Source organism: Bombyx mandarina, chromosome 02, assembly GCF_030267445.1.
Source record: "Bombyx mandarina strain Sakado chromosome 02, ASM3026744v2".
Taxonomy (NCBI): Eukaryota; Metazoa; Arthropoda; class Insecta; order Lepidoptera; family Bombycidae; genus Bombyx; species Bombyx mandarina.
This window is the reverse complement of record NC_143209.1, coordinates 3,229,090-3,336,695: the sequence shown is the minus strand read 5'-3', so window position 1 is coordinate 3,336,695 and position 107,606 is coordinate 3,229,090. Positions and strand designations below refer to the sequence as shown.

Here is a 107,606-nt window from a genome sequence, read left to right as displayed (position 1 = left end):
GCTCACCCGCGAAAACTGTGAACTTTCTTTTTCGTTATGTTCGTATAGATGATTAAATTTACATCGGATAATTTATTGATATAGGATGATTTAGTTAGTTAAAAAAAATTCAATAATCACATTAATAGCGTTCTAAACGAATTTGGAGTAGCATTCTTTCTTTTTTGTCCGAAATTCCGATCTACCTGATAGCAATTGGTCTACTGCGAAGTTCATCATCAAAGATAGCAGCACAGCAATTATTCACTCATCGAGCGCCAAACTATACGGGAACGAACATCCAAGAAGCACGCGAAGGAATTTTATTGCATCATAAAATTGTACATATTTTTGTTCTACATATTTGTAGAGACCATGTCAGCGTCACCAGGCTAGTAATAGGTGAGCTCACGGGGCTCAAGTCTGACGATGCTGCTAACACGAACCCTAGCAAGAGCCGTGCTTCGCAGAATCTACCGCCGGATCGGAAACGCGACCCACTGAGATGATCCGGCGAGAAACTCAGTGGGCTGTGTCTGAGGGTTAATTTACCCGCCAAGCCCTTCGTCACACGAGACGGGTTCGACGAGAACGATGACCGGGCATTTTCACATAAACGTTTCTCTGCACTCCACTGTGATGCTTCGATGAGCCTCATACATATATTATGTTTAAATTTTCATTCGACCTGAGAGATTTTTGTTCTGAATACGCTAAATAAATAAGGTGCTACTCAAATTTCCATACTAAAATCCATTCGCATCCGATTATTTTACCACTATTTTACGTACGTATGCGCGTTATATGCGCGTTCTACTGTAACGTGTGGTCAATTCCCGGTGAATATTTTATTACTGCAACCGTTAAGATCTCGTATACTTCCACCATTTTACTGGTACTGGTGGTAGGACCTCTTGTGAGTCCGCGCGGGTGGGTACCACCACCCTGCCTATTTCTGCGGTGAAGCAGTAATGCGTTTCGGTTTGAAGGGTGGGGCAGCCGTTTTAACTATACTTGAGACCTTAGAACTTGTATCTCAAGGTGGGTGGCGCATTTACGTTGTGGATGTCTATGGGCTCTAGTAACTACTTAACACCAGGTGGGCTGTGAGCTCGTCCACCCATCTAAGCAATAAAAAAAAACCACGTATAAAGAACACGACAAAAATTTGTTGTCGAATGCGGAATTCTTAAAAATATATCGAATATAATCTGTACAGATAACTTCAAACGGTCATTTAACGATCATGCTAAGTGATGAATGGGGTCCGTGGACATCACGACGTGCAAATCGTCGCTCACCTTAATACGTAAGGAGCAGTCAACTATGTTATCTATATATTAATACGTGAAACTTTGTTTCCTTTTTACGAATATTGCGCGGACGGAGGAGTATGAAAATTTCCACACTTATAGAGAATATAGAGAAGAAGTGCACAATGCTAATATTTTTAAAAAAATATTCATAAAAGATACATTAAATCAATAAAGAAAACATTACACACACTACCATGTATTTGACACACACACACTAATATACTCTTTGTTTATTGCACTGAAGTATTGTCAAACTTTTGTTATTGCTTAAAGTCTGTAGTCAAATTGAAAATAGGTTAGTATTGTTTATATTTAATATTACGAATATTTGCCTATAGTGTAGTCTTGGCGAAATCTATAACAATATGACCATAATAATGTTGAAACTTATAATTTCAATTAATTATAGTCGAATTTCGACTACTGCGGGACCACTTGTATATAACTATTATGCTTTTAATTTGATTGCGTTCTCATAATACAGTACCAATATTAACCAATATAATAAAAGTTAATTTAATTTACTAAACAGACAAAACAAAAAAAATACCTAAGTCCCTAATTATCGGGTACATTCACATTAAAGACTTAACGTCATGGCGAGGGATATGATCCTCATAGATATAAGAATCAATTCCTTCGAATTTACACAAAATATTTATTAATTGAAGCACAACTAAAAGCCACAATATAGCTTTATTTTTATTGATTAGATAGGGCGAATGAGCTCACGGCTCACCTGGAGCTAAGTGGCCCATGGGCATCAACAACGTCAAAGCCGCAATCCGCCTTGAGACATTAGTTCTAAGCCTCAGTTTTTTTACCAACGACTGCCCCACTCTTGAAACCAAAACGCATCACTGCTTCACGGCGGTAATAGGCAGGGTGGTAGTACCAACCTGCGTGGACTCATAAGACGTTCCACCACCAGTAAAACTTCGCAAAGTTTACGATGCAGTCAACTACATGCAAATTTTATAGCTATTATTACAACTACTAGTGGTCCCGCAGTAGTCGAAATTCGATTATAATTAATTGAAATTATAAGTTTCAACATTATTATGGTTCTATTGTTACAGATTTCGCTAAGACTACACTATAGACAAATACTCGTAATAATAAAGATAAACAATATTAACCTATTCTCAATTTGACTACAGACTTTAAGCAATAACAAAAGTTTGACAATAAACAAAGAGTATATAGTGTGTGTGTCAAATAGATGGTAGTGTGTGTAATGTTTTCTTTATTGATAATGTATTTTTAATCCATAGTTAAAAAAAAAAATTATCATTCTGCACTTTTTCTCTATATTCTCTATAAGTGTGCAAAATTTCATACTCCTCCGTCCGCGCAATTTTCGTAAAAAGGGGTACAAAGTTTTTGCTTCACGTATTAATATATAGATAGTTCCTGTCATTGGCGATGTCAATAGCTGGCGATGTTCAGTTGTGACAACTATTTAAACGAATTTCGAATCGTAATGCCAAACTTCGAAAATTATTTTATTGTTTAATACGTTAGAGAATTCACAGAATTAGAACTATTTCATTTCAATTCATCTTATTCATATTAAAAATACTAGATGATGATGTTTTTTTTTTATAACGCCATCTTGTTGTGTCTTTAAAGCGGTGAGTTGCCCTCAATTAAGAAAAATGGTATTATTATTCGCCAATAGATGTCGGGAAGAGTTGATAATTGAAAACACGAATAAAACAACATTTTATAAAAATAAATCGTAGCTAGATCGATTTATCGCCCCCGAAATCCCTTTTATAATAAATTTTATGAAAATCGTTGGAGCCGTTTCCGAGATTCAGATTATATAATACAAGAATTGCTCATTTAAAGGTATAAGATAATTTAAAGTTTTTTTTTTTTTTATAAATGTTCACTTAATCGAGATAAAATCATATTAATTTAGTTCTGTTTCTTGCTAATGTTCGCTAGACGAGTGGTGGTCCACGAACAACACAAGCTGAATACCTCCGGAGCGAGATCAGTTTAAATACATTAAAGTTTAAAAATTTAGGGAGCACAAACGTCAAATTGATCTGGTAAATTACTTATTTGTGATTAAAAAACAATGGCTTTTTCTTTCTAACAATGTTCTGTAGTAAACTAGATCATCGATAGATAATTTATAGGCTTTGATGTCATAAGAACGCCTTATCGATTATGCATCTCAACACTAACTTGTAAGGTAGAGCGGCGAAGTGCCGGACTTTCGCTTGGAGGTCATGTTTGTAGACTAGAGATGTCCTGCGTACGTTATCGATACTCAAATATGTAATACATTATTTTTTGTACGTTTTCAGTAAAAATGTTTTCGGAAATAAAAAATAATAGTTTAAAAAAACAAACAAAAAAATACGCTTTTATAGAAAATCCAACTAAAAAATAGAAAATAAATTTTAAGAAATTTGAATTAAAAATAGTGTAAGAAAAAATGATGTTTTTTAAAAAAAAAAATTAAATATTGAATTGTCATCGGTCCTTAATAAATATACCAAATTTCGAGTGAATCCGACATTTTGAAGGGTTCAAAATTATGTTCAAAGATTCCGTTACATACTAACATACATACGTCTGAAGCTAATAAAAACGTATTAAAATTAAACCTTTTTTGCGAACGTCTTTAATTGTTTTAACAGTTTCTTGTTCCTAAAGTTTGTTAATAAAATCGTATTTCTGTTTATTAATTCTTTAGATTATTTATACCTATTTCAAACCAATTTCTAGGGTCGGACATGTATTCAATATATCCTATCTATGAGATATTTTCATAATGAATGAATAATGCCGTATATTAAATTTAACACTGCAAAAAATAAATTGACATAATTACTGATATTAAACTTACTGATGATAATTGTAAGACAGCGCCGCATAGGTGGTTACTGGTGGTAGGACCTCTAGGACTAGGTAGGACTAGGTGTGAGTCCGCACGGGTAGGTACCACCACCCTCCCTATTTCTGCCGTGAAGCAGCGTTTTGGTTTGAAGGATGAAGCAGTCGTTGTAACTATACTGGGACCTTAGAACTCATATCTCAAGGTGGGTGGTGTCATTTACATTGTAGATGTCTATGGGCTCCGATAACCACTTAACACCAGGTGGGCCGTGAGCTCGGTCACACACATGAGTAATAAAAAAAATTTAAAGAAGGTACTGCCTATTTCCTGCCATGGCTGTTTAATGGGTAGGAATGGCGTTACACCATACAATTGATTGATTGGTACGTTGAACAATTTTAATACCAGACGAGCGGTGAGTTAATCCGCCTGTGTAGTCTAAAAAATAAATCACAATAATAATAAGTATCGATAACAAACCAACGACGCTACCACATCACTATCGATTATCGATAAAATATTCAACAGCGGTCAACACAATAGAAAGTTTATTTGTACTCGAGACGGAGAGGCAAACGGATTTTTTAGAAAACTAGTAAACGCACCCGGTTTGGTTTATATATTTTTTAATATACTTTTTTAAAGGTTTTTTTTAAATTAAATGCGTGGACGACCTCATAGCCCACCTGATAGCCGACCTCATAGCCATTCCGATCCGGTAGTAGATTCATTCGCGAAGCAGTTGCTCTTGAGTTGCCAGGTCTCCTTCGGAGGCGCTCGGGCAGCTGTTAGCAAATCCCACCCCTCCTGGCTGAGCCTTTGCTCGCCCACCTGTCCTGATGAAACTTGAAAGGTATCCGAGCCACCAGTAATCCTTCAATCATAAAAAAAAGGTTAGGCGAATAAGTAGAAAAAAAAAAAAAAAATTAAACCCACGTATAAACAAACAAAAGCTTTTGTCTTTTCTGCCTCTTTATTTTCCCTTATATCAATACGACACAGAACGAATTATGTACATAAAAAAAAGTAATAAAAGTTGTGTCTTCGATTTACGCGAATCTTAGACACGATCATAAGTTCTTTTGCGATTTAATCTAGCACTTATAATTGTCATTATCTCGTCATTTTTGTGCTATTTCGAATACTTCAAGTCTACCCTTCGCTTGCGACCACGAAGGTAAAGTAAAAATGGTTCTTATTAAAAAATGTTTAGATCTTATCTGTACTGGAGGGACGCCGCCCCGTAGGGAGGCCCAAGTACCGCTGGTGTGACGCTGTGGAAGGAAATTTACGGGAGCTCCAAGTGTCGGACTGGCAAGGTGTTGCGCAGCGCCGGGATGAATGGCAAAGTTTATTGTCGGAGGCCAAGACCCACTTCGGGGTCATAGCGCCAGCTCAGTAGTAGTAGTAGTAGTAGATCTTCTTAAAAATAAAACTTCAACAGACAAACTGACAGACAAGTCAGTTTAGAATTTAATTGAACACAGATTACGATTAAAATAGGAAAGCCAAAGAGAAAGATTTAATATTTGCACGATAAAAATATTGTTTGTCCGTAATGTTTGTAAGCTTTTATTGGCTTAGTGGAGGAGGATATTTGTTTTTGTATTATTTCGATACAAATACTTAACTTATTAATTAACTTATTTGATCCTTTGTGGTACACGGATATATTTCACCGGTCACCGTCCTCGCCGAAGCCGTCGCTTGCGACGAAGGGCTCGACGAGCGAATTAACCCATAGACACAGCCCACTGAGTTTCTCGCCGGATCTTCTCTGTGGGTCGCGTTTCCGATCCAGTGGTAGATTCTGCGAAGCACTGCTCTTGCTAGGGTCAATGTTAGCAACACTCCGGTTTGAGACCCGTGAGCTCACCTACACACGTTAGGGTGAAGCTGAAATAGCCTCTCAAGGCTATCAGCATAGGTAGAAAAAAAACGGATATAGAGAGAGAGAGAGAGCTACAATTTACATGGGATGCACAAGACGCGAGTACTGCCTAAGTACTGTACTTTTGATAGACCGAATCATGGCCCAACTGATGTTAAATGGCCAACATCCGGAGACACAGCACTAGAGCAAGCCGCGAAGATTAATTAATTCAATTAGTCAATTGACCCACCCTTTTTGAGAAGAGCATACCAAAAAGCAAGAGCATACTGTGGTTTTACAAAAACTGTTCTGCTGTTAAGGCTTCTCCAGATTCTTTTAATCATCTCTGATAGCTAATTAGTATAACATCACTCTATGGAGATCACGCTTTTTTATTTATTGTTTAGAAGTGTGGACGAGCTCACAGCCCACCTGGTGTTAAGTGGTTACTGGAGCCCGTAGACATCTACAACGTAAATGCGCCATACACCTTGAGATATAAGTTCTAAGGTCTCATTATAGTTACAACGGTTGCCCCACCCTTCAAACCGAAACGCATTACTGCTTCACGGCAGAAATAGGTAGGGTGGTGATACCTACCCGTCCGGACTCACAAGAGGTCCTACCACCAGTAATGATACATGGAGCATTAAGACTCATCACCGTTCTCTGTCGACCAACAAGATATTATCATCACATTATATCAAGTTATCAAGTGATCGCGTACCTTTTTAATGCCCTTGTAGGCAGACGAGCATACAGCCCACCTGATGGTGAGTGATTACCGTAGCCCATGGACTGCAGCAATGCCAGGGGCAGAGCCAAGCCGCTGCCTACCGTTAAATAAAGCACAGCATCCCCTATTTCTGCCGCGAAGTATTCCCTTTTGAATGAATTAAAACTACCTTATGCACCGTACTACGTCTCGGAACGAATTTCGATAATTGTATTGTCAATTTTCCGCTTACCGCGAAACGGCTGGTGCCAAAAAAAACTGGTCTTAAAGTCAAGTTAGATTCAAGTGAAATCTAAGTCATGACGACCTATAACTTAGCGATTCTCCGAGCGTGCTTCGAGCGGATGTTAGCAAGTTATCAAACGGGTTTCTCATTTGAAATCATCCAGGTTCGAATCTTGAGTTTAAAATTTGCATCTGTCCTCCTTTTGGGCATTCTGGTTTTAGAAACCATAGATCGCTTGACCTGGGATAGGCATAGTCAGAGTTAATGCAGTTTTGTAATCCGTTGATTCTATCACGGGATAAGCAAAGGGTAATGCAATTTCTTCAAATCTGATCAGAGAGAATTATAAGTCTTGGGCCGCATGGGTAACTATGGAAAGGAATCAGTGAGGCTTAAATTGAAAAGTGGGGAAAGTTTACTGGTGGTAGAACCACTTGTGCGTCCGCACGGGTAGTTACCACCGCCCCGCCTATTTCTGCCGTGAAGCAGTAATGCGTTTCGCTTTGAAGGGAGGGCAGCCGCTAGAACTATACTGAGACCTTAGAACTTATAATCTCACGTTGTAGATGTTTATGGGCTCCAGTAACCATTTAAGACCAGGTGGGCTGTGAGCTTGTCCACCAATCAAAGCAATAAAAAAAAGTAACATAATTCGTAAGTGTTTAATGTATAATATTTATTTATTTTGTTAATACATTCTGTATCTTCGTATTTCTTCTTTGCATAAGCACCAGATTATCAATTCTATTTCTTATTTTTAAATTTAATTAAATAAATGAGATAAAATTACAAACATAAATCTCTTGGTGAGGTATTTATTACAACTATGGTCCCTCAGTAGACGAAATTCGACTACAATTCATTAAAATCGTAAGTTTGTACACTATTATGATTCTATTTTCAAAGACAAATTTCTATAATCACAAATTTCGCCAAGACTACACTATAGAAAAATATTAATAAAGAGAAACAATATTTAATGTGTATTTAATCTATTCTCAATTTGACCACAGACGTCAAGAACAAAAAGTTGATGCGTTTTCATGAGTTTTCTAATTTCTAGGTTGAATTTTACCAGTGACTTGTCTTGCCGGTTAAGAACTTTTTTCTTAGCTTTGATTTATGTATTAATTTCTCTTATTCCTCCATAACTATATCGTTTCTTTAAAAATCTAAATTAAAAAAATAAATCTATATATTAATAGGTGAAGCAAAACTTTGTACCACTTTTTATGAAAATTGCGCGGACGGAGGAGTATGAAATATCTCACACTTATAGAGAATATAGAGAAGGAGTGCAGAATGCTAATATTTTATTTCTCTTATTATGCATTAACAATACATTAAATCACACACACTACCATGTATTTGACACAAACATTTATATATACTCCTTGTTTATTGTCAAACTTTTGTTATTGCTTGAACTCTGTGGTCAAATTGAAAATAGGTTAATATTATTTATCTTTAATATTATTCGTCTATAGTGTAGTCTTGGCGAAATCTGTGATTATAGAAGTATAATAGTTTTTGACAATTGAACCTTAGTAATGTTCAAACTTATGATTTCAATTAATTATAGTCGAATTTCGACTACTGGGGGTTCACTGGTCTGTATAAATATACAGTTTTATTTCAAGGTGGGAACCCGTCAAAAACATTTTTCACGGGCGGGCCCAATGTCAAATGATTGGCTCGACGACTCATGAGCGCACTTTCACTGAATTGCACGAAGCACGTTACGTCTATCGCTTTCATTGTGCAGTTCATTGAACTTGGGCGCTTTGAGAGGCGCTTTTAAGCTCACGAACTTAACCTGTTAAAACCGCATTCGGCTTCAACGCGAGGTGAGCTTGTGGAAGTGTTCCTAATATATGTTTACTGGTGGTAGGACCTCTCGTGAGTCTGCGCGGGTAGGTACCACCACCCTGCCTATTTCTGCCGTGAAGCAGTAATGCGTTTCGGTTTGAAGGGTGGGGCAGCTGTTGTAACTTTACCTTAGAACTTATATCTCAAGGCGGTTAGCGCATTTACGTTGTAGATGTCTATGGGCTTTAGTAACCACTTAACACCAGGTGGGCTGTGAGGTCGTTCATCAATCTAAGCAACAACAACAAAAATCTGACAATAAAAACGAAGTATTTTAATGATTGCCAAAAACTTAAAACAAATTAGCGGTCAAATCGAGAGGTACTAAAGTAAAAGTGATGGTGTAACTAATGCAATTGGCGTAAACCGTAATGGCTTTCGCTAGAAATCACGCAAGAATGTTTAAAAGTTTGTTTATTTTTATGGAAACAATCTTTAGTGTTGGAAGATTGAGAAAACTTACGTAAAGCAATAAAATTTCAAGTGTTTGTTTGATTTTTTTAACGAAGTGGCTTTATTTATTTGTTATCGTGGAGATTTAAACCCGTAAATAAAGATATTTTTTTGGTATAACGGATCAGTGGTGATTTAGTTTGCAACATTAGTCCTAGACGTCCTGGTAGTCGAGAGGTTAAGACGCCCGGTGCATTCGTATCGAGCGATGCGGCTGTACCGGGGTTCGAATCTAGCAAGCAGGTAAAAAAAATATCTACATAGACACGTACATACATACGTCTTCCACGACGAAGCAATCAAGCTGTGTTTTATAAAAATCGGACCAACTAAAATTATAGTTTCCTTAATAACTGGAGCACGCGCGGGTAGGTACCACCATCCTGCCTATTTCTACAACGGAACTGTCATGTCTTTCGATTCCAAAGTCGGGGTAGCGGTTATACAGAGACTTGGACCGACGTAAATGGCAGCTTTCACGTCAGATTTATCTATGGGCTTTGGCTTGTTTAGCACTTAAAATTAGAGATGTGAGCTCTTTTACACCCTTGAGAGCTGGCTTTACTTATGGTGCAGGTGCTCGCATCGGCGTCAAGAGTAGCCAGTCTCGGCATTCTCAATGAACCTGTTATATTTGTGCCTATTCCATTTTGGCCGCGCTTACTAGAGGACGCTAGGGTAATAATTGCTTACGAGCGCTACATAGGCTAGATACGTTTTTGACTTTGGTGAAATTATTTGAATGTCCCCAATAGATGGCGTTAGTGGTAAAATTAAATTGCGCTATCGATGTGTGTTCCGAAAATATATACATACATATATAGGTATATAATTGATGTTTCGCTCAACTCAACGTCCTCCCGATCTACTAACGGTGATTTTAGGTACCTCAAGCACCAGTCATCGTTCTCGTCGAACCCTTCGCTTGCGACGAAGGGCTCGACGAGTAAATTAACTTAAATAACCCTCCGACACAACCCACTGAGTTTCTCGCTCGATCTTCTGATCTTCTCAGTGGATCGCGTTTCTGATCCGGTGGTAGATTCTGCGAAGCACGGGTCTTACTAGGGTTCGTGTTAGCAACGTCGTCAGGCTTGAGCTACGTGAGCTCATCTACTAGTTAAGGTTACGCTGAAATAGCCTCTCAAGGCTATCAGCTTAGGTAGGAAAAAAAAACAACTCAACAGATGGGACTTTAGTCTTTAATGGGAAAGCAAGCGTCCATGGAACTTCGAGGACACATCATCAGACTGTGGTTCGCTCATGGTCCTTCGGAACTGGATCGTCCAGCCGTGAATTTCATCAACAGCTTATCAACTATAAAACAGATTTTTAAGAGCCACAAATATAGCCTGGAAAACCATTGCTCTGACTGCCCTCCTGATATTTAGCGGTTGTCGGTTTCTCATATGATAGTAGAAGTGTGAATAAAACAACTAACTATCTATACTAGAGCTCGCAGTAATCCAAATTCGACTATAATTAATTAAAATTAAAAGTTTAAGCATTCTTATGGTTCTATTGTCAAGCACTATTATATTTCTATAATAATACAGATTTCGCCAAAACTACACTGTAAATAAATAATGTTAAAGACAAACAGTATTAATCTTTTCTCAATATGACCACAGACTTTAAACAATAACAAAAGTTTCACAATTGACAGAGTATATTTTATGTATGTGTTATGTCAAATACATGGTAGTGTGTGTAATGTTTTCTTTATTGATTTAATGTATTTTCAATGCATAAATTTTAAAAAGTATTAGAGTCATACACTTCTTCTCTATATTCTCTATAAGTGTGGGAAATTTCATACTCCTCCGTCCGCGCAATTTTCGTAAAAAGGAGTATAAAGTTTTTGCTTCACGTATTAAAATATATAGATTTTAAACCAGTTTTTTTTTATTGTTTACATGTGTGGACGTGCACACAGCCCACCTGGTGTTAAGTGGTTACTGGAGCCCATAGACATCTACAACGTAAATGCGCCACCCACCTTGAGATATACGTTCTAAGATCTCAGTATAGTTATAACGGCTGCCCCACCCTTCAAACCGAAACGCATTACTGCTTCACGGCAGAAATAGGCGGGGCGGTGGTACCTACCCGTGCGGACTCACAAGAGGTCCTACCACCAGTAATTACGCAAATTATAATTTGGCGGATTTGATTTTTATTACACGATGTTATTCGTTCATCGTGGAAGTCAATCGTAAACTTTTTTTCTTTAAGTACGTATTTCATTAGAAATATTGGAATTCACGCTTCGTGGTAGAACATCAGTAAGATGATGCTAAATAAACGCTCGCCCTCTCCAATGCTTAAAAGCAAGTTATCAGCACAGCAAATCCGTTTTGGTTCGAAATAGAAATCATTTTCTTTTGCAAACGACCATCATAATAGTTAATGTACCATAATAATTCAGTAAGCGTTCCGACATTGCGAATTCGAGCCCAAGGGAGCGCTCAGACAAACTCTAAGCTGTTTTCACTTCACTTTCACGGAGTGCATACTTGAATGAACAATCTGATAGTCGAAGTTTCCTGGGAGTAGACATTTATTGCCTAAGGTTGAATTTACCGTGAAACACGTGTGTTACTTTGAAACTAAATCATATGATTTCTTAAAAGGAATATATATATATTTTATTGCTCTTGTAGACAGACGAGCATACGGCCCACCTGATGGTGAGTGGTTACCGTCGCCCATGGACTTCAGCAATGCCAGGGACAGAGCCAAGCCGCTGCCTACCGCTTAATACTCTCTACAAGCCTCGTTTGAAGAAGGACATGTCATAGCGCTCGGGAAACACCGTGGAGGGGAGCTCATTTCATAGCCGGATGGTACGTGGCAAAAAAGACCTAAAAATAACCTATAAATATGATTATATCGATGGCTTCACGTCAAACTCTTCGACGAAGATCTCTTGTGAGTCCGCACGGGTAGGTACCACCATCCCGCCTATTTCTGCCGTGAAGCAGTAATGCGTTTCGGCTTGAAGGGTGGGGCAGCCGTTGTAACTATACTGAGATCTTAGAACTTATATCTCTAGGTGGATGGCGCATTTACGTTATAGATGTCTATGGGCTCCACTAACCACTTAACACCAGGTGGGCTGTGAGCTCGTCCATCCATCTAAGCAATAAAAAAAATCGAATACAAACTACTATGGACGTGAAAAGGACCAAGAGGAAAATGAAGAAGTTGGCGCCCTAGAAAAAGATGGATAGAAGATATAAATTAAGATACCAAATATTAAAAACAGATTGCAAGCTATTTTTTTGCTAACCGTCTAAGAAATATATTTTACATAATTATTAAAAATGATACTACGTAAATAAAGCACGTCACGTTAGATAAGCAACGGATGGTCGGTCGTATGCAAAGAAACTATGTTTCATTTTCATACAACCATAATGCGAATGTAATTTTCAACCAAATCTCAAACGTTCGTGACACTATTGTTACGCCGGTAAGAGTGACGCCATCTATCGCTGAATAGTCGAACGAATATCGAAGGATCTAGTAGCATCTAGAACACTCGAGAAGTAAATCGCCATTTATTGTCAGATGGCGGAAACACGCACATCGAAAATACTCGACTTGTGAGGAATGTTCTCAATAATTCTAGATAGATATCGTATCGAATATAAAAGCGTTGTAGAAATGACACACTGTTAGTGAGTATTTAGAAATATTCGAAGCGAAACAGCGAACGGAACACCTGAAGCGAAGCGGAAAAAGCGAATTGAGAATTTTAAAGTGTTTGTGAAGTGTTTTATGTGATCTAAGTGCTAATGCAGTGTTAATTTGTACTTTGGTGGAACTTTTTATTTATCGCGAACCCCAGCAGGTAAGGTATAAAAATCAATCGCCAGTCAATACAAATCGAATTACATGACGCACGGTCATTTGTGATTTGCGTGCATTTTATTTTCTGTTGTCAGCGCCATCTGTGAGTAGTAAACTAGATATACATGTCTGTTACCGGATCACTAGATGGCGTTGAACACCATCTTTTCTTAATTCATCATTTAATTTTAAAAAAACGTCCTAAACGGATGAGGATAGATGAAGAACGGACTCAGAGACGTCAAAGATAAAATGAAACAAAAGATAGAATATAAAAAAAATATATATTGCTACTTAAGTTAAGTTACATTTAAAATGAATCTTAAAGATATTTCTTTGTGTCGTATCTGAAGCTCAGGCATCGACATGGAGTATTATGATGCACCAAACATTCAACAAAAGGTATTATAAAGTTTAATTTTATCACATTTGATGCTTTGTTGATTTTTAATTTAACATTAAAAAGGATCAAGATATTTTGTCAATGCTTTACATATTACAAAGCTATCATTTTTAGTAACTTAAAATAAACAAAAGATATATTTAGATACATTTGTAAATTCGAATCTTAAGCGCGAGTAATTTATTAAAACTAAATTAGGATTAATTCGAGAGTATGCGTCGTCATTTTGACCCAAATATCTTCAATTTTGTGTCAAACTGACAATTTTCACTAAGCAAAACTTATTGTTATATTGATACATAGGAATATGCGGCAGTAAGGGTCCATAGCACAGAAGCAGAGTCGAAATCAAACCGAGAAAATTTATTTTTATTTAAAATATAAATATATACGTTGCAGAATGGGCTAATATCTTTATTTTATTTTGACATATTGGGTGTTTGTCTTGCTTTTGTTAATTGCTAGTCCCATGTTTAGGATTATAGCCTCTAATCTATATATATATATATATCGACACTTGAAAGGCAAACGTGACTAAGCGTCAATAACTGCATTGTACATAAATGATAGGCAATAACCATATTCGATGCGTAAAAAATATATATTTCTAGGTCTATTAAAATCATTTCAATCCTACAGCTACTAGCTAGATTCTACTACAGCTAGATTCGTTAAAATAAATTTTGTTTTCAGTTATTTCAACTTTAAATTAGTCTACTGTAAAGTTCAGGCATTGTCGCTTAGTCACGTTTGCCTTTCAAGCGTCGATATATATAAATTTCATTTCATTTTGTATACTATAAAATTACAAATCTTGTAGGACTAATAAAGCATACCTTTTTTTTTGTAGGACATTGTTTTATTTGGACAAAAAATATATTAACCTATCACGTGTACCTTTGTCCTACAGTTACTAATAAAACAACAAGTCCGGTGGTATTGAGAACTTTTGAGCGTAGGACCAAGATGAGATACTACGCAATTTGTAGGACAATGTAGGTGGTAAAGTATGCAAATGACAAAAAATGGTAACCAATAAAAAAAAATCAGCTGGTTAGTAATTATGACCTTGTTTATAATACATGTTGAAGAGGGGGGACTCCCTAACAAAACCTTATATTTTGTAGGACAAATATATTTTCATGCTATTTAGATAATTATCTCGATAATTAACAAAGAAAAATTCGGTTAGTAACAAATTTTGAAAATTCGTGAAATTAACATAATTTATCCTTGCTATCCCTAGTAAGCTACCATTTACCAACGTTACTGTAAGGAAAAAAGTTGGGCGTCTAGTCAAAAGGAAGCTACGCATGAAAAATCAGCTTGTTAGTAATAAATGATGAAAAGTGTACCAGGGATCCTGAACAATTATGGATAAACGTGATAAATAAAATTGAAATTGAAATATTTTCATCTGACCTAATGGCTCTGTCCTGAATGTTTTTATATACATATATAATAAACGTATTCATTGTTATGATAAATTTTATTAATCATATGTCTTTAAGCTTAAATTTTCCTACTGCTATCAACAGAACTCTCTTTAGCTCTATCTCTCTCCAACAGTCTCCTTCTAACTTCCTCCGGGTTATATCTCTTCCTGTAAACTCTTCTGACTCTCCTCACAGGATTTACATTTCTAGTTTTTATAATTTTCTTCTTTCCGAAACTAGCAGAATTAATCACTGATGGGGCTCTGTCTTCCAGAGGCCTCAGAGATTTGGATCTTCGAGTGGCATTCGTTAGCACATCTCTCTGCTCTCTGATTGTGGCGTCATAAAATATTTTACCGTTGACAATTGCTTTGCGTATGTTTTCAGTTGTAGCTAGTACTCTTGGTGGTCTAACGAATGTTGTCTCGCTCACTTCTAGACTTCTGTCGGTATTCCTGTCCTTCTCTATTTCATCTTTAGTCACTTTCCGTACGACCCCTCTCCTTTCTACTGGGAATTTATTTCCGAAATTGAAGTCCAGCAAATCTTCGTCGACCGCAATGTTCTTTGAGGCCAATTCTTTCTGCGATCGCTTTTCCAAGACAACTTTCCCGTCGCGACTTGAAGCCAATAGTCGTCCTATCTCTTCTATCTGTCTCTCTTCCGCTCGTAGAGTTTTAAGATCTGCCTTCGCACTCTTTTTAGCGTCTTCTATATCAAAGACTTCAATAGACTTAGAGAAATCTAATAGTTTATCATCAATTCCATCGATAAGGTCCATTTTATCTTCGTCCTTGTCAGAAGTTGTGCTTTCTGTCTCGCTCTTATTTACTCTTTCAATAATCTCAGTGACTTCGCTAACAGTTTTAGCTGTTGTCGTTTTGTCGATGTCGATATGAAGTTCTTCGTCATGATCGCTAATATTACGTTTCTTCTCGCCTCTATGGTTGTCGATGATTTTTGGTTTGTCGATAAGTGTCTGTTGATCTGGCGAGTCCCTATCATCTGGTAGGTCTCTGGATTCCGCCGGTTTTGGCATTTCAGTAGTTGTCGTTTCGTTGTATCTAAAATAAGTCATGTTTGGTGGAGGACCTTTGTGTAGGTAGGCCACCGGCCAGTATCTGAAACGAAAGGACATTAGATTTGAATTGAAAAATATTATAAGTGCAATATTCAATATTTACATTTAAATCCTGTTTATTTTATTTTATCTGGATGATTTTGAGGTATGCTCGAGTGACTTTGTACACACATCTTATTTACTTTGAAAGTAGGCTTAGATTGATGATTGACCCATACCTCGGCACACCGAGTCCATCACGCGTACCTCCTCCCTGTGCTGGCGCCCAGGATCCGGGAGCAGGTCGAGAATATTCTGGTTTTATATGCGGCGGATCTGATGTCGGTACTCTTGTATACCCTGGAATGTTCGAGTTAAAAAGTCGGTACTAACTACATTAGGGAGGTAATTGAACGTGGTTTACCCATCAAGGTCATGGGTTACCTTCCACCCGACGACCCTTGAAATAAGAAGTGTTTTAATGCGCAGCGCTTTTGTTACAGCCTCAAGTGGGGGATAAGCTCGGGGCTAACTTGAATGTCAACGGTCACCGCAGTTGATAGTTCTCACGTGGGCTATTACGGCGTGGCACAATCCGCCTTGAGATATGAGGTCAAATTTTCAATGAAATGTATGCCTGCTTCGAGTCATGAATAGATATAATGGCTCACAACACCACCGCTAAGTAGTAAATAAAAAAATACCTGGTAAGGGATTCCCGTATCTATCGTAATACGCCTGAGGACCGTTTTTGTATAATTCATCCCAGTATCTTTTATCAGCTTCAGATAGATACGAACCAGGTCTATTTCTGTGTGGACGGCTCGGACCCGAAGGTTGAGAGGTTTCGTCTGGAAGACATGTTTTTTGTAGGCGCTATATTATTTGGTGAGTCATAGATAATAATCGCTAGCTTAGACCTAAGAAGAACAGGTCGATTTGTTCCTTTGAGCCGAATAGAAACTAGCTGCCTATGGACACTCTCAATGGACCGTATTATGCGGGGCTCATAATTATATGTACATAATTGTATATACTACGGAGAAAAGCTTATAGAAGTTTCTAAAGATCTAACACCAATCCTTGAATGTCAAATCAAGAAGTATATGTCTAGGCAATGATTGATTTTTTTTATTATCCTCAAACTAGGGTTCTTCCGTGTGATACATATTAGGTTGTCACAACCACAACCAAGACTTTGAGTCCGTATCTGGTTGAACTGATATAAGGGTCAAAAAACATAGGTGAGAACTCTTTAAGTAGAGTAAACTCTAGAAAACTGGCGTTAGATACAGCTTCGGTTAAAAAACTTATCTAAATTCTAAGAATGTTATTAAAATCACGGTACTGACCTCTGTTTATTTGCGAGGGATGCGGCACGTTGTGTTGATGGTAAGGGTAGTATTTTTCGCTACACGGGCGCCATTGGTCGCTCTCTGGGCCCACGTAGCACCTTACAGAATAATTTAAGTCTTTATTTGGTTCACTTATTGCGACACGAACGACATTGTTCTTGATGCTCGTGGCGCGATGCTACTGTTCAAATCCCATAGAAAAGTACCAATTATAATGAAATACGTATCTGATGCTACGATGAACAAACAACATAGTGCAGTGAAAAGAAAAATTGAGTACTAAATTCATTAATTTGTTTAATTACTGGTGCATCCAAAACCATCAACAACTAGGATTACGGTACCCACACCATCAAGTTAGCACTTGGCCGTGAGTGGCAGTCTGTAGTCCGTCATAATAGCTACTAACCACCTTGAGATATAAGATCGAAATTGCTTTGCTGTCGGTACGCGTGACTGCTTCATGACCGAACGGTCCTTTTTATTAGTCCGATAGCTACGACACTTACCATGGCTTATTGAAACCTTCGCTGTACCCACAGCGATGCGTTGGCGCACAACAGTAATCCCATGACCCTGGAAATGAAGAAATTCGACCAATTTTAACAATCTACAATCTGACCGCCCTGTAGATAGCAAGTGACAGGACTTTTTGGCGGGAACGCGAGGCGTGAAGATGTGGGATTTGTTTTATTTTGTCTATTTAGTGTTTCTTCAGATTTAAATGTTTAATAGCGGTGGTTTATTAACTGTTTAGCATCTGTGAAAGTGCACAAATGTGGGAAAATGAAACAAAGCCGCTGAACGTAACTTCTCGGGATCTCCAAAAAGTCCACTGAAAAAGTCTCAGTAAATGACCACCATTTTACTGAGATTATATTATATCCCATATATCATCTCATCTCATTTCGTTTCATGCCATGTTTCATATTAATCAGCTTTATTTCATTTCATAATGTCATTTTTCATATATAAAAAAATTCAATAAAATTAAAGTAAGACGTGACGTAAAGGTCTTAGGTACCAGGTCATAAATTCACTTAAAAAAAAAGCAAGTGACATAGTCTGCTCGTGTGCCGGGCTGCTACGGGGAAGTAGGAGGTTATTCCTCACCGATTTCTCCACCCTCCGGTTCGCAAGCCCAGTGGCCGGCGACGTGGTTCTGCGCGCAGGAAGTCCCCGCTCGGCAGGGGAACCCGGACACCGTGAAGTGGCGCCAAGATACGGCAACTGCGACCGAAACGTTACTTTAGAACAGCTGATGCAATAATGATGCGCGGGGTCAACGAACCGGCACCTCGAGCGACGAAGCAACTACCCTCAATTTACATTCGGTACTTACAATAATAAGTGTTTTTATTCAGCTTTCTGCGTTAATTCATTTACGGATTGGAAAATTTTATCCGTGGTATAAGCTTTTTATGAGCTCTCACGGGTAGGAAATGCTTTGTGGTGGAACAATCGTTAAATGAGAGTTAGACCTCCTGTTTGAAGGTAGGCGGCGGCATTAACTCAGTTAATATCTAAATAAGCTCTGGTAACCATTTAAGATCAGGTGGATCGTTATCTAGCCAATAAAATATAACAAAACGTTATTAAAGTCTAATCCTCCATACGAGGAGCCTCATCAGTGCAAAGAAAATAAACTATAAACATTATCTTGCCTTCATCGACCATGTGTGAACGGTTCAATGATAAAGTGCATACGACCAAGAATGAATTGTGCACCACAAATTTTTTTTTTTCGAATTGACCCCTTACATGCTCCATTGAGTCTGACTTTATTCCCGATGCGGAATATATTGAGAAACATCTGAGAATTAAAACTTGCTCATATCAAAATATATGTAAATCTAAATTCAGAAAGGTAATTAATTATCCATGTACTACTGCATAACATAATCATCACGACTGGGGTTAAGGTAATGTAATTTTGAAAAATGACTTACTTCCATCTTCCCGGTCTCCTTCAAAGCCCGGTTTTGAACCAGGATTGAACCCAGGTCGTCCAGGTCGGTACCCGGGTGGACTGGTAGGGACAAAGGGTCTATCGTGTTCTGGAGGTCGGTACGCCGGTTTGGGCACGTATCCCGGTTTCTGAACCGGATATTCGGGTCTATAGACACTAGGTTCGACCGGACGCGGTTTGAAATTTGGCTGCACCGGATAGAGAGGCTTAAGACCGGGCCTGCTGGATTCAAATGGAGGTTCATTTAAAGGGTATACCGGTTTAAGTACCGGCCCAACTGGTTCGAAATGTGGTTTGAAATCTGGACCACTTGGTTCGGCAAAACCCGGTTTGTATGGTCCACTTGGTTCAATAGAATACGTTGGTTTATAAAAATGTCCACTAGTTTCGTAATGTGGTTCGAAATCGGGACCGCTTGGTTCAGGATATACCGGTTTGTATATTGTTGGTTTAAACGGCTTTATGTGTCCTTCAGATATGTAAGGAGGATCTGAAATGCACAAAAGTAACAATCTTTATTCTAATTAATTTCATAAGTAAATTACTTGAAATGCGTTATGATAATTTTTGATTACCTGATTCAGAGTAACCAGGACCAGAGGGACCTGACACTGGGTAGGACTCTTCAGAACCAGATGTCAGGATCGGTCTTGGAAGTTCGTGTGTAGGCTCACTGGAATAAACTTGTTTTGTCAACTGTGAATCTAGGCCAGAGATTTTTATGACGATAGCAATGCTGTTCACTGTTACATTGTACTGGTCTAGTAAAGTTTAATATTGCGCCCGATAGATGGGCACTGTACAGTGTTTCAGAAAGACGCCATCGTTAACTTGCTTCGCAATCTTACATAGGCCACATTGTGTATACAATGTTGAGATGAGATAAATAAGGTCCTAATCGCTTAGGCTTATAGCTTAAGTTACCCGTACTGTGTTGTGACGTGTTCGGATATATACCACCGTCCTAATTATTTATGTCGTGTACCAGTGAGCTCATCACTAGTTTTTCAAACTAGGCTTTCGTGATATCTATACGCTCCTGATGGACCGGATGATTTTTTTAAAACAAGACGCGGGTTCTTTGACATGCCGATGCAACTAATAAATAATAATAATAGCACGAGGAGCGAAGAGCATTAATACAATTTTTTTTATTACCTTTATAGGTCGACCGAAGAAGACATGGATGGAGTGTGTGACTGACGATATGAGAGAGAGAGGAGTGAGTGTTGAAATGACGGCTGATAGAAAAGAATGGAATAGAAAAATTCGCTATGCCGACCCCTACTAGTGTGATAAGGTGGAGACAAAGAAGAAGAAACCTTTTTAGGCAGACGAGCCATACGGCCTTCCTAATGATGAATAGTTATCGTCACCTATGGACATCAGCAGCCAGAGGCAGAGCCAAGCCGCTGCCTACCTTGACCAAATACAAATGGAGCAAATATTGCAGGTCTCCTATCAGACATATAATAAAAACAAGTTACTCATAATCCGGTCCGTGGATCTTCCTCCAGCACTGCCCGTTGAATAGATCGAAAGCGAAGAGCCAGTCGTCAGTGGAATGTACGTAGTCCACTCCCCTTTGAAGATCGAACAGTCTTATCTCGGAGAGGAAGCAGTTGTCGCGGTCCGGTGGTGCGTTATTTCTGTTGGAAGAACAGAAAAGCTTACTCAACTATTCTAAATAATCGTGATAAATAATATAGCTAACGTATTATAAATCCCTTCAGAAATTACTAAGAGAGAATTTGGCGATGGAGTAATTATCAAATATCTAAAATCAAGACATCGGTTATGAAGTCTTCATCAATCATGTGCAAGTGAGATAGCGATTTATCGATTACGACCCGTTCATATACCCATCTAAACAATTAATTTGTACGTCATTACACTAGACCTGACAAGTAAATATAACTTTAAATAAGATTTCGATTTTTTTAGTTGTGAATAAAGTGCATGGATAGTGTAATCAAAAGGCGTATTAAGCAACGCCATCTATCTGTCGAGGGACGAACGCTACGACACCGGTTAGAACGTATCGGCGGTCAGTGTGCTTAGTGCGAGTTTTTTAACGTTCTCGATAGCGTAAAAGTTAACCCAAATTTGTATGGAGTTGGAAAGTTTTCCCACGTTTGCCGCTAGAGGCGCTGTTCCAACCGCATACAAATTTGAGTTAACTTTTACGCTATCGAGAGCGTTAAACAACTCGCGAGGTTAGCGTGGGCTCGTTATTTGCCGCACTGGGAGTACGTACTTTAACCATACCAATAAAACGTACGACGGCTTCTAATCTATATCTTAGTTATTGTTCATGCAATTCTGCAGACCGTACACAATACGATTCAGAATAAGATTGTTTGATACTGGTAAAATAGATTTAGCATTACGTTTTTTTATGCTTAAAGCTACAAAATTAGCTTATGTTTTCTGTGAGTTCTTACACGTGATACAATTAAACATTTAGTTCGATAAGACTTTCCAATGGATATCATAATTCTTCATCGTAAATAAGATACGTATGGATGCTGAGTTCCTGAGAGCCTGGTACATGTAGTTGTTGGACAGTTTCCGGTGCACTTACTTGAAGGAGTAGCTCAGGCACCGGAAGGGCGCGTCGGTGCACGCCACCCCGCACGCCCCCTCGTCCCGGACCCTCGCGCGCCCCCGCACGGCCGAGGGGGATAACTGAGCCGCGCTGTCGTACTGGAGATAGCATTCTGGCGGAGTTTTTTTTTTGCTTAGATAGGTGGACAAGCTCACAGCCCACCCGGTTTTAAGTGGTTACTGGAATAGACATCTACAACGTAAATACGCCACCCACCTTGAGATATAAGTTCTAAGGTCTGTTACAACGGCTGCCCAACCCTTCAAACCGAAACGCATTACTGCTTCACGGCAAAAATAGGCAGGGTGGTGGTACCTACCCGTGCGGACTCACAAGAGGTCCTACCACTATGCTCCGAAAATACCATGCTACTGATTTTATTTATTTATTTTGCAAACTAACACTACAATGCGAAAGACGAAAACTCACTTCAAGAACATAAAATGAGTATACCATCAATGTAGTCGAAATCGATTAAAATGCATTATTAAGCACAACCCGAAAACTGCCGGATGGATCAAGATAAAATTTAAATGAGATACGTGAGAAGCAATAGCTTTAAAATCAGAATTGGTTCACCTAGAAAAGAATGTTTGAGGTTAGACACAGAGAGAAAAGGGAGAGAGGTTAGCTATAAGACTCACGTGTCCCGGGCTCGGGGTGGGCGTCGTGCAGCGCGGGCTGGCAGCCCCGCCCCGCGCGCCCCCGCGCGTACAGCTCGTGGTGGGCCGCGCGGCTTGGGGGCAGCGAGGCGGGAGGGGACGAAGTCAGGATACAGTTCTCTAAGTCCTCTCCTGTAATCGGGGCCTCGAACCTAGAGCCAATTTGCGCTTTATTAGATCATCAGGAAGTAGCATTAGTGGCTCTACAATACGGTCCTACGACGAATCAGAATCCCCTCAGGCTAGGCCTAATGAGTGGACCAGTACGATAGAGGAAACCACTAAGGCTGTCGCTTAGGTCTTATATACTTCTTCTCAGTCGTATACCCTCTTGGCAGAGTGATCGTGGTCATCACTTCGGGTGGTGGTGCGCATCACCAGACGTCGCCATTCCTCGCGTATCGCGGCTCTTCTTGTGCACTCGTTAACGGGACCGCTTAGAGCTGCCTTTTTTTGGTCGGTCCATCGGTAACGATAATCTACCACGCGGTCTTGTACCCTCTATCATGCCCTCCACCCCAAGGCGCTCAACTAAGTCGTCATTCCACCGTGACAAATGCTCCAAGAAAGTGAGAATGCGACCCTGAACGATGGAGGATAGTCGCTTATATACTAGAGAATACTTATAGAGAATAATTATATAGGCTATACTGAAGAATTTACTTTAGCCACCATCAGGCTCATTTATGGAACCTTAAAACCCAATTCGTTGACAAATAACTCGTCTCCTAACGCAAACTGAGCATTTGGTCCCCTGTGAAAACGTAAACCCCTCACCTGAAACTAAATCCTCTGCAGAAAAACCCGGAGGCTCGGATGCACTCCGCCTCGCACGCTCCCAGACCGGCCACGGTGAGGGCGGCCCTCACTGCGGCCCCGGTGACCGCAGCTCCAGACCTCACATGCCAGAAGCACTCTGTAAAAGGCCGTTTTGAAAGGACTCGTCAATAGGCCGAGATGAAGAAGGAAAGTTTAGAGCCGACTTAGCTATAAATGGTTATTTGTATTGGAATACATGGCTACCACCAGCCTGTCTATTTGTTAATGATTCTCTAGCGGAATGGTAGCGTTGGGATATCCATAAGCCGTAGTATTCTTGAAACACTAGAATGTCCATAAGCCGTGGTGGTATCCTTTAAACACTAATTGAGCTCATTCATTCGTATAGAGAAATGAAGAATCTGTTTCACGTGATGCGTTACCACCCTTGATATCGATGATCTCAGCGCGGCCCGAGAATCTGGCATCTTCCCGGAAACTAATTTTTGTATTAGAACTTATAAAGCAGAGTCATGTTTTATTGGAGTCGCTATACTTAACCTCGGGTTTTTTGGTATCTGTTCAATAGAATCAATATCATAGGAAATGTTCAATTTAGAAGCACACCTCTGATCTTCTTTATCCAGCCTATACGTCATACCAGAGAATGTTCTGAAGCTGGTGTTCAGACCAGTCATTATACGTAGGTCCTGAAATAATCCCTTACCACTTTCAACCCAAGGGTCATAATTTACGTTGACACAGTCGTGGCTTTGTGGCATCGCGTACACATCGGAGCTGCTGTCCGCGGACATCTCCAGGCCTCTGTACGGTCTTTCGCTCAAAAAGCAGTTGTCGGAGCCACGCGAATTCGAGTATCTGTGGCAGTTAGCACATTGTCTTAATTAAAATGATATTAAGATTTTTGATTTCTAATGCCCAAAGCTATGTCTTCATACTTGAAAAAAAAACAACTTTACAGGATCCGGTTAAATACGACTTGCGTACCTTTGGGGCCAAAATAAATACAGAACAAAGGATATATCATACTCTCAGTGATTAGCCACTTATGACGTCATGCATGGTAGCAACATTGACGCTGTGATGTCGATGGGATCCGAAGACCACACGTGTGGCATTTAAGCTCTGGAATGGAGAGAGCAATAAACCCCTTATCCCGGGTAAATGTGTTCCATTCATCCCTAAAGAATATATTGAAGACAAGCGAAACCGCGGAACACGTCTAGTGTTACGGAAATCTTCGTGGCCTAACGGATAAGACATCCGTTGCATTCGTGTTGAGCGATGCACCGGTGTTCGAATCTCAGGCGGGTACCAATTTTTCTAATGAATTACGTACTCAACAAATGTTCACGATTGATTTCCACGGTGAAGAAATAACATCGTGTAATAGAAATGAAACCCGCAAAATTATAATTTGCATAATTACTGGCGGTAGGACCTCTTGTGAGTCCGCGCGGGTGGGCACCACCACCCTGCCTATTTCTGCCGTGAAGCAGTAATGCGTTTCGGTTTGAAAGGTGGGGCAGCCGTTGTAACTATACTGAGACCTTAGAACTTATATCTCAAGGTGGGTGGCGCATTTACGTTGTAGATGTCCATGGGCTCCAGTAACCACTTATTACCAGGTGGGCTGTAAGCTCGTCCACTCATCTAAGCAATAATTAAAAAAAAAAGTGGAGTATCAACCCTGATCACGATACCTGTAGCTGTAGGAGACGCATTTAAACTCCCTCTCCTCAAAGCACGAGGCCTCGCACTCCACCACATTCTTGGCGTACAACGACCTCCTTATCGAACCACTACTCAAAGACATACCGGCGCTTCTCCGAGATGAGCAATCTGCAATAACAGAAGTGGATACAAGAGTCCATGGACATCACGACATGAATATCAAACCCCAGCTTCAAATCGTCACCTATCAGGTCGAAATTGCACTGTATGACAAATGTTCTCTTCTTTAAGCTGTAACATGTGATAGCATTGCGGCAGTAATAGGCATGTGGCATATCTGCCTATTAGTTAGGCTCACAATGAGAATACCGTCGCCTATAAGGCAAAAATGCTCTGCTCTAATATACAATACAATATCTTAAAAAAAGTCGTTGTGGCCTAAAGGATAAGGCGTCCGGTGCATTCGTATGTAGCGATGCAACGGGGTTGGAATCCCGCAGGCAGGTACCAATTTTTGTAATGAAATACGTACTTAACAAATCTTCAGGATTGACTTCCACCGTGAAGGAATAACATCGTGCAATAAAAATCAAAGCCGCAAAATTATAATTTGCGTAATTACTGGTGGTAGGACCTCTTGTGAGTCCGCACGGGTAGGTACCATCACCCTGCCTATTTCCGCCATGAAGCAGTTATGTGTTTCGGTTTGAAGGGTGGGGCAGCCGTTGTAACTATACTGCGACCTTAAAACTCATATCTCAAGGGTCTAGTAACCACTTACACTTAACACCAGGTGGGCTGTGAGCTCGTCTACCCTTAAAAGAAATAAATAAAAACAATAAAATACAAGATGGTCATACCTATCCAAATACGTCCTACTATCAGCACTGAGAAATTTACTTATACAAATGCCACTTCTAAGTAGAACAATAAAACCAGACAACACTGACCTTTCGGATCATCTTCGTCGCTTCTGCCTTCCAGCTCAAAAGTGGGTCCGTAATGATGGTAGCCCCCGTAATCGAAGCTATTAAATGACGATCCTGAGCTGTTCCATTTCTCTCTTTTCCAAGACCCGTATCTTTCGTTCCACGGGGTATCCTTCGCTAGTTTGTTATAGTCGAAATCCGCCATCGATTTATGGGGCCTGATGATGGTAGTCAATGGCCTGACTCCCTCAGAGCTGTAGGCTCTGTCGATAGCGTTGTTCAAGTTCCAATGGCTCTGCGATTTGTAGTAGTCGTTTCTACAAGTGGAGGTGGATACGATGAGCTCTATTAAGATCGCCGGAGCTAAAGCGACCAGGCAAAAACGCCTTTGTACCGATCACAATAGAGATAGCTTTCCGCCCACAGTTTCCGGTTTCCACACTGATCGAGGCTCAGAAATGGAATGAAAAGTGCCCTTTATTATTTTCCTGTTAAAAACTACATTCATATCGAATTTCGGTAAAATCGATTCAATAGTCCAAAACATGGTACAGATTGGGTAACCTCTAAAATTTTATAGATATGTATATTTATTAATTGGTTTCTTAAATATCTAACTAATAATTTATCATGTCTGTACAATGAAGGTCTGGCTCTTCAAGATTCTTACCTGTCCTTGTAATAGTCGTAGCCTCCATAATAGCCTCCATATTGTCCCCAGTTCTCGTGTTTTCTGGGATCGTTCTTCCTTCTTATTCCTGTATGATTTGCGCACGTATTTAGGGAAACACTTTAATATTAATGTCCTTTTATAATAGAGTTATCGGAGGTTTAATAAGGAATCTACAAGAAGATTGTCCAAAATTTGTGAAACCATTGGTGAAACCCGATTCTGTTTCGTGGTCTCGACCTAGATTAGAACCCCCTTCGTTGCCAGTGGACTCTTAAGATATTCCCCGGAAAATGGGCATTCTCTGATTATAATGTCAGGTTACACATTAATATCAGGTTGATTGGTTAATGTCAGGTTAATATCACATGTAAGCCCGTATAGGTACTACCACCCTGCCTAATTCTGCTGCAAAGCAGTCGCGCATTAAACGGTAGGCAGCGGCTTGGCTTTACCCCTGGCATTGCTGAAGTCCATGGGCGACGGTAACCACTCACCATCAGGTGGGCCGTATGCTAGTCTGCCTACAAGGGCAATAAAAAAAAAAAAAAAAAACCGATTTGAAGGTTGACCGTAGTTCACTGCAGCTGGGACTGCGGATAGTCGTTACATTCTAAGATTTGTTAGAGGATCAATTTGACCTCAAATGACGTCATAATATACGATTTTGATAAAAACAACCTCCCAGCTTCATATCGAGCTGCGATATCTGCGTACTCAACGTTCAACACAAATATACTGTATTTATATATCTTCAAACATCTAAGCCATTAAAAAATAAACTCACCAATCTGATAAGGAATGAAGTTCGTATCATCATGTTTCCTCTGTCCATAAGAACCGACGTATCCTCCACCCCATCTGTCTTCGGCCCGATTCTGAGTGGTCAGATAACCAGAATGCAGCAATCCTTGTCCGCGTAGACTATCAGGGCAATAAGGTTCCAAGCTATTCCGGTCGCGTTCGTAAAAATCATAGTCTTTGTCTTCAGCGAAGTCTCTTCGGAGATCGAAAGCTTCTATCGGTTTTGTCATGAGCTCGCAGAGGCTTTTGCCTCGGAACGAGGGGTCCAATCTACCAAACGGAGATATTTAAATATGGTTAAGCAGTATTAAACAGAACTGCTCAATTCAACGGACAAGAGTGTTCTTTGTGGTACTGCGATCGTCAACCGTCATTTACGGGTGGTAGAGCGTGTTATAAGGTATTACTACACTCCATACATCGCGAGACGCGTCAAATCCACCCGGCACTATGACATCCCATCATGATGATCACTACCATGCCGTCAAGAGCGAAACGATTAAGAAGAACAATAGATATATTATTATAATGACTTAGTCGCGAAATTTATTGAAACTTCATGCATATGCATATTTTTTTAAATATTATATGTTTGTATTGTGCTGTTTGTTTCCCAAATAAATAAATAAATACCTATGGTATCAAAGAACCACTAAAATTGTTGAATTAAAGAAATTATTGGTGGTAGAGTGTCGTGAAAGTCTCCGTGGGTTGGTACCACCGCCCTGCCTATTACTACCGTGAAGCAGTAATGCGTTTCGGTTTGAAGGGTGGGGTAGACATTGTAATGTAAAAACTGAGAGACCTCAGAACTCATGTCTCGAGTTGGGGGGCAGCATTTACATTGTAGATGTCTATGGGCTCTGGTAGCCACTTAACACCAGGTGGGCCGTGAGCTCGTCCACCCATCTAGGCATTAAAAAGAAAACCGTTATCGAATATCGCTTAGGCATATATCCCTTACGACTTACTTGAGGGGTAGAAAATCAACTCTCTTCTCGACTTAAACCCGACCGCATACTTTTACTAACCTATTAAAATTGAACGAACAATATGCTAACCAGAAAAATAAATAATAGTTTAAAAAAACTAACAAAATACGCTTTTATAGAAAATCCAACAAAAAAATAGAAAATAAACAATAAAATCATTTTTTTACACTATTTTTAATTCAAATTTATTAAAAAAAAATCTATTTTTACTTGGATTTTCAATAAAAGCGTATTTTGTTAGTTTTTTTAAATTATTATTTATTTTTCAATTTTTATTTGAATTTCATTATTTTTTTTAATTTTTGTGTTGGACAATTTTGAAATATCATCGGTCCTTAATAAGTATACCAAATTTCGAGTTAATCCGACGCTTTGAAGGGGGTCAAAATCATGTTCAAAGATTCCGTTACAAACATACATACGTCTGAAGCTTATAAAAGCGTATTAAAAATGTGCAGAGATTTGTGTAGCGAACACACAATATGTACAATATACGACCAAGCGAAATGCTCCTAATACAAGCGTCCTTGAGTCTGGCCCAGATACCTATGCCACCAGCAATAAGTATTAACGCTATTATTCTGTCTATTATAAAGCCCTGTAGATACCCTACCTAACTACCTGTTTATGTATTATGCAAATTACTCGGAATCAGGGACGTATTTGGATATTTCATGACTTGTGCTATTGCCCTGTTGATCAGGCGTTCTGGAGGTGGTCGCGTGTCTGGTTTTTCTTTATTACCTTTGTAGGCAGAAGAGTATACCGGCCACCTGATGATGAATGGTTACCGTCGCCCATGGACTTCAGCAATGCCAGGGGCAAAGTCAAGCCACTGCTTACCAAGCCAAGCCGCTGCCTATTCTCCATAGGCGAAGTTCAAACGAGAATGAAGAAAAGCTATTTATCGGGACGCTTCGGCAGTCCCTGGTCCCCAACCAATTTCGTTACAGAAACCGTGGCCTTATTGAGTCAAAATATCACATAACTATTTCCGTCTCTCCAATAGGCCGAGTATCTATGGAAGGTTAACACGGTGAAGGAATAACATGTGTAATAAAAATCAAACCCGAAAATTTTAGTTTGCGTAATTACTGGTGGTAGGACCTCTTGTGAGTCCGCGCGGGTAGGTACCACCACCCTGCCTATTTCTGCCGTGAAGCAGTAATGCGTTTCGGTTTGAAGGGTGGGGCAGCCGTTGTAACTATACTTGAGATCTAAGAACTTATATCTCAATGCGGTTGTCGCATTTACGTCGCAGATGTCTATGAGCTCCAGTAACCGCTTAACACCAGGTGGGCTATGAGCTCGTCTGTTTTTCATAGCTTTTGAATTGATCTTTTTATTTCGATTCCGTACCTCCCACGGGCTGGTCCTAACGTCGCGCTTCCTAGTGCGGCCCTGTGTCAGTGAGCGCAAGGTGAGGCGGACAATGCTGATCGCGTACCGAGATAATGCTCTCAAGGTTTTAAGTTTTACCGAATTTTTTACATACAGATATTCATTAATTTTTTTTCTCTGTTATATAGCTTCTGTGCGTAATACGTTTAATAATGAAAATGTTTTTATTGCACTAGATGAGTGGCCTAGGTTAGGTCCAACTGGTTTTTTTTATTTTTTTATTGCTAGTTGGGTGGACGAGCTCACAGCCCACCTGGTGTTAAGTGGTTACTGGAGCCCATAAACATCCACAGCGTAAATGCGCCACCCACCTTGAGATATAAGTTCTAAGGTCTCCGTATAGTTACAACGGCTGCCCCACCCTTCAAACCGAAACGCATTACTGCTTCACGGCACAAATAAGCAGGGCGGTGGTACCCACCCGCGCGGACTCACAAGAGGTCCTACCACCAGATCTCAACTTGGATCAATACTTAACACTACCACGAAACTGAGACAGTTATTTCATACCTAATATCAAACAGGAGCAAAAGTAAAATAATATGTGTTTTAATTCTGTAATAGAGAAAGATAGAGAGGGAGAGAGAGACAGATATAGAGATAGCGATAACGAGAGGGGGGGGGAGAGAGAGAGAGAGAGAGCACCTATACTTTGTAGCACATCAAAACAAAGCAACTAGGAAAATCAGTGAATAGGCATTTATAATTTATACAATAGCTGGTCTTATCGTTAAAAACTTTCTTATCGATTCTGGTCTCTTCCAGACAACCGTTTTCACATATCTAAGGAAGTTCTTTTAGAAGTCGTCGTGGCCTAGCGGATAAGACGTCCGGTGCATTCGTGTTGAAGCGATGCACCGGTGTTCGAATCCCGCAGGCGGGTACCAATTTTTCTAATGAAATACGTACTCAACAAATGTTCACGATTGATTTCCACGGTGAAGGAATAACATCGTGTAATAAAAATGAAACCCGCAAAATTTTAATTTGCGTAATTACTGGTGGTAGGACCTCTTGTGAGTCCGCACGGGTAGGTACCACCACCCTGCCTATTGCTGCCGTGAAGCAGTAATGCGTTTCGGTTTGAAGGGTGGGGCAGCCGTTGTAACTATAATTGAGACCTTAGAACTTATATCTCAAGGTGGGTGGCGCATTTACGTTGTAGATGTCTATGGGCTTCAGTAACCACTTAACACCAGGTGGGCTGTGAGCTCGTCCACTCATCTAAGCAATAAAAAATAAAAAGTTCTGAAAATTATGCAGCAAGTATTGTCCTACTATTAACAATTCAGAGAGATACCAAACTTTTAAAAGCACGCAAACACGAAATGAGAATTATTTTTCAAAATTTTACAAGATACAGCGTATCTATGACGTCATTTGGGGCCAAAGAACTGCCGAGCTAGCCTGACATACAATGCTACACTGATATACTGTGCTAGCCACATGTGACATTATACTCTATACTTAGTGTGGAAAATATTAGACCCCATTTCCTACTGTAACTTTTGGTGATTTAAAATTATTATATCTGAATGCTATCTAGCAGTGGGTTCTCATAATACACACTCCAATGTTATGGTGCTTTGTTTTACGACGGAAGGATTGCTTCTGACCAGTGTGCTTAGTGCGAGATTTTTAACTTTCTCGATAGCGTAAAAGTTAACTCAAACTAGTATGCAGTTAGAACAACGTCCCTAATGGCAAACGTATGCAAACGTTCAAAGTCCATACAAATTTGAGTTAACTTTTACGCTATCGGCCTAACAGCACGAATGTATGTATCACGAGAATCACGATCTATCCAAAGGAACGCGTGAAATACTCAGCAGGGTGATACTGCGGGCTTAAGTCCAAGTTGAGCGCGAAGAAGACGTTCAGTGGTGGTGCCGTGAAGCAGTAATGCGTTTCGGTTTGAAGGGTGGGGCAGCCGTTGCGACTATACTGAGACCTTACAACTTATATCTCAACGTGGATGGCGCATTTACCTTGTAGATATCTATGGGCTCCAGTAACCACTTAACACCAGGTGGGCTGTGAGCTCGTCCACCGATTTAAACAATAAAAAAATAAAAAAAACCTGTACGTCGACTTCTCCTTTGATTATGGCCACCGGTAGCTTCGTAACCAGCTTCGTAAACAGAGTTGTTGTGCTTGGGTACTTTATACCCGCTTCCGCACAATGATCACGCCCTAATGTGACCAAATTCATACAACGAACCACACGAATTCAGCGTTTTGTAACATTTATCAGCTAAAGGCTATCAAATATATCCTCCAAAATCAGGAAACCGTCTGACAATCGTGTGAAATACCGTGCGAATTATTACAACACCGTGCATTGTGCTCTACGCACTCATGTTTACACCGTAGGATATATATTTTTTTATTATTATCTTATACCTTTAAACGAGCAATTCTTGTATATATATATTATCTGAATCTCGGAAACGGCTCCAACGATTTTCATAAAATTTAGTATACAGGGGATTTCGGGGACGATAAATCGATCTAGCTACGATTTATTTTCAGAAAATTTTGTTTTATTCGTGTTTTCAATAATCAACTCTTCCCGACATCTATTGGCGAATAATAATACTATTTTTCTTCATCTAGATCATCATCTAGTTTTATTTATCACACAAGACCAATGAAGTAATCTCGGAAAGCTTGCAGGTAATTAGCGTCTGGAGACGAATAAGCATGCTATAAAGCAGTTATAAAGGGAATTAATTAAATTTTTTTAATTTTTTTATTGCTTTCAATGGGTTAAATGGTTAACGGAGTCCATAGACATCTATAACGTAAATGTCGCCACTCATCTTGAGACATGAGTACTAAAGTATCCGTTTTTTACAGAACAACCGGCGCGCTGTCAAACCGAAAATCATTACATTGATATTTCAGGAAAGTTTATTGTCATTGTACCACATAGGCACGTTAGGTAGCGTACTGTTATATCCGGGTTTCAGTACCGTAAGTATGCAGACCCTACCGTATTCCTGCTGCATCAGCTCTCCCGTAACCTTATCCATACCATACCTCATTACTATTCCCACTCACTCAATCAGTTCGTCTCCATCCTACGCCGCGGTCTCGCCTATCACTTTTTCAATGAAATCCAGGGCGGATTATAATTTATTTATTTTTAAAAAGAAGTTCATAGAATCCCGTATAACAGTACGAAAGTTTTCAACCAACGTTTTTCTTACGTTTAGCGGGTAGTCACAACGGAACGGGTGATAAGAAAGAGACAGTGGCAACCCTACAAAAACTAAAAAAAAACCACACAAGAACTGCTGTAGCTCATTTTATTTAACACGAGACGACCGTATCGTAAATCGAATATAGAATAGAAGAAGGACCCAAAACACTTCCGTAGCCCATACCATTTTAACAACGTATTTCTCGATATTTAAGAAACAAAGTTGGACATCCACTTCATCAACAATTCAAATTGATAATGTCAAACGATAATTGGTACTGATATCAAAAAAATGCGTACTTTTTAACAACACGTTTAATATCGTTTTTTTTTGCAAGCGGTACGTACATATGATCTTGAAGCTTGGACCTAATACCAAAGTAATCTAATACAAAAAAAAATTATAATAGTGTCATAGATGAATAGTGCGTACCTGTAATTAAAACTCTCGCACGGGAACCTGTGTTCTACAGCGCACTCCGTTTTGCAATCCTCCAGCGACTGTCCAGACACGACCCTCCTGACGTGACTCCGAAGCGCCCTCCTTCCAACCAATACACGACGGAAACATGCTATAGAAAACAAACAATAATTCATTCTGTATCAATGTGTTAAGGGCGAGTTTTTTAACGTTCTCGAGAGCGTAAAAGTTACCTCATATTTGTATGGAATGGGATCGTTTGCGTGCGTTTGCCGCTAGGGGCGCTGTTCCAACTCCATACAAAATTGCATTAACTTTTACGCTATCGAGGACGTTAAGAAACTCACACTAAGCACACTGGACTTGAGTCCAGTGAGTTTCTCGTCGGATCTTCTCAGTGGGTTGCGATTCCGATGGTAGACTCTGCGAAGCACTACTTTTGCTAGGGCTAGTGTTAGCAAATTCTCCCAGATTGAGCCCGTGAGCTCACCTACCCGTCCGGGCCTAGCTGGAATAGCCTCTTAGGCTATCACCGATTAGGTAGGGGAAGGACTGGACCTGCTGGTTGGTCCAGTCTATTTCTGTCGCTAAACCAACACTCGTCCCAATTCGAACAGCGGGAGAATCATTTTCTCATATAGACACTTCAACCTCGTGGGTAATCACGTAACCTAGTAGTTATTGTCAATGATAATAACGAATTTTCGGCCTTTAAGACGAGAACGTATCTACCTCACGGCGTTTGTAGGCTTGGCGGTAGAACCGTGCGTACCTAGATCGAGTTCATTGATGACTTCCACAACAAAAGTAGAATGTCGTCACCTTCAGCTCTCGTCAAACAATCATTTTTTCGGGTTAAAAGGCGAGAGAGTAATTATACATAAATTGAAACTTAGAGTCCACGTCGCTAGAGGCGTGCTCACTTTGTGATGCTTATGGGCTTATTAGGCCCATGTGCTGATCCGATCAAATTAAGACATTAGACTCCAGCATCAATGTCGCTATCCATTGAAGCAGAGGAAAGGAAAAAATGGAGGAACATAGACCAAACAAAAGTGCTCCGTAAAGGTCACTACTCTCAGCACTGAGGAACTTGACCCAAGGAGGAGGACGAGAATGGGCTCATCCAGTTCACACCAGATGAATTCAAAGAAATTTAGATCAATTAATTATCATTGATAACTACACATCGATAAACGAAAAAAAAAACATTTTTAATTCCATCTCCAGTCAGCAAAGCACCGTCATACAAAAAGCCAAGAGATTATAAACCTTTTGCAACAAAAATATTGGCTCGTTAATCGATTTGTATACTCCAGGCAATGTCTGTTCTTCATTATTGGCCTTGTAAGCCCGGCTGCGTATAACCCATCTAATGGTGAGCGGTTACCATCGCTCATAGATGCCAGCAATACCAGGGACAAAGCCTAATCGCCGCTTTTTAGCCCTACCTATACGCTAGTAGCCTAAGGGGCTAATCCAACTACGTCCGGACGGGTAGGTGAGCTCACAGGCTCGACCTGAGAGAGTTTGCTAACACTAGCCCTAGCAAAAGCAGTGCTTCGCAGAATCTACCACCGGATTGTAATCGCGACCCACTGAGAAGATCCGGCAAGAAACTCAGTGGGCTGTGTCTGTGAGTTAGGCCGCTGCCTGCTTTTCCCTGTGAAGTTACGTACTCGGTGCGTTTTCCACGAGGATAACCCGGGTCCCGAAAGTGTTGTGAACAAACAGACACGCAAGCAACGTCACATAAACACGCATTTTCACTGTTCACCATTAACATTATTCACTGGTCTATTTTTTTATAACTTGAACATAAACACTGATCTCTTCAATTAAATACCAATTACAAACGAACGTATTTTATTTATTTTGAGAGATTTTTAAAGAGATATTTTTTCAACTGAATTAATTTCGTATGTGTGTCAATGGGGTCACGTCGCGTGTCATGGCACGACTGAACAGAGTTCGTATCAGTCGTAAGCTTATATGAGAACAGAGCAACGAAGAGACAATAATGTGGATAGGATTTAATAAATAAATAAAAAACACTTCAAATTTAGCGTCAAAACATAGATTATACGTATGCTAATATTGTGATTGCAAGTTTGGATGTTTGCTACGCGAAAATGACTGATCGGTTAAAATTTCGCACAAGTTCAACACGGACTTACATAATATATTGTAATAATGACATGAGGGAATATCGGGTATGTTTGCTGTGAAAATTTATACTCTTCGCGGATTCGTGATGATATAATACGGAGTAATGGATTTAACAGTCTACTGGTGACGCAAGCAAGTGACTTTGTCCTGCGAAAACGTAATGTTTAATTCTTTCCGAATTTCATAAGTAACACCGTTGATACCACAGGATGCGTCGATGTCAGGGCTTTCTGGAGGCCCAATAGGCAACACCATCCTACCTATTCCTGCCGTGAAGCAGTAACGCGTGGCATGTCACAACCATTATACTATTCAATTGAGACATAAGACTGATAGCTCAAGATGGGCGGCAGCATTCAAATCGTGATTTCTCTTGGCGCCGGTAGCCACTTAAGATCAGATGGAGCGTAAATTCGTTCACCCGCCCAAACATTAAAACTAATAAAAAAGTATAACACAGTCAAAATCAAAGTCGGATTGGACAGTTCAAAATAAATTTTAAGAAGCGACATATCCACACTATTCTTACGTTCAATTGATCTAAGCTGATAAACAAGCCGTCCTATTGTTGAACTTAAATGTATTTTTCGCTGTTAATACCCAATGCATCCTACTACTGTGAACTATGCTCAAGTACTATGCAAATGTATCTTAACGCTGACGTTGTTTTAGGGTAGATGGGAACACGACCTACAAGCGGTTTAAGCGACATTTCGCTTAATACGCGACAATTATCTTTGTAATTAAAGGCCCATTTATTTGGTACTAGCGACCCGCCCACGCTTCGCTTCGGAAACATTAAAACACACATGAAACCAAAAAATAAATTAAAAAAAAATTAAAAAAAGTAGCCTATGTTCATCAGGGACAATGTCGGCTTCTAATGGAAAAAGAATTTTTCAAATCGGTCCAGTAGTTTCGGAGCCTATTCGAAACAAACAAACAAACAAATCTTTCCTCTTTATAATATTAGTATAGATATAGATTAATATCAACAGTTCGATGTTTTTAATTGAACTTCAATTAAGTTTACCCCGTTCAAATCTTTGAAGAAGTTTTTTTATATAATATGATATATATTCCAAAAAGCTTTAAATGGGTCCCCAGTAAAGTTGTAAAAATATTGCATGAACCTAATAGCCTTTTACCCCTCAATATTAAGACAGTCTATTTAGTACAACAGGGGGTTGTCGGTATTGTCATGATATCAACGGGTCCCGACCGCTACCAAGTGTGCTTAGTGCGAGTTTTTTAACGTTCTCGATAGCGTAAAAGTTAACTCAAACTAGTATGCAGTTAGAACAACGTCCCTAATGGCAAACGTATGCAAACGTTCAAAGTCCATACAAATTTGAGTTAACTTTTACGCTATCGGCCTAACAGCACGAATGTATGTATCACGAGAATCACGATCTATCCAAAGGAACGCGTGAAATACTCAGCAGGCTGATACTGCGGACTTAAGTCCACGTTGAGCGCGAAGATGAAGTTCACTGGTGGTGCCGTGAGGCAGTAATGCGTTTCGGTTTGAAGGGTGGGGCAGCCGTAAATCAAAATTGTATGGAGTTGGAATAGCTTCCCTTCGTTTGCCGCTAGGGGCGCTGTTCTCACTCCATACAAATTTGAGTTAACTTTTACGCTATCGAGAACTTTAAAAAACTCGCACTAAGCACACTTTTCGGTCGTGTCCTCGCCTGACACACATTCGCAGATAAACTTAATGGGGCCAAAAATAAACGCGTCTCTTCCGTGTAATTCACAAAATCAGCATTTTCCGCTACACGTAATAAAACAAAGACTGTGATTTAAAGTGAACTGATCGGAGTTCCACATTCGTTACAATGAATCCAAATAGTATAGTATGTATATATCTATATATATATATATATATATATATATATATATATATATATATATATATATATATATATATATATATATATATATATATATATATATATATATAAATGAATTGCTGTTCGTTAGTCTCGATAAAACTCGAGAACGGCTACACCGATTTGGCTAATTTTGGTCTTGAACTATTTGTGGAAGTCCAGAGAAGGTTTAAAAGGTAGATAAATATCAAAATTCCTTTCGTTTGTTTTAATTTTGTTTTATACAAAAGTTTAGGTATTTTATTTATCGATTGAGGCACTACGAAGTCCGCCGGGTCAGCTAGTGTATAATATTATTTATAATTTGATAATGAGTACCTAGTTTTACGATTTAATCTTGCGTTTTTATTGAGAACTAGCTGACCCGGCAAACTTCGCAGTGCCTCAATCGAGAAATAAAAGACCTAAACTTTTGTATAAAATAAACTTAAAACAAACAAAAGGAATCTGTCCGACGGAGGACACATCAAAGGAAAAACAAAATTGTTTATTTTTGTCTAATTCCGAGCATTTTCATATTTATCTACCTTTTAAACCTTCTCTGGACTTCCACAAATAGTTCAAGACGAAAATTAGCCAAATCGGTCCAGCCGTTCTCGAGCTTTAGCGAGACTAACGAACAGCAATTCATTTTTTAAGTAATTATCGTCACATTTCTAGCAATTTAAGCACTTCATTTTTATCGATCGAGTTATTTTGTAATAAATTGTCAGTTAGCCGCCGACCCTCGCTAAAGTGTGAAGGGGGACGTCGATTACAAGGAAGAGTTCGACGAGCAACTAACCTATCAACACAGCCTACGGAGTTTCTCGGAGTCAACCGACTTTAGAACCATCTTTTTTTTTTTTTTTATTGCTTTCGATAGCAGACGAGCTTACGGCTCATCTGATGGGAAATGATAACCGTCGCCCATAGACATCCAAACTACATCAGTGACTCATATGCGCTGCCTATCCTGGCCTGGATGGGCAGCCTTATGTATGCTACACCGGCTATCCTGTCCTTCAGACCGGAACACAGTATTACTGTTTTGCGGCAGAAATAGACAGGACGGTGGTACCAACCCGGGCGGGCTTCTACACAGAACCCTACCACCAGTCAAAACCCTACCACCAGTCATCTTAACAACAACAAGCCCGTGCGTTCGACGACTATTGAAAATGACCAGTGAATATAAGAGGCAATTTTTTCAAGCTACTATTAAAATAAATAATAGTTTAAAGAAACTTAAAAAAATACGCTTTTATAGAAAATCCAACTAAAAAACGGGAAAATAAATTTTAATAAATTTGAATTAAAAATTGTGTAAGAAAAAATGATTTTATTGTAACTATTATTTATTTTTCATTTTTTAGTTGAATTTAAATTTTTTCAATTTTTTTTAATATATTGAATTGTAAATAAGTATGCTAAATTTCGAGTTAATCCGACGTTTTGAAGGGGGTCAAAATCATGTTCAAAGATTCTGTCTGTCTGAATCTAAAGTCTGAATCTAATAAAAGCGTATTAAAAATGGACAGAACCCACTTTTGGATTAATTCAGTACTCAGTCGAGCACAAAAAACGACAGTGGTTTTCTGTCTTAACGATTTCGACCTTGGGTCATCCGCTGTTATGGTAATAACTGGCTTCCAGCGGTGGTGGTGATGGCGACGAACCAGGCTACGTTGCCAAGGTAACCAAATTGGGGAGACGGATTAACAAGCTCACGGCCCTCCTGTTCTAAAGTCGAGACTGAGTTAAGATGTGAGATCGATTTTTTTTTCTTATATGTGTGAATGAGCTCACGGCGCACCTGGTGTTAAGTGGTTACCGGAAACCATAGACATCTACAACGTAAACGCGCCACCCACCTTGAGATACGAGTTCTAAGGTCTCAGTATAGTTACAACGGCTGCCCCGCCCTTCAAACCGAAACGCATTACTGCTTCATGGCAGAAATAGGCAGGGTGGTAGTACCTACCCGAGCGGACTCACAAGAGGTCCTACCACCAGTAAAAAACATTAAAAACGTAACATAACAATATAAAATTGTAACCATTTATGTACTTATATACACTAAATTTACCGGTCCTTTTCCAAATGTAATGACATCTAGAATGTAAATACCGCCACCCTCCTTGAGACATGAGTTCTAAAGTCTCAGTTTTACAGTACAACGGCTGCCCCGCCCTTCAAACCGAAACGCATTACTGCTTCACGGCAGAAATAGGCGGGGCGGTGGTACCTACCCGTGCGGACTCACAAGACGTTCTACCACCAGGAAACACAATTACATCGTATATCCGCTGTCTCAAACTTCAAACCGAACTTCGAAACTATGCTGGGCCAGTACGTGCGGACTTACAGAATACTTCACCAGTAGTCATTCTGGCGTAGTGCTTGATAAACGTCTACTAAGGCCATGCCAGGGTTTTTAAGGTAATTCCGTGGTCAGCAGTCACGCCAATTTGAATTTTCTTTGAAGATATAGCTTACTAGTCAAACAGGCCGAGTTGCTGTCCGATCTTTAATCTGACCTTGCCTCCAATTGTTACCGGAATCAAATACTAATTTAAATATCTCCGGAAATTTTCATCGACATTGGTAAATCTGTATCGGAGTCTACAGGGAACATATACGCATCGACATATATTTATTTTATATTGCCTTTGTATGTAGAAGAGCATACGGCCACCTGATAGTGAGTGGTTACCGTCGCTCATGGACGTCAGCAATGCCAGGGACAGGAGCCACGCCGCTGCCTACCGTTTAATATTCTCCACAAGCCTCGTTTGAAGAAGGACATGTCATGGCGCTCGGGATTTTGCGAATCACTGTCCTTGCTAGAGCTAGTGTTATCAACGTCCTTAAGCTAGAGCCCTGGGAGCTCACTTACTCACTCGGTAAAGCTGGCATAGCCTCTAAGGCTATCCAGCTTAGGTAAGATAAAAAAAATATTGAAAATGACGTTGAAAAATTCCGTTACAAACATATCGTTTTCTATAAGGTCGCCCATGGACGTTAGCAATGCCAGGGGCAGAGCCAAGCCGCTGCCTACATTTTTTTATTTTTTTCCCTACCTATGCCTTGAGCCTTGAGAGGCTATTTTAGCATCGCCCTAACATGTAGGTGAGCTCACGGGGCTCAAGCCTGATGACGTTGCTAACACGAACCCTAGCAAGAGCCGTGCTTCGCAGAATCTACCACCGGATCGGAACCGCGACCCACTGAGAAGAACCGACGAGAAACTCAGTGGGCTGTGTCTGAGGGTTAATTTACTCGTCGAGCCCTTCGTCGCAAGCGACGGGTTCGACGAGAACGATGACCGGTTTATACCGTGCCGTTTGACTTAACAAAAACATAGTAAACAAAATCCATTAAGAAAATTACTAATCCAAACATAAATCTTCATGTTTTACAATAGCGAAGGTCAAAACATATTATATAACTTCAACAATAAGTTTCGTGAAAGATCTGTCCGATAACAGATATCTATCTATTGGGTCTAAGCTATGAACGGGAAGCGTTTTCTGATTCGATTAGTGCAGCCTTTCCCGAAGTCGGCGATAACGCCCTCTTGTGGGGGCTGTAGGCCTAATGGGGGGCGGTAAGAGACCCAAAAGAAAATGGCGGCGTTGTGTAGAGGCTTGAGAGGCGATTTTTAATTTCATCTAGGAGAACTCTTAGACACCGGCTTTGCTCTCGCTATAGTGGTTTTTAAGTAGGTGAAAAAATAGGGACGCTAAAAAATAATTTATTCTCAAAGTGAGCAGCAGAAAAAATAAGTTTGGGAACCACTGGATTAGTGGGACAGGGCGAGCTTAGTTGATATTCCGTTATTGGTGGGACCACTCAATACGGGTAGGTACCACTCCCCTGCCTGCTTCGACCATGGCGCAGTAAAGCGTTTCAGTTTGAAGGGCGGGGCAGCTGTTGTACTGTTAAGAGTGAGACCTTAGAACTCATGTGTCAAGGTGAGCGACTGCATTCACGTTATTACTGCTTCGCGAAATATGCAGGGTGGTGGTAGCTACCAAAATCCTTATCAAATTCGATCTAGCCTGGACATCAAGTTCCACAATGCCTTCCACAAAATCAAGAATTGGAACAGATGGAGGATAATTGTACATGAGAGGATGATGCAGCGGGAGTGTCTGGACCCTCAGAAATGAGGAGAGCGACGCCAGGAGGAAGAGGAGGTGGGACCTACCCATGCGGACTCGTAAGTCGCCCTACCACTGGTAATTACGTAAATTATAATTTCTGCGTGTTCGATTTTTAATACACAATGTTTAATTCCTTCATCATGGAAGTCATTTGTGAATGTGTATGAAGTAATGAAGTACGCACGTTTTTTTTTTATTGCCTATATGTGTGGACGAGCTCACAGTGGTTACTGAAGCCCATAGACATCTACCACGTAAATGTGACACACACCTTGAGGTATAAATTCTAAGGTCTCAGTATAGTTACAACGGCTGCCCCACCCTTCAAACCGAAACGCATTACTGCTTCACGGCAGAAATAGGCGGGGCGGTGGTACCTACCCGTGCGGACTCACAAGAGGTCCTACCACCAGTAAAAAAACGTCATTAGAAATGCTACTTTGTAAGCTGTGCTATGTAAAATCGACCTGACCAATATAAGTGATAAAAACCTCGCCATTGTCAATCTACCGTACACTGCTTCACGTCTGATCTGTTTTGAATATTCTTTATCACCCGGTAAACTGCAAGTTGCTGAAGGCCAACCAACCACTTCAAACCCAATCACGATGTTTGACCAGCCCATATCGTGGGCCCCGAAGGTCAAATATTTAGGCGTCACCCTTGACAGTAGGATGACATTCCGCCCTCGCATCAAGACGGTACGCGACCGTGCCGCCTTCATTCTAGGACGTCTCTACCCGATGATATGCAGGCGAAGTAAAATGTCCCTTAGAAATAAGGTGACACTCTACAAAACTTGCATACGCCCCGTCATGACATATGCAAGTGTAGTGTTCGCTCACGCGGCCCGCACTCACCTAAAATCATTTCAAATTATCCAATCCCGTTTTTGCAGGATAGCCGTCGGAGCCCCGTGGTTCGTCAGGAACGTCGACCTCCATGACGACCTGGACTTAGAGTCCATCAGTAAGTATAAAACCACTTCAAAACGCCAATAAAAATCACATCTTACAACAGAGTATGAATCTAATCAATTGGACCACAATAGGCTTAGTACGCAAATCGTGGCAGGGACATGGTTCTCTAAAGCTTGGCCTTCCATTATACGCTCAGTTTTAAAAACCCATACATACAATTTAAAGATACACACACTCTTTAGTGAACGAAACTCTGAATTATCGTCCTTACGGATCCATCAGATCCAATAACCTTTGCATTAGACACCTTCAGCTCTAACACTAGGAGCAGGCTTAGGGAACCCAGTAACCGTACTCGTCGAACTCGACAAAGAGTTCGACATGCAACCTAACCCATAAATTAGCTCGCTGAGTTTCTCGCCGGATCTTCGCGTCGCGTTTCCGATCCGGTGGTAGATTCTGCGAAGCGCTGCTCTTGCTAGAGTTCGTGTTAGCAACGGTGTCGGGTTTAAGCTCCGTGAATTCACCTACTAGTTAAGGTTACGCTGGAATAGCCTCTCAAAGCTACCAGCATAGGTAGGAAAAAAAAATGCGTTTGCCGCTAGGGGCGCTGTTCCAACTGCATACAAAGCTGGGTTAACTTTTACGCTATCGAGAACGTGAAAAAACTCGCACTAAGCACATCGTTACGTACTAATGTTTCGATTGTGCTTTGAGGCGTGATGGCCACTCCGAAGGCTGCCCACGAATTATGTCATCAAAGCATATAGAATTGTTTCGTATTAAAACGTAGACAAATTAATTCTCGAGTCGCAATTTGTCTTACTAGCTCCTAAGTTAAGTAGTAGGGATATTCTGTAATAAGATACAACTACACTACCTAGTTAAAAAAATTAATATTTTTAACGCGCTTTCATTGGCTAGGCTTTCATCGGTAGGCAGCGGCTTGGCTCTGCCCCTGGCATTGCTGAAGTCCATGGGCGACGGTAGCCACTCACCATCAGGTGGGCCGTATGCTCGTCTGCCTACAAGGGCAATAAAAAAAAGGTACATATCGTCTTTTCGCATTAAAAATGTACAATTTACAAAATATCACCCGCTCGGTGGAAGATCTTCCCTCCGTCGTTAAGCCCCAAAATTGAAATGGCAGTGGGCAGGTCACGTATTGGGATACACAGACACCGGGTGCACAGTCAACACTACAATCTGGAAAGGGCCAATTGGCAAAAGAAGGGTAGGTATACCGAAAAAGACGATGGGATGACGACATAACCGAAATAATAGGAAAGGACTGGCAAACTATCGGCAAGGACAGAGATCAGTGGAAAGGACTGGAGGAGGCCTTCACCCGAGGAGTCTATATCCAATAACAAAAACTAAACATTAACAAATAAATGCCACATTGAAAATGAAAGTTAAGGATAAGGAAATACAGGCTTTTTTATATTATTTTATTTATTTATCTTACTTTAAAAGACAGATAATGTATCTGGTAAAAAATAAAGAATAAATGTTGCAAAGATGATTAATATTAAAAATATCAAAGGTTAAACCTTTAAAACACTCTCCTGTAAAATTAGTAAGTTTTGAGATAATACAGTTGCAATGCGAGAAAACGATATGTATGTAACGGAATTTTTGAATGTCATTTTCATATTTTTTTATCTTACCTAAGCTGGTAGCCTTAGAGGCTATGTCAGCGTCAACGAGTGAGTAAGTGGGCTCTCGGGGCTCTAGCTTAAGGACGTGATAACATTAGCCCTAGCAAGGACAATAATTCGCAAAATCTACCACCGGATCAGAAACGCGACCCACTAAGAAGATCCGGCGAGAAGCTCTTTGGAGATTACTCTCTTTAAAAAGCACGTCATTTCGGATCCTCCCGATCCACTAACGGTGCTTTTAGGCACTTCAAGCACCGGTCATCGTTCTCGTCGAACCCGTCACTTGCGACGAAGGGCTCGACTAGTAAATTAACCCTCAGACACAGCCCACTGAGTTTCTCGCCGCATCTTCTCAGTGGATCGCGTTTCCGATCCGATGGTAGATTCTGCGAAGCACGGCTCTTGCTAGGGTTCGTGTTAGCAACGTCGTCAGGTTTGAGCCCCGTGAGCCCACCTACTAGTTAAGGTTCCGCTGATATAGCCTCTCAAGGCTGTCAGCTATTTAGGAAAAAAATAAATTGAATTTAGATAATAAGTATCATGATTACGGATGGTTTGTATCGCCCATATTGGCTCACAGCAATCCTGTATGATCCTCTACCAATAGCAAAGCTTTTCTATCTCTGATCGCATTAAAGTTTGACCGAACAAAACCGAATTAAAACACGTAACCAAAGCGAGTGGCCATCAGACGTACCAATGTGAATGTCGAATACCAAACAAATCAGTACAATGATTTAAAACAATAGACCGAGTCCGGTTCAGCTGCTCTGTGTCCGGTTATTAAAGGTCATGTTGATTTCACGGGAAAATGTTCGGCAGTTTTCCGACAGCGTATCCGCAGACAGAGACATACCATCGGGCTTCCTGTACGTGTGCATTTCGTTATTCACAATAATTAAAAACACATTTTTTTTATTGCCCTTGTAGGCAGACGAGCATACGGCCCACCTGATGGTGAGTGGTTACCGTCGCCCATGGACTTGCAATGCCAGGGGCAGAGCCAAGCCGCTGCCTACCGCTTAATACTCTCCACAAGCCTCGTTTAAAGAAGGACATGTCATAGCGTTAGGGAAACACCGTGGAGGGGAGCACATTCCAAAGCCGGATGGTACGTGGCAAAAAATACCTCTGGAAACGCATTGTCGATGAACGCAGCGGTTCCAGATAATATGGATGAACTCTGCTCCGATGGCGAGAGGTGCTATGATAAAAAGGAAATGAGGCGATCATCTCAAACAATTCCTCAGAGCACTTTCGAAGCTTAATATAGCGTTTTATTTTTCTCGACTTAACGAATACTTTAAAGTTTACGTTACTACAGGCAATATGCAGAGCAAATTTCAGAGGACGCAGTCCCAAGAAACGGTCGGATCAAATTCGATTTTTACCCCGCACGGGTTCTGATCTCAGAGGGGATCGGACGCTTGGGCGAGACTCCAGGGGAGTCACTTAGTGGGTAGAGCCTCTTAGCATTACGTAAACGCAAGACCAAGCCGTGAACGTAAAGCTTTAAATATATTTGCGGCCCGCGAAAACCGAAGGAAGTACTATCATTCATAATAACAACAGTATCTATCACAAAATAGTAAGGTATGTGACCGAATCCTGAATCGCAAAGGATAAGACGTCCGGTGTGACCCATCTAATGAAATAAGTACTTTACATATGACTGACTGACCACGAATGACTTGCTAAATGAATTTCAATTTAATTTGCGTAATTACTATACGATTGAGACATACATCAAGTCTCAGTTGGGCGGCGACTTTCACGTGGTAAAGATATCTATGTGTAGGGGTTACAAATGTCCCCATAGCAACTATTAATATGTATGTGTGAGCCATAATTATATTGCAGTGATGCTACGTTAGTCTCGGGGTTGTCGGGCTGTCGATAGCACGTTAAGTTGTAATTCCAATATACGTTAGTCACTTAACTGAACCCGTGTCTTATTAATCCTTGCCCGATATAGAGACTCAACATATGTATTTCGGTAACCATTAAACACCCAGTGGTCCGTGAGCTCATTCACGCATCTCTACCTTTCTTGTTCGCTTCGGTTTCCTCAATGCTGAGGGCCGCAACAAGAGTATGTTGTGGATCACTCGACGCCATTTGCTCCTATCTGCTGTCGAGTGTGGAGCATCGCGGACTAGTACGGATCCGATGAGTCCAACCTGTCAGATTTCTACCTCAAGCTCTTTTTCCATTATTTTTATCAGTGGCCATTAACTTTTCCAAATTGAAGTAAAAATCAAACGCATCTATGCAATAGACACAAAATAACGCTAACGACATTTTCAAGATAAATAATTAATTTGCGTAGACAAGTTCCAAGAACAAAAACGTCCTTCGGCCTACTAAGCAATGAAACCCATTCCATGGAGGATCTAATCTTTGTTCTTCATGTGATCGGACCGGATACTAAAAACGCGTCGTCCAATAATCAGAGTTTCCTGACACCCCTTTTGCACACACCCTGTATAAACATTGCCGATTTTGAAATAGGAATACGGAAAACTGTATTCATATGCTACTGCTGATCCAAGTTTATTCTGAGGAAAATAGGCTTTCATCTCATCTCACTCGCTCCATCCTATATACATAACGCTCAAAATAAAAAGGGCCCGTACAGTACCTGGCAATAAATATGACATATCGACCTTTGGTATGAGAGAATCGGCTAACTTTTTTTTTTTTTTTTTTTTTTTTTATTGCCCTTGTAGGCAGACGAGCATACGGCCCACCTGATGGTGAGTGGTTACCGTCGCCCATGGACTTCAGCAATGCCAGGGGCAGAGCCAAGCCGCTGCCTACCGTAAAACTTCGGCTTCGCAGACATTGTTCAAGAGCGGTGGATGCGGTTTTAATAGATACATGCGTGCGACTCATATAACCAGTACGACTGTACTCTCTCTCCCTCAAAAACTCGAAAAGTCTCTTCTTCCAAAAGCTGATGTGCAATATTTATCGCCGAGTGTTATTTTTATTATTTATTATTCATGTTCTTTTTATTTTTTAATATATTTTACAATGATGTGTATTGGTCGGTCTGATGCTGGTGTGCGCGTCACTCCGCAGGTTCCGGCGGAAGATCAGCGCCGCAGTACCGATTGTCTCGATACTGTTAGGCATTGCTGAGCCGGTAACCGTTTCCAAGCCTCGTTATTTTTGTTATCTTTTTTATTTATTTTTTGTACTTAATTTGTGTTTGGAATAAATGTTTATTATTATTATTATTATTATAAAAAGATATGGGTTAAAAAACTCACCTTTGGTGGAATCTTCTTTACCCGGTTCTCTGTATCCGGCTCCGTAATCCCCGACAGCTACCGGTCGCGAAGTCACCACCTCACCCCCCGGCCCAGCTGTATAGCCAGGAGCATGGGGCCGATCCATTTCATTCTCGTAAACCGGTTTCACGTTATATCCAGGGTTCTCCGACTCTGTATTTGGTTTATAGTAAGCTGGTGTATCGTTGGGTTTTTTGTTATTAGGTCTTTGGGGCCGTCCTTTGTGGCTGGTCTCTGCATTTTGGTTTGAGCCATAGCTCGGTGTCGTGTAGCTGTCGTCATTCTGGCTGGTTCCATAAACATTCTGACTATTGCTATAGTCCTGATTTGTTCCATAAGACCCTTTGTTTCCATACGAACTTTGATTTGAATAGCTGCCCTTAGTACCCTGGTCAAATTGGGTACTATAGCTTTGGCCTCCATAACCACTTTGACTAGGGGGATATGCATCATATGAACCTTTGTTTCCATTTGATAAATGATAATCATGACTTATACCTTGGGAAGCTCCTTGGTAAGAGCTTTGCGAACCCCCATACGACCCTTTGCTACCTTTATACCTATCATCCTGATATGTATTTTGGGTGTTCCCATAAGAGTTTTTATGGGAATTATAAAAATCTTGCTGACCATGAGAGCTTTGAGTAGAACCATATGAGCCATGGTTGGTTTCGCCATAGTAATTGCCCTGATCATGATTTTGACCATTCGTTTGCCCGTAAGACCCATAGTCGTTATAAGAAGGTCTGTAGTTTGGTCTATTGCTATAGCTTTGATCTGGCCTACCATACACTTGGCTTTCGTAGACATGTTGGTTGCTGTGATAATTGCTTTGACTAGAACTGTATGAATGTTGGCTTTGATACGAATTCTGTCCATAATCAGCTAGGCCATAATCGTTGGGTCGGTCCGGTTTCAAAGGTTTGTTTGGACGATTTTGCCCGGTATCTCCGTAACCGTTGTGATAATTTTGAGTGTTATATGACGGCTGATCGCTCTGGCTTTGATGATAATCGTTCGGCCTATTCGGTTTTGATGGTTTGTACGGTTCATTTTGCCCGGGGTCTCCGTAACCAATATCATGATTATGGCTATTATATGACGACTGATCACTCTGACTTTGATGATAATCGTTCGGCCTATCCGGTTTCGATGGTTTGTATGGCTGATTTTGCCCGGGGTCCCCGTAACCAATATGATCATTATGGCTATTATATGACGACTGATCACTCTGGCTTTGATAATCGTTCGGCCTATCCGGTTTCGATGGTTTGTATGGCTCATTTTGCCCGGGGTCTCCGTAACCAATATGATGATTATGGCTATTATATGACGACTGATCACTCTGGCTTTGATAATACTCGTTTTGACTGCCGTATTGACTACCTTTAATGGATTGGTTTGAACCATAACCGGTTTGTCCTGTAAATGAGTTTTGATTTGTGTATCCTTTGACAGGTTTATCGTAATCCTGGTTCCAGGTTGGGTCGTTTGGTTTAGGGTTTTGAGGTCGATAACCATTATATCCGTATTGGCCGTAAGGTTTAGTAGTCGGATCAGGTCTATGATCATCAAGCGGCAGGTTTTGGCTGTAGCCACCGATTTCCGTAATAGTTCCATGATTTTGAGCGTAGCTATTTTGGGTTAAATAGCCGTATCCTTGATGACCATAATAGGAACCACGGATGGGTCTGTATGGTCGTGGTGGATCATATATTTCAACGTGAATTGAGTTGTCATTTTGACTACTATGATCAAAATTGCTTGCATATTGTCCGGCATTGTCCGGTCTAGGACGATTCGGTCTATCGAACTTATACGGTCTACTTGGAGGTCCGATTGGTCCTGAAGGATGTCCAATATCACTTGGCCTATCCGGCCTTCCGTAACCTTCGTCTTGAGAGTTCTGATAAGGCTTCCTATTCGGTCTAATTATGTAATTATAGCCCGGTTTTTCTGGTCTATTAGGTTGTCCATACCCTTGAAAGTTTAGTTCATCCGATGGTTTTTGGTTATATGACTGATTTTGAATTGGCCTTTCGGGTCTGTACTGCGTATCTTGAGGTCTAGTGAAACCGTGATCAGGCCTGATGGGTTCATATGGTATTTCTTGCGGTCTGTGTGACCCGTAACTCGGAGGGACATCGTTATCCGGTTTCGAATTTGAATAATCATCAGGCCTGTACGGTCTGCCAGATTCGAAAGGCCTCAAGTCAGCGGAGATTAGGTAATCATCGTTGAAAATTTCGTCGTCCGGTCTGAAGACTGGGCGTTGAAGGGGACCTTCGGGCCGGTCTGGGTTATCTGGGCGCTTCTGTTCGTCAGGACCTGGGTCGTCGTGCAGCGGCATCGGTGAAGGCGGCGACTGCTCGCATTGGAACCTCCGCACGTACACGTCGTAGTCGGGGTGGCGGCCTAGTATTGATTTTTCTTTGATCTCTTTCTCGTCTATATTACTCAGGTTGCATGTGGCGTTGCCTTTAGCTCCAACACTGCGAAAGATAAATTGAAAAATTTGACAACCAGCGAACGTCTTGTAAATTCTGAGTGGGTTTTCGTTTAATTATGTTAACTTATTGAAGAATTTTAAAGACTTGTAATAATTAAAACGTTGCGAAAGTAGTTATCAAATGAAATTGCTGAAAAACTATGATGTCTGATTTTAAAATCTAAACTGTAACAGCGTAATTGTAACATCTAAATTGTAATCTAAATCTAACAGCGTCATCTATAACAACTAAAATTTATGTTTTTAGTACGGAAACGAAACAAAAGATGGCGCTTTAATACAATCTTAGAATATCTGTTTTTAATAAATTATTTATTTAACGACATGTAAGTCCAAAATTAAATTAAAATCATTTCGCGATACACGACACAATATAATAATTTGAAACAACTTGAAGTCTACAGGTCTACCTTGTATACGCACAGTCGATGATATATTTTCTTTTCGCAATAGGAAACATGATTTTAAATGCACAGCGAAGCGGACGTGTACAGCTAGTCTGTTTATAAAATTTTATGGATAATTTTCCTATTGTATGTAACTCTCTTGTCTTCTTACTAATTCTTATTAATTCTCCGAGGATTATTAAATAATTTACCCATAATCGTAGGCTTGGCATTGTTTATCCTGTTTGCAAATTTGTTCGCATTCTCGCGTCATTAGTTCGGTCACGTTTCGATAGATGGCGGTACTTGGCAATTGTTCACCTATCGACAGCCTGATGAAGCAATCTGAAAGAAAAAAAAAACTAAAGCTAAAAACCGAGTGAATACATTACGTAGCGTATTATAAGCTTTTTTGTTCGTCTTTCGTACTGTTTAAAGTAATTAGTAGTGCAAGTAATAAAATGTTACGTCGTCTATATCTATAACATAAAGCCATGATTACTTATAGCATATTAGTGAGTAGATATAAGTACTGCTAGTAAGACTGCCCTTGCGATGAACTGACTACCGCTGCCCCACCCTTCGAACCGAAACGCATTACTGCTTCACAACAGAAGGCAGGGTAGTGGTACCTATCCGTGCGGACTCAGAAGACGTCCTACCACAAGTAAAAATGGCATCGTCGTTGGTCCTTGAAGCGTGTGTGAATTGTCATTAATGTGTTAATCAGACTTCATGAAGTCTATTAAAATTACGCCCAAAGATTCCATTCCTAACGGGCCAAGCAAACACAGGGTTTGCTAACGTGAAAATCGGCTAACAAGCATAAGACACTGAAATGCATTGACCTTGGCTATTTGAATACCTGCTTGAAGAAGACATCCCAATTTACTGGTGGTAGGACCTCTTGTGAGTCCGCACGGGAAGGTACCACCGCCCTGCCTATTTATGCCGTGAAGCGTTTGGGTTTGAAGGGTGGGGCAGCCGTTGTAACTATACTGAGTCCTTAGAACTTATATCTCAAGGTGGGTGGCGGCATTTACGTTGTAGACGTCTATGGGCTCCGGTAACCACTTAACACCAGGTGGGCTGTGAGCTCGTGCACTCATCTGTGCAATAAAAAAAGCGCACGAATCCTCTGAACCATAAATAATTAATGCTAATTAATCACCATATTACGTCATTGGTCATTTTCTATTCGCAAGATCCGCTATCTATTGTAATCATTATTAATATAATTTTCGAAAGTATCTACATATTTACACAATTTCCTATGTTGAAACTATATTTTTGAAGTGAAAACTTCTTTAGAATCGTTGTGATTTCAAACCGGATGCAACGGAAAAAACGACAGGTAAGAGACACAAATACAAAAATGTGTAGGATGAAGCCAGCAAAGAATGAGACAGAAATATAGATACTATTTAATACAGCGCCATCTGTGAGATTTTTTAATACTAACGTGTGTATGAAAGCTCTTGTAGTGAATTTTAATTTAGGATTATACGTGAAATTAAAATATCAATTCACAGAGGGCGCTACCTTACAATTATTTACTAATGACAAAATTTTACATATACTTAAGACGTTTAGGATAATTGTATTTTAATTTTGGAAGGTTTCACTTCTACCACGTGTGAATTGCACACATTTTGTTTTTTTGTGTGCGAGTGCGTACTGGTCGAAGCAGTCGTACTTACCAGTGGGCTCAGTCAGAATTTTTTAATGTTCTCGATAACGTAAAAGTTAAATCAAAATTGTATGGAGTTGGAAAGTTTGCCTACGTTTGTCGCTAGGGGCGCTGTTCCAACTCCATACAAATTTGAGTTAACTTTTACGCTATCGAGAACGTTAAAAAACTCGCACTAAGCAGGGATCAGGGATGAGGATTAGGACAATCAAAATTCGATAGAAGTTGTCGTAGCCTAAAGGATAAAACTTCCTAAAATGCAAGCGTATCGTGCGATGCTAATGTTTTTATTATTGCTTAGTTGCTTAGATGGGTGGACGAACTCACAGCCCACCTGGTGTTAAGTGGTTACTGGAGCCCATAGACATCTACAACGTAAATGCGCCACCCACCTTGATATATAACTTCTAAGGTCTCAGTATAGATACAACGGCTGCCGCAACCTTCAAACCAAAGCGCATTACTGTTTCATGGCAGAATTAGGCGGAGTGGTGGTACCTACCCGTGCGGACTCCCGAGAGGTCCTACCACCAGTAGTGTGTACTACGTACTTTGCTCATTTACACGGATAAATTCCAAAATGTAGGAATAACAGCAACAGGCTTGGACTTGACTGGAAAAAGACTTGGACGTGCCGCATGACAGAGGATGTGCGAGGGAAGGATGTGAGTGCAGAGATGATGCTGCTGTCCGGGGGGGGAGGGGGGGATGTCATTCTGCTCCGATCCCAAATAGTGAAACAGTTCGATTTTTTTTTATTGAACTTCAATTGAGTTTAGTTATTTTATTGAGATAGCTGAAGAAATTTTTTTGTTATGATACTTTTTCCAAATTTGTAATTTTTTTTGGCTTCCCTGTAAATTTGCAAAAATGTCGCTTTTTTTTCACCTTATCTCACCAGGTGGGGTCGGCACAGCTAATTTTTAAATTCTTCAATAGTTTTCCATTCTCTTCTATCAGCCGCAGCCCAACGCTCACTCCTCTCTCTCTCTCATATCGTCATTCACACACTCCATCCATGTCTCCTTCGGTCGACCTCTTCCCCCTCTACCTTCCACTACTATTTCCATACATCTCTTAGTCACATGCATCTTCTCTCTACGCATCACATGTCCATACCACGCTAACGATTTGCAAAAATGTCGCATAGACCAAATAACCTTTCACCAGTCGATTTAATTATTCCCTTATTATTAAATTTATGTATTTATTTGCCACGAAGATCTCCTCTGCTATACTGGGAGATCAATTCTGGGCAGATAGGGTTGCCCCCATATGGGGTCACGTTGACCCGACGGGAATTTGAAACCACTATCCTAATTACTCTGCTAGTTATTACAGTAGCAAAGAAAATTAAACTTTTTCGATGATTCACCAAAACCTACTCGATGACTTCATACATACATAAAAACGTATTTAATTACTACTAACAAATATATTTATAGGAACTTGTGTTATAGAAATCGCGTTTTTTATCAACACCGTACAATTAGTTACATCGCTAATTATGAAGCTAGTATTTTTTTTGTTGCTTAGATTGGTGGACGAGCTTACAGCCCACCTGGTGTTAAGTGGTTACTGGACATAGACATCTACGACGTAAATGCGCTACCCACCTTGAGATATAAGTTCTAAGGTCTCAATTTTAAAAGTACAATGGCTGTCGTCCAACCCTTCAAACCGAAACGCATTACTGCTTCACGGCAATCAAAGGCCCTATTTTGTTATTAGGCAACCCTAGTGGCAAGCACTTTAGATTTAAAATAAACATTACGTATTCTTTGATTCTTCGGTTAGATAAAAAGTTAGTATATGTTCCAACCCTACATGCAATGCTTAAAATAAAGTAACGCCATCTATCGGTGGCGGGATTATGTCGTCACTCACCTTCAATGGATGTTCCCAATTGTGAATCAATAGTCAGCGTTTGAACACCAGCCAACAGAACCGGACACAGAATTATTAAAATTGACATTTTAATGAAGAATGAATTTAAATTGTTAATTGTCATTATATTCCCGCCATTTATCACAATGGTACACCAGCGGTGCGTAATCAAAACGCGGAAACGAAAAGAATTCGAAATTCGAATAGTTTTCTATTGAAATTCAAATTTTAAATTCGCACAGATAAAGATACATCTATTTTTTTTTCTATTTCAAGACGTGCACACTGTTTTGTATTAGCAAATAAAATGTGGCTTGGATCTTTAGGTGTGGCTAACAACTTCACGGTCCGGCGAGTCCTGTGTAAACCTCCTTAGCGTCTCACGTGAACCTTAAAGCTTTTTTTGTCGCCGGATTCTTTTTTGTACTTACTCGAAGATTACAGAGTAAGCCTTTGCCTTGACGTTTGACGTTCGTAATGGCGGGTAATCAATTGCCTTGAAAATTGATATGTCGAAATCAGTTTTAAGTTCCACCATGCACACATTCTTTCTGATAATTCAATTATTATTGACTTAGGTCAGATGGCTTCTCGACTCCAGTATTAGTGTTAAAAAAAAGTCTTGAAATGGGTTCTGTCCATGTTTTTCACATGGAATAACATACCTGATATAAAATTTATAGACTAAAGATTGCGGCTAGGATGCAGAGTGATCTAAAATCGGGACAGTAGTGGTTCTTATAATATAAAATGTCACTGATGGTAGGACATCTTGTGAGTCCGCACGGGTAGGTACCACCACCCTGCCTATTTCTGCCGTGAGGTAATAATGCCTTTCTGTTTCAAGGGTGGGGCAGCCGTTGTAACTAACTATACTTGACACCTTAGAACTTATATCTCAAGGTGGGCTGCGCATTTACGTTGTAGATTTCTATGGGCTTCAGTAACCACTTAACTTAAAATATCTAATTAAAAAAAAATAAAAAAAATAACTAGAATAACTGCTTCATCATATCGGTTTACGTTATCATCAAAGATTGCGAAACCCGATTTGGGTTCATCATCTTTCCTCTCAATCCTAACGGTCACTTGCACAATAAGTCTTTGTGTGTGAATACAGCAGGGGGATCCGTTCCCACAATAAATCTGTAAAACCTAGTTTAAAAACTTTGAAATTCAGCGGGTCAACGTACTGTTTTATATTGCGCATAACGTTCGCTATGTATGGATGTGCCGTTTTTTTTTTGTTGTTGCCTAAATGCGAGCCACGGTCCGAATCGCCTTTAAGTGGTTACCCAAATCCATAGGAATCATGCCTGCGGGTACAACCACAAGAGAAAAAAACGGATGGTGGCTCTTCTTTTCGGCAACGAGCGTCCATAACGAGGTAGAAGTAGAGGACCGGGATCTGGACGGACACACCAGTAAAAGCAAGCTGCCTCAAATGTATGCCATCTACATGTTAATCATTTCTTCGTTTCATCTTACATCGATCATCCATCCAACACCGATTCATCGCTAATCCGTTAAGCAAAAACACCATCGCCGCCGAGAGGGCGGGCAACTTAAGTGCGGGGATATGGGTCTCCCCGAGGCCCTTGCCATGCCCCCGTCAGGAGACATGAGAACCCTAGAAGCATTGTGATCACAATATAAATGCTGCCGATCACCTTGATACATGAGACCGAAGTATGAATTACATATTCTAATGGACGTTGGCATGATGCAACACAAATTATTACACGGTGCTTGTTCTAGGCTCACAGTGGAACCTACCACTAGACTTAAAAAATCACAATTACATTACCAACTTCCTTAATAGGCATAAAAACAAAATTATGATCAATCTGATGTTATTTAGCAATAGTTATGGGTCGATAATGCTGACATTAAAATCAATCGTCAACTTTGTAACAAAAGATACGTTTGAAATTCCTAAGCTAAATTAAATGCCAATAAAACCCTAATTTTTGTCCAAAATCCCTCAATGCCTTAAGACAAAGGTATACAACCAATGTGTGCTACCAGTGATGACTTACGGTTCCGAGACGTGGTGCTTCACAAGGGATCTTTTTAGGAAGCTCAGTGTCGCGCAGTGAGCTATGGAGAGGGCTATGCTTGGTATTTCTCTACGGGACCGAATCAGAAATGAGGAGATCCGTAGAAGAACCAAAGTTACTGACATAGCCCGTAGGATTAGCACGCTGAAGTGGCAGTGGGCAGGCCACATAGCGCGAAGATCGGACAGCCGATGGGGCGGAAAGATCCTCGAGTGGAGACCACGTACTAGCAAGCGCAGTGTGGGACGGCCACCTACGAGATGGACCGACGACCTGGTAAGAATCGCTGGGTCACGTTGGATGCAGGTGGCAACGGACCGGCCGCACTGGAGATCACTTGGAGAGGCCTATGTTCAGCAGTGGACAATGGACAGGCTGAGATGAAACCCTAATATAAGGTGGAGCTGAACATAAACAATACTGAGTTATTATATTTTATAAATCATCGCATATTTATGTTACGTTTAACATTAGTACTTCCATCAGTCTCCGTATTCGAAAACTATACGGGACGTATGATTCTCGATATGATTACGGAAGGCCATATCGTAATAGCTTAGTTATATCTTGAATTTATTTTAATAAGCATAAATACAGGGACAAAAATACGGCAACAGCAGCAGCTAATGGTGGCTGGGAAGTTTGAAAGGAGAAAACCAATCACAGCATAAGCAATGATCCAGTTTCTCTCGACTTCCACCACCAAGATGCATGACACATCACGCCAAGGCAAGATACAGATGGAACTTAATCAAAAAGAAATTAATCTCTCTTGGGATTTTCGCGACTCTCAGCGATAAGGGAAACGATGTGTTTTCATCTCATTTTAAACCAATAGAAGTTTTATTATATAAGGTTAAATTGATTCAAAGTAGTTTGACCACCGACTTCAAAAACACAGTGCACAGACTCCAGCTATATTGGGCAGGCTTCACAATAAAATATTATCCATGTTAAGACAACGTAATCGGAGAACAAAGAGTATCGTAACGCATGTAATTACACTGTTATCTTTCTATCTGCCGACGTTCGCAAAAATCATTATAAATTTAATAATTGCTAGTTGTTGACTAGGGAAGAGATAACGTTTTGCGAATTAAATCGATATTTCAAATCGATTTGCGTTACAAAGCCAAATCTAGGGCGATGTTTGGGACACCCAAAAAAGTGTCAGTTGTGGATTGGGTTATTCGTGACTTATGCAAGTCGATCGAGTGACTCGACACATCATGTCAAATAGAAACACGGACTGCGATTAGTCTACGCAGATGCAACATATACTTTTTTTCTCTACCTAAGCTGATGGTCTAGACTAGGTATACCATATCAGCGTCACTGAGCTAGTAGGTGAGCTCTCGGGGCTCAAACCTGACGATGTTGCTAAGACGAATCTTAGCAAGAGCCGTGCTTCGCAGAATCTACCGCCGATCGGAAACGCGACCCACTGAGAAGATCCGGCGAGTAACTAAGTATGCTGTGTCTATGGGTTAATTTACTCGCCGAGCCACGGGTTCGACGAGAACGATGATCGGTGCTTGGGGTACCTAAAAGCACCGTTAGTGGATCAAGAGGATCCGTGATGACGTGTTTTGGGCGACACATGGAACCTCTGGGTCTGCGGAGGGACTTCGGTTCCCTCTGTATTTTGTACCGTATGTTCCATGGGGAGTGCTCTGAGGAATGAGGTTTGATGGGTGGGGCAGCCGTTGTAACTATACTGAGACCTTAGAACTTATATCTCAAGGTGTGTGGCGCATTTACGTTGTAGATGTCTATGGGTTCCAGTAACCACTTAACACCAGGTGGGCTGTGAGCTCGTCCACACATCCAGGCAATAAAAATAAAAAAAAATTGTTCTAAATGATACCGGCATCTCGTTTTTACCATCGCACCGCCCGCCACCGGAGTAGAGTTCATCCGTACTACCTGGAGCCACTGCGGTCATCCACAGTGCGTTTCCAGAGGTCTTTTTTGCCACGTACCATCCGGCTATGGAATGAGCTCCCCTCCACGGTGTTTCCCGAGCGCTATGACATGTCCTTCTTCAAACGAGGCTTGTGGAGAGTATTAAGCGGTAGGCAGCGGCTTGGCTCTGCCCCTGGCATTGCTGAAGTCCATGGGCAACGGTAACCACTCATCATCAGGTGGGCCGTATGCTCGTCTGCCTACAAGGGCAATAAAAAAAAATTAAAAAGCATACAGTATCCGCAATATTACTAGAATTATAAAAAACCGGTCCATTTTAGAAGTAGCTGTACCATCTCGATTTCAAATTCTTGACAGAGACATCTTGTGCCCGAACTAAAAGTTCTCTTTACCGTATTCGAGGACTATTTAACCCTTAGTTAGTGCTGAGCTTATTTTCACATATTTCGCGGAAATTGATAAGCGATTTTTGAAAAAAGTAGGTGGTACCTTATAAAAAACTTGAATTTGAAAAAAATCTCACTCAGTTTTCGTACAACGCGTATACAGGTTGTCTCAGAAAGAATGGATAATCCTGAAACACCTCATAGTAGAGCTATTGGGGACTCAAAATAAGATATAAAAAAAAATCTTAGGTAGTACCCAAATTAAATATAAAGAAAAAAATAACAAAATTTCATGATCAAAATTTAAATTCAGATTAGCTTTTATAAAAAATTACACTAGCTATTCATACGTTCATACAATTTCCTGCATATTCCTTAGTATAGTCCATGTAGAATATTATAACAACAAAAAGCCTATGGATTTATTTGTAGCTGTTGTATATTCCAGAAATGCACAGCGGTATGGAAAATATTTACCTTATTTTTTTAAATACGTAACCAAGTTACGTGAGACGTACTACCTGAGTATTTTTTTTTTGTGTCCTCATATCTCTTCTATGAGGTGTTTCAGGATTGCTCATTCTTTCTGGGACACTCTGTATACCATATATTTGGAACAAGAAAAATCATACGAACAATTGAATAATTGTGGCGCATTTACGTCGTAGATATCTCTGGGCTCCAGTAGCCACTTAACATTAGGTGGGCTGTGAGCTCATTCACCCATCTAAGCAATAAAAAATAAAAAAAGAATTCGAGGTCTCTCAAGAACACGTTTACCCCAACGGTTATGGGTTGTCCCGATAGTAAGGTCAGCCCATTGCCAGTTCAGCTTTACTAATTACAGGTAATTCTTAAATGTTGTGAGGAATCGTGTTACACAAAGCTCCAAGCTTAACTTTCGTACGTAAACAAGCCGTCGCCTCTGTAACACTAAGTTTGGATCGGTTCGAAATCGATATCTGATCGATTTTCCATCGAAACATCGATTTCACTGGCCCGTGGCTTTTATTTATGTATAACGAACTGGTGGTGTTAAAGATCCGAGATTGCAGCAGCATGTCTAAAATCTTGTTAGCGACGTCAAATGGGTGCTACTATGTGTCTACATTAAATTGATTTAAACGCGAATCGCATTCGATTTAGTGGGTAGGTTTATAAATAAAGAGTGTCAGAGTGGGACGGTTGGTCGAAAAGTGACCCTCAAAAATAGCTATTTAGGATTTAGGGACACTAAAGTCCGGAGCCGTATAATAAGGGTGTGAAAAAAATCTGGGTATCAGAAAATCTTTTGAGTAAGGACAATGGAAATGTTAATACGTAAGAATCACTTAATTACTAACTCTTAAGAGCTTAGCGTAACGGGAGTTAGTTTCGCCTGATCCCACTGACAAAACCCACTGAGTTTTTTGGCCGGATCTTTTCAGTAGGTCGAGATTCCGATCCGGTGTTATATATAGCGCTGCTCTTGCTAGCTAAGAAAAGATACGGTAGATTAAGCGAAGCACTGCCCTTGTTAGGGCTAATGTTAACAAATTCTCTCAGGTCAAACCCGCGAGCTCACCTACCCGTCTGCGCGTAACTGGAATAGCCTCTTAGACTACTATCCTCTATCGGTCGTCAAATAGTGCGACTTCATAAAACAATAATTAAATCACACGCTCCGCCTTGAGGAACTCCTTCTTTGAAATCGATTAAAATATATGAATGGTTCTTCATTCTTTATTAGAGCCATACACCTATTAGGTTAAGACGGCTATGAATGGTTAAGTAAAAAAAAAAACTTGAAGTAGTCCCCGTCGTGAAGGAAAAAGGTGAATGCACCTAATATCCGTTGGTTTTAATTGTATTATGGAAATCAGATGAGATTAGCGTGCGTTGTAAAAATCTTCATTGTCTTGTATCGCTTGCCCTGCAGATTATGAGTCATCGCTAACTGTTGTTCAAAGAGACTATTTATTGACTGAACAAGAAATACAAGTTTCGGAATGTTTTCAATAATGAAATCTCGCGTTAATTTTTAGAGACAGAGAGAGAGAGAGAGAGAGAGAACACGATTAACATTAAAAAAACACAGTCAACAAGCAAGAGTGAAAGAATTTTTCAAATCGGTTCAGTAGTTTCGGAGCCTATTCAATACAAACAAACAACCAAATCTTTCCTCTTTATAATATTAGTATAGATCAATATTGATATAGGTATATATATAATTTTAGCCAGATCCATTTTTAATAACAATATAAAATTGTAACCATTTATGTACTTATATACGCTAAATTTACCTGATCCTTTTCCAAATTCCGTTCCAATTTCCAATCCCAAAAAATAAATCCAATAACACACTTTCTAACCTTTTTGCGTGGCTGACGCACAAACCGTGCAGGCCAAGAAATGGAGAGAAAAAAAGGAGATACATCAAAAGGCGGTTATTTTAAAAATCAACTTTATTTCTTAGCGCTTTTCTCATTTTTCTCCCTCTTCCTCTTGTTAATCGGATTCCTGGGGTCGTATATGTCGAACCAGTCGTCCCCTTTGGTCGACGCGTCCTTAGCCAGAACAGCGCCTTTATCCTCAAACCTCAATTTGTGTGCTAGCCTAATGAAATATTAATTCATGTAGAGTTTTACACAAAGACACATGCATGATTAATTTCCTTGTTTGTTATGCTTGGTATTGGACTTCAAGCTTTTGGCGAGTGGAGTTAGAGACAATACGATATTTTGATTTGATTTGTTGTACTAGTAGTTGTCTTGGCCTAGTACATATCACGGCTATATCAAGGTTCAAATCCATGAGGCAGGTAACGTATTTTTTCTTCGCAAAATACGACTTTGTGTCTTAATATGGGTGGCGACATTCACATCACATATGTCTATGGGCTTCAGTGACCAGTTAAGATCAGGCGGCCCGTAAGCTCGTGCAGCGACTTTGACATAGCTACCGTTTTTTTCAAAGGCAATACATTCAGTCAAGAAAGTATCGGGAATGGATGATTTGCTAGATTGGCCCAACTGGAAATAGTGATCGAAAATCCTCATTCACCTCTGAGAGAGATAGCCGTAGAACTTTCTCTATTTCGCGAATTAATCGTGGATTTGTGAGGCCTGTGTTCCGCAGTGGAAGACAGTGGGTTGATGATATTGATTACGGGTATAAAAAACCCGCCACTTGGCTAGTACCTAAATACCTGAATTTTCTCTAGAGCAACACTAGGATGTTGAAGAAGGTGGAATGATCTTTAAAAAAAGGAAACGCTATCCTTACCAATCATCACTGTTTATATTCTCGTCGTCCTTCGATTCCACCTCGTCACCGGTCTGCGGTTTCTCCTTAATGGCGTGAAGTTTCGTTTTGAATTTAGCCAGGAGCTGCAGCGTGAAGTTCTCCCTGGAAATGGAGACTATGAGTTCAATAGCCCACCTCAGGAATAGGCAAAATTATAGTTTGGCTATTGAACGAAGCAACAGGAAAGATTATAGTCCATCCGCTGAATGAAGCAATGGGAAAGATTATAGTTCAGCCGCTGAATGAAGCAATGGGAAAGATTATAATCCAGCCACTGAGTGAAGCAATGGGAAAGATTATAATCCCACCACTGAATGAGATAATGGGAAAGATTATAGTCCCACCACTGAAGGAACAATTGCTCTATAGGAAACATTATAGTCCAGCCGTTGAATGAAGCAATGGGATAAATTATATTCCGAGCGCTGAATAAAGCAATGGGAAAGATTATAGTCCAGCCGCTGAAAGAAGCAATGGAAAAGATTATAGTCCAGCCACTGAAAGAAGCAATAGGAAAGATTAGAGTCCGGCCGCTGAATGAAGCAATGGGCAAGATTATATTCCGGCCGCTGAATGAAGCAATGGGAAAGATTATAGTCCGACCACTAAATGAACAATTGCTTTATAGGAAACATTATAGTCCGGCCATTGAATGAAGTTATAGGAAAGATACGACATCATGCCGCCGCTGAATGAATGCGTTCACCACCGAGCGAACGCTTTAGCTTTGAAATGGCGTTAAGTTTACAACAAAATATATTATTATGTACATGCACAACGAATACATTAAGATGTTAATGTCGTTTAAATTTAAAATAAACGTTTTGGATCGCATTATTTCGACAATCGGACTGTAATAGAATGTCATTTTTTGAAGCTCCTCAAATGACTCAGGGAGATAAGTACTGATTTATTTGGATAAATACGCAGACGATGACTCCTGGTACCAGGTGGCGGCTACGAAGAACACATGATTAATGAACTTAATTCCAAAAAAAAAATATACTGTTTTATTGCTTAGAGTGGTGGATGAGTTCACGGCCTACCTGATGTTAAGTAGTTACCAGAGCCTATAAAAATCTACGACGTAAAATGCCGCCACCTACCTCGAGATATAAGAAGATCTCAGTTTTTAGAGTAGAGCGGCTGCCCCAGCCTTCAAACCGAAACGCATTACCTACTGCTTCACGGCAGAAATAGTCAGCGTGGTGTTACCTACCCATGCGGACTCACAAGACGTTCTAGCACCAGTAATGACGCAAATTATAATTTTTCAGGTTTTATTTTATTACACGATGTTATTCCTTCACCGTGGAAGTCAATTGTGAACATTTGTTAAGTACGTATTTCATTAGGTAAATTGGTCCTTGCGGGATTCGAACACCGGTGCATCGCTCAACACGAATGCACCAGACGTCTTATCGTCTTATCACACAAAATAGTTACCACTCGGCTTATTGGTAGAGTTTTAACCAAAGGAGGGTTGACGTCAGGCAGACAACCGATCCTAAATCACGTGCCATGGAAAAGTTTCAACTAAAAAACTCACCCCATGGTCGCTCAAAAACTAAAGTCAACAACGATCGCCAGCGCGACAAACGCGGTAAGTTATACCTTGCGTTACTTAATAGAAAGGAAAGGATTTTAAACCGTATTGCCACTTGCGATAAGGATCATGTTTAATAATCGTTAACGGTCATATTGGTTAGAGCCTATTTCAGTACTTTCCCTATCTATTCGCTGATAGCCAAGAGCCTATTCTAGTTACGCCCGGACAGGAAGATGAGCTCACGGGCTAAGCCTGAAAGAATCTGCTAACACTAGCCCTAGCCAGAGTAGTGTTTCGCAGAATCTACCACCGGATCGGAATCGCGAGAAGTTCCAGCGAGAAACTCAACGGGCTGTCTATGGGTTAGTTCGCTAGTTACTCTTCGTCGTAATCGACAATGTCCCAAACCAAAACTTCCCCTTCATGGTAACTATTTGGTGGTCTAGTATCGGCGTAATTAATCACAGCCTCTTGCTAAATGGAACCAGCGTTATTGCGGATGTGTACTGTATGGAACTGAACACAATGCTGAAGAAGTACACGAACCTTTTTTTTATTGCTTAGATTGGTGGACGAGCTCACAGCCCACCTGGTGTTAAGTGGTTACTGGAGCCCATAGACATCTACAACGTAAATGCGCCACCCACCTTGAGATATAAGTTCTAAGATCTCAGTATAGTTACAACGGCTGCCCTACCCTTCAGACCGAAACGCATTACTGCTTCACGGCAGAAATAGGCAGGGCGGTGGTACCTACCCGCGCGGACTCATAAGAGGTCCTACCACCAGTACAGAACCTATGGCAAGCCTTGGTCAACGGCTCATCCCCCTACACTATAAAGCTCGACCTGATGCGGCACAACAGACGGACTCTAAGCTATATGATGGAAGTTTTTCGCCATTCATCATACACACCAGAACTGGTGCTGATGTATGCTCTTTTAAAAAATTTAACAAGGTCTTGACAGGGAAAAATTCAATGGCCGAAATAGGCAGTACAAAATGCCTTTGAAGAATCTTTTCGCTCACGTACCTCTGTTTTTTTTATTAAACCTACCTACACTTGTAGACTTGAGAGGCAATTTCAGCGTAACCTAACAAGTAGGTGAGCTCACGAGGCTCAAAGCTGACGACGTTGCTAACACGAACCCTTGCAAGAGCCGTGCTTCGCAGAATCTACCACCGGATCGGAAACGCGACCAACTGAGAAGATCCGGCGAGAAACTCAGTGGGCTGTGTCTGAGAGTTAATTTACTCGTCGAGCCCTTCGTCGCGGGCGACGTTTGAGGTACCTAAAAGCACCGATAGTGGATCGGGAGGATCCGTAATGACGTGTTCCCGTACCTCTGCCTTATTCAAGTATGTCATTAGAAAATCACCACTGCACTGACAGAGATATCCAGATACCATCGGTGCATATTTTGATTGATAGTGTGGTGGGTAGCCATCATTCGCTGCAAGATATTTGACAGATGCCTTAATCTCGCTTACGACAAGATAAGCTTGCATATATACAATCTACGAACAACAACATTTGGCCTAGTTAAGGCTACGCTGATATAGCTTCTCAAGGCTCTGAGCTTAGGTAGGGGAAAAAAAATCATTTGGAAAGTCGGTCTACCGAGCAGTATCACCCGCTCGGTGAAAGATCATACGAACTTTGTAAAAGGAAACAAACGGTTTTATTCATTTAGTTTATTTATTTGTTTAAATACTGTCATTTGGTTGTTGTATCACAGCACACGATAGCCGATCGCAGATACGAGTATTTCTTAAAAACATTTGGTATCCGGAATTCGAATAAACTTGTACAAGATTATCTTACACTAAACAATATTTCATACAAGACTAGGATCGTACAACTCTATAGTACATTGTGCACCAAGGGAGAAAAGTAGGACATTTCCCGCCGCGTGTAAAATTGGCAAACACGCGGGATGAGATGTCCTACTTTTTTCCCGCGGTCCACATACTATTTTTTCTCCTACTAGGCCGAAAGTTCGTGGAGTGCCGAGCCGGAGTCCAGGGGCGAAGCCCTGGCCGGGGGTAGGGGGGTCGGAGCCTCCCATACTCTTAAAAAACAATTTAACTGTTTTATTATTATTTTTAAATAACTAATTGAATGAGAATTGTCTGATGAACTCATCTTTGTTTAATACTTCACTATTAAATTTTATTGCATTTTGTTTATTTCACTTTTACACTAAACACAATATTGCAAATTACCCGAGCACAACAATGGCGGAGAATTTTAGGTGCGTGAGAGCAGACGTAGGCACTAACGCGCATGTACTTGTACCCAGGGAGGAAAAGTTACACTTTCTTCCCTGTACAGCGGGAGGAAAACCGAACTTTTGGCGTAGGTAGGAGAAAAAGATAATTTAAAGCTTCGCACATACGGTACAGGAATAAAATGCTGTAATAAAAACAAAACCCGCAAAATTATAATTTGCGTAATTACTGGGGTAGGACATCTTGTGATTCCGCACGGGTAGGTACCAGCACCTTGCCTAATTCTGCCGTGAAGCAGTAATGCGTTTCGGTTTGAAGGGTGACGCAGCCGTTGTAACTATACTTGAGACCTTAGAACTTATATCTCAAGGTAGGTTACTGCATTTACGTTGTAGATGTCCATGGGCTCCAGTAACTACTTAACACCAGGCAAGCTGTGACCTCATCCATCTAAGCAATAAGAAAAAAAAACGATTAACTCAAATCTTTCAAGCACTCGTCCAAGTCGTCCGAATTATTAATTATAGCTTCATCCCAAGGCCCGTATATGTTATCCTTGTAACGCTGCCACTTAACAAACATCATCGGGCAATAAACGCAGAGAACGACAATAAAAAAGCTAAAATAGCACAGCACAACACTCGAGACGCTATATAACGTTATAAGCGTTAAAAATAACGCAACGAAACACATAACGTTAAATAGTGTTGTACCGGAATAAGCTTTGAACAGGTGCGGACTCAGAACGAAGAACAGTACCGATACGGTCAGCAAAACGAAGGCATCGAATGGCGTCGACAGACGCGACACGAGACACACAGACGAGAATATCGCAGCGTTTATAGATAGCGATTCGGATACAACGGCGGCCGGCACGTCGTAATCGAAAAATATCAAATGTATCAACATCATTATAACGGACCAAGCGTATATCGTATCCGTGCTCACCGTATCCGTAAGCGTGTGCAGCACCGGCGACAAAATATAACCTATAACGATATATATTAGGACCGTTTTGGTGTGCCTCAAAATATCGCTGCCTGCTATTATAGCGTACAGAATATAGCAGGTTAACGTTATGAATATAAATAAATATATGACCGTGTACGTTTGGATCCAATCGTTGTGCATGAAGACGTATAATAGGGCGTACAGTGTGCATAAACACAATCTAAGCGCGACCCGCAACGAACCGTGCATGGCTTGTCGCAAATTAACTTTCTCTACGTTAATATTTTTGCGTAGCTCTTCCAGGAACTTCACGTCGGTGTAATTGTCCGGGTATTCACGGTTCTCGTATAAGTTCTTGACCCAGGGTTTCCTTTTCGTTTGTCCCGGTGCTGGTTTCGTGGGGCGCTGTCTGAAATCGTTGCTGCCGTTAATGCTTTTTTTTCGTCGCGTCGAATAGCATCGTTTTAAGCGCAGCTAAATAACAGCAGTTATAAATAGCTAACGACTGTTTTAGCTTACGTTGCTAAACGTAAAACTTTTAAGCAACACCATCACTAATTAACCCTTATAATTATTAACAATCAGTATAAAATACTAACAGAATTTTCAAGGAAAAGGAATAATAATAACAATAATAATGACTGACATTAAAAAATATTTATTACTTATTATTTACTTGGCTAAGGCCCGTAAATAATAAAGACGTACCAGCGTCTGCTGAGAAAAGAAAAGTAAAGAATAATAATAATAGGAATAAATTAAAAAGAATAAAAGGAATAAGTAATCTCAGTTTCAAACACGGTTCTGTTCACTTTTAACCGTCTTCAAAAAAGGAGGAGGTTCTCAATTCGACTGTATTTTTTTTATGTTTGTTACCTCACAGCTTTTGACTGGGTGAATCGATTTTGATGATTCTTTTTTATTAGAAAGCTGACGCTTCCCGTGTCGTCCCATTTCAATTCTGATAATGGTATCCATGAGAAAACCATATAAGTCTTAAATTTGCATTAAGTACGTGAGCGACAAATAGATGAATAACTCAATAACTCAATATCACGCCAACCGATTTCGATGATTATTGTTATACTAACTGTACCCGTCCGCTTCGCTGGGCATTTAAAATTAACATTATTATTTCTCACCCCATAAAGATTCTCATCATTAACGCCCCCGCAACTGGCGTAGGGAGTCCAACACTCATATAAATATTAGCCTATCCATTAAATACATGTATTTTCTAAACGGATACGAAGTTTCAAGTCAATCGGATGCATGGTTCAGTAATTATAACGGAACATCCGTAAAAACCACTGTAGATTTAAATATTAGTGTATATTAATTTGTTTTGGAATATCTTTTTTTTTTCTATTTGAAGTCGGTTTTTGTTAAAGAATGTCTATTTACAATTATTTGATTAAAGCAAAACAGAATGTTGGGAGTTTTTTCGCGCGTTATATTTAACAATAATAGTGTTCGATTTTATTTTTTCTTTTAACACTAAGTTAGTAGGTTATATTAACGATATCGTTTTTTTTACTGGTGGTAGGACCTCTTGTGAGTCCGCGCGGGTAGGTACCACCACCCTGCCTATTTCTGCCGCGAAGCAGTTATGCGTTTCGGTTTGAAGGGTGGGGCAGCCGTTGTAACTATACTGAGACTCTAGAACTTATATCTCAAGGTGGGTGGCGCATTTACGTTGTGGATATCTATGGGCTCCAGTAACCACTTAACACCAGGTGAGCTGTGAGCTCATCGAACCATCTAAGCAATAAAAATAAAAAGGTGTACTTAATGGATAGGCTAATACATATTTATATGAGTGTTGGACTCCCTAATAATAATGACAATTAAATACCCAGCGAAGCGGGCGAGTACGGCTAGTAATTAATAAGGTTAATGATATTTTCTTAACGGCTATTTTATCTTCTATACTCAAATGTCGATTTGTAAAATAAGTGATTTTTAAAACGACATCTCTCTTTATTTTCATTTATATACAGAGTAATGGCGTCAGAAAAAAACGAAAATAATTCGTCAAACGTTAACCGAAACCATCCGAAACGATCACGGCCTGTGTGCTTCTTGTCAGCCTTGTCAGCCCAAGGACGTTCACTGCTGGACATAGGCCTCCTCCAAGCCTCGCATTGCTCGCAGAACGGATGGCCGTTGGGGCCAGAAAGTCCTTGAGTGGCGACCGCGTACTGGAAGACGTAGCGTGGGTAGGCCTCCCACAAGATGGGCCGACTATCTAATGAGGTTCGCGGGGATCCGCTGGATGCAGGCAGCGCAGGACCGGTCTGTGCGCTTAGTGCGAGTTTTTTAACGTTCTCGATAGCGTAAAAGTTAACTCAAATTTGTATGGAATTGGAAAGTTTTCCCCTAGGGGCGCTAAGCACACTGAAGGTTAAGACGCTCGGTGCTTTTTTTTTCCTACCTATGCTGATAGCCTTGAGAGACTATATCAGCGTAACCTTAACTAGTAGGTGAGCTCACGGGGCTCAAACCTGATGACGTTGCTAGCACGAACCCTAGCAAGAGCCGTGCTTCGCAGTATCTACCACCGGATCGAAAACGCGACCCACTGAGAAGATCCGGCGAGAAACTCAGTGGGCTGTGTCTGAGGGTTAATTTACTCGTCGAGCCCTTCGTCGCAAGCGACGGGTTCGACGACAACGATGACCGGTGCTTAAGGTACCTAAAAGCACCGTTAGTGGATCGGGAGGATCCGAAATGACGTGGCTCGGTGCATTCGTATCGAGCGATGTGACTATGCCGATGTTCGAATCCCACAGACAGTAGTAACAATATTATTATATATAAATTACGTGTCACGTTGTTTGTCCGCGATGGACACCTAAACTACTGAACCGCTTATTATTATTATTATTTTTAAATATGTGTTTTGTTCCGACTTAGGCCATAGGATGGTTTTTATTTCGATTAATGATCGCAATATCTATTAATTAACCATAAAATTATTTAAGCTGATTATTGTTATGAATTGTAAGTTTCATAAGTCTAAAACAGATGGCGCCTTAAATCAGTTTTTACAGACAATTGTAATACTGTCTGACATTAATATCTCATAGATGGCGTTGTGTTAAAAATACCAACGTTTCACATAAGCTACAATTCAATGGCCTAAACAGCACGTGTTGCTGAAGCTAAAGTATAAGTGAAATTTATTTCGTAGTAAACGCAATACAGTGAAATCCAATTGTTCTTAGTTTGTTAACTTTTGTTATTAGCATAGCCGGCCACGTGTTATTTAGAAACAAAAACCTCAGCCACAGCAACGTGTGGCCGGGTGTGCTAGTTAATCTATATATTAATACGTGAAGCAAAAACTTTGTACCCATTTTTACGAAAATTGCGCGGACGGAGGAGTATGAAATTTTCCACACCTAAAGTTTATATAGAGAAGGAATACAGAATGCTATTTTTTTAGTGAACCCGCGCGGGTAGGTACCGCCTCCCTGCCTATTTCTGCCGTGAAGCAGTAAGGCGTTTCGGTGTGAAGGGTAGGGCAGCCGTTGTAACTATACTGAGATCTTAGAACTTATATCTCCAGGTGGGTAGCGCATTTACGTCGTAGATGTCTATGGGCTCCAGTGACCACTTAACACCAGATGGGCTGTGAGCTCGTCCACCCATCTAAGCAATAAAAAAATTAGTTGGACCCTCAGCTAGTTTTTTATTTATTTATTTAGTCCACTCACATAACGCAAACAAACTCAAAAACAAACTCACCTCTCTGCTCCTTTCTTAGGAATCTTCTCCTTTATCTTCTTATATTTCTCTTGTTCTTCGACGTACTGTTTGTACATCTCGTTGTCTCGCTCTAACTCGCCGTCGTTCACATCTTTCGTCTCGCTCTCGTTCTTTTCCGTCTCCCTGGTACCTCTCATTTCTTTTTTCAGCTGTTTAATTTCGCTCCTTATTCTATCCCTATGAAAGATCAAATTCGATTAATCTATATATTAATACGTGAAACAAAAACTTTTGTATCCCTTTTTACGAAAATTGCGCGGACGGAGGAGTATGAAATTACCTACACTTATAGAGAATATAGAGAAGGAGTGCAGAATGTTAGTATATTTTAAATTATGCAAAAAAATACATTAAATCAATTAAAAAAAAACATTACACAGACTTTGACGCACACACCCATCTCTTTTTGGTTGCGCCAGCGTCATAACAGATTTGTAGATAGATGTTTTATAATAATATGGCAGCTATGACACTTTTCCCTTCCCCTTCCTCTCCCATCCCCCGCGCCCTGGATTGGCTAGTACGAGCGACGCGGGCACACAAAGAAAAAAGAAGAAAAATATGGCGGTTACCTAGCGCGCGCTCCGCATTACAGAAATCAGTTATTTTGTGATTTAATTATTGAAATGGCCTAAGACTTTATTCTTATACAACATCAGTGTCAGTGTATCACAGTGTCGTGCAAGATAGAAGATACACCAACTGGCTTCAAGCACTTCTAGCAGCCGTGATTCGGACGACTCCATCGTCTCCAGGTACGGCGTTTTCCTTCACAATTTCCCTCGGGTTGTGTTCCTTTGTTTCTTCCCGCCACGGCCCGAGAAAGTGTCATAGTTAAACAACGCAAATACAGTCCACACTCATTTTTGTAATAGATGACCGTTACAATTTTGGTCTACCAACCGCATAGCGCAACCACTTTTATTTATTCTTTATATAGTTTAATAGTTCTATTTTTTATTTTTTTTTAATTTAATTGAAATGTTGAGTTTGAACAATATTATGGTTCCATAATAATGTTCAAACTCAACATTTCAATTAACTATAGTCGAATTTCGACTACCTGGGGACCACTAGTTCTTATAATAATTCTTTACTGATGGTTTTTTTTTTTTTTGTCCGGAGGAAATCGCCGGACTTCCGCCCTCCACTGGGGATGGAGGGCGGGGCATGTCAGAGTCGAACTGACTAAAACCTCCTGTCGCTCAACAACCAACGTCCAAACCTCGCATGAGACAGAACTCATGAAGAGGCAGAGGGGGGGAAAGTGAAGCGTTTAGTGCGGAGCACATCTCTCCCATCACCCTCCCCCTCGGGACGCCAGACCGGCGGTCGTCGGCGCCACGACCACCAGCCCTCTCGGTCGGCAGGCTATCCGAAGCCCGCCTAGATGGCGCCGGTTAGAGTGAGCTATCCTACAGAATACCCCGCTGGACCAGAACCGGCGTGAGTCGAGGATAGCCGGCCTTCCATCACCCGGATGCTCTTGCGTAAAACGCGTGCAGAGCAGCTTGCACGTCGTCTTCTTAGGCCCCCCTCGCTGGTCCCCAGACCGACATGTGAGGGGGACCCGAAACACTTAGAGGGCCAGGGCTTGGGCGAGATCCGCCTCCCTGGCCCCCGCTCGACGGCGGCGGGATTGTGCGTCTCTCACGCGCCCCGCCGCCTCCTTCTGCGAGATGGTGCACTCGCAGAAGTCGAGCATCGCCTTCCACGACTCGTCGTCGCCGAGCATCGATGCCACAACACTCGGCAACGACAAGTCGTTTCCTGTTTTTGCGACGAGGACACGGCGCCACCCCTCCCATGCGGGGCAGGCAACGAGCGTGTGCTCCGCCGTGTCCAAGTCGCAACCACAATGGTGGCACTCTGCCGTCGGCTCGGCTCCGATCCAGTGCAGGAACTCACCGAAGCAACCATGCCCAGTGAGCACCTGCGTGAGTCGGAAAGTGAGGCGTCCTCTGTCACGATTCACCCAATCCACAAGGACCGGGAGAATCGCCTCGACGGTCCTACGACCGGCCGAAAGATCAGCCAGCCGTCTGGACCATGACTCCAGCACGGACCGCCGAGATGGGCCCTCCGCGCTCTGACCACACTGGGGCTGGGACGCGCCACGCCCCGGGCACGAAGGTCAGCCCGCCACTGATAGTCAGCAGCGAGCGCCTCCGCTTCCAGAATCCAAGGCGGCGTCCCAGCCAGTACACACGCCGCCTCAAAGGAGATGGTGCGATAACCACGGATGACCCTGACCGCGATGGTGAGTTGCGGCCGTTGCAGCAGCTTCGCCACCCCCGCGGCCAGGGACTGGCCCCACACAGGTGCCCCGTATAGGGCCATTGATCGCACCACCCCCGTATAGAGACGGCGCGTCACCTGGTCAGGCCCCCCGACGTTGGGCAGAAGCCGGCTTAACGCGCCGGCCACCCCCAACAAACGAGGGACCAGGTTCTGAAAGTGAGCACGGAAGGTCCAACGACTGTCCAGGATGAGGCCGAGGTACTTCAACTGCACCCCGACCCCTTACTGATGGTAGGACGTCTTGTGAGTCCGCACGGGTAGCTACCAACCTGCCTATTTCTGCCGTGAAGCAGTAATGCGTTTCGGTTTGAAGGGTGGGGCAGCCGTCGTAATTATACTGAGACCTTAAAACATTGAGACCTAATGTCTGTTTATTGTATGTATATATTTTCTATAATAATGTATTGTCAATAGTACACCGCAACATACCTGCTATATTTTTCATATTTTTCCAGAATTTCTCTAAACTAAACGACTTTAGCGTCAAGACCGCCTATTGTACAATATTAACTGCTTTTTTCAATGTAAATTGTGTTTTGGTGTGCAATAAAGTGTATTCTCTCTCTCTCTTTCTCTCTCGTATAACTCATATCTCAAGGGGGGCGGCGGCATTAACGACTTAGGTCCTATGGGTTTCAGTAACCACTTAACACCAAGTGGAATCGTTCACGCATTTAAGCAACAAAAAAATGTGGGGCTTATTATAGCATTGTTGATCCTTCGAACCCAATGGGGCGTAGTCACTGACCCGAACCACTCATCTCACCTCTCTTTTTTCCTCTCGATGTCTCTGTCTTTCCCTATGTAATATTCTCCGTCCGACTCGCTCTCGCATTCCTGTTTCTGTCTCTTTGTCTCCCTGTCGACGCTGCTCTCCCTCTTCGAACTCAATTTGTCTCGTATGCTGCTGACCGTGGCCTCTGTCTCCAGTCTTTTCTCTTCAATTTCTTTAGCCATTTCCACGTTTGTCTTCTTATCGACTTGCGTCTCCAGCTCTGTGATCATGTAATTAATGGTAGGACTTCTTGTGAGTCAAACAAGTATCATATTAAATTTTGTTACTTTTCCAAAAAACTGTTATTTACTTTGAGCTAATCGCACATTATTATTATTATTATTATTATTATTACTATAGAATAAAGTTAAAACTTAACACTAAATGAGCAGCAAGATCATCAAATCGCTAGAAACAATAAATAAAAAATATTTCTAGTATTAAACCTACCTGCAGCAGTCTTTTTGCTAAGCTTAGGATCTTCTAGAAGATCGTGTGTTGACTTAGGTTTGCCTCTATACTCCAGGGCTTCGCCTTCGTCTTCCTCTGCCTCTTCGCCGAAAGAGAGAAGACCGAAATTTCTAGAAATAATACGAACAGCATAGCATCACTGCTTTTTAAACCTAACCACCTAATGTTAAGATCTAAAATAGAAAATCAAAAACAGTTGTGTTCAGAATTAATACGGGATTAAATTTTTTTATTGAGAGGAGGGCGTTGTCGAAAACGAATATGCGTTGCGGTTCGTGACGTCATCGGCAGTAATTTACGGGCGTGCGAGCGAGATAGCAAATCGTACCGGCACACATTTATTACATTATTCAGTACATTACTTATTAATGACGTATTTTAAGCTCTGACGGGCAGGTACCAGCGCTCTGTTGCGAACCAGACACGTGTTTCGGTTCAAACAATAGTGGATTTTTTTAAAAACCTTAGCATTTGTGAGTGTGCATGAGTGCGAAAAAATAAAACTAAATCGCTGGAAGAGGCTTTTTGAATTCTTCCAAAAAGAACAATAAAATCTCATTAAAGTCTCACTGTTCTACTAAAATATTATTTTATTTCAACCCACCTCAACCAATTTTATGTAACGTCATCTCATTTAATTTAAAAGTCAAATTCAAACAAAACTTCATTACGTTTTAATTTAAGCATTTTGTAATTGAACTAGGCTGTATGGTCTTGTAACAGTTGACCGTGAATAAAAAAAATATAAAATAAAAAATCAGATTGCCATACCCAAAAAAAATTAAGGAGACTTCGACCTCGAAACACAATTAAGGCAAAGGTATCCAAATCTAGGAGCTCCAGTAGACCGACCCGTTCCACCACCACTACATACAACTCACTTGACACCCTGACGCTCCCTTTTCTTTTTCTTCGGCAACTCCTCGACCCTGGTCTCCGTCAGCCTCGGGACTATATCCGTGAAGGGGTTGATAATAACTTCGGTGCTCTGAATCTTGTGGGGGTGTTCCGGTCTATCATCCGGACCGATCAGACCATCAGCTAGCTTCAGTACATTGTATATTGTCTCACCTAGAACAATAATAAAAAGATTCAGAAATTGCTTGGCCTGAAAGACGCTCGCTAAACAGGGTTAAACAAATGTATATTTAGATGATATAATTATTTCTTGCATTTGAAGCCAAATCAGCATACACCTAGAGACGTAACATGAAACGCCTTGGTCCTATAAGTTTTGTCGCCCCATAATTTAGCAGAAAAACTAAACTTTGATTCCTATATAAAATCATGTCAAATTATGATTATTAGTTTGCATGATCCTTTACCGATGAGATATAATCATTGAGGCGAACTAGGCAGAATCTTATGTAAGGGAGAGTGAGCGGTGTCAAAAGAAGCCAAAATCGTAATCACCCTTAGTTAAACAATGAGTGAACCTTGACCAATTAACGCAAACACTCTCTAATCAGTGCATCAGCATCAATGCATCAAGGACACATGTATATTTTTTTATTTTTGTTGTCAATGCACTGTCGATTGCACCTATAATTGAGGTGACATCTGCCATGAACTTTTGCCGGTTGGTCAACGTTTTGTATTGATGATCACTTTGTTGTGCAACTTAATAAATAAATAAATAGCAAAGGGAATCCCAATTTGGGGCCGGATGATTCTGCATGATTTGTTCCCGGTTATTTTTATTTATTTAAATTCGAATGGAGCATCAACGAAACTCTCTCTCACCGGTGACCTTCCCGAAGATGGTGTGCTTGTTCTGCAGCTCAGGGGCTGATGCCAGCGTGAAGAAGAACTGGGAGCCGTTGTCATCTTTGCCGGCGTTCGCCATCGCGACGAGACCGCGCCGGCTGAAGCGCAGACGGGAGTGGAACTCATCCTTTAATTCAAACATACCATATTTTGCACACTAATTACACTATTTCAATGTTAAAACCAAATTAAGAACAAGAAGATCAATAAAAGATTACACACTATTTCAATGTTAAAACCAAGTTAAGAAATAAGAAGATCAATAAAAGAGACAGCCCTTTTTAATAGGCTTTTATTAGCTTCAGACGTATGTATGTTAGTATGTAACGGAATCTTTGAACATAATTTTGACCCCCATCAAAACGTCGGATTAACTCGAAATTTGGTATGCTTATTAAGGACCGATGACAATACAATATTTAAAAAAAATTGAAAAAAGTGAACTAAAACTAAAAAATGAAAAATAAATAATAGTTTTAAGAAACTAACAAAATACGCTTTTATAGAAAATCCAACGAAAAGCGTGGGGTAACATGCACCCCACGCTTTCCCACCCCATCAGTGGTTATAAATATTTTATGAACAGATATGAGTAGAAGGGTTATTTTGATAATATCCTGAAAAGCACCCCACGCTTTTTTTACAATAAAATCATTTATTCTTAAACTATTTTATTTTTTTCAAATTAATTAAATTTTATTTTATATTTTTTAGTTGGATTTTCTATAAAAGCGTATTTTGTTAGTTTTTTTAAGAGTGCATCGCTCAACACGAATGCACCGGACGGACGTCTTATCCTTTAGGCCACGACGACTTCCAAAAGCCCGTAGGATTAGCAAGCTGAAGTGGCACTGGGCAGACCACCATCGAACTCATTCGGCCACACACACACATTGAGGCCAAACATGAACACATGTATCTTGAATCTTGTTTTATTATTTATTTTAATTCCACTAAAAGTAATACAATAACAACAGCCCACAAATTGAGACTTTCCACAGTACCGTAACACAGATTGCTGTGGACTGCTAGAGTATCTAATATCTTCAACAAATCTTCTGACTCAGCCCAGGAAATTAATAAGGCAGTACAGTAGCTACTACTCATAGTACTCTACTTTCTTCTACTGAGAAGTTTTGTTTAGATGCTGTGAGCGTATCTTACGAGTAGATTTTCACTCAGTACTACACAGAACATTTCAACTTTCAACACATAATTCAAATTACAATTCACTAATATGCTAGCTAAACTAGAATCTAGTAGAAAACTCGTTATGTTTAAATCTATTAAACTTGCCTTAAAAAGCATCATTTGAGTCGACTATTATCAAAGCCGGCAATCTGACTTTTGGACAATTATTGGTAAATCAGAAAAACGAATTATTGACTTAGTATTCCATTGGCAGTCACAAAACTCTACGGAACGACATCTTAGATAAATAACAGGTTAACTATTAACCTGTTTATTTAATGCAGGCTTTGAATCGTATTCTTTGAAGGAGACGATTATATTCAAATCAATCTGTATTGACATATCAATAACATTTTTTTTTGTCCAAATGCACAGATTGCCACCTTTGATAATAGACGACTCATTTATAAATCAATTTTTATTAACATAAATTTCACGAGTGATCCTAAGCCGTTATGGTCGCAAAATTAAAACAATTCGAAACCTTTACAATCTTCACTTCAATAGACAGTTATTGATAAAAATTGTTCCATCACAACTTTCTCAGAAACTCTAGTTAGGGAAAACGCGTCTATTGGTTACATACTTTGAACGGAGCACCATAGACCGATTCTCCTCCAGTACCATCACCGTTTGGATCACCACCCTGTACTATGAAACCTGGCACCACACGATGGAATATTGTTCCTGAAACAAATTTGAACACATTACAGAGTAAAGTATGAGGTTGCCTGTGTGGTTTTACAATAAAGCCAATTCATCTCTTCCCATGGGTGTCAAAATAATATCAGGTGACCAAGATATTTACCAGAGAACAGTCAATTGAACCGAATTCTCTGACTATTGTTCCAATCACTATTTACCATAGATAGTGTGTATCGTGAGCCCATACAGGTAGGCACCAGGATCCTTCCTATTTCATGGTTTCACTAAATACTTCATACCTGATGGGTGGTGAACTCATATACCCATTTCTATGCAATAAAAATGTTTACTGCGCAAACATAATAATGAACTTCCATATAGAACGAATAACATCTTGCAGTAATAATCAATCATGGATACTTCATGGGAGTGTTGAGAGCTTCAGGCATTTTCTTACTGGTGGTAGGACCTCTTGTGAGTCCGCGCGGGTAGGTACCACCACCCTGCCTATTTCTGCCGTGAAGCAGTTATGCATTTCGGTTTGAAGGGTAGGTCAGCCATTGTAACTTTACTTGAGACCTTAGAACTCATATCTCAAGATGGCTGGTGGCATTTAACTTATCATTTAGCACCAGGTGGGCTGTGAGCTCATCCACCCATCTAAGCAGTAAAAAAAAAAAACAAGGGCAGATTTTGTTTATCTTCAAGCATCCTGCACAGGTTCTAAAGCTTGACAGCTTTATATGATGTATTTGACTGCAGAGAATTAGTAAAATCATTACCCACCATTATAGTACCCTTCCAAACATAGCTGTATGAAGTTACGACATGCTTTCGGGGTTTCTTTTGTCCATAATTCTATGTCAATTTCTCCTGCTGTGGTCTTCAAAAGAACCTGAAAATATTAAATTATATCACAGCTTTATTCAATGTTATTTGCTCTTGTTTATTTGATTTATTTAATTCTGGGTTAACGGAGAGTCTAAACAAAAAAAATACATTAATTACAGAGAAACAATACAAAGAAAGAAAGAGAGAGAGCACAAAGTAGTTCTGAGAGATCGACCAGACATCGATGCCTCCAATGAACACTACGCTAGCTCCAAATTCGTAGATTTACAGGAGGAGCGTTTAAACGAAAAAAGTTGATAAAATCTTTATTATTGCAGATATATTTATGGTTTTTTTGTGTAGCTAGCTGATTTACACTTGCTTCGAACCCCATCAATAATGATTAATTGTAATACTTTTAAAATAGTGAAGCGATTTGCGTGAAAAACGACAATTTCAAAATTTTGAGTCAGAGTAGTGTTCATTGGAGGCATCGACATAATAATTGCTATGAAATGAAACAATGTGTTCATAATACACAAGTACATGTAAATAGAGCTAAATAAATTTATAGAAGACCGAAGTATTTCATTGTGCTGTGGTGAAGAAAAATGTGTATTTTTGGTAGTGAATACTGATACAGTTACAAAGAGCAATATGCCGATAGGGAATATTGTAATCCTATTTCTACCAGAAACTGTTTATGTACTCCGGTTTAAAGGGAAGCACAGTGGTTGTACAATATAACTGAGCACATAGTGGGACATATTGTCACGGCCTAAAGGATAAAACGTCCAGCATTTTCATCGAACACATTCAATTATCGAATCCTTTTTAATTTTTTAAGTATCGCTGTCCTTATCGATTAAATTCTATTATTACAAACAATTGTTACTAATGACAGACATCCAACTGTTTTTATTTACCTTTCCTAGTGCAGGCGGTTCTTGTATGTAAATATTACTCATTTTGTATTTATTTCATTTACTTAATTTAGTAGGCTATTTACTTCATGCCTACCAGTTTGTTGTTTAAAGTTAATCAAAATTTATCAACTGTCACTGTCAACAGTAGTAGTTCTATTTTTTCAACTGGAAAGGCAAATGTACCATACCATACAGCTTAATCTTTTATACCTTTTTTTATGAAAAATACTAATATGCAGTGAAATGAAATGAAGTTGATTAATTTGAAACATTAGTCAATTGGCATTAAATAAAATGAAATAAAGTGAGATGAGGTGAGATGATATAGGATGAAAATTAAATGTAATCTCAGTAAAATTGTGGTTTTATTTAATAGACTTATTCAATAGACTTTTTGCAGGATTAGTCAAAACATAACAGTAGTAGTCATATTATTTCTATTTTTCTAACTGAAAGAGCGAAAGTGTCGATACCTTAATCATTTGATAATCTGTTTTATGAAAAATAATATTATAAAGAGGAAAGGTTTGTTTGTTTGTTTGTATTGAATAGGCTCCGAAACTATTGAACCGATTTGAAAAATTCTTTCACTATTTGGAAGCCTCACTATCCCCGAGTAATATAGGCTATATTATTTTTTGTTTTAATTAGGGATCCTTACTAAAAATCCAATAATGTGACCCAAGGTGAAAAAAATTTACCTAAAATATTCTTTACATCGCATGCGAGGCGAAAACGATTGATGATAGAATAAAATAATGTACTATGACTTTGTAGAACACATTATTATTTACAAAAAGTGTTGCGATAGCATATGTCTAACTATTATAGTTAGACCACTATAAGTGTTCTTTTATTTTTTTTAATGAAACAACGTCAAATATTGCTTACAGGGAAGCTCTGACTTGAGTCAACCATTGAGTTTATTGATAAGCTCAAAGGGCTTTTCTTTTGTACTTATGAACTTTTTACAAAAATTTGAAAAATAATAAAAAATAGAAAAAAAAATGTATCATTTAAATGAAAATAAAAGTTAATTAAAATAATAATATTCAAACGTCTTACAATATCTTTTATAAATATTTATATTTTTTTATAATATCTTTATAATTATTTTTAATATTATAATTTTTTATTTTGAAATTTTTGTTAAGACCCGAGCGAAGCCGAAGCGGGCCGCTAGTGAAAAATAAAAGGAATGAAAAAGGAACGAAATGAAGTTGATTAATTTCAGAAATTAATTAATTAGGTTGGAATTAAATGACAGGAGAAGCTACGTCCAGTGAGATTAGATCCGGCGAGAAACTAATGGGCTGTGTCTATGGGCTACATTGCGTATCAATCCCTTGGTCGCATTCGACGAGTTCTACTATAAAGCCACGAATCTTTTCCACACCGCCTTCTATGGTCAGCGACAATCTATCCGCAACATAAAAAATATTAAAATTCATTTAATTTAAAAACTAAAAAGAAAACAGGCTCACACAGGAAAGCGAACTGACAATCAATTAATTTTTTGTATCTTGTTGACGGTACCCCCGTTCAGAATATTGAAGCGATGTTATGAAATTATTGTTTTGTTGTCGGTTTTTGATCCGCGTGCAAAATTTTTTTTTTTTACCTTAACGTCGTTGGGTCTATGAAAATTAGGTTCAAAGCCTCCGTTACCACGTACACCAAGCTATTAAAAAAGTATAAAAAATTCAACAATATAGATTCAGTTTCGCAGTAAATAGCTACTTTATTTCATAGCATTACTGGTAGGCTTTTTTTTTTTTGGGCAATGGGTCTTAACTTCCTAGACTATTCGCGTCTAAAGCGCACGCAGGGTATTTCGGACCTGAAGGTCTGCGGATGCTGGGAGAAAACCGCTGTCCCAAAGATATTTCTAGGCCCCTATCGCACCACTAGAGACTCTCCTCGCACTCTCACACCCGACATCCGATCACCGCCCGGGTTCAGAACCCGGTCAGAGTAGTGGCTTCCCGCGGTCAACACTACAACCAGACTCGCGGCGCCATGCCTAGGAGAACCGACGGGTCATCGAGGCGATAGTCGACGACCAGCGACGCCGGCCTCCGCAGTACGGCTGCCTGTTCGATGCCGCTGGTGTTCCGGGATACCACGCTGGGTCAAAACCAGCCTGCTGTGGGTGGGTGGCGCATTTACGTCGTAGATGTAAAAAAAAAAAGATTTACTTTTTTTTTTTATTACTTAGATGGGTGGACGAGCTCACAGCCCACCTGATGTTAAGTGGTTACTGGAGCCCATAGACATCCACAACGTAAATGCGCCACCCACCTTGAGATACAAGTTCTAAGGTCTCAAGTATATTTACAACGGCTGCCCCACCCTTCAAACCGAAACGCATTACTGCTTCACGGCAGAAATAGTCAGGGTGGTGGTACCCACCCGCGCGGACTCACAAGAGGTCCTACCACCAGAAAAAAATTACTTATATCCATCGATTAATAAAATTTCATTACAGTAAAAGCTCTATGCCGCGAATACAAAAACCGTGAGTATGGAAAAGCGCGCTTACAAAGGGCATTCGATCCTATACCTACATATTAGAATCTTTTTTAACAATGTGTATTTACCGATGTATCGATTAGATCTGTGAATAAATAAATCTTTAGCCGCATATAGAAGAATTGGGTCGCATTTTTTTAATCCGCATAAAGTGACAATGCGATTGAAGGAAGCGCGCTTAACGAGCTTTTACTGTATATTACCTTTTTTATATTAAAAATAATAGTTTAAAAAACTAACAAAATAAGGTTTTATACAAAATCCAACTAAAAAATAGAAAATTAATTTTAATAAATTTGAATCAAAAATAGTATAATAAAAAATGATTTTATTGTAAGAAAGCGTGGGGTGCTTTTCAGGATATTATCAAAATAACCCTTCTACTCATATCTGTTCATAAAATATTTATATCTACTGATATCATACAATTTCAACAAAAGAAAATATACTACTTATTTGAATACTGAACCACATTGTTTTACTAAATTTCAAGAAATGTCATTTGTAGATTGTAGAGTGTTACCGTCAGTAAGCAGTAGATCTTGGTTCTAATCAAGTTGGCCATCCCTGCTATATACTATATCGATTTAAAGTTTAAACCGAAGCTAAAAATTTGCAAACGCTTCTCGTCTCTATTAAGCATTTTAATTCATGAATAAATTGTAAGGCCCCCGCGTTCATCGCGAGGCGTGAGGTCTCCAAAAATTGATTTATGTCGAGCTAATCTCGATTGTTTGAAAGTAATAATTTCATTTCGGTCAGCAACCGCTTTTGTGTATATTCAGGTCATAAATCAAAAGCGCGATTCAGTCGTGTACACGTAGCGCCATCTATTGATGACATTGGCAGTGAATCACATACGCGATTCGGGATGTACTTGGGTTGGTACCCATGAACAAAATTACTCAGCTTTTGTTTTTAAATGGGTATAAACTACACTATTCATCCTTTTTTTAGGATGGCAATTGGCTTCTTGCCATTTTTATTTATTTTTCACGGCACTGTTGGAAGAATTCTAGGCATATACTCCCTTTGTCATCAACAGATGGCGTTATATGCATCACTGAATCGCGCCATGGATTTGTGTTTGAACAAAATATATAATCAGCCGCCTTTGTCTCACGCCCCACCCATTCCGACAGGAGCCCTCTTCTTCGATATAGCGAAGGCGTTCGACAAAGTCTGGCACAACGGTTTGATATACAAACTGTATAACATGGGAGTGCCAGACAGACTCGTGCTCATCATACGAGACTACTTGTCGAACCGTTCGTTCCGATATCGAGTCGAGGGAACGCGTTCCCGACCCCGTCACGTCACAGCCGGAGTCCCGCAAGGCTCCGCCCTCTCCCCGTTACTATTTAGTTTGTATATCAATGATATACCCCGGTCTCCGGAGACCCATCTGGCGCTCTTCGCCGATGACACCGCCATCTACTACTCGTGTAGGAAGAAGGCGTTGCTTCATCGACGACTTCAGACCGCAGCTACCACCATGGGACAGTGGTTCCGGAAGTGGCGCATCGACATCAACCCCACGAAAAGCACAGCGGTGCTCTTCAAAAGGGGTCGCCCTCCGAACACCACGCTGAGCATCCCCCTCCCGACTAGGCGCGTCAATACCCCCGCCCCCGCCCCCGCCGTTCGCCCGATCACGATGTTCGACCAGCCCATACCGTGGGCCCCGAAGGTCAAATACTTAGGCGTCACCCTCGACAGTAGGATGACATTCCGCCCCCACATTAAGACGGTACGCGACCGTGCCGCCTTCATTCTAGGACGTCTCTACCCGATGATATGTAGGCGAAGTAAAATGTCCCTTAGAAATAAGGTGACACTCTACAAAACTTGCATACGCCCCGTCATGACCTATGCAAGTGTAGTGTTCGCTCACGCGGCCCGCATACACTTAAAATCATTTCAAATCATTCAATCCCGTTTTTGCAGGATAGCCGTCGAAGCCCCGTGGTTCGTCAGGAACGTCGACCTCCATGACGACCTGGACTTAGAGTCCATCAGTAAGTATCTGCAGTCGGCGTCCATGCGCCACTTCGATAAAGCGGCACGACACGAGAACCCTCTCATCGTGGCCGCCGGTAACTACATTCCCGATCCTGCGGACAGAATGGAAAGCAGTCGACGTCGCCCAAAACACGTCATCTCGGATCCTCGCGATCCACTAACGGTGCTTTTAGGTACTTCAAGCACCGGTCACCGTTCTCGTCGAACCCGTCGCTTGCGACGAAGGGCTCGACGAGTAAATTAACTCTCAGACACAGCCCACTGAGTTTCTCGCCGGATCTTCTCAGTGGGTCGCGTTTCCGATCCGGTGGTAGATTCTGCGAAGCACGGCTCTTGCTAGGGTTCGTGTTAGCAACATCGTCAGGTTGAGCCCCGTGAGCTCACCTACTAAAGTTAGGGTTACGCTGACATAGCCTCTCAAGGCTATCAGCTTAGGTAGGAAAAAAAAAAAAAAAAAAAATCACGCCCCACCTTATTTTCTAAAAATATAACTCCTCCTACTAATTCTTATCAATTTTTGTCGTTTCGCAATAGCTAGGGTGCATTAGCGTGGCGAATAGTGTGACACTATTCAGGAATCAAGATCTCATGTCAATTGTCATTAAATAAAAGCCAATTAATAGTAATCTTGGGCAAAATCACTCACCAAGAGGCAAAAAGACAAGAGATTTATATCTTTTGGATACAAAGATGCTTAATATATATTAAATTTTATTGTTTTATATCTTTAACTCTGTATCTTATAGTGAATGAATAGTGAAAATTGCAGACAAGATGGGTTAATAAAGTGATATTAACTCTGTAAAATGTAAATAGCGGTCTAGATTTCCCTTCATACTTGACAGAATAGAAACAAAGATTAAAAGATTTAAATGATTACATTCAAACAAAATCACACTATAAAACTATAGAAGTACATACGATATATTATGACTTGCTACTAAATTCGATCTTTTCTCATTCGCTCACTACGCTTGCGCAGTGCAGATATAGTGAGAAAAGATTTTCCTTCGTAATTTTTCGGAAAAGTTCGTATTTATCGTGCTCTCTTCAGTACCCATATTAGAGCCGTGGGGGTATATACCCCCTACGGCTCTAATATAAGTTATAATATAAGACTTATATAAGTCGCATCAGCAGACCAATATATATAAGTATATATAGAGTGGTAATACGCAATTCAAATATTTAGTTTTAACATATTTTCAAATTACTTATAAAAACGTTGTATAGCTATGTCGAAACCTCGAAAACGATTAAAAAATCCAGTCCAAGGAATTATATTTAAGCTTTACCTGTACTTCATATCGGAAAATAGCAAATTCAAAAATAGCAACAACTCAGAGTATTTTGGCAAAGTTCAACAGTGAATTTCGGACGCAACGGGGCATTGTTTAATAATGACAATAAAACTGAGTATTTTCAAAGTTACATACAAAAGGTGGTTGTAACATAATTATGATTTTAAACTAACATGATTACGAACATAACAATTACTACTTAAAAATATCAGGAACTCATTTCGTATAATACATTGGTAATTATTCCGTTTTAAGTAATAAATGTTATGGTTGTAACATCTCTAAATTATACAATGACATTATTCATTTTGACATTTGACACTAAACAATAAGGAAAAAAAAACATTAGCGATACGAGCTCAAACGACTGATCTTCCTTTAACTCTGCTCGGATTATAAGCGAAATACTTTCATTCAAAAACGTTATAAATTTCATACCCGAGATTCAATATTGCTTCACGCATATTGCACTGGAATTCCAGTGGAAATTGTAAGAATGCACTATCAATTTAATATGTCTACTTCGAATAAAGTATTGTGACGCGCTGGGGTTCGGGATAAATAAAATTTCACCAAAGTACAACTTCAAAACTGTATTCAACACTTAAAACACTTAAACACTTCGCGAACACCTTAAAACACTCAACAAACACTTTAAAACTCTCAGTTCGCTTGTTCCGTTTCGCTTCAGGTGATCCGTTCGCTGTTTCGCTTCGATTACTGACTGACTGTGTGCCATCTCTACAACGCTTTTATAGCCGATACCTCATCCCTAGAATCATCGAGAATATTCCACACATATCTAGTCGTAGTTCCCGATATCTGAAAATAGATGGCGTTGTTATTCTCGAGCATTCTGGATCCTTCGATATTCGTTCGACTATTCGGCGATAGATGGCGTTATTCTTACCGGCCTAACAGCATTTTGTTATAGTATTCGTTTGGGGCGGTGTTGTATGTCCTCTCTAGTCTTTTTTTTTTGTCCGAGCAGGCAGACGAGCATACGGCCCACCTGATGGTAAGTGGTTACCGTCGCTCATACACGTCAGCCATGCCAGGGGTAGAGCCAAGCCGCTGCCTACCGCTTAATACTCTCCACAAGCCTCCTTTGAAGAAGGACATGTCATAGCGCTCGGAAAACACCGTGGAGGGGAGCTCATTCCAAAGCCGGATGGTACGTGGCAAAAATGAAGGTAGGCAGTTTCCAAATCGGAACGCTAGACCACTAGGCAGCAGAAATAAACAGGATAGTTATATAGTACTTGCGAGCGTGGACTTACCACCGATAGCAGTAGTCAAGGAACGCTGCTGCCCCTTCCAAGCTGTGTGATAATTGACGATCATATCTCACACCGGGCAACGGGGTAACGTGAGGACGCCGTCGCCCTAAACATGTCCTATCGAATCCCCTGTATGCATTGTCGAAGCTTTTAGGCCAGCCTTTCCCAAAGTGGACGATAACGCTCCTTTATGGGCGCTGCAGGCTTAAAGGGGGCGTTGTGTAGAGGCTTGGGAAGCGATTTGTAATTTCATCTTAGGACACTGACTGAGCTCTCGCTATAGTGGTTTTAAGTAAGTTTCCAAAAAATTTTTCTTCTTATCTGTGGTAAATGTTTGAAATATTAATTTGCCGAGCCGATAAATTAATTAAGAAGAAGAAGAACCGTCGTTAGGCAGCGCCTTAAAAGGTTTCATCTTTGCGTTTGAATTTAAAAAAGAAATGCTCTCATTGATTAAAACATGGCCTTGTTTTATTCAGGATTGTGTTTTAATCAAAAACATAAATAAAACAAAGCGATTCTTCACTCGGACGGGCGTAATGAAAACAGTCGGACGCAAAAGATATTTGTCTAGATTTACCTTAACACTCTGTATACGTGATTGTACTATAGAACAACGCAGGGAAATTTTAAGATTTCTTTTTCTTTAAGAGTGGCAGGGCAGCAGAATGATGAGCTTCTCGCCGGATTTTCTTAAACGCATTACTGCTTGACGACAGAAATAGGCAGGGTGGTGATACCTACCCGCGCAGACTCACAAGAGCTCCTACCACCAGTAATTAGATTCTGCGGAGCACTGCTCTTGCTAGGGCTCTAGTGTTAGCGACGCTCCCAGTTTGAGTCCCGTGAACTCACCTACACGTCAAGGACAAGCTGAAATAGCCTCTCAAGGCTATCAGCATAGGTAGGAAAACAGAAAAATGTCATTTTTCATTAAATATATCAAAAATGACATTTATCTTTGTAATTAATCAAAAGTGTGTTTTATTTGCCATAAACATCAACAGTTTGATGTTTTTAATTGAACTTCAATTAAGTTTATTAAATACAAACAGCTGAATAAGTATTGTTGTTTGGATATTTTTTCCAAATTTTAAATGGCTATTCTGTAATCTGACATTTATCTTTGTAATTAAAGGTCCTTTTGATTTGCTATTAGTATCAACAATGTTTTTAATTGAACTTCAATTATAATTATATTTCCTAAACTCTAATAGCTGAAGAATCTCTTTTGTCATGATATTTTTTCCAAATTTTCAAAATGTTATAGCTCTTCTGTAAAGTTGCAAACATGACGCTTAAACCAAATTTTAATAGCCTTTTATCCCTCCATATACATGTATTGTACGTACTTTAGTAGGTATAAAAACAAACAAAAACAACAGCCGGCAAATTATATTTACATTGGATTGTTACTTGTAGCATCTTACTTTTTTAATGGTTTCACGTCTGGTTCCTTCACTCGTAACACCGTCCAATTTATTGATGCTTACAAAAGCAACTCCCTGTATCTAAAAAGACAAAACGCTATTTATTGTGAAAATTAAGAATGTAATGTATATTTGAAGAAGTCGCCGCCCCTAAGGACAGGTTTGTATGGCTTGGCTTTGACGCAGTGTACGTGTATTGCAGAAAGAATAAAACTATCGTTACACCGATAAGAGTAACGCCATCTATCGCCGAATAGCTGAACGAATATCGAAGGATCTAGTAACATCCAGAACGCTCGAGAAGTACAACGCCATCTATTGTCAGATAGCGGAAACGCATAATAATTCGAATGCGGAATATTCTCGATAATTCTAGGAATGTGATATCGGCTATAAAAACGTAGCAGAGATGGCACACAGTCATAAATAGTATAGGGAAAAAAAAAAAAAAAAAAAAAAAAAAAAAAAAAAAAAAAAAAAAAAAAAAAAAAAAAAAAAAAACAAAAAAGAAAAAAGAAAAAAAAAAAAAAAAATGGAGGAGAGCAGCAGCCGCCCCCGGAAGAAGGGAAGAATGAAGAAAGAAGAGGAAGAAGAAGAGGAAGAAAGAAGCGAAGAGAGAAGAAAGAAGTCGTCCCACCAATCACTACGATCCTGCTACATACCATCCCGCAGCGCATCACCCCTGCCTCATTAGGCAGGGAGTCACAAGTCCGGGCAGAGGGGTTTCCCCGAGGCCCGCTCCGCGCCCCCGCAAGGGGACGCGACGACCCCACGACACACAGTCAGTTAGTAATCGGAACTACTCGAAGCGAAACAGTGAACGGATTACCTGAAGCGAAGCGGAAGAAGCAAATTGAGAGTCTTAAAGTGTTTGTGAAGTTTTCTAAGTACAAATACAGTTTTAAGCCACAAAATTATAATTTGCTTAATTACTGGTGGTAGGACCTCTCGTGAGTCCGCACGGGTAGGTACCATTACCATACCTATATATCATACCTATTTCTGCCGTGAAGCAATAATGCGTTTCTGTTTGAAGGGTGAGGCAGCCGTTGTAACTACACTGAGACCTTAGAACTTATATCTCAAGGTAAGTGGCGTATTTACGTTGTAGATGTCTATGGGCTCCAGTAACCACTTAACACCAGGTGGGCTGTGAGCTCGTCCACTCATCTAGCGTGTAACACTATCAAATATTGAAGGAGAACGCACGTGTACATATTTTTTTATTTTATTTTATTGCTTAGATTATATAACATAAATTTTCCTTACATTAATTACTCTGCCAGTGATTTTTAATATCAAAATTATTTTTCTTTCTTCGAACTATGAGAGAAATTATCTCGAATTAATTTACAACAACTTAAGTAATAAACGTTTAATTATATGCTCACTAATCTTCCAAGGTGGATGGCGACATTTACGTTGTAGGTGCCCATGGGCTCTAGTAACTATTTAACACCAGTTGCAGCTCGTGAGCTCGTCCACCTATCTAAGCAATAAGAAATAATATAAAATAATCTTTATTAAAAAAAATGCGTACTGTAAGCCACCACGATTGGTGCGACAATCCTACAAAGGACAATGCCCAAAAGTGGGCCAACTTTATGTCAAAACTATTTGTACTTGAAAAACTATGCCTTATTTTTTCACGTTGTTTAGATTATGTATCAACATTTCTTTCAACCTGGCATTGTTTTCCAAAAAAATCAATTACTTATTTGATAACATCCCAAAACTATCCATGCCATAGTTTTTAAATTCGCCAATAGGCAAAGGACTTAGCCCATACAACCTTATAGCAAACCTATATGCTGTCAAACGAAAGAGTAGTTTGTGACTTGAACAACAAATTAAAAAAAAAAGCTAATGCTTATAATTCACAGGCTTCTTAGTTTATTTTTGTTCAATTCAATTTTTATATATTGTAATAATAATTATTACTTAAAACCATGAATTATTTAATATTTTTAGATATTAATGATTCCATTAGTAAAAATATCAATGGCCTACCATTACTCTATTCTTATTATATATGATCAGAGAGTTTTGGCAGCAACCCGAGTGAAGCGTCACTTGAATTTTTATTTTAATGTTTTTTTAATAGTTTATTGTGTAATTTGTATTATTTGTATTTGTAATATTGTGTATAAAAGGTCTGCGTAAACTCATGCTCAGTCAATGTGGTATTCGTCGAGTTGACGTCAAAACTCCCAAAAAGCAATAAAAAGAGATACACCGGCTTTTTATTGACATAAAAAATATATAACTTCGACAGACTAGGCTGTATAGGCTACGCTCTTTGCCTGCTTATTGGTGAATTTAAAAACACCAACAACAATATCGTTGCCGGCTTCCGGATTTTCATTTCATTTTATTATTATTATGAGGATATAATAATAATAAAATGTACGTAAGGGCTTATTTCTAGCAACATTAACCACAATTAACTTATTTAATACTGTCAATAATTATGAGAGCGATTATTGATTTCGAAGAAAACAATTAACAACTTAATTTTAGCTGCAGAAAAAAACAGATTTCTCTTAAACCTGGGTGAGAATATTAAAATCGTTTTCTGAATATGAAACGATATTTCTTTGTCTATCAAATTAAGTTAAAACCATCATGACAGGACAACTTTTTTTAGGGGCCCAAACGCCCATAGAAAATGGGCATTGTCCTTTCTGCCGCAAGCAGAAATGCGTTTCGATTTGAAGAATAGGATGGTAACTACACAATTCAAATGATACTTCAATGTGATGGCTCAACAGTCGCCATACGGGCCGTGGCTCGACTTATCCCCTCAACTTTGCTCATAGGCAAAAAAGCATTACACTGTGAGTTTAGGAGGACTTAAGGCTTTGTCAAACAGAACGCGTAATTAGCGCGCGTCAGAGCGCTAAACTGACGCCGCGCTATGACGCCGAGATGTGTTGTAATACTATGGTAACATACCGTCAAACAGAGCCTAGCGCTATAAGTACGCAGCGCTCTGTCACGGCGTTAGGACGCTTTGACGTCAGGCGTTGTAATTTTTTACAAATTTTATTTTAGCGTCGAGGTGAATGTGTATTAAAATACTAGATAATACCCGAAAAAATGATATAAATAGTTAGAAAATATCCACGCTTATATAGTGCCACATCTGAATCACTCGATTTCTTAATACTTTTAAATTTTCACACTGCTATCGAAAGGCACTATGATTTGGCGAATGCGTTGCGTCAAGGAGCGTTGGGCTCATCTAGTCAATTTGTGTGACATGAAAAGAGCGCGACGTTAAGTACGCGACGCTAAGTACGCGTTCTGTTTGACGAAGGCTTTAAAGGGACCTATTATAATAAACTCTTTAGGATTAGTCAACTAAAATCTTACTCTGTATTTACGCATTACGAATTATTTTTTTTTTTTTTTTCAATTACATAAAATTATTTGTTAACGTACTGACTGTTATGTTTTTACACTGGAATCAAATAAAGTTGAGGGCACAATCTAATCCGTGTTTCGCTGTGTTTTTATTTTTACACTTATGCTGCGTAAAATCTAATCTGTGAATTTACAGTAAAGTAACTACAAACTAATTACCGTGAGTATTAATTTATTTAAATTATGCAATGAACAGCTTCGAATTCGATTTTCGTAGGAGGGTGCTACAATTTGAAGTATATTTTTTTTTCCTTCCTAAGCTGAATCTCTAGAGATACCATATCAGCGTCTCTGGGCTAATAGGTGAGCTCACGGGGCTCAAACCTGACGTTGTTGCTAACACGAACCCTAGCTAGAGCAGTGCTTCGCAGAATCTACCACCGGATCGGAAAGGCGACTCGCTGAGAAGATCCGGCGAGAAACTCAGTGGGCTGTGTCTGAGGGTTAATTTACTCGTCGAGCCCTTCGTCGCAAGCGACGGGTTCGACGAGAACGATGACCGGTGCTTGGGGTACCTAACAGCACCGTTAATGGATCGGGAGGATCCGAGATGACGTGACTGTAGTATCTAAGTCTTACCTAACATGTAGTGGTAAATGAAAAAAGAAACAAAAATCGCTCGGTCAATGAACTTAAAATATCATTATTTTAATTAAACTACAGAATCTGCCATCACAGAAGCTGTCTGCAAAGTGGGCGGAGCGCCCACTCAAAAATTGACAATTAAAACTCAGGGTTGTAATTAGTGGATTGACGAAGCTTACTCCTTCTTACGTACATGCGTAGGATTGTCAGATAACCGAAACCCACTAATTTACTTTTGATTATTTAAAACCCAAACATAAGAGTCGAAAATCAATAAACCGAATGAGATTGTGATGGACAAATCAATCAACATTTACATGCTCTGATTTTTTAAGATTTATTACATAGATCTTGTGGCGATAACTACCATACAACACAAAATATTTGACAGATGACTGAATCTCACTAACGACATTTTCAAGATGAGCCTACATATAAACAAGTTCCGAACAACAGTCGGATCGTCGGTCTACCGAGCAATATAACCAGCTCGGTGGAACATCTTCCCCTTGTCGTTATCCTACAAAATAATGTTAAGCCTAAAGCAATGGCGCCCGAAGCAATGACAAAGATCGAAGCGAATAAAGATGAGATTAAATAAAGCCTATATGAATACTAGAATAATAATGTTACGCCGGTAAGAGTAACGCCATCTATCGCCGAATAGTCGAACGAATATCGAAGGATCTGGTAGCATCTAGAACGCTTGAAAAGTACAACGCCATCTATTGTCAGATAGCGGAAACACAATACTCGACTTGTGTGGAATATTAAACCCCCATTTTTATTTAGTTTTATTAAATCTTACGTATCGATTTCGATGACTGTGATAGTTTGCGAAGCGTCAGTAATAATGTTATATAACAACAATGGCAATAAAAAATAAAAACACAAGATTAAGCGGTAAAAGGAGTTTCTTTTTTTATTATTGCTTAGATGGGTGGACGAGCTCACAGCCCACCTGATGTTAAGTGGTTACTGGAGCCCATAGACATCTACAACGCAAATGCGCCACCCACCTTGAGATATAAGTTGTAAGGTCTCAGTATAGTTACAATGGCTACCCCACCCTTCAAACCGAAACGCATTACTGCTTCACGGCAGAAATAGGCAGGGCGGTGGTACCTACCCGCGCGGACTCACAACAGGTCCTACCACCAGTAATTACGCAAATTATAATTTTGCGGGTTTCATTTTTATTACACGATGTTATTCCTTCACCGTGGAAGTCAATCGTGAACATTTGTTCAGTACGTATTTCATTAGAAAAATTGATACCCGCCTGCGGGATTCGAACACCGGTGCATCGCTTCAACACGAATGCACCGAACGTCTTATCTTTTAGGCCACGACGACTTCACTTTTTCGAGTTTTCATTATACTTTCAAATTTGTGAAATGTTCGATGACTTTATAACTTGATTCATGCCTACATTTCTGGCTGACCTACACTGACTTGGAGATGCGTAAAATTTAAAAGTTTCTCGTATGAAAAACCGAGATGATTAAGGATTCTTGGTTTTCGTAAAACGACACCATTAATATGTTTTGTAAAAACTTCTTAGAGCTTATAACAAAATACCGAGAGTAAGCTTTAAGAAAATATAACAACAATTTTACTTCAAAGTTACAATGAATTAGTTCGAAATAGCAATTAACTTAAATGTGACTTAAACCCGAATCTAAGCATTGCAATACCTTATTGATATAATCGCCTGCTAATTTTGTGACGATTGTCATCCACACTCGCCCGTTGTACCACCAACCTAATGTCGCGCAAAGCGATCCCAGCTTCAGTCTTATTTTAGGAGCCGATGCGAACATACATAGTTGACTTATGTATTGTAATTTATAAATAAAAACGATGTATAAAAGTAAATAAATGTACATCTAAAATGAATGTGTAAAGATACAAATTTTGGTAAGTACCGTATATAATGTTTCTGTCTATATACAATGTATACTAAAATGGGTGTTTATGTGCACATTGGAGTCAATTATGGAAATACGATTTAGTGTTATCTGACAGAGCTTTTAAGCACTCCGTGTACTGGTCGACGTGGAAATTAATACGCAGGCACAGCCCAATGAGAATCTCGCCGGATCTTCTCAGTGGGTCGCGATTCCGATCCGGTGGTAGATTCACGAAGCACTGCTCTTGCTAGAACTAGAGGCTAGCAATTTCTTTCAGGCTGAACTTCATCAAATCGCGACCAGTAAGAGAAAAGTCTCAGGGCTGTTTGAAGATAAGTACACAAAGAAGAGTACCAGTAACCACGACCAACTGATTTAATTATCTGTCGCTTTTTTGTTCATTACATTTGTTTGTTTGAGTATCAAATAATATTTATTGTAATTTAAGTTTTAATACCTATAATTAGAGTTGAAAATGGTTTGAATTAGGTACATCTCGCTGCAGACACGAGGGTTGGACATATTACAGACGGCAAATTACCAGTCCACCACACGCTGGTGGTAAGATTTTATTTTAATGATATTAAGTGGTTACCGGAAGCCCATAGTCATCAGAGCCAGCCCCCTTTTGAGACTCTCGGTCAGTGACTCGATTGTTTAGTGTTAAGGCATTTTTTACCATTTGAGTTTTATTACACGATGCTATTTCTTAATCGTGAAAATCAATCGCCAATATAAGTTAACTTCATTACAATCTGAGCCCACTGAGTTTCTTGCCGGATCTTCTCAGTGGGTCGCGTTTCCGATGCGGTCGTAGATTCTGCGAAGCACTGCTCTTGCTAGGGTCAGTATTAGCAACACTTTCCGTTTGAGCCCCGAGAGCTCACCTACGCTAGGGTAACGCTGATATAGCCTCTCAAAGCTAGGTAGCGTATCAGCATAGGTAGGAAAAATATAAAAAATATAATAATATACAATGCGTACCTGTTTGGGAGGTTTGAACATCGCGCATAGCGCATAACTCGACATAATAACACCGGTAAGTCGACAAGTAAGAAGATAAGTCACTCCCTACTAGCAGACTTACTTACGTTCAATAACATTTATTGAATATTAAACACAGGCTAAGCCGCGGGACGCACTAAGCCTATGATAAACTGTAACAGCATTCTTTAGTATGTAGCTAATCCTTTAAATAGGACTGGTGGTATGACATCTTGTGAGTCCGCACGGGTAGGTACCGCCTATTTCTGCCACGAAGCGTTAATGCGTTTCGGTTTGAAGGGCGGGGCAGCCGTTGTAGCTACACTGACATCTTAGAACTCATATCTCAAGGTGAGTGACGGCATTTACTTTGTAGATATCTACGAGCTCCGGTAACCATTTAACACCAGGTACACCAGGTGGGTCGTGAACTCGTCCATCCATCTAATCCCGTCGTCACCCCTCGGGACGCCGGACCGGCGGTCGTCGGCGCCACGACCACTAGCCCTCTCGGTCGGCAGGCTATCCGAAGCCCACCTAGATGGCGCCGGTTAGAATGGGTTATCCCACGGAATACCCCGCTGTGTCAGAACCAGCGTGGGTCGAGGATAGCCGTCCTTCTATCACCCAGGATCTCTTACGTAAAACGCGTACAGAGCAGCTTGCACGTCGTCTTCTTAGGCCCCCTCACCGGTCTCCGGACCGACATGTGAGGGGGACCCGAAATACTTAGAAGGCCAGGGCTTGGGCGAAATCCGCCTCCCTGGTCCCCGCTCGACGGCGGCGGGCTTGTGCGTCTCTCGCGCGCCCCGCCGCCTCTTTCTGCAAGATGGTGCACTCGCAAAAGTCGAGCATCGCCTTCCACGACTTATCGTCGCCGAGCATCGATGCCACAACGCTCGGCAACTCGGTTTCCTATTTTTGCGACTATATACTTTGTTGAGGTCTTTGTACTCCACTTAACACCAGATGGGGATTAACGTGAGCTCGTTCACTCATCTAGGTAATAAAAATGTGACTTTATTTTTTGCTTAACATATTTTTATGTTAGAATTTAAATCTTGCGGTAACACTGCAAACAAACGCTTATGCCCAAATTTCATTAATTGAATGACGAACCTTAGTACTATTAACAATGAACACAAAAAATTCGAACCTCATCTTATCAATTAGCCCACGACTCTTGGACTTAGATCCAAGGAAATAACTTAGTAATCTCATCAACCGTTGTGAAGAGTCCTCAGGAATACGCAATGACTTTGCTGAATTCGCCATTTCTGACGTCAATGACCGACTGCTACTTACCATGAAGTGGGCCGCATGCTCGTCTGCCTACAACATCTATAAAAAATATTAAAAAATATATAATTTTATCAGTAAAGCTCTATCGGAACTCTGGCTGAGAGCTTTCCTGATTTACAGATAAGCTAGCGTTCAACAAAAGCTTACTTATCTAATCTTTCACCTGACGCCACGAAATATTTAACCTGGATAGGATTCGCAAGGTTTTTTTTTTCATTCCATGTCTTCATGTCCTCATTATCATTCCTTAAATCATTCTTAAGATCAAGAAGGCTGGTATAACCGTATCGAGCGATGCGATGACCGTGCTCAAGCCCCGTAATTACTTTTAACTCTGCCACGAAGCCATCACGCGTTGTGACTTTCGATGTGTGTTCCCCAGCTGCCGTACCCCAAACTTCAAGACAAACTCCGCCTTAACATTAGCTGCGCAGTGAGCTAGTCGTCGTATCTTGTATAATATAAAACTCAACATTACACAAAATAAAATACACCATAAAGAAATTTCATTGTCAACATTGACTGCGAATGGTCAATATCGAGCAATCCCTCCCGATCCACTAACGGTGCTTTTAGGTACCCCCAGTACCGGTCATCGTTCTCGTCGAACCCGTCGCTTGCGACGAAGGGCTCGGCGAGTGTATTAATCCACAGACACATCCCACTGAGTTTCTCGCCGGATCTTCTCAGTGGGTCGCGTTTCCGATCCGGTGGTAGATTATGCGAAGCACGGCTCTTGCTAGCAATAACGTCAGGCTTGAGCCCCGTGAGCTCACCTACTAGTTAAGGTTACGCTGATATGGCCTCTCTAGACCATCAGCTTAGGTAGGAAAAAGGAAGAAAAAAAAAATCGACCTAACGAAAGTGAAAGGTAATTTTAATCTGCTAGTACATGATTACTGTTGTTCGTTTTAAGCGCGCGGGACGGTGACAACCGTAAAAATCGCGCTATTACACAAATTTAATTAATTAATAATAATCCTGTTACGCGCTGGGGTTCGGGATAAACAAAAATTCTACCGAATTACAAGCTAACACTGTATTAGCACTTAGAACACTTAAAACACTTCACAACACACTTAAAAATTCTCAATTCGCTTCTTCCGCTTCGCTTCAGGTGATACATTCGCTGTTTTGCTTCAAGTAGTTCTGATTACTGACTGCGTGCCATCTCCGCAACACTTTTATAGCCGATATCACATCCCTAGAATTATCGAGAATATTCCACATAAGTCGAGTATTGTGTGTTTCCGCTATCAGAAAATAGATGGCGTTGTACTTCTCGAGCGTTCTAAATGTTACTAGATCCTTCGATATTCGTTCGGCTATTCGGAGTTACTCTTACCGGCGTAACAATACACACATATACAGATAATAATTTAAAATCACTTAATATAGTTAGTTGCATGATAATAACATGTCGGTAATGTTAGTGTTTGATCCAGTTGCTTGTTCGATTTGTTTTGATTTAAAATTACGTCACTTGTAATGTATTCGCATACAGTTTTGGGAGCTGCTCTTTGAGATTGCCTTTATTATTTTTTAAATCGTATCTTTTTCAGTTTTCGCGTTCAATATCAATGCATCTCAAAACTAAAAAAATGTACCTCGTAAAAATCGCAACAATCTTCCTCCTTGCAAAAACATACTTTTGCCAAGACATTAACAAATACTTTGAAAGAATCAATGAGGAATATAGAAAACTCAATTCGGTTTCCGCTGAAATATCCTGGGACTCAGCAGTCGATCCAAACGATGTAAAACCACTAAAGAAATCCGCCATATACCAGAAAACGCTTATTTTATGGCAACAAAAACACTGCGAAGAGATGGCAGCACTAGTGAACCGTCATTTGCTTAACGACACTCTGCGAAGGCAGACGTATTTGTTGTGCAGAGGACCGAAATATACTTATCAGGAGGCCAGGTATGGATTAATTTTTCACTTGTTGCATGATAAAATTTCATTGAAAATTCTAATGATACTACAACGGGTAAAAGCTAAAAAACGTAAAGTCATGTACTGTGCTATTTTTAATTTTTTAATATAATATGTATAATAAATTAATATATCTTATAATTGTCGTGTTAATGTTTCCGTAATTAGTTCACAAAACTGACAAAAGAATCTTAAATTTAATTAAAATTATTTCTTAGCTGAATGAAAATTAATTGTACTCAAACAGTTAAAGTACTTAATATCATATGTTCAAAGGAACATACGTCATCAGTAATATAGATAATGCTCGCACAGATTTGTTACCAAATTTAATGAATTTAATTTTCGGCAACTTTAAGGATTCATTCAAATTGCTATCTGTTATAATCAGGTATGCAACTAAACTGAGACAACACGACATAGTAACTAATAATTCCCACACTAGCTTTGACCAGTCAATTGGCGTAGTTTTGTGGGATTTCACGCATTTTGGGCTTTTTTGGACCAGAAGGAATTCTGTTTGATGATGGATAGAACCGAATAAAATTATATCTCACTCAAAACCCGCTTTCGAAACTCAGTCAAGATGAATTTCCGTGGAGCTAAAAGCATATGTTTACGCATGCTAACAGAATCGGACAATTGACAAATTTTCTTACTGGTGGGTAGGACCTCATTTGAATCCGCACGGGTAGGTACCACCACCCAGCCTATTTCTGCCGTGAAGCAGTAATGCGTTTCGGCTTGAAGGGTGGGGCAGCCGTTGTAACTATACTGATACCTTAGAACTTATATCTCAAGGTAGGTGGCGCATTTGCGTTGTAAATGTCTATGGGCTCCAGTAACCACTTAACACCAAATGGGCTGTGAACTAGTCCACCTATCTAAGCAATAAAAAAAAAATTCTTTTAGACGAACAAGCTACTTATACGAAAAACTACAAACAAGGTATACAGAAGCTGTGATATGTATACCGAATCCGAAAAACATATCAATTAACAACACAAAAGACGCTGAACAAGCTGTAAACGATTATATTAATAGAGTTAAAAGAACAAGTGCAACAGATTTTGATACAGCAGTGCAATTGGCTGTTGAAATAGCAGCTACCGAAAACCCTGGAAGCAACGATGTTTTGTGCTTTAAAGGGGAAGATGATTTTGAGAAATTAATGAGTAGATCAAAGAATGAACGTGTTTTGAAATGGACTTGGATGGCTTGGCGGGAGGCGGTGTGTCGGACAATGGGGGCGCCTTATAAAGAACTGGTTGAAATTGAAAATGCAGCTGCCAGAAGGAACGGTAAGGGATTTTATTACGCTACGTCTTGGATTGCAAACATTTCGGACCACCGAGACATCTTAACGGTTCTTCCTGATCCAATCTCACTACTTTTAGACGCTATTGGTAGCGTCGGTAAGAAGATAGAAGAGCTCGATGTGAGACTTAACCCATAGACACAATCCGGTGAGTTTCTCGCCGGATATTCTCAGTAAGTGGTAATTCCGATCCGACGGTAGATGCATTCGCAGCTACTCTTGAGCTGTTAGGCCTTCTCTAAAGGTGCTCGGGCAGCTGTTAGCGAACCATCCCCTCAGGGCTGAGCCATTGAGTTCACCTCACTGTTCTGGTGAAGCCGGAAAGGTCTTCGGACGACCAATCAATAAAAAAAATTGAGATCGTTATAAATTCAATTGAATCTTTTTTATGTCCGTAAGTTACATTATAGCTCTATTGTAAAACCGATTCGAAATTATTTTTTTATTTATAAGTCGGTGCCTTTTCATTTGGACCAATTTTATAAAAAAATATTGTTAACATTCAATCTAGTTCACTTTGAAATAACTTATCCCCAAGAAAATAATTCATATGAATCAAATAAATACCATTAGGTTAAAACACGTTAAGACTTGAACATTTCACTAATAAATGAACCTACAATAAATTTGTCATTATGCCCAATTTTTTTTTTATTGCTTTTATGGGTGGACGAGCTCACAGCCCACCTGGTGTTAAGTGGTTACTGGAGCCCATAGACATCTACGACGTAAATGCGCCATCCACCTTGAGATATAAGTTCTAAGGTCTCAAATATAGTTACAACGGCTTCCCCACCCTTCAAACCGAAACGCATTACTGCTTCACGTCAGAAATAGGCGGGATGGTGGTACCTACCCGCGCGGACTCACAAGAGCTTCTACCACCAGCAAATTTCGCTCATTTCTATGAAAACTCAAGCTACACTTTGCAGACACGATACATCACTACATAGTATAAAACAAAGTCGCTTTCTCTGTCCCTGTATCCCTATGTATGCTTAAATGTTTAAAACTACGCAACGGATTTTGATGCGGTTTTTTTAATAGATAGAGTGATTGAAGAGGAAGGTTTGTATGTATAATAACATCCATTAAATAGTGGTAAAATCGATAATAAATTACAGTTTCCGAAGCGAAGCGAGGGCGGGTCGGTAGTTGTTAATATTTTAATGAAATGCCCGAATGCCTAACATTTCAGGGTACAAAGACATCGGCGAGTCCTGGAGAGAGGAACAAGAAATTCCAAATTTAAAAAGTTTTTGTCGTCGCTTATATAAAAGCATAAGACCTTTATACAGGATACTGCATGGCATCACCCGGTTCTTCCTTCGAAGACATTACGGGGCAATTGTAGAAGAGACCGGCCCAATACCGGCTCATTTATTGGGTACGTATTATTAAAAAGCTTGCCTGAATGAGAATCAGGAATGAGGTTAGTCGACGGAGGATTGAAGTCATCCATATAGATCATAGAGTACGCAAGCTGAAGTGGTAGTGGGTTGGACAGGCCGTAAAACTGGCGATCACTGGAGCAAACGTGTTTCCAAGTGGAAACCGCGCGGCGGCAACAAAGGCCGTACCTTGGCTAACTGGTGCGATGACCTTCAAAGGGTGCTCGGCAAGAAATGGCTTAGGAAAAATAAAGACCGGAATCAGGACGACTGCAGGCTGATGATAATGATCATTATTTACGGGCATTGTTACATTACATTCTGGGAATTGAGATGAAACTTATTAGGAAACATAACCTATACAGGCCTGCATTGTATCTGCTTATACTATTTGCAATGGATGTATCTTCTTATGATATTTGTAGTTAATTAAGAGCGTCTTTTTCTTTTTCCTCCTGTATAAATCAATGCCCCTATGTCATGTCTCATCAGGACTTGCTATAGGGTTGAAATTAGAATTTCGCGCATTAAAATAGTGCGATCTCGTAAATATTATACTAACTATGATACCAATTAATGGTTTTAGGCTCTAAAATGGTGTTCATCAAGTTAGTAGTAATAAAAGAGTGGCCACTTGAGAGAGAGTAGATAGGATTGATATAACATTAACAAAAGGGATCAAAGATAACTTCCTAGAAAAATTCCGTTCCTATATTCGTTCAATTATCCAAAAAAATAATTTTAAAAAACATTAAATAAAGAAACAAAAGATATAACCACTTAAACTTTGGATTGACTAAGATTTAAATTAATTCAATTACAGGAAATCTCTGGTCACAGAATTGGGAGCCTTTAACGGATCTAATAATAAAAAACACGTTGAATTTAGACGAACGCATACGAAGATCTAACTGGACCGTTCTGCATATGGTGAGGATAAACAACTAGAAGTTGATTAACACAATACCTTTTTTTATTGCCTTTGCAGGCAGATGAGTAAACGTCCCCCCTGATGGTGAGTGGTTACCGTCGCCATGCCAGGGGCAGAGCCAAGGTGCTGCCTATTGTTTAATACTCTCCACAAGCCTCGTTTGAAGAAGGATGTATCCTAGCGCCCGGGAAACATTGTGAAGGGGAGCTCATTCCGAAGCTGGATGATATGTGGCAAAAAAGATCTCTGGAAATACACTGAGAATGAACGCAGTGGTTCCAGGTATTATGGATGAACTCTACTCCGATGGCGGACGGTGCGATGGTAAAAACGAGATAATAGTATCATCTCAAAAATTCCTCAAAGCTCTCCCCATGGAGCATACAGTACAAAAAATATAGAGGGAACTGAAGTCCCTCCGCAAATCCAGAGGTTCCAAACGATCCGTGAGAATGGGATTATTGACAATCCGAACGGTTCTCTTCTCTATGGAGTCAATTGGGAGTAACTGGTATTTGGGAGTACCGGCCCAGAGGTGGGAGCAATACTTCATGCGAGACGCGACCTGTGCTTTGTAAAGCAAAATTCTTTGTCCATGCGTGAAGTACCGCTTGGCTCTGTTGAGGACTCTCTGCATTTTTGATGCCAATTTGGTTTTGCCCTCCAAATGACTCCGAAGTTGGACATCGCTCGAAATGTCGACACACTGTGTATAGCAGATCTCCAGCAAAGAGCTATCACACTGGGGGATTTTCAGTAGTGTGGCACCCCCGTAATGCATAGTCGAGTTCGGGCAAAGATTTCGACCAGAAGGTCAGCCTTCTCTTTTGCACTATGGGTCAGACTGTCATCGGACTTGCGTAGTAGTGGGAGGCTAGACCTGCAGAAGTTACCTTCTGCAGCCTTAGCGAGCGACCAGAAAGCAAGAATACCAGCGGGATATCTCTTCAGTCGCTTGTAAATTCTGGAAACGTGCTTTTTAGTTGCTTGGCTTTTTAGTTCTGTCCTAAATTAAAACCGGTTTTTTAACAATTTTTTTTTTAATGTATAGTACAAATATCATTACGATTTAGTGGAATTCGTTGACCCTGAAATTCCTTGTTTCTTAATTAAATTTCAGGCAAAAAGGGCTGAAGATTTTTACCAATCGCTTGGACTGCCACCAATGACGGATACGTTTTGGCGAGAATCGGTTTTGACGCGGGAAAAACACGCACACGCGCGTTGTCATGGCGCCGCAGCCGACATGTTTAAAGATGGCGATTTCAGGTCAGAAGTTACATCAATACTTTCGCGGCCTAAATCAATGTAGGAAAAGTTACAACAATTAGATAAAACTATCTAAAATGGTATGAGGGTTATTATTTGTTGTGACTCGTAAAGAACCTTCTGCAAACCGAAAGATATACCATACAGAATTATTCAGATTGGCTTCAATAAGTTTCTTCTTTACTGCTGGTAGGACCTTCTTCAAATTTGCATGAATAGCTACCCTCATCCTGCTTTTTTTGTCACGAAAATGTCACGTATTGCGGTTTCAAAGAAGAAGGCCTAAGTACACTGTACAAGACTTCAAGGCCTCATTGTATAAGGTGAAATGGGGCATTCACGCTATGACGTCTATAGGTTACAATTAGCGCTTAATATCAAATGAGCCTGTCATTCACCAGTTTATGCAACTAATAAAGTAACACCCACTGGGTACTGGGTACACGTATTAGCTATCCACCACGAAATTATTCATACAATTCCCATTTTAGACTGCTCTATTGCTCCGGAACTACAAAGGAAGATCTTTATGTACTGCATCATGAACTTGGTCACATACAATATTATATGGCATACGAAGACCAGCCTGCTATATTCAGAGTAAGTGTTTTATGAAATAGATGATGAAGAAAGTCCTAAAGCATCTGTCATTGATTAGGCAGTCGTGCTTCTGGCGTTTCTGAAGTCCATCACTGAAATTAAACACTTTAAATTGGGTCAATACTGGTCTGCCCACGATAGCAATAAAAAATAAAGAAAAATCTGGCTAAAACCCAAGTCTCCCTAGAGAAAAGTTCTCATTGAACTTATATTGCATAAATGAAAGCTCTGACCGTTATCCAAAGCAAAGATTCATGTTATTGAAGGATCTTCCTTTTATATTTGGAAACGATAATAACTTTTTCTATAGGCCCCAATAAATAAATATCACACAATTTGGTGAGGTTATTTTGTTAATATCGTATATCCATCAAAAACGGGTAAGTGCCCGGGTAACGGATAAGTATACTTATTGATAATATACCGAATGTCAAGAGCATGGGATGTGAATTAGTTGGAGAAATCGGTTAGGAAATATACTCGCAATGCGTATGAAAAGCGGTATTAGGTAAAATAATCCCCCACTCACACATTCAAACCTGATCGAAAGCCGGACAAACTCGTCATTAAGAGCCTCGGCCGTTGTCTTTGTTGACGTCATAAGAAAGTACATAGAAAACAGAATTACTAAAATTTGTAGTTAATAAATATTCTATCGTCAATGGTAGAATTAATTAGTAATTAACAACAACCTTTTCCCTTTAGTTTTATGATTCTAAAGCAAATTCATTTAAGACTTTAAAATGACGAAATGTGAAGCTTATAAAAAACGCATACATACGCCAAATACAGTTCAGTATTTTATGGTAATGAAATTCGATCCACAGCAAGCTAATACAGCGCTGCACGAGACAATAGGAGACTCTATAATGCTCGGTGCGTTTACACCACAACATCTGCATAGGCTTGGTCTCATTACGGACCTTGAGCTTTATTCCAATGGACACAGCACAAGAGAAGACAACGACAATGTCAATGAACGTCACGACATCTATGAAAACATTAATGAGATAAAAAATCACGGAACCAAAGCAAAAGAGTTTGACAATGATACTGCTAGAACTGAAAATGCTAAAAATAATGTTGATTACAAATCCAAAGCAAATAATACTAGAAGTTTTGATAACAAACTCGGACTAGACGATGTACTTCTGTTCAAACAAGCCCTTAATAAAATCCCGCAAATAGCCTTCGCATTGGTTTTGGAGGAATACCGTTGGAAGTATTTTGAGAATGGTCTGAGCAATTTGAATGGAGATTTTTGGGACATGGCCTTGGAATTACAAGGAATCGTTCCACCAGTTTACAGAGGCGAAGACTATTTTGACGCCGGAGCTAAATTTCATGTGCCAGACAACACTCCTTATGCACGGTGAGTAAAATGAAGAAATATTCGCTAACGATTTTATATTTGAACTAGAGGTGCCGCAGTAGTCGAAATTCGACTATAATTAATTGGAATTGTAAGTTTGTACACTATTATGATTGTATTTCATACTACATTATAAAAGATATTAACAAAGACAAACAATATTAATCTATTCTCAATTTGACAACAGACGTCAAGAACAAAAGTTTGACAATAAATAGTATGCATGCGTGTGTGCGTCAAGTACATGGTAGGTAGTGTGTGTAATGTTGTATTTATCGATTTAATGTATATTTTATGCATTATTTAAAAAAAATATTAGCATTGTACACTTCTTCTCTATATTCTCTATAAGTGTGGAAAATTTCATACTCCGGAGGAGTCCGCGCAATTTTCGTAAAAAGGGATACAAAGTTTTTGCTTCACGCATTAATATATAGATATGCAATTTCGAAAAAGGCACATCTCTGAAAATGTAAAATGTTCAGGAAATGAAGAAAACTGATTATTTTCTAAAGCAGTGTAAAATTTAAAATATTAACTTTTGAAATATATTTTAGTGTTAATTAGCAATTAAAAATTACTGGAATTATTATAAAATGGGTGTAGGTAAGCCTTAAAACTACATGTATATGAAAAAACGTATTTGATAAAATATCCGACATGTGCCCTTTTCGAAATTGCATATTCATTTATATTTTGTAGTTAGATGAGACCGGTTACACTTTGTTGTGACCTCTTCAGACTCTGATATTAATGCTTCCCTAATACAATAGGGTTTTGGTCACAACTTATTTGGCTTACATTATATTATTATATTGACTAATTTTGGGCAAAACATTCTTTCTTTTTAAATACTAAAGTAGCTTATACTACTCTTCATAGTAGAGCATGTCAGTTCCTTAAATAGGTCCAGCCGAACTAAGCCGATGAACAAAACCTTCATACGCAAATGTAAAACTATGTGTTTTTTTACACGATTTCCTCACGAAAGTCACTAGTCAACGCGTGTAAAGTTCGTTTTTAATTAGAAAAAAATTCACCTGCCACCGGGATTCGAACACTGACACAGTTGCATCGATCGATACGGGTGCACCGGGCGTCTTATCATTAAGGCCGCGATAACTTTTTGCGTGAATCACATACTAATACCCCAATTCAATACTTTCGCCACAGATACTTCTTAAGTAGCTTCCTCCAACACCAAGTTTACGAGACGCTGTGCAAAGCGGCAGTCTTCGGTCGGCGTAATGTCGACGAGCCCCTGCCTAGCACCATCAGAATGGACCGCTGCGACATTTACGGATCGAAGACCGTTGGCAGGATATTACAGTAAGTTTCTTGAAACCTTCGATTTTTTTTCCTACCTAAGCTGATAGCCTTGAGAGACTATTTCAGCGTAACCTTAACTAGTAGGTGAGCTCACGGGACTCAAACCGGAGTAATGCTAACACTGGCCCTAGCAAGAGCAGTACTTCGCAGATTCTACCATCGGATCGGAAACGCGAACACTGAGAAGATCCGGCGAGAAACTCAGTGGGCTGTGTCTGTGGGTTAATTTACTCGTCGAGCCCTTCCTCGCAAGCGACGGGTTCGACGAGGACGGTGACCGGGCCTTCGATAATGACTAGGGTAGTAAAACAAAGAGAAGCCGTAATCGGGACGTTTGCCCAAATTCAATCCGAAGCTTATTCGAAAAAAAAAAGTTTTGAAGATTTTCAGTCTAATTAAGACTACTTTTATAGTGTGTAATATAGCGTAATTTACTTTCAATGGCCCTTATATTATTTTCGACATGCGAATACTGTACAGTTTTCGTGTGCACAATCGTCTTCTTTAGTCTGGTCTCATAGTTTAATTTTGCTTCACCTTCTGTCCGTTAGTGGCCATAATGGCTGAGTTACCTTTTTTTTTGTGCTTATGTGCTCTAACCTGAAGACTGAGAAGATCCGGCGAGAAACTCAGTGAGCTTGGAAGATCATGAGTTATCCGTTTACGTGAATTTGAAAAGTGGCCACCCACGAAACGAGAAGGAAAACTTGCTTTACTGCAGAAACAGCGAGTGTCACGACCCCAAGCTCATATCATATCCCTTCACCAGTGAAAACAGTTCGACGAAAATTTTCCACCATATATTTTCGGCAAATAGTAGGGCTAGCTTTGGGGTCCCACAGTTAGCCACCAGCCTGCCTAATTCTACCGTAAAGCAGTAATGCGTTCTTATAAAACTGCGTTTTAGAACTCAAGGTCGGCGGCGGCATTTACGTTGCCGATGTCTATGGGCTCTGATAACCATTAAAAAACAAACCTTGCTAATTTAAACGTTATCTCCGTCATTTAGAGAAATAATGAAACCTGGCCACTCGAAACACTGGCGTGTCATCTTGAAGGCTGCGACGGGGATTGACGACATCTCTGGAGCAGCTCTGAAACGATACTACCGGCCGCTGTACAAGATATTAAACAAGATGGTTGCCCGATACCGGATTCCGATTGGCTGGTGAATCAAGCAAACAGAAAAAGTTTTTAAGCGACCGTTACAATTTAAATTAAGAATTGAATTAAAATGTCTCTTTACCTTTTATTTTATTTATTTGAAAGCTTAGATTGGTCGTGTTATTGAGAGATAATAAAAATTTTGAACACATTCATATTCGTCATTTATTCTATATCCGTGTATCTTTTAAGCTTGTCTATTTCAAAATTAAAGTTTGTTAAGAATATCGTAATAATAATAAGAACGTCATAATTTTTCAAAAACACTAATAATTGCCTAGCTATCCTAGTAGCCTCGAGGGGTTATTCTAGATCAGTCTTTCTCAAAGTGGGCGATATCGCCCCCTTGGGGGC

At 40.1% G+C, this 107,606-nt stretch overlaps 3 protein-coding genes across 4 annotated transcripts; 1 reads left to right on the top strand and 2 right to left on the bottom strand.

Moving 5' to 3' along the window:
* Positions 1-15,042: 15,042 nt before the first annotated feature.
* LOC114241919 (uncharacterized) lies at positions 15,043-54,423 on the bottom strand. Its single transcript, XM_089735249.1, has 21 exons — positions 54,098-54,423; positions 50,733-50,865; positions 47,605-50,117; positions 33,546-33,684; positions 27,498-27,784; positions 26,711-26,798; positions 26,062-26,357; positions 25,141-25,279; positions 24,144-24,295; positions 23,435-23,573; positions 22,640-22,809; positions 21,972-22,107; positions 20,875-21,036; positions 19,963-20,060; positions 19,368-19,877; positions 18,532-18,648; positions 17,928-17,994; positions 17,416-17,516; positions 16,768-16,914; positions 16,303-16,423; positions 15,043-16,124 (listed from the first exon to the last, which is right to left on the bottom strand). The coding sequence occupies exons 1-21, from the start codon at positions 54,219-54,221 to the stop codon at positions 15,080-15,082; spliced, it is 6,684 nt and encodes a 2,227-aa protein (XP_089591375.1). The 5' UTR covers positions 54,222-54,423; the 3' UTR covers positions 15,043-15,079.
* A 6,475-nt stretch (positions 54,424-60,898) lies between these two features.
* On the bottom strand, positions 60,899-79,299 carry LOC114241973 (spliceosome-associated protein CWC27 homolog). 2 transcript variants are annotated; one of them, XM_028172980.2, is made up of 10 exons: positions 79,165-79,299; positions 78,194-78,302; positions 77,349-77,449; positions 75,548-75,698; positions 74,686-74,875; positions 73,784-73,914; positions 73,325-73,553; positions 70,237-70,434; positions 61,734-61,856; positions 60,899-61,064 (listed from the first exon to the last, which is right to left on the bottom strand). In XM_028172980.2, exons 1-10 carry the CDS (start codon positions 79,204-79,206, stop codon positions 60,914-60,916), a joined length of 1,425 nt encoding a protein of 474 aa, XP_028028781.2. In that variant the 5' UTR covers positions 79,207-79,299; the 3' UTR covers positions 60,899-60,913. The 2 variants fall into 2 exon arrangements, with proteins under 2 accessions (XP_028028781.2, XP_028028780.2); XM_028172979.2 differs by lacking the exons at positions 60,899-61,064; positions 61,734-61,856 and adding an exon at positions 64,984-66,895.
* A 14,224-nt stretch (positions 79,300-93,523) lies between these two features.
* Positions 93,524-107,403, top strand: LOC114241873 (angiotensin-converting enzyme-related protein). The gene is made up of 10 exons (XM_089734381.1): positions 93,524-93,660; positions 97,502-97,866; positions 98,791-99,179; positions 100,395-100,583; positions 101,411-101,517; positions 102,639-102,787; positions 103,279-103,387; positions 104,215-104,759; positions 105,933-106,088; positions 107,098-107,403. The coding sequence occupies exons 2-10, from the start codon at positions 97,520-97,522 to the stop codon at positions 107,258-107,260; spliced, it is 2,154 nt and encodes a 717-aa protein (XP_089590507.1). The 5' UTR covers positions 93,524-93,660; positions 97,502-97,519; the 3' UTR covers positions 107,261-107,403.
* Positions 107,404-107,606: the final 203 nt, after the last annotated feature.

Excerpts from the sequence above, each read along its gene's own strand:
- LOC114241873 (XM_089734381.1), top strand. The coding sequence starts at position 97,520 with ATGCATCTCAAAACTAAAAAAATGTACCTCGTAAAAATCGCAACAATC. Across the intron at positions 102,788-103,278 it reads TTTAAAGATGGCGATTTCAG|ACTGCTCTATTGCTCCGGAA; the intron begins GTCAGAAGTTAC and ends TTCCCATTTTAG. Across the intron at positions 103,388-104,214 it reads ACCAGCCTGCTATATTCAGA|CAAGCTAATACAGCGCTGCA; the intron begins GTAAGTGTTTTA and ends TTCGATCCACAG.
- LOC114241919 (XM_089735249.1), bottom strand. The coding sequence starts at position 54,221 with ATGACAATTAACAATTTAAATTCATTCTTCATTAAAATGTCAATTTTA. Across the intron at positions 33,685-47,604 it reads TAAAGAAGATTCCACCAAAG|CATGTTTCCGTCGTGTATTG; the intron begins GTGAGTTTTTTA and ends TGTTTTCTATAG. Across the intron at positions 22,810-23,434 it reads TGCAGAGGATTTAGTTTCAG|GTTCGAGGCCCCGATTACAG; the intron begins GTGAGGGGTTTA and ends AATTGGCTCTAG.
- LOC114241973 (XM_028172979.2), bottom strand. The coding sequence starts at position 79,206 with ATGAGTAATATTTACATACAAGAACCGCCTGCACTAGGAAAG. Across the intron at positions 77,450-78,193 it reads TTTGGAAGGGTACTATAATG|GAACAATATTCCATCGTGTG; the intron begins GTGGGTAATGAT and ends AATTTGTTTCAG. Across the intron at positions 73,915-74,685 it reads AGGGAGCGTCAGGGTGTCAA|AAATTTCGGTCTTCTCTCTT; the intron begins GTGAGTTGTATG and ends TATTATTTCTAG.